At 35.1% G+C, this 144,179-nt stretch overlaps 1 protein-coding gene across 1 annotated transcript; it reads right to left on the reverse strand.

Moving 5' to 3' along the window:
* Positions 1-61,456: 61,456 nt before the first annotated feature.
* Zpld1 (zona pellucida like domain containing 1) lies at positions 61,457-118,370 on the reverse strand. Its single transcript, XM_078044310.1, has 11 exons — positions 118,124-118,370; positions 98,990-99,103; positions 85,481-85,701; positions 82,583-82,764; positions 81,539-81,611; positions 78,354-78,451; positions 76,912-76,992; positions 71,675-71,846; positions 70,482-70,590; positions 64,597-64,626; positions 61,457-64,192 (listed from the first exon to the last, which is right to left on the reverse strand). The coding sequence occupies exons 1-11, from the start codon at positions 118,140-118,142 to the stop codon at positions 64,017-64,019; spliced, it is 1,275 nt and encodes a 424-aa protein (XP_077900436.1). The 5' UTR covers positions 118,143-118,370; the 3' UTR covers positions 61,457-64,016.
* Between the last annotated feature and the right edge of the window lie 25,809 nt (positions 118,371-144,179).

The raw sequence follows: 144,179 nt of genomic DNA on the forward strand, positions 1-144,179 counted from the left end.
AGCTGCAAATCTTCTCTTGAACTAAAACTACAGCATCCAGAAGATAACATTAATGATAAATTACCATAATCTTGTGCCTATAAAATGAATCTTCTGAATTGGATTGAAAACCTTTGTATGATTACCTCTATTAGATACTGGGCATGATAAACATCTTTTAATACATCCTAAAATTTGCTGCAGGCTTGCCAGTGTTTAAAAAAAAATACTGTCAATTGATTGCATGTTGGGAGAACTCTGGATCACACTGCATTCACCAAACATAATTCTATTTTAGAGAATAAATAAAATAGTTCTGACAATATGATTATTGATAATAATTGGAAATAAATTTAAAATCCGAAAAGTAACTTTGCAATCCAGGAACATTGGGTTTGTAAATATTTCCTGACTTGTTTTATATATAAGAAATCAATGTGTATATGAATTTTAAAATTGTGCATATATGTTTATTTAAAATGTGTATCTAAATAATATAAATTGGAAAGTAGGGAACACATTTAAAAGAGAGAAACAGATGACAGTGAGATGATTAGCAAAAATAATTTTTCCTCTAGCACAGAAAATTTTCACAACCAAGACAGTTGATTTACAATGAGGACTTATTTTTCATTTTGTTTTTTTGGTTTTGACTATGGTGGGCAGAAAGAGAGAACGAAGAGAGATATGGAAAGAGAGAGAGGGAGTGAGGGTTTGTGCTCAGGACATGGAGCAGAACAAACCACAGGCCAGCAGCTTAGCTTTCCTCTTGTAGCATCTATTTAGAAGCAGAAAGCAAATCAAAATCATCTTTCAGAAATTATGCAAATTAAAAATTTGGTTTTCCTCTGAAGGAGCTGTAATATCTAGAAAGATTTTTTAACAATTTACTTTTATATATTTACCTTTATTTTATTTATTTTTATGTGGTGCTGAGGATCAAACCCAGGGCCTCACACGCGCTAGGCGAGTGCTGTACCACTGAGCTACAACCCCTGCCCTCTCTAGAAAGATATTTTATTGCAAATGACAAAAAGCAGAAGAAAGAATTAAGTGGACTTTTGCATGGACATAAAATTAAATGGATGAGAAAAAGTAAAATGTGTTTTCATGAGTTAGAATAAAAGCCAATATTTAGCCAAGCCATTTTGGGCAACATTTGTTTCAGTGAATGATTATGCCATCACTATACATAGACACTGTTCTATAAAGTGTACATTACACTGAATCTTTTTGTCCTTTCACCATAAGAGAATATGCAAATTTTCTATTGCTATTTTATTAGTTATGCTTAGTGAATAATATAGTTAAAATGGTTTGTTTCACATTTTTCAGTTATACTAAATAATCTATATGTCTACAGGCAAAGTATCATCCTTTTCCTAAGGTCATTCTCTGGAAAAACAAATAAGATTTCTAAGGGAAAAATAATCAATTTCTACTGAGACATTTTGGATTTCTAAACATGCAAAGTGTATTAGTTAGATTGCAGATCAATCCTAGCTGAAACGAGCTTAAATGAAAAGGAATTTATTGGGTTATATGACTAGGAAGTCCACAAGTGGAATTCATACATGGATAGTTCAAGGTGTTCAACGGTTCTTTTTTCATGTTATGACTCCACTTCTCACTTCTCTTTATATATTGCTTCATTCTCTCTCCAGCAAATTTACATTCTTAAGACATCAAGTTGTACATTGGCTAAACCAAGCCTATATTTTCTGCTTCCAACCTAAAAGGAAGAGTTGTTTCATATGAACATAATAATCATATATTAAAGTATCATGAAAAAAAACCATTTTTATTGACTGGTTGTAGACAGATATACATTTTACTAGGGACTGGAAAAGAACACATTTAGAAAGACTAGGGCATCATCCCTGCTGTCAGGAATTGGTGAGACACTGTTTGATGGGCCTGTTGTACAATATGGTCAAAAACAACAGCAACAAAATTTCCCATGGCGGATGGGGAAGATATCAGGAAGATGAAAACCATTTATTTCCACTGCTTTACATGACTGAGTTTTATAAGAGTCAGTATCCATTGCCGCAAAGTAATGCAGATAGCCACATTTATTCATAGCATCCTATTAATCATTATAAATAGTTACAAGAGAAAAATATTCAGTCTAATGACTAAATAACCTATGAAGCTAAATAACCTATGAAGCTGTTGCTGAGGAAAAAAAAAACATGAAAATGCAGTGGGGACAAAAATTTTAACAAAATTATAATGGAAACTTCTTATCAAATATTTCATATGATATTTATAAAGCAAGTCAAAGATCTCACACAAATACAGAATATTCTCATTTATAACTAAGCATTTACTTATTTTCTTTATTTATAGACTTAATTAGTTCCCTTCCCTGGGGTTCTATTTGGCAAATTAACATACCAGGACACTAAATGGTACTCAGGTGATCTGAAGAAATTTAGATACCTTTCAATTTGCCTGAAACTCAATTTTCCCAAAGGTGACCTAATTAAGTAAGCTTTAAAACACTCCCCAAAGAAAGCTCATGTTGTTGTCACTAAACAGAAAGCTGTAATACAATATTTCTGTTGAACAATCTATTGCCCTGTTGTTCTACATAAATTTTCAAGCAGTGGAATATTCTGTGTAAGAATATATGAGTACAGAGAACATTAGGGTAAGAATTTAAACATCATGCTTAAACATATACTTTTTGTAACATTATTCTTACTTTGCCTTCCTTCTTTCATTAGCCTTTGGACTATAGATTTTTTTTTTTTAAAGTGATTAATGGTCAACCTATCAATAAGTTCCTGGAGTGCATTACATTTATCTGTCACTCTCTATATATATTCTTTGAATTTTTTCTTTCCAGATCTGAAAGAGAAGGTCATACCAGAAATAAAAGTACCATCAGGAGAAAATGTTTGGACTATAAGCTGTTCTGCACCATTGGAGAAAATATTGAAGCAAAGACATTACCTGGGGAGGAGTCCTGCCAGGCCAATCCAGAAAAACTTTTACCAAAATATAATTACAGGGGCCATAAATATATTTGCTTTAATGGCTAGTACTACACCTACAATTACAAGCACTCCATTTTTAAGCACTTTATTTGTGCACCTCTGCACAAATAAAGCCTTAAAGGGCTTTGAAATAGCAGACAGCAGAGGGTGCTTCTCGTTGGTTTTCCATGAGTTAGAGCCACAGTGGCTATCTCAGTGATGGAGAGGCCATTAGCCTCAGGCCAGTCTGTGGCAAGTGCACACCTCAAGTGTCCCGAGTTTTCCAGACATACCCTAACACTCTTGTTCTTTTGCCTTTTCTAACCAGTTGAGTTGTTTTTACTGCTTTTCAAACTTAAAGTGCCAAATTAGGCCAAAAAATAACCCAACTTTTCCTTTCATGCAAAACCTTTCTACTTAAGGGATTTTATGATCAGCAGAGAAATCAGAAAGATAAACAACCTCAATAATCATAAATTGCAGCCTAAGTGGAGAGTTCACATCAGAGATAACATAGTAAGTAGGTCTAAAACTGCAAACCTAAGGCCTAAGGTAAATCAGGTTATTAGAAAAATAGGGAAATTGTATATTGCAAAATATTAGAAGTCTCTGATCCCTTCAATGAAAGTCAAATGTGTTTCAGAATTCAGATTTTCTGGTTTTTAAATAGGTAGCAGCATATTTTCCACCTATTGAATGAAACCCCTAATAGGTTATGGGACTGTTCCTATAATCCACACTCCAACAATCTTGTAAATATTCTAGAGGGTCAAATAAAGACTCTGAGGTAATGTGCTTCCGTTTACTTAAGGTTTTTCCAACAATTGTGTTCACAGAAAAAAACAGGAACCTCTGCTTTTAGAACTTTTTGAGTTTTGGATGCCAAAAAAGGAACTCGTGTTAGCTTGGCAAACTTGGCTTCTTCCTACATATAGACCTCTCTCCTGAGAGCCCTTCTCTCCAACTCTCAAGTAGACGTTGTCCAGACTTACTGCATCAAGCTGTATATACAGCTCAGTGTCAAGCTAGAGTTCTGGTGGACAAATACACAGTTGATGAGAGGAGTCTTCAAAAGCTAAAAGCTATCAGTCCTATCTATTATGGCTTGTATGAATCCTCCCTACCATTCTGGAGCTAATTTCATCCAAAGAACCACCTACAAGGAAAGTAACTATGTCTTGAGATAAAGCTACTGAACATTCAGGATGCCAAAAGCTTTTTAAAAACCAACTGTGATAGTCAGTGAATCCATAGCCAAGTTACCAAATTACTCACTGTTGCCACCAAATATCACACAGAGTCAGTATTCCTATTTATTTTATACGTAGTACTTGTTAACATAAAGGTTGAAGGCCCTAAAAATGGACACATAAGCAAGATTCATGATATTTACTCATTTAACTTGGCTGACTCAGTTCTGTGCACTTTGAAAGAGGAAAGGGAAAAAAAACTTTATTTAGAAAAAGCAGTAAATTCTATCACAATTTCAGTTGGAAAGTAACCCAGTATGATCATGAAATGTGAGGAAGGGCTCACTCTTCCCTTAGTTGGTCTTAGTTCCACATTGTCCATGTCATGCAATTATCCTGCACTTACTCTAATTCCAGTGGTCAAAGTTGCTAGGCTTTGTTTGTTTGTTTGTATCATATGGCCTCTAAAAACAAGCCAGAGGCTTCATCTGGTGCTCTCTCCAAGAAAGCAAAAGTAAAAGAAACTATGTAACAATTATTCAGGTTGCTTTGATGCTCTATGTTACAGGACATTTTGAAACTCTATATAATTTCACCTTGTGCTCTTTTTAAAATATTTATTATTTAGTTGTCATTCGAAACAATACCTTTATTTATTTATTTCTATTTAGTTGTCATTCGAAACAATACCTTTATTTATTTATTTTTATGTGGTACTGAGGATCGAACTCAGGGCTTCGCAGGTGCTAGGCAAGTGCTCTGCTGCTGAGCCACACCACAGCCCACCTTATGCTCTTATTTGCGTATTCTAACTACTGAGGAAGGTAAAATTATACTGCATATGTAAGTCATTTAGTGTGTTAGCAAACATCATATTATTAATGTCATATTATTAACAGAGGATTCATTCTGGAAAGATCAAGTAAGAAACAAATATGCTATAAGCCAAACTCAAAGATAGGAAGGATTCATAGAAAGACAGTAGAAAGCATGACATAAAATGACAAATTCACCGCTCCTCTTTTGCACATCCAAATGATTTATATAGGAAGGAAGATTCATCTCCAAATTACTTTACTCTTTTAGACTACTAAATTTTAAAGAAAATTCTATAAAAATTAAGAAATCTGCTAACTAGACAATTGTGTCATTTTTGTGGATTAAATATTCTCAGACCTCAGATCATTTCCATCTATTACTTCTTAACAGATTGTGTAACATTTCAAGAACATGTCATGGTGATAACTAACATCCCTTTGTAAAAACCTAATGTTAAAGTTGGTATGTGAAGAAACTCCTAATCTTCTTTTCAATTCTTGTTAAAGAACATTGGTGATTCCTTTGGGGGCTTTTAACCATTTTCCCATAGATCTCCCTATGTGTGATGTATATCTTGGCTCAAGGTCTTTATGCTACAGTTTTCTCATAAGCAAATAAAAGCACTGTTTAAAATTATATTTAAAGTACTGTCTGACCACTCTAGTACATGTATCTATAAGCCAATGGATTGAAAGAAAATTTCAGAGTATGTGACCCAATCTATATAAGGTACTCATCAGCATGCTGGGCTTTGTAGATCTCCAAACTAACAACCAAAAGCCCTATTCTACCAAATTTTAGAACACTCCTTGGGAAAGATAACTGTGCTTCCTTTTCTATCTCACTTCTCCAAAAAGTAGGATTTTGAGCCCTTTATATAAATGGTGATCTATGTATGACAAACCCTAACTTCAGAGTTAGAAGATTTATATTTGAGCTCTATCCCTGCTATTTCCCAGCTCTGTGGCCTTGTACAAGTCACTGAATTTGAATCTGTCTCAATTTCTCCAGTTATGAAATGGAAACAATTCATGACTACCCATTCACTGCTCACCGTAGATATAAGAAGATTTGTGAACTCCTAGGTCTTATTCACATGTGAATATTCACCTCTGCCTGCACTGAGGAAGTGATTAGGAACTCTGACCTAAGTGAAAACTCTTGGAATGATGTCCCCCTCTGGGAACTTCTCCCATGTGGCTCATCATCTGCCTATCCTTTTTTTTTTTTAATCTTTTAACAGAAACTATATTAAAATTTGTGTTTATTTTTACTTATTTTATCTGTTGGACAAAATTAATCTCCCTCCTCTCATTTCACTCAAGGTTTTTCACAATTCAACATTTTGTTTGTTTGTTTGTTTTTTATTGGTTGTTCAAACATTACAAAGCTCTTGACATATCATATTTCATACATTAGATTCATCTACCTATTCTTACACAGAGACCATCACCACCTCCTTACAACTATTAGGTTATCTAGACACCACAAGTCAGCTTGGATTCCTTTCTGGCATAGATGCCTTGTGAACTCCATTCTAACAAGGTAGTGACTATTGATGCTGGGGTATCCATTCAATGAACACTTCCTTCAGGTTGCTTGTGACAAATTTATTATATTTTCATTGCTCAGCCGAAAGGTTGAGGCCAGAAGCACAAATGTAGTTCAATCCCTGGCCTTCAGAATGAATGTTTTTTAAATTTAAAAGTCTCTAGAGAAGAATATTCTAACATCTATTTCAGAGCTATTTTCAATGTTTATATTACCAGAAAATTCCCTCATATTATCTATTCTGTCCAAATTTTTTCTTGCTTCATTGTTTCTCACCTGTGCTAGATATTGGGAACTATAAAGAAAGTTTAAAACATGAAATAAAAGCTTCCATAATTATTTAGGTACAACAAAATAAAGATAAGCTAATTTTTTAAATATATTATTATCTTATTTGTATTACTGAAAGGCTAACAATAATTCCAAACTGAACCATGTATAAAAAAAGAAGATGATTTAATTTTCAAGCCTAGAATTTCTCAGCAGATAGGTTTCTAACCAGAAGCCAATTTCTCACAAAGCACTATAATACTAATTTTCACTTATTACAAAACAGCTTTTTTGCCTGTATGACATTGCCTCTTGGACCCCATACATGACTTTAATTAAGATCTAACTTATTCATGACTATAATTCAGATCTAACAACCAGTCTAGTCAAATCAGGGTAATTAGTCCCAGAGGGTATTGTAAGAGAGCTCATTTTTCTTTTCATCTTTATATTTTGGCAAACAAGTTGGGGGTACTTGTTCATTTGGAGAAATCTATAATTCAGAGAACTCAAAAATGTGGGAGTGAATAAGCTAAGTAAATTATTTTAAAGAGATTCTTATAAAAGGGCTCATGTGCTGGTTGATTTGGTTTGTGTGCCTTTATTACAGTCCAGAACAGAAACAGTAAGGATGATTAACCAACATCAAGCTCATAAACTTGTAACAGCCTGTTACCAAGTTTATTAGAAAATTTAAAGGCAAGAAGTTAACCCTTATATAGCCCTTGCCCACTTGCATTCCCTATTTTCATTATTTGTGTTGCTGGGGATTTTATTAAGAGCCTACTATTTTAGTGAATTGGAAAGTTCAAACATATAGATCAGGGTGGGATAAGAAAAGCTGTTTTCCCATGTAGAAGGTTGCTGTTAGAGAATTCCCATTTGTAGTACCATTGCCCAAAGCCAAAGGACATCAAGTTGGTTCTTACCACTCACTGTACTTCCAACCACCTCCAACATTAGAGAAACTTCCTTTTTCTCTTTTTATCAATCTTTACTTTGTAACACATTATCAAAGTAATTCTAAATATTATAACCAAAGAATTCAGAACCTCCAGGGCTCATTAAAAATTCTTAGCCTTACATCTATTTGAGCCCATTCTGTTGTTTAGTTTAATGTAGTCTAAAGAGCAAGGCATTTATAACAAATAGATATTATAATTAGATAAGTAGTAAGCATTTTACAAAGACATTAGAGTGTTACAGTTAAAACAAAATGCTTTAGTTCAAATGACAAACTTTACTAGAAGGATTGACTTTTGCCAAGTAATTTCACCTCTATGCTTCAGCTTATATATTTGGAAAACAGAAATAATAACAGCACCTGCCTCTGAGAGTTTCTGTGAAAATAATTTTAAGGTCCATAATTATCCATGATGTGTAGTCTGTACAAGGTAGTCAAAAATCATGCAAGATTTTCAATTATTTATAAGAAAAGAATATATGAGAAGGGCCAAGTGCCAAATTAATTAAGTATATGGCCTTTCAGGAGATGGCTAATGTTGATGGTCACAACCAAAATGTGTAGGATAGTTCCTGCTCATACAAAATAAAGTAGTTCAAATGCAATAGGACTGGAACACTGGATTGTAAATCAGGAAACTGAAGTTACCATCCCCAAAATATCTTGATCCCAATTTCTTCCTACCTTAGTGGAATATGGCATTAATCAGACCTGTTAGAGATTTTGAGTCTTAAAACTTGGACTGAAATTCTAGCTCTGTTATCTTGGTAGCTCTACAATGTTGGAAACGCTATTTACTTTGTGAGTGTTCTTCTCTTCAGAGTAAAATGGGCATAGTGATTCCAACCTCACAAGATTGTAGCAAGATTAAAGAACTGTTTTCTGACTGGGGAAGCAAAGTAACTTGAATTGTTCCCTTTGTCCTTACTCTCTTCCTTTATCCCTCTCTTATCCCCACCCCACTCCTCTTGCCTTCCAGTGGATACTACACACCCAAAGTGCACAATTAGTAAAAGACAACTCTATTGAGAAATTGAGGTCAAGAGTGACTTAAATTATATCAAAATGTCGTTATAACAGCCAATGGTGAGTCCCTACCTGGAGCAGGTATAGAAAAGAGTATATTCAAAAGGACCTCATCATATATAATAGACATATCTATAAGATAGACTACATCTCGGGGATTTCATTGTGGAAATTATCATATTATAAAAGGAGTGGAAACTCTTTCTATATAAATAAGCATGCATCTGACAATTTGTGATACTTCCAATCATAGCATCATGATGATTGGATTATTAAAATAGAATTATTATTATTCTATTCAGAAGTAAGAAATTAATTGTACCTTAACTTCTATCCTACTCTTTCAAATAAAAAGGAAATAAGACAAGGGATGTATATTCAAATCCTTAAGGGAAAGACTGTCGTAATAGAATTTTTCTGGTACTACTTCTGCCCTTTCCACGTAGATCAAAACTTAATTTCCTGGCCTTCTTTTCCCCCCCTTCATCTCTGCTTTCAAGTTCTCTAAATATAAGGCTGGTTCTTAAGCTCAAACATCATTGGTCATTTCTTCATCAAGTTTAAGGCTAATGTTTTGCTAGATCAAAAATCTAAAACTCAGATATCTGTAGTGACATGCCCAAAGTAACATAAATAAATAAGTGCCAAGAATCAGGCCAATACTGGGAGTCTCCTGACCTCCAGCTCAATATATTTTCCTTCACTAGAATTTTGAAAAATGTGTTTGGTAAAACAGTAGCCTCTCGGGATGCTAACAGACAGAGCCCAATACGTTAGTTCTGTGATCAAGTACACTTGGGAAATTCTGAATTAAAAAGAGTTAAGTACATTTATTTACTGAGAAGACTTCAGCATGGTAATGTGTATTGATTAACTAAATTAACAGTTTGTCCAGTTATGTCCTCTTTCTCAAGCTCCTGTGTCATCAAATCCCACTTGTCCGAACACAATGATCAGCAGTGGAGAATTTAGTAAGCATTTTACAAAGACATTAGAGTGTATCAGTTAAAACAAAATGCTTTAGTTCAAATGACAAACTTCACTAGAAGGTTTGACTTTTGCCAAGTAATTTCACCTCTATGCTTCAGCTTATATATCTGGAAAACAGAAATAATAACAGCACCTGCCTCTGAGAATTTCTGTGAGGATTACCTGTGCTGTAGAGGTAAAGCCCACGGAACACTGTCTGCCACATAGGAAGTATTTAATAGTGGTTAGCTGTTATTAGAGGAGAGAGAAAATAGGATTTACATTGTGATCCAGGTAGTGAATCTCTTAACAAGTTCCCATTATATTTTTATCTTCTCTCTGAATGTGTCCTTTGCTCTGTCCACCAACTCATGGCATTTTCCAGGGTCTCCACCACTCAGGGCTCACAGCCAGCCCCTCCTATTTCCCCCGGCTTTCAATGCAGAAATGTTTCTTTGTTCCACTTGAAATTTGGGTGTCAGCCAAGCCACCGTTCTTCACAGCCTCTTTTTAGTTAGAAAGGATCCTTTTTTTTCCTATCTCCACACAATAGAATTCTCCCATCAGATATTAAAAGGAGAAAAAAAAATAATATACATGAAATTGTCTTTTCTTTCAATATCCTAACAGACTAGTCTTTGGGAAATAGTATCTTTGCATTGTCCTACTTCCATACTTAAAATGTATGATTTTATCATAATTCTAGGGCTTCTTACTCTTTGAGGTCATTAATATTAGATATAATACAGTTTATACAACTGTAATAAAAGAGACTTAAAAGCGAACAAGCTGAAGTAGGACAGGATTCAGGCTCTCCCTTATGTACAGGCAGCATAGATATGTCAGGACTATGAGAAATCAGCTGTGCTGGGAAACTGGGCTCCTTTTATCTTGTTGTTTTGCTCCTCTTTAAAATTAGTTTCTTCTCGTGGTCCACATGGGCTGCTCCAGTCCCACCATTATATTCATACCCTAGTCGGTAGAAAGAGAGTAAAAAAGCAAAGGGAAAAGTTCATGCATTTTCTTCACAAAGGCATGACCCAGAAGTTAAATATGACTTGAGGGGGGAAATAAGATATATTGAGATGTATGACTAGTACCAGGCATGGGGTTCCACTACCTTAATGAAAAAAGAAAAATAGCTGTAGAGGGACAACATATAGGAGATTCTACCACATCTGGATGAAACAAAAATGATGTTTATGATTGACACACCCCATGGAAAAGCTTCCACAACCAAAATCTCCCCTACTTCCCTTCCTACCCTAAATTCTTCAGTTGAAACAGACCTTCAGTAAAATATATTCTAAGAAGTTCTTTAAATAAAATAGAGATAGGAGGATATGTTTCTTAAAAGAAGGAAGTTAGTATAGAAAAAAGAATGTTGGTACATTTTCAAGTTTTTGAGCTCTTGAATTTAATCAATTTTAATGTTATTAAAACTTTTTTTTTTTTACTTTAATAACTTGAATTTAAAAATGGATGTTTTACTGGTCTCGGAATACATGTCTCTTCTCTCTGAATCTGTTTGGTTAAAACATTTTGATCTGTTGTGAATGGCAAGATGAAACCAGTTTCATTTTTTGGTTTTTGTTTTTAGAATTTTTAATCTCTATATATTTGCTATTAAAATTATAGTTAATGCTGACCACTTACTGCCTAATATATTTTTTATAGAAGTCCAGTTAGGTCTAACTACTGCTATTCTCATCTTGTAGATGAAAAAAATTGGGGCTGGCCAGAGGCAGAGCCAGGATGCTGCTCAGGTAATCATCTGTAGATGCCACAGCTTTAAAGCTCTGTGCAATATTTTATCCAGCTAACAAGCTCTTTATAAAAAAACAAAAGCAGGGTGGATGATCAAGCATTCAGTGCAAACAACCACTGCAGAAGAAATGAGGGCTTATTTAAAATAACAGAAAACAAAGGACATGGATTTAAAACCAAAATAGGGTCTTTTGTTTAGTGTGTTGAATTCCATAATTTCAATATTTCACACTGCTTCTTTTACTAGGCACAAATGAAAGTCGAAAATGCAAAATATTGTCACTAACAAATAGGCCAGATAAATTTTTTAGGAGAGGCAAGTGATAATATGCATGGTTTTAACTAATTATCTTCCAAGAATATTTAAAGTGTGTGCTGTTGGGTTCTGCGTTACATAACCTTAGATGAATGGAATGTGAGCTGAGACAGAATATTAAGAACTTAAACAGCTTGTGCAGGTAGCACAGTTGTCCTGTTGTCCCTGCAGATGTTTACAAAGATGCCAGCAGGAATTGCTAAGGGAGGTCTGGAGCTCAACGCCAGGCTGGGGCTGTCATTTCTGTGGATGTATTTCTGGGCTGATTAACTAGGTGGCGATATAATCTTAAAAATAAGAATTCACATTCCTGCAAAAGTTTCAGTTCCATTTTTTTTTTCCGCTAATGCAGTTTTCATTTCCAATTTTTCTTTTCTCCTGTTTTCACTTTTGCTATTTTTCTTTGAAATGTTTTGTCATCTCCTCCATTCTAATCACAGAAAAACTAGTAAACCATACAAGCTGGCTTCTGAGAGAGAAGTTTAAAATTCCTCTGCCGTGTTACTTGAGGTACAAATATAGGATATTTAGTCTTTTTTGCTATAGCCAGATCCTGAGGGCTGACTAATATCCTTGTTTACTCCCCGTATATCTATAATTCTCTTTATTGCTGAAACATTAGAAAAGTAAACCTATTTTTCTAGAAAAAGTAAATCCATTTCTTAATAAATGGTTTTACTAGGTATATATCTCAATACTTCAAGAAATAGGCTTCCTTGGGACCAATACAAAATAATCCACAGTTAAGTATTTTTGTTAATCAAAATCCTCCACTCTACTACACCACTTGACTCATCTTTACACATCACACCCTGAGCAGCAAGAAGAATTGCAGTTCTAGAAAAATCTATACAATTATGAATAAGTAAATATGTCTTCTAAGCAGCTAAATGGCATACAAATTAGCAATACTAACTACTAATTATTAATAGTAATATAAAATTGTTGTACTAATCATGCTAATAATATAAAAATAATCCCAATTCTTTTTTATTTTTTAATATCTAGTTCTGCTATAGGACCAAAATAGGAAATACCTCATCTGGGAATTAGAGACATTGGAAAGACACCCTTGTCCTTGCTTCCTATAGTTATCCTGAGAAAATATCATCCCACTGGTCTGTACATGATAACGTAATATGCTACCACTACAAGTTTATATTATTTACCCACTAACATTACATGTTCAACACTGTACTGGACATTGTGACACTGTGAGAAGTCATAGTTTCTAACCTCAAGAAGTATATATATATATATATATATATATATATATATATATATATATATATATTAAGCACAGATAAACACAGCTTGTAAAAATGATTCTGACATAATATCTCTGTATCAAGGCTCAAAGAATTAAGAGTGGAGAGAACAGGAATAAGGGTTGAGAATGTAGCTCAGTAATAGAGTGCTTGCCTAGCATGAAATTTCAATCCCCAGGACTACCAAACAAACAAACAAACAAAAAGCTTGCCTTTCAACCTTGCTCTTGAGAAATCAGGAATAAGTCAAAATTAAAAATGATAGAGGATTAGACCCTGAACACATCCTGGAGGAATGAGAAGATTACTGACATGGGAGAAGGGGAGGAGTCAAGGTGACACCTCCAGACAAGGGGAGCTTGCAGTTTGGATCTAGTAAGTCTTTATTTGAACCAGAATTGGCAAAGAAAGGAGATAATTCCAGACGTGGGTGGGTGCTACTTATTAACAAGAGGCAGAGGAAGATTGACAGAGTGGACATCAGACCAGGGAAGGCAGTGAGAATCTGGTGGACGAGTAGATTTGATTTTTGATGGTAGCTTTTCTAGAGACACCAGACCAGCACTGTGAAGGAATCATTTTAGGAAGATTCTGTTGACAATGAGAGAGGTTAGGATTAGAGGGAGAAACAGACAAGTGGGGTGATAAGATAGGAGACCAAGTCAATCAAGCACCAGAAGAAGGTCTGGCCCAGGATGGTAGCGGTAAGAATATACCTGCAAAGATAAATATGAGAACAAAAGAAACAAATGACCAGATTCTAAGACTGACAAATATGGATAGACGAAAGGGACAAAGGTGAGTCTTGGTCTGGAATAATGGTAGTTTCACTGAAAGAGATGAGGAAATTTGAGAAGGAAAGAGAATAGGCTATTTTGGAGATGACAGAAGGATAAATTCTGATATGCAATGTGAAATGTGATTCCACAGCTGAAGGATTATATAAAAGTATGTGACAGTCATCTATTTGAGAAAAGAAAATAAGAATGAAATAATTCAGCCAGCCAATTCAGGATAATTCTAAAACCAATGTTTTAAACCCTATGATATGCTATTATGGGAAGTCACAGAGATGAAAAAGATAGACACTCTGAAGGGTTTACAAAACAGTGAAATAAATTCTATCTCAAACATACCAGGGAAGGGTGGAAGAGAGGTGGATTAATAATGCAGAGGGAGCCAAAGCAGACTTCATACTAGGCCAGGAAGAATGTTCTTCTAGCTTGTTCCAGGAGCTGAAGGGAGAATGCTAGGACTTTAGAAACATGTTTCTAACTTTGTCAAAAGGAACATGTGCAACAGAAAAGGATGTGAACATTCTACTCAAGGGAATGTTAGGCTCAAAATACCTAGAGTTTAGGACACAGCAGAGGAGGGAGAGGGACCTGGTAAAGAGGGTCAAGCAGAAATCATGAAAAAAACTGTAAGACGCTTAAGTTCAACTCTGTGAGGGAGAGAATGGGAGGTTAACAAGGAAGTAACAAGGCATGGGGAATGATGAGTCTTACTCCTTATTTGAGAGAGAGAAAAAAAGGGAACAGAACCAATGAAAGTATTAGAGACAAAGTAATAAAGTAGAGTAATGGAGAGAGTGAGGAGTGAAAGTGAGAATTTGGAGAAAGAGCTGAAGGAAGGAGAGTTTTTTAAGAAAGAAGAAACACACCATCTTAGTACTTAAACTGATTTGTTTGTCAAAGTGCAAGTGTCCTGTGGTAACCAGTTACCTAGTCTTAAAAGCTGATTCCAGTATTTATAACTCTATACAGACACCTCTCATATTGACCTAGCCTGCCCTATGATTTCCATTAATAAAAGTGTGCAGCAGGAGGGACATAGTGACCATTCTGTTCCCAGCTTTTGAGAGAACTGGCAACTTCTGCCTCCTGATGCTGGGTTTGGGGACCTCTGAGCTACCATCTAAGAAGTTAGCTCCCGTGGTCCAGATGCCACAAAGAGAAATCATGCATTGGAGGAGAAGCCCTAAAACTACACGGAGAAGCAGGAAGTTCCACTCATCCCAAGATCTGAGAAGTATGCTGGTAATTTCTCTAGCCTGCAGATGAGTAAATAGCCACCATCTCACCACAACCACATGAGAAACCTCAAGCAAGACCTACAGAGTAAAGGCCAGCTGAACACAGTAAACCCATGTCTCAGGGAAACATGAGAGATGATAAATGTTGGCAATATCAGGCCACTAAGTTTTGCAGTGAAACCTGCCCCTGTGAAGCATGGTACATTATGCTTTATCAGCCATGAACACTCAGTGTTTGTAAGGGTAAATGCCCTGTTCAGGTGACCGATACCCAGGAAAAGCCCCCAACCACAGCATGGGTGGGAAGGCAGAAAAGGTTGTAGCAACTTACGGGAATTCTTCAGAACCCAGAGGACAATACAAAGGCAAAGAGAGGAGAATGTGGCTAAAAGAGGAGATGAGAAGTTCTGTACAAAGGGAAAAAAAAAAAAGGAATTTCCCTTACCAAAAGAAACCTCAAACCTCAGGTCTCCAGGGAAAAATATCCAACCCAGCAGTTCTTCCTCTCTCCTTGGAAGTCCTTGCTTTCCTCCTGGGACTCTCTTATTTCAGATCTTGCTATTCCCAGGAGGTATGGTGTGCCCTTTCTTTACTCAATCTAAAAACACAAACAACACTTCTTCTCTGTTCCTCTTACTGCATTTTAGGGAGTCTGAAACTTTAAAAGAGATTGCATTAAACATCCAGCAGCACAAAGCAAATAAAAATGACCTACTATTAAAAGACAGAGGTCTCATCCATTCTGAGTCCAATGGGCTAGCTAACTTTGAAGGCACTTTTCCTAAGGGGTCCCTTACTTCCTGGCCCTACATTTACCCAGTTTATTCATTCAACAAACATTGACTAAGATCTATTGTGTATCAGACACAGACACAGCTAAGCATTATAGATCAATAAGTAAAAGATATAATTCCTGGACACAAGGAGCTTACAATGCAGCAGTTGATGATGATTAAATGAACAAGGGATACACAGGAGGAACAAAAATCTTACATGGGTTTAGCTGTGATGGAAGATTAAGGTAGTTTTCTGAAGGAATTGAATTATAGAAAATGAAAAAAAAATGTACTAAGATAACATGTGAAAAGGCTTTTACAGTGTATAGGAATCCCAAATCCACATACAAAGAGACTCGAGAAATGCAGCATCCAAGGTACAACAGAAAGTTTCACATGAGAAAATAATGAGTGGTGGGTCAGAGAAAGGAGGTAATCTGAGGCCTGAGAAGGAAGGGTTTGAGATACCACAATGAACACCTTAGATTTTATCCATGAGGTTACACTGCAAAAGACATCATAGATAACGATATCAAAAGTTCAATTTAAGGAATACTTTCTAATCGTTGTGATGGTATGATATGGTCAAAATCAAGAAGAACACATTCAAATTCTTTATTCCCTGTAGGATAGACTCTCTGCTTTCATCTGAGTTCAGCAAATATAGATTCTCTAATGGATTCTTAGCCTGAATGATCAAGAGAAAAGCCCTACTCACAGGTGTTGGCAATTGTCTCCCAATCCATTAGTATGCAATTGCACTCCAGAATAATAACTAAAACTCTCTTCCATCCCCTCCCTCCCTTCCCTAGCCCTCTCTCTCAATATTCATATGTATAGCATATATTTTTATTTTTTATTATTTTTTATTTTTTTTCTGTGAGAGTAGCCAAATCTAAGCAATACTATATTTATAGTTGTGTCAAGGGCCACCAAAGAGCATGATTCTACATATTACATGGTTGCATACGAAAAGGAAATTGGGAAAAAACTCATAGCATTAGATGTGCACTGTCACAATGCTTCATCTATCCAAGAATTTGTGCAATAGTTCCTAGGTTATAAAGCATCATCATTATAAATTTCCAACTTTTAGTTGCTTCTTAGCATTATTGATGCAGGACTTAATCATAGGAGAATACACATCACACCAGGCAAAACAACTGGACAAAAAAATTGCTTAGTGTCTTCCTTCTAGTACAAGTTCTGAATCCCACCTAACTTCAGAAATCTTGAACCATCAGTGAATCTTTCTGAGTTGAGCAATATAATGTCACATCCATTGGCACCTTACTATAAATGCAATTCTTTATAGTACTGTTAGTTTACTATTCTAGAAGCAGAAGCAAAAGTGGAAACCAGATCTTTTAATTTCTTTCTCAGGATTATTTCAATGGATGTCTAGTTTCCTGCTTGTGTCAATAACATAAAAAGAGCAAATGAGGATCAACAGACCACACCCGAAAAGGGTTCTGCCCCAATGGCAAATATTTTCAAAGAACTTATGGCACATTAACAAAAATCTATTTCAAAGGATACCATTATTTAACTCATTTACTTGAAATAAGATGCTGGATATAATTTTCGTTGGGAACATCTTTGTCACTTAAGAAAATAGATGCTAAAACAGCCTTGTTTGGGAAATATTTTCTTTCTTAGTGTATCTGTCATCTCATGAAGCATTCATCTTCAGGCTGCCCTTGCTTTAAGTGAGATTAATAGACACTTCTGCAGATCACCTTCATCTTTTTCATATGTGAAGAACAAAATGGGGGTGAGACACATAATGGGAGTTTGGAAAATTTAAACATTTATACCCTGAGGAGAATAAAATCAATTTGACATGGTAATGTTCTAAATGAAATGCTAATAAGCAGATGACTATGTACTCTTACCCTGTCCTAGACAATCCTTTGATGAAAAGCAAAGTCAACTCTGTGGTTTAATATCAAGGAACAAACTTCTAAGGGCAGCTTTCCTTTTGTAGGTGCTTCATTTGGGTCTGCGGAAAAACCACCCCTATGAAAACAGAGACGGTAGTACAGTTGAATTATGGCTGTACTGACCAACTGCAGTTCTGATCCCTAAAAATCTGTGTTGGCAGGACCGAGATGAGGCATTGTTTATAAGAGGAGAGAAGTGCTGTGGGGAATCAGGCTGAAAAGGGCTCATTGACTTCAGTGCCAGCCTCAAGATTTGTGAGGTCAGGAGAAGAGAGTAAAATATGAGGCTCCCTGTCAGCAAGCTGTTTAAAACTGACCTTGCTCGCCTTGGAGGATAACCAAGGAACTCATTGTTCCTCTCTGCACTCTGCAACTGTCAACCACGAGGAGAAACGATGTCACAGTGGCTCCCCCAGTTCCCACCAGGGAGAACTACATTCACAGCCATGCCAGATACCAGAAAATTCTCCCAGTCACAAAATAGTGTTACCCTCGGGGCCTCCTCCACTTAGAGCCAGGGTTATGTGTATGAACTTGCTGTGTGTTCCAATAAACCTTACGTATTTTTCCCATTTTGAGACAAACTACTCCTTGAGGGAACTACCTTTCAAGTGTGGCCATTTGTGATTCCCTAACGAAAATGTTGTTCTCCAGCCACAGTGTGGCCTAGGTTATAACAGGACATACGACAAGAGAGCGAAACAGGATTCTTTTAAGGCCTCTGACAGATGGCAAGATGAAAGATATAAGTGCACCCTGTTTTCTTCCCAAGGATAATGAGACAAAATAACTCTTCTAAAAGAGAAATGTCATCCCAGTTATAAACTTAAGAGTTAGATTGAAATTGGAAGTGTTGAAGGACCTTGAGTTGTCCCATCCCTTTATTATACAAAACGGGAAAGTGGAGTTCAGAAAGCATCATGCCAAGGTCACAAAGCTTACTGGAGAAGCCTCTAACCTTGATTCTCCTGATGTGTAGTCCAGTTGTCTTTGTGCTACATTGCCACAGTGCCAATTCACAATGAAATTATGTGCAAGGCATTTATATAAGCCCGGGTGATTCATTTTAATCAAGTCAAGATCCCTTCAGATGAATTATGTGAGCCATTATTCACTCTACTGATTTTTGGATTAGAAAAATAATAATCATTGAATTGTATTTGAAGCTCTCAGGAACTCAAAACAATGTGCTTGAAAGTGGTATTCCTGCATAATAATTAATGATCTATCAACAGAGTCAGGACTGGGGTAGAGTATTTCCTCTGCCTGAGTTCTCACAGCTTCCTGTAAGGGAGCTCATAAAACTAATACTGATGAAAGCTTCCCCTGACAGACCCTACCTCCTGCCACACAACATACATGAAGGTCTGCAAAATTCCCTCAAACAAAACCACCTCGTGTCCATTTTTCTAAAGATTACATCAGTTGATCTTTATAAAGTAGAATTATTTACCAAATCTTTTCCTGAAAAACCTATTGATAACTTCATGCATGGGTTTCCTCCTTTTGCCATATAACACCAAGAATCTGGGGATGGAACATGAAAGTTCTAAGATATGAACTAAAGCAGGCAAGTACATGTGCATTTCTCCTCACAGAAAAACAGGAGAAAGGCATAATACTGAGGAAGCTTCACATGTCCATGGTTCCAAAAAAAAGAAAGTAGATCCCAATTATTCCCCTAGAAAAATTCTATAATGACATAACAATATTTTTATTTTTCTAAGTAAATGCTATATTCTGCACTGAACAAGGTAGATATATTTTCTGGAATAAGTATGGTTCTATTATTGTTCAGAATTCTATGTTATTTTTGTATCAAATAGGGATTGTCCAATCTCATTTTCTGTGTGCTCTGAGAACTGAACCTTCATGAGTATTTCTCCAAATGAGAAAGCAAAAACAATTATATCATTTCTATTTCATTTCAGCTTACTTAATAAAGGAGAAACAAGAGAATTTAAAATTAATTGCAAGAGCTAAACTAGTGCTGGTGAGTTAATGAGAAGCTTTTATGAGCTCTAATTTTTATTTATTTATTTGTTCAATTAATTATTTATTATATGCATTGGATATGGCCAATGTGCAACAGCCTTCTGGGTACATTTAAAGCTGTAATTACCTAAAAAATGAGCCCTGCCCTTACAACTTATAACCTAATCAGACTCAGGAAAGCAGAACTTTCACATATGGAGTAAATGGAATTTGCTGAGCTCTCTCTTAAAGTGAGAGTTCAAGGCAGTTTTTTTTTTTCCACCCAATAAGAAGCAATAGTGATTTCTATGTAAGTCTTATTACTAAAACAAGTCAATAAATGAATTATTTGTCATCTACTATTTGTAAGGCACTGTGGTAAGAAAGGTGAAAAGAGGAGAAAGCATAAGACATTCTAACATCATTAAGCAAAACTAGCTTGTAAGGTTTGAATGAGTATTTCTCAAATGTCCATATGTAAAACTTGGTCTCAGGGTAGCAGTACTGAGAGATGCTGTGGACTTTTAAGAGTATGTCTAGGAAAAGATCCTTAGGTCATTGGAGATGTCTCCCCCCAAAAGAGATTTTGAGACCCAGGCTTGTCTCTCTCTGCTTCCTAGATTGACATGTGAGCACTCCCTCCAATTTGCATCATGATGTGTCCCCCAGTCTTGGATTTCAACCTCCATACTGAGGGTTAAACAAAACTTTTATCCTTATAAATTAACTTCTTCAGGTATTTCATTGTAGTAACAGAAAGGTGACTAACACAATAGCACTGACCACTTACTTTGTGCAAGGCACATTACATATATCCTCTTCCAAAGCTTCACATTAATCTAGCAAGTCATCACATTTCCATTTCCCCTTTCTGTGGATGAAGAGAGCTGATTTAGTGCTCAAATGATCCCTACCAAGATTTTTTCTATTAGCTATATACTAACGAGAGGTGACATGTGGTTCTTATTTTATGTGATATTTAGAAAAATAATTTGCTTTCATAATGGTAAAAGAAAATATTTTATATTGTTTTTATTATTTTTATTAAGTGATACTCACATAGTATTGATAAATTACTTTAAAGCATTGGTTCATCCCAGAGTCTAATTGAGTATATTTGACATTTATGATTTTTAGCAAGTCAAACAAAAGTATTAATTGGTTTTATAACTTCTAAGGTTCCTTTATAATCTTATATTTTTGTGATTCTGTGAATCACAGTTTAGTAATACAAAGCTGGAGTGGACAAACAGCTTGTTTTTAAAGAAAAAATTGAATTCAGATAGACAAATGTGGAGTTTAACACTTGTGTAAAGCTATATGACATTTTTAATTATTAAGTTATTTGGAAAATTACATATAAAGTACATGTCTTTCAGTGAAGAGTAAAGCAAGTTGTAGAAGCCAATTCAGGCAGCAAATGGTCCAGAAAAAAAGCAAATTCAATTTATGAAAATGAGCACTTTCGATAAATACAAATTGAACGGTTCCTACCATTCATTTTGTAGCCACAGAAGTCATCCACATTTTTTTCTACATCAAGCTACATGCATGTCCTTCATGCAGTTCGTGTGGTGATGTCTGTGATTATATGTTACATAGTTTCCATGAAGAGTCTGATTCACATGCTGGTTTTTTATCAAGAATGTATATTTTTAACACATCTTTCAGGTAATTTTTATTTTCACACAGGGTAGTAAACAATGGTGTAAACAATAGCTCACTTTTGTGATCGAGTCATCCAGAGAACAAAAGGCTCATGCCATCTAGATATCCATATTACTTTCCTTCTTAGCAATTTTTTTCCTTCATCTCGATTTGCTACTTCTTGTAAATTTACTTAGAAGCAGAGAATTTGGATTATTGATTTCCAGCAAACATAGTCATTTAAAGCACAATTAGCAGTTGCTTGTATATACAAAATATTTTTGTTTCAAAGATGTCTAGTGGGGTCAGCACTGCTGGTCTCTATTGAGGACATGCACATTTGTGCAAAATGATTCTGATTTTTTTTTTTTTGATACCGAGGATTGAAATCAGTGGCACTTGACCATTGAGCCACATCTCCAGCCCTGTTTTGTATTTTATTTAGAGACAGGGTCTAACTGAATTGCTTAGTCCCTCTCTTTTGTTGAGGCTGGCTGTGAACTCCTGATCCTCCTGTCTCAGTCTCCAGAGAAGCTGGGATTACAGATGTACACCACAGCACCTGGAGATTCTGATTTTTTTTTTAATGCCAGATACAACAATATGGCTACAATTTATCAGCACATAAGTGTGAAGGTAGATCTGGTGGAGTGTAAGAAAAATAAATTCAGGTAAGATAAGTTTATTTTCCTTGGATACAGTTTAGTTGAACAACACTTTTGTTAATCCATCTTCTATTAAAACTGTGTATGTGAGGGCAATTTTTCTTTGCCTTTTCAGTGTGTCTCTCAATGTATTTTGTAATAGCCATCCCATCATTTGCATTCCCCATAAGTCTACCTTTCCTTTCAAGTATCACCCACTGAAGATATTATTCTTAATCTTTCTCAAACATAGTGCTTTTTTTTTTCAAAATACTGTATAGAGGGCCCAAATATTTCTTCCTCATCTATCAGATAATGACCTTTTCTGATCTTATTAGAAAATGTTATTTCACACTATTTTAATAACAGTTTTCTTATTTGATGACATCTTGCACAAAAATCAAACTCTTCTATCCAGCACACACATTCACTCATAGAGGGCTAAATTCTATAAAGTCTTCTTTTGATGAGTCTATGGTTGCATTCAATATTTTGTTAGAATCAACAAGGACAAGAGGGGTGTTAGTTTGTACATATTCTATCATGCTTTGACTCTGGCTCAGGTTAAGACAACTCCACAAGCCTACCTTACAGGATTTTCTGTCTCTTAAATCACCTAGACACCCACTTGGTTTTACACATTCTACCGAAAAGTCCCAGAGAAAAGTCCTGACAAATCTAAAACTCCCACAGGAGTCAATGGGCTTCAACTTCACTCTGTCCAATCAAATGTGTTCTACTGACAAAAGCAGAACCGAAATAATGGGGTATGGGAGATGGCAGGGTTTTGCTCTCCCAATCTCTGACCCCAAAGATACATTTGCCAATATTTGCCAACATCTTTTTCAATCAAGGGAAGATAAAAAGGACACAATTTGTGAGAAACAGCCACAACAAAAGCAAATCTGCCCACTTAAAAGTTCCCCAGCAATAAAATGATCTCTAAAATTCAGATTATCTAGGGAGAGGTAGACAGGTGGTAATCCTACATTAACTTCTGTTAAAGTAAATGTGATTAATGTACAGCTTATTTGATAACAGTTAACAATGATACAAAATGTGATAATTGTAACCAATGATCAGAAATTCAAAGTCTGTAAGCAGATACAGGCCAGTGCTCCCTTGCAAGGTGAAGAAGGAAATGTTTACACCTGTAAATAAGATAAGTTAAAGACCAACCTTGAAGCCACTAAAGCACATACACTCCCTGGGGGAAAAAAAACTCAACCCTTTCACTTGCTAATGTTTCCAAGGGAAACAGAAGGACTCAATCTAACAAATAAGCATTTAGGAAATGAGATTGCTTACTGAGCCAGGTTGTCAGATAAGAATTTCTTGTACATGATGAACAACAGGACTTGTTTGAAATGTTTCCAATTTGGTAATCAGCTTGATGCATGAACGCCACTTCAAGAGTGCATTCATTCCCCTCAAGGAGGATTGGGGAGCATGTCAGGACAGGGCTTGTGTAAAGTCTCCCATGCTGAAAAACATCTGGTATTTTTAAGAATCCAGAAGTCCAATGTGGTTGGGGTGAAGTGAGTGAATAAGAGTAGCCAGTAATGATTTTGGAAGGTTAGACCAGGTTTACATCTGTGTCTTACCATTCACCATGAAAAGGAATCAAGTGTCTCAGTCTAATGGAAAAGCACTGGCAGTTTAGACTCTGGCTATTACATATTGAACAGACTGGAGGACAGCAAGGCAAGACAGCAGAAGACATGACGCATGCTCTAACTCGCCAGTCATTGGCCAGCACCATTTCCAAATGCCACTAGGTTAACATATCCAGGAACACCCAGCCCTTGTTGCCCAGCTAGTATAAACCACTCTCTTCATTTTGCTCTCCCTGTCTGCTGTTTATGCTTCTTTTGCTTAGTGTAGTATATTTTATATATTTCTGCTACTAAATTAAATGAAATAACTGAAATATCACCATGGTTGACACAAAATGATTACACATATTAGCTCTCTCTTTCTCCTGAGTCACACACAGTCACTCTTCATTTTATCTTCCCTGCAGAGAAGATTCCTGAAGATTACTTTCACTAGAAATTACCAGTAATGCAACTATCAAGGGATAGCAAGGGAACTTTCAAAGCAAGTTTGATAAAGCAAAAGAGGAAGCTGGGGAATGTTGATGAAAAAAATTGAGGTGCCAGCCACAGTTATTGAAAGCCAAATTAAAAAAAAAAATAACAGGGCTTTAACAAGTCAGGGAAATGAGGGCCTGCAGAATTGTGAATATAGAATGAAAAAAAAATGGTCCTTTGTGAATTCCTGGGGCCAGGTGGCTTTACTTGATGGAGAAGCAGACCAACCAGCTATGTTTAAGTATTCAGAAAAGGTGTGACTAAATCCAGTTTTGTCTTTAGTGACATAGTCCCATGTCATAGCTGAGGCCAAGGACATGGATGATTAAAAAATGCTATTGCATGATTATAAATTACATATATTTCTGAGAGAGGCAGGCTGGTCAATTGAGGTACAATTAGTGTTCTCCTGAGGAGAGGACTGCAGTGCTCAGGGAAAAATGACTGTACATGGCCTTGTGTTATATGGAGAAACATAGCATGACCTAATCCTACAGACAACTCTCATATAAACACCATGAACATAATCAGACAGAAGAGGACATGACTGGATTGCTGGAATACAGAGGAAAAGGAAAACACAGGAATAAAAAGATCTGAGCATGTTTTACAAACAAGATTGTCTCACAATAATTTTGTGGTGGAGAAGTGCAAAGATAGCAGAGACCTCTATCCTAATTGCACCAGTAAAATGTTTTGGACCAAATATGGTGTTAACCCTTGGATCATTTTCCTTTATTTTGAGTCCTCTTTTATTCTTGTCACAGCATTGTCCTTTGACACTTCAAATATTGGCCTAGCATCTACCTCCCTTTTTTTCTACAAAAGTCACAGTCTACCCATTTGAGCTCAGGGCATGTAAAGAATAATCCATTCATTTCTTCCAATTTCTGACAGGGAAGAAGTCCATTCTGTGGTCATTTATAGGAACATGACAAAGAACATCCATAAAGATTAGTGATTCACAAGGTACTCATTCAACTCTCTGGTAAATGTCTGAGATTTATCTTTAGGAAGCTGTGAAAGTCAAATTCTAACAACAGAGGTATTCTAGAGATGAAGAACCTGTCTGTATCTGATTCACATGGTGGGATTCCTAGGTTTAAACTGAAGGTCAACCCAAGTTTGGTCCTCAAAGTAGGGCAACTGTAAAATGTAGGGGTGCAGCCTTAGCCCAACACTCAGGTAAGGGGACAGGGCTCAGGAGTCATGGACTGTGGGGAATGCTGAGAGGCTTAGGTTACATGAATATGAGTGTGTTCTCAACAGGAAAATGCTTGGTAAGGTGTCATCTAATGGAGGAAGGTGCAGGTAGTTGTAGAACTATCCCATTGACCTCCTCAGTGAAAACTAGTTCATCCCACAATCACTCTTCTCTTCAACCTGACACTCCCATGCCATCTTTCCTTCCCTTCCTCTCTCTCACCCTTTCTCTATGACACACTCACCCACAAACCCACACCCCCTACACACAGACACACAACCAAGGTTTGCACAAAACCAACAAATATCTAGCACTTAGACCAATGGCAAGCTAAAACAGACAATAAAAACAAAGTGAGGAAAAAGGGAACGTATCATTAGATGTGTTTGGGAAGGAAATTGCATAGTATGCTTGAATGAACTTGCCTTTTATAGATTTTTCCTAAATGTATCTTTTTCAGACAGATGCTTGTATTCTCATTGTTCAGTAACAGGACAAAAAAAATAGAGATAAAAATGGCTTATAGAGGGGGGACATGGTGCTGGGAAGTGTAGGTGGATCAGTCACACAGCTTGCTTAATCCCCAATCTTCAGCAGAGGCCATACTTCTTTCACTCCTGACATAGTCTCCAATTCCCTGCCTACCCACCCAAAAGACACAAATTAGACACCAGAAACACCAGTATATACCAATTTTCTTATTAAATTCATGAGTAATAAATAATTTGAATATACATTTGGAGCTGCTAGTTTTTCACCATGATGGGTGAAATTATTTATTTCCCTTTGGTGAGTTAAAGGCATACAGTTTCTTAACAGCCTTTCCTGAATCCAGTTCCATAAACATTCATTGTAAGTCTTATTTTAAAAGCTCTAGTGTTTTCCTTCCCTAACCAAGCCATAAAATTTGGTTCTGTCTTGTTTAATGCATCTCCTCATCTCATTACCATATCCTGTTCATATAAACAGTATAAATAAAATTGTAAAAGAAGGGAGCATTACATTCATGGCTTTAACTTGTAGAAGTTTTTGTTTAAACATAGCTAATTAATAAGGGTTAAACTTGAATATGCTAGGTCTTTCTTAGTTTAAGAAACATGATTCCTTTTCAAACTCCGTTCAAGTCATTTAAGAGTGTACATGGGCAGTTTCTACCCCAAGTTTTAATTATTTTGTATGGAATAGGTAATGTAATCATTAACCAACTTCAACTCCTATACAGGAAAGAGCAAGCTCTTTATTCCATTAGTAATGATGAATTTGGTAATTATTAGCCACCTTAACTCTTTTGTTCCATTAGTGATAAGATCCATCTCCTTTAGATAGTTGAGATATAAACATTTTTCCAGAGATTATGAATAAAATCATTTTTAGAATAAGCGTGTAGGCTAGGTAAATCATAAAGACTTAATCAAACCAAACCCTAGATCATCGTGTACAGGATGTAAAATATCCAACAAAACCTGAGTAGTGACTAGCACACTTAATGATGCTTTTCATTCCTATAAACATCCCTTCCCTTATCTGTGGTTTCACTATCTGTGGTCTCAGTTACCCAGGCTTGATCAAGGTCCAGAAATATCAAATGGAAAATTCCAAAAATAAGCAGTTCATAAGTTTTAAATTGTGTGCTTTTATTGGTAACATAATACAATCTCACACCATCCTGCTCCACATGCCTGGAATGTGACTCTATCATCCCTTTGTCCAGCATATCCAAGTGTTATATTCTACCCCTCAGTCACTTAGCAGGCATCTGGGTGATCATGTTGACTGCTATCATACTGCTGTAGTACATGTGTTCAAGTAAGCCCTCTTTTACCTAATAAAGTCCCCAAAGCACAGAAGTAGGGATGCAAGTAACTCAGATATGCCAAGAGAAGCGATGTAGTGCATCCTTTAACTTAAAATGTGAAATTTTAATAAGAAAATAAGAAAAACCATGTGCTAAGGTTCACTGGCAAAAACAAATGGGAAAATGTATAGAATATTTAGGATTCAATACTATCCACAGTCTCGGGTACCCACTAGTGGTCTTAGACTGTATCCCTCCACTAGAGTGCATTAATTAAAATCTGAGAAATTTAAAGGAAGTTAGAAAAAAAAAGAGGAGATCCTGTGTCATAAAAATACTCAGATATCATTTCCTTCCTACAAGGTATGGGAAAGAATGAAAATATAAATTAAAAGCCACACTTAATCTTAGTACCATTAAACAAAACAGCAGGTAACAAGAACTAAATCCCTAGGGGTAAAATCAATATAACTAGGAAAATTTAAGTTGCCCTATTCGCACTAAATACATTCTCCTGAATCAGTCTTCATTTACCTCAACCATTTATTGTCAGCAATAGTTAAGACTTTGCTTGTGACAAGTGACAGAATCCAGATTAACTAAAGGGAAAACAAGAGTTTCCCTGAGCTGGTCTGATAGCAGGACCCAGGTTAAACAAACTAGAAGGAAAACAGGTGATGGAACAGAACCAACAAACAAGACATACATGGGTGCTGGTACAATGATTGTTAAACACAGTAATAAGTTTCTCTCTGTTTTTCTGTCTCTCTCTCTCTTCTTTTGATGCAAGATGTCTTCACTACACACGATAGAAAATGTAGGCACAAATGATTTCCATATTAAATATTTTACAAAGAACATTATGGAGACTGATTTATTCTCTTTAAAACTATATCTAAAAATTCTGAAGTTTCCCTACTCCCATAACAGGATTCCAATTGTCACTGATTCATATAAGCTTTCAATTGAGAATCACAAAACACTTGAGAAGTATCCATGCCATGAAAGAGGAAAAACAAATTTATCAAAGAGAATAGCTTATAAGAGAACAAGAAAACAGGACTTTTAAATATATCCTTGAAGACTTCAACAAGAAAACTGCATTCTTTAAAATACTAAGTAGAGTACTTCAGCCTTTGTGTATGATGAAGAAACTAATTCCAGTCCCTGCCTTCTGACATGTACAATTATAAAACTGAGCAAAGTATATTAGATCACCATTCTTAGGCATTGGATAATAGGAAGTATAATACTGCAAACCCTGAAGGAAGTAATACAGCATGGTGGGCTGGAATCCAAAGAAAATATGGAGGTCCTATTGAGCTGAGGAAATAGAAATCAGGATTAGGGCTAGCTGAAGCAGCTGGAATCTGAAAGCCAGATTATCAGACAAGAAGCAGGTGTAAAGGAATGGATAGAAGTCTGTGGGCAGATGCTCTGCTCTGGTACAAAATGAGATTTCATCACATTGACCCTAAAACAGCTACTACAATTTTTAGAGCTCAACATTAGAGGTTGGAGAGTAAAGAAAGATGGATTCTGGCCCAGACAGAGAGTACACACCTCAAAAACGTGTGGAGAACCCTGGGAATCCAGCTGGGCCACAAGAAGGCTTAGCACAGACTATTCCAGACCTACCAAATAAAGCAAAAAAAAAAAAAATCCTGACAAAATTCTTAGAGGATATATAATTTGGAAGAATGTGAGTCCTAGCAAGTTGGAGTGTCTCTTTGAAAAGTTTCATGCTATTGTTAAATATAAGTGAAAACCACGCTTACACAAATTCAAGGTGTTTATGAAAAGTTAAATTTCTTACTAGATAAACATCAAAATAATTGGAGGAAAATATAAAAATCTACATTCTTTACAATTTATTATCCAAAATGTGCAGTATATAATAATAAATTATAAGCTATGCAAAGAAATGCAAAGATATGACAAAATAGGGAACTTTTGAAACCAGCTCTGTGATAGGCTGGATGCCAATTTTAACAAAACTACTAAAGAGTTATTGCTAAAAAATTGAAGAACTCATGGAGAAGATGTTTAAAGAATTAAAAGAGAACATGGCATTAACAACTAAAGTGAAAAGGGTCCTTAGCAGAAAAATGTGAAAAAACAAAAACCAAACCAAAAAAAAAAAAAAAAAAAATTAAAGAAATTCCAGAATTGAAGAAAAGTAAATAAAGTGGAAAAAAGAATCACTGTAAGGGCTTAGTAAATGCAAATGGGAAAATTTGAAGAAAAACTTTGTAAATTTGTTGATAAGACTAAAAAATCCAATCTAAAAACAAAAGAAGAAATAAAGATGGAAGAAAACTGAACACAACTATAGTGATATGCAATGATATAAAATAATCTAACACATATGTAACCTGACTCCCAGAAGTAGAAGAGATTGTGAATGCAGCAAAGAAATATGCAAGGAAGCAATAACCAATAATTTTCCAAATTTTATTATACACAAAAAACTGTGAGCTTGTAGACCCATAAGCTTAGAGAATGCCAAGTAGCATAAATACCAAGAAAATATATAAATATTTCAAAATCAGACTACTATAAAAACAAATATAAACTCTTGAACAGTCAAAAGAGGAGACATATTACATACAAGGAGACCAATGCAGTTTAATAGCTGACGGTAACACAAATTACAGATGATTTCTCCTTAAAAATATGGAAGAGTTTTTTATCTTTACTTTTTTACCTTTTGCTTCAGCTGAAATATTCTTTTTTTCTTTTATTGGTGCACTAGAGTTGTATATCATAGTTGGATTCATTTGACATAAGTACACGTAACAAAATTTAGTTTACTCTATTCAAGTCCCCATTTCCCTCCTTTTCTCTCCCCTATGCCCCTTCCACTACTCTACTGGTCTACTTTCCACTCATTAATTTATTTATTTTAAATTGGTGCTTTATAATGTTCATAAAGGTGGAATTCACTGAGGTTTATTTCTAAATACACATAGCATAATTTTATCAAATTCATTCCACGTTGCCTCTTCTTTCCCATCCCTCTTCTTCTCTCTCAACCTCCTTCTACTCCGCTGAACTTCCCTATATGTCTTTATGATATCTGACCACAATCTCCTCTCTCCCCTTATTTTATTTTAGTTTCCACATATGAGATAAAACATTTGACACTTGACTTTATGAATCTAGCTTATTTCACTTAGCATGATGCTCTCCATTTCCATCCATTTATCAACAAATGCCATAATTTCATTATTTTTTATGGTTGAGTAAAACTCCATTGTGTATATAAAACCAATTTTTCTTGATCCATTCATCTACTGACAGGTTCCATTACTTGGCTACTATGAGTTGCCCTGCTATAAATATTGATGTGGTTGTATCACTACAATATGCTTATTTTACTTCTTTGGGATAAATATCAAAGAGTGGGATAGCTGAGTCATGTGGTGGTTTCTTTCCTAGTGTTTTGAGGAACCTCTCTACTGCTTTCCAGAGTGGCTAAACTACTTTTTAGTCCCACCCAACAACATATGAGCATGTGACTTTTCCATCCCTGACAGCATTTCTTATTATTTGTATTCCTTTTTTATATAATTGTTATTCTGACTGGAGTGAGATAAAAATATCAGTCTAGTTTTGATTTGCTAAACATGTTGAACTTTTTTCTCAAATATTTCTTGGCCATTTCTGTTTAGAAGAACATTTTTGAGACACTGAAGAAAAAAGGAACAAGAAGAAAGAACACTGCCAGCAAAGAATTCTGTATTCATTGAAAGTATCCTTCAAACCAAGAAAGAGAGACATTTTTAGATAAATGTAATCTGAGAGAATTTATCACTTCAATAAATCTAGAAGGATGTTCTTCAGGATGAAGGAAAATAACGCCAGTAAAAACCCAGATCTATAGGAAGGAATAAAGAGCACTTGAAATGATAGATAAAGAGATAAACACAAAATACTACCTTTATTCTTGTCATAAATTCCTTAATAGATAACGGTCTTAGTTTGTTCAGGCTGCTTTAACAGGATACCACAGAGTGGGTGGTTTATGAACAACAGAAATCTATTCCTCACAGATCTGGAGGCTGAGAGGTCCACGATCAAGATGCTCCAAGATTCACTTTGAAAGAACGCCCACTTACTGATTCATAGATGGCCGCCTTCTCACTGTGCCCTTCTAGGGCCCAAGAGGCTCTTTGGGTTACTTTTTTAAAGAAACTGACACCATTCATGAGGACACACTCTCATGGCCTACTCATCTTCCCAAGGTTCCATCTAGTACCCTCACAGGGGATGCTTTTCATCAGATGACTTTGGGTGGATGCAAGCCTTCAATGTATAGCAATAACTGACTCTAAATCCAAAATCACACCATAAGGTAGTCGATAAATTTGTTGCCCAAAACCAATATGAAAATAATAATATACTCTTCTGCTCAGTCTGTAGGAATGCTTACTCAATTTTATGGAATGAAGTACTCCCTGGTAGTATAATTGCAAATGAAGCCAGTTTAGATCTTTAATTAAGTGATTACTATTTTATGTTTTGGCACATTTAGCTTCTTTTTTTCCAATAAAAATGGAGACAAAAGGAAAATAATAGTACAAAAGAAAAAATGGTAGATAAATGAGATTGCATTGTTTGTTACATTTATTAATAGGAAATAAGATTTAGGAACACTCAGGTATAAAGTGAAATGTAGGAAGTGAGAAAGCAAACAATATTAACTTTACATAGATGTTGATGAGTTAAGCTGCATATAGTTTTGTCTATAGCAACAATAAATAATAGCACAAAATTATTTAAAGCTTTAAAAAGAATAGTAATGAAAAGAAAAGAAAATTTAATAATAAAAATATTAAATGAATATCATGGAATGCATGAAATGAATAAAAAGAAATTTAAAAAGCAAAAGGGACAAATGGAAAAGACATAAATGACAGACATAAAATTAATGACATTATATTATTACAGTAAATATAAATTGACTAAATATTCCAATTGAAGACAGAGCTATCAGTCTGTATGTAAAAAGTAAGACTTGGGCTGGAGTTGTGGCTCAGTGGTAGAGTACTTGCCTAGCATGTGTGAGGCACTGAGTTCAATTCATAGCACCACATATAAAAAAATAAATAAAATTCCATCAACAACTAATAAAATATCTTTTTAAAAAATAAGATTAAACTGAATAGTAATTCCAAACAATGAACTTTATATAAAAAGACATGTATTGATAAAAAGTTAAAGAATGAGAGAAAAGCTATGTTATGAAAAAAAAATATTAGGAATGCTAGACTAAATTAATCATAGTCAACTAGTATTATGAGACATAAATAGATTTGATAATGATAAAGGAGACAATTTATTAGAAATACAAAATTCCCAAACAATATAGATTTAGTAAGTGAATTTCAAAATCAGTGAAGTAAAATCAGATAAAACCAAAAGGAGAAATAAACAAATCAATGTACAACAATGATTGACCAAAGCAAAAATTCCCAACTCTTTGTTGAGAATTTTCATACATTCTCTCAGGAATAGATAGGAAAAGTAAAAAAGCAATAACTACAAAGTTAATAGACCACCTGAACAACACTATCCATCAACCTGTCCTAACTGACATCTGCAGAAGACTTCATCCAATGTCTCCAGAATACACAGTGCTCTAGAATCAGCCACCAAGAGGGCTCACATGCTGGGCAGTGAAATTCTCCTCAGCACGTTTCAAAGGACTGAAGCTGCAGAGTGTGTTCTTTGACTATTAAAATTATGCTTAAATTTAAACAATAGGTATATAGAAAGCTACCCCAAATTAGTTGGAATTTATAAAACATACTTCCAGAGGACCCATAAATCAAAGCAAAAATCACAAGGGAAATAAGATAAAAATTCAAATGGAAGGATAATGAATACACAACATATTAGTGAAAGCAACATTTAGAAGAAAATTTATAGTTTCAAATGACTGTTAGATAAGCAAGATTTTAAATTATCTAATATTTCATGTTAAGAAGATAGAAAACATATTAAAATCAAATTAAATGAAAAGAAGGAAAATACAAGAGAACATGAATAACAGGAAATAATTACAATATAGAAATTTTTTAAAGTGAAAAGCTGGTTCCTTGTGAATCTTAATAAAACTGGTAAATTCTTCATAACAATAATCAGGGAAAACCTCACAAATTATCAATTATCAAAAAGAACAGAAATATCTGTTTAGGTCTTATAGGTATTAAATGGATAACTAGAGAATGTTATGAACAACTTTATGAAAATAAGTTATTTTGTTTATAAAAATAGCTTGCTTTTGAGTGAACATATTTATTACAGGAAACAAACACAAGCAATGAATAAAGTCATCTAGTCTTTTGGACGTTTCCTTCCAGATCTTGCATGTACATACATAGCATCCCTTTTGTTGTGTGATTGAGATTATAATATGCATCATGATTTCCCAAATATCATGAATATTCACCAATTTAAAAATCCCACAGATACATGAGTAGTTTTGAGAACCAAGAATGTTCTACACTAACTAAATCTGTTTTAAAAAAAATGTAATCCTGCTTTTCTTGGGGACAGAAATTTCACTGGAGACAGAAATGGCAACAGGCCTCTAGAGAGATATATTGATAGAGTTACAACTAAAATAATGCATTCCCTTAATGCTCAGTTTAAAATGAAACAAAGCAATAGAATACACCAAGCATATTGTTTCTACAAGAGGTCATTATCAGATTTCTACTGCTAAAAGATTAGCAAGAAAGCATGTTCCCAATGAATTAAAGTATCTCTAGAGAATGGCCAGAAGATGCACAAACATCAATGGCTCACATCAAAATGTAAATCCTTGAGCACTTGTTTCCATCTTTCCTTCTGTGTATCTGCTGAAGCCTGGTGAACAAGTTCTGATACACAGGGACCAGAATAAAACAATTCCATGTCCAAGATACATCTTTTCTATTATAATAGAAAGATATTTAAAGTTACCTGATTGACTAGCTCTACTTTTTGTGATACACTGTTAACTCAGGACATCTAGAAAACTTAGATATTTTGTTATGATAATAAATTTGACAACAGATTATTACTTTGATAACAGGAAATTACTTGGAAAAAAATTACCAAAATAGAAATAAAAAGAAATAGTCTGAATAACCCTTTATCTTCTTAGGAAATTGGATTTGTAAGAAAATAAACAGGTGGAGTTGGTTTCACTGGTGAGTTTTATCAAAAATTCAAGAAGGAAATAACATTAATTTTTGTTAAAAAAAAGCAGCTGAGACAATATTCCATGTCATTTTATGAAGTCAGCATAACTTAGATACAAAAGTCTAAAAGATAATGCAAGAAAGGAAAACTGCGATATATTCCATGACATAGATGAAAAAAATTCTCAAAAATGTTTTTAGAGATTTATTCAACCATAATGAAGAATAAAAGTATGTCATTGGCAGAAAAAAAATGGATGGAACTTATGCTAAGTGAGATTAGCCAGATTCACAAAGACAAGGGTCCTGTGTTTTCTCTCACATGTGGAAGCTAGAGAGAAAAAAAGGAAAGAAGCAATTTCATGAAAATAGAAGAGAGACAAGTAGACTAAATCAGGGCTGGGAAGAGGGAAAGGAGAGAGGGTGTTATGGAGAATGAAGGAAACCAAATTGTGCATTGTGTAAGTGTGAACATATCACAATGAATCTCGTTATTATATATAATTATAATGCACCAGTAAAAAATTACCCCCCAAATCAAATTCAGTCCTTTATAATCATGTGCTATATAAGGATGTTTAAGTCAATAACAGATGGCATGTGCAGTAGTGGTTTTATAATGGAGTTGAAGTTTATTTCACTTAGGTTGTTGCCATCATAGCCTCAATAGCAGAATTCATAACTCACCTGTCCTGGTAGTTCTGGGACAACACAAATCCACTATGTTACCAGTCATATAAAAGTACAACATATACAATTATGTGCAGTAACTTATAATAAATGACCATTAATGGTTTATGTATTTATGATCACATACTTTTATAGTTATCTTAGAGTATACTCATACTTTAAAAAAGAAAAACTCTAAGACAGTCTGCTATGTTACACTGGCCACAGCCTTGTGCCTCTTGTGTTTACCATATCTTTCTATGCATTAAAAGGCCACACTGAATGTCCCCTATCATCTTGTTTTCTGCGAGTATGCTCTATGTTCTTACACTGAAATTGCCTGAAGATGTGTTTCTCAAAATGTGACCCCATCATTAACCAACACATTATGGAACATAAAGTGTAATATACTATACAAAAAATGCAAGGTTGGTTTCATGTTTGAAAACGTTAGTCAATATAACTAACCAAGCTTCTGAAATAAAGAACATATATATCATCATTTCAAAAGATATGGAAAAAACATTTGACTAAATTCCAAATCCTGAAAATAACACTGATTTTAAAAAAATCTCAAAAACCCTACCTAGGAACACACTTATCACTTGCTAAAGAACATCTTCAATAAAAAAAAAAAACATTAACATCTTTACTTAATGGTGAAAAGTAAATGTTTTCCCTTAGGAACAAAGACAGGGGTGTTGCTTTTATTTTATTGGAGGCACCCACTTTGTAATAAAGCAAGAGGACAGAAGGCACACATCCTAAAAAAAAAAAAACAAAAAAACAAGAAGTGTTTATAGAAAATATAATTATCTACAGTGAAATCCATTTGAAGATCCTCCCCAATTCAGCTTTAATAAATATATTTAGGTGGCTTATAATGTAAAAAGATCAATTATATCCTAGAGACAAGCAATAAATATCTAGAATTTTATATTTAAAGAGTGAAAATATCCTCAAAAGTACATTATATATAGGGGTCAATTTAATGAAAGATGTTTAAATCTTCTGCAACGAAAACTTCAAAATACTGCTGGGACAAAATAGAGGATCTAAGTGTAATAGAGATCTAACATGCTCATGAATTAGTCCACTTAATACTGTTAGGATGTCCAGTCTGGATAGATTGATCTGCAGGTTCAGCACAATCACAAACATAATCCCAACAGGCTTTTCTGCAGACATTATCAAGTTGATTCTAAAATTCATATAGGAATGGAAAAATCTATAATGGGTAAAACAATTTGGAAAAAGAACAAAGTTCGGTGATTTTTTTTTTAGATTTTAAATCTAGAATGTATGTATGTATATGACTACATGACCAATATGATTCTGCAACATGTACACTCAGAAAAATAAGAAATTATATCCCATCTATGTATGATATATCAAAGAGCTTAAATGCATTCTACTGTCATGTATAGCTAATTAAAACAAATTTAAAAATTAAAAAAAATAGTGGCATTAGCACAAAAGTAGGCATTAGAGATAAATGGAAAAGAATACAGAATACAAAAATAGACTTATTCATATAAGATCAATTTATTTCAACAAAAGTACTAACGTGATTTAATTAAATTAAAATATTCTTCCTAATAAAGGGATATTTATCATTTTCTTAGCAGCAACAGCCAAAGGCAGTAAATGGAGGAAGACTATTAAAAAACCCACAGATTCTACTGTAAGGACCAATGTACCTGCCAGGAGGTCACAAATAATTAGGCAAAGCTAAGATTAGTACTGCAATTATTATGTTTCCTGTCCTTGATTTAACCCAGAGTTACTTTGTTTTTGTATTTGATTTGAAATATCATTAAAATTTCTCTAATTGACTTGTAGATAATTGACAGCCAATTGCAATTATATTGAAAGAAAAATAAACATATATATGATAAGCCTCATAAGAAAGGGAGAGAACCCATTTTTTTTTCATTAATCAAATGAACATGTTTCATTTGTATACTTCCTTGTTTGGTGACAGGAAAAAATAAGTTTTGGTAAATTAAATCCAACCTGTTTCATTTATGTGTGAAGGACCCTTAACAGAAAATTAACTTTTGTTTCATCCAATAAGAAAGTGCAAAGAGAACATATTTTTTTGTCAAATAGATTATCTCTAATCTAAGTTATTTTTAATTGTAGAAGCTCATTTTGGTAGAATCATTTCTTAATGAGATTTAGCTTGATTTGAGTAAGAAAAAAATTACTGAATAAATGCCTCATTTGTTTCTGCTCATTTGAATAACAGCCAAAGTAATATTGTCTCCAAGAGATTTTTTCAATTGTGGATTATGCAGCAATAAGTTATTGATGTTAACATTTTCAGTCATTATTACTACAAAGATAAATCTCTCCCAAATCCATTCATTCCCTCTTAATGCACAGTATGTGGTCAACGTGGGGAAGACCTACATTGAACTTATTACATTTTCGCTTTGTCTCCTCACAAATTCCATACAATTTAATTTTCATTGTATCATTTTTGATGTGTCAATTTTTTAGATGCCCTTCTGCCCAAAGAATTAAAATACAAAACAAGGACAGAGAAGGAAAGTTATGTTGTCACTGAGTGCTTTTGAAACACAAGGGCTGTTCTGAAAAGCTTCATCTCCCTCTTCTGCTTCCTGCCAGAAAAAAAAAAATTAAGTAGAGCTTTGGTAATTAAATATTTCATTGAATTTGGATTATGAAAAAAACAATTTGGACCTTGGATCATTTAACATTTAATGTCTATAAGAGATAAAGGTAGATGCTTTAGTCTGAACTATGTTAACCATCCTACAAAGCCATTTCATGAGACAATTGTAAATCCTCCAGAATAACTCATATCTTCTAGATGGGACAGGAATTCTCTGCTCTACTGACACTGTTTCACCAAACTTGTCAATGAATGCCTTGGATTTTTTCATCTTTATTCTCCACTTTGAGCCATTTAATTTTATAAGGATCACTTTGGATTCAGTATTCACTGTATCCATTATTTTACTCTTTCTGAATAAATGAGTAGCAAATCATGAAGTAGGGGGCAAAGGTGTAATACACAAGGAGTTTTTTGTTTATAAAATCATTTGCACATGGATAAAATCAGTCTCCTCTGCCAATCATGTCATCGCTTAGGGAGGATGAGTCATCATTAATGTGACCATTCAGGACTAAAAGTGGCAATTCCTGAAGTCACTGAAGTTCATATGTCAAATAATGCAAATATGCTCTTGCATATTAATGGGAACATCATACAGTAGTTTTTAATGTCCCCACACCTAGACTACAGTATGCATTACTCTATATGAATTTCCTAACAGGAAGGAGCCTGTTGCAGGAAAATGTCAGTGGAAATCACACATGTATTTCAGAAGAAAATGTTGCCTGAGAATTTGACTTTTAAAATGGTGAACTACCAGAATCTGAAAATCATCCTTTGCCACAACTGTAAAAACTACAACATGAAGACGCTGAAATGTTCTGATGTACTGTTGAGCCCATCCTTTTAGCTGCCAATCTTTGTAAATGTCTTCTCTCCTCCAAATTGCCCCTGAATTATGTCACCTAGTAAAACTAGAATCATGGCAGTTTATGACTGCAGGAGCCTTGCTATATGTATAAGAAGCCCTCCCCATGCTCAACTTTCTTCCCCATTAAAAATTTCCTATTACTAGCCTGAATGTCATTACTTATAGATTGCTTATTATAAAGCATTTTCTTCCTCTTCCAGAATTTAATCACCAAAGTTGCTTAATCAGCAGCCAATATAATATGATGATAGTTTTACCTTTTATAGCACAATCAAGTCCTCTGGGAATTCAGGGAATCCATAAGCTGCAAATGTTTTGGAAATATTATCACCTAGGAATTTACCAAATGTATCATATTATGTCAGGAGATTTCCTTCAGGACTCCTCCTTTTGTGCCAGTATTGGGGCACATTTCTTATCACATCCTATGTTACCCCCTAGAATTTTCATCTTAGGGGCAGAAAAGGTTTCCTTTTTCATTCATTCAGATCAAGAAAGTATCCTTAGTAGAGCTAGAGAACAAAGCTTTGTAGTACCAGGAGTTAGAATCTGGGTGTCTGCTATTTGTGGAAGCTGTCTGAGAAAGTTGGCTGTCCACACCTGGGAGCCTTGTGGCATGTAAGATGATGGCAGAGCAAAGAAGTCACTAGTCCCTTGGAAAGATGATCTTGGATGTAATGCTGCTGCTCCAGCTAAGAAAAGGGCAAGAGGCCCCATGTTATTACTGCATTATTGTCTAGTCAACTCAGAATGCACTCTTGTAACCCTTTCAGATAGTTCTGCTCCCATCACACCACACATTCTGTTCAGAATAACAGAGAAAGCACTGCATCATGAGATTTGGGGAAGTAGGTCAGGAAGACATAGGTTCGCTTCTTTACAGACTTGGTTCCAAAGTTTACTCATTCTTCAACCTTCAATGTTAACAGAAACACTCTGATTATCCCAGAAAAATAGCCAGAAATGTCCTGCTACCAATGATAGTTGCTATCACAGTAATATTGACTTATCTGCTGACAGGAAACAGTAGAAAATCCCTTAAAAGATGACTCTGTTCCCAAAACTACATTCCCTGGGCTCTATCCCATTAGATTCTTCAAGAAATGTCTGCTTTAAAGAAACGTACTCAATTGGTTTTTATTGGATTCCCTTTGCATCCAAGGACCAAAACATTAGTGAATCCTTTCCCAGCATTACAATTGTAACTTATTCATCTTTCGTTTTATTAAAGTTATCTATTTCTATACTAGTACATGTCTGTCTTCTTACCCATCAACAGCTTGAGCAAAGCAAGAAAAAATGAGTTCCTTTAGATTTGCAGGGATGCCAGGTGGGAACGTCGTATGCCATTTATTGATGCAGATTGGTTGGAAGATGGCTGGTATAAATGTTTTTATGTTTCTGAACCCTCATATATAAATCTTATTGTAGATGAGTCCAAAGGAACTTTAAATCCTACCAAATGTCATTCTCCATGAAAATAATATTTGGAAAGAAAATAATTATGATCTAAATTTTTAAAATAAATTTAAATTAGATTGGTACAATTTTTGAAGGAAGGGGTATATATATCTCAAAAATGAAAATAATTCATCTCTTTCAAAACAGACACTTCTAATTTTGAAATAATATCTACAAAATCTTGAGAATAGGTAAGACTGCAAAAGGGAATTATTATATGATAGCCACATTGCATGTATTGTGCTTGAACAGTCCTGTTCCTGAACCAGTGTGATTCTGTGATTGTGTAGCACAAGGCAGTGCTAAATTGCTGCGACTGTATGTTAATGCTCACAGATTTACTGAGGCATCACATTGCTGGAGTGATTAGGCTTGGTATACATAATGCCATGGTGTCAGCAATGTTGATGTTGGCTCAGAGCTGTGCAAATTAGCATTGCTCATGGCATTTTTTATAGAACAAGATGTTGCTCATAATGGCAATATTGAAGAAAATACTTCTTCTGTAGGTGTCACACAACACCCCAAACTGTCAGCAAAACAGATTAAGCAGAATTTAAACTCAGCTTTTGGAAAACAAAGGGATGAAGCATTAGGAATTATGCGATCATTTACAAATGACTGTTCCAAAATTCTTGTGTTTATATCTTTACTGCAATTTTAGGCTGTATTTACATTATGAAGACATAACTCCTGTATATGCAGTTGGGTTTTATAGAAGCTTCTTTCAGACATTTGCATTAGGAATTCAGTTTTGAAATAAAAGTCATTCTCAAATTAGGCTGATGTTGTTTATTAAAATTAAATTCATGCCCAAACCCCAAATGGCTCTGAACGTAATTAACCAGAATCAAGTACTGGGATACTGCAATTTTTAAAAACGAAGCTGACAATTAATTTTTAAAAAGAGACAGTCACCTAATACAGATAAAATTTTAATGCACTTACTCAGCCTGCCACCATTTCAAGAGCTTTGTCAAACATTTCCTATTTTCCCAGTAGAAGTAGAAAAGTAGCACATTTAAAAGAAATCTTTTGGCAATGATATTTCTTTGCTGAAACATGTACTCAGTTGAGCTTATTTACAAGAGCTCTTCACTTCCAAAAGCTCATTGCATTTCATAATATAATCTAATTTTAGTAATCACAGCATCTCTGTAACACTGGTAAGTGGAAAACAGCATTCCCATTTTCCAGCTGAGTAATTGCAAAGAAAAGAAAAGGGGGGGGGAGTCATTTTTCTAAGGTCACTCAATGAGAAAAGGCATAAACGCCTAAACAGAATTCATGGCCCAACACCTGCAATTCCTACAACATATACAATGTCTTTCCTGAGCTTTCCTTTCACTAGCTGTGTGTAAATAAAATCCCACTATTACATAGCATTTAAAGTTTACAGAGAACTTTAACATGTATTATTACACATAATCCTCACAATCCTGTGAAGATGGACATTTTTATCCTACTCAGCTCAAGAGAAAAATGGGAGCTTTAAGGAGATAAACAGACCTTTCCAAAGTCACAGAGATGGTAATTGGCAGAGCTGGGAAATGAGTTTCAGAACAGTATGTTTTCCTCTTCCCCATAACTACAGTTGCCTTTTTCTGAGTCTTTTTTGTCATGGCCTATAAAAAAGCACTTTTTCTCATTCTGTCCCAAATACCACCTGCTCCTTGGAGTCCTGATTGTTCCACTGTTCCCACAAGAAATTTTGTGTGGGTATCTTTTATGCAACTAAAATACGAAGCATCACTCTTTTTCTAAGATAAAGCAGTACAGAAAAAGAAGTGGCAAAACTTGCACATAGATTGAACAAATAGGCAAATTAGTGAATGAAATCATTAACTAGGAGAAGGAATATATAGATATAGATATAGATATTATATATGTATATGTATAAATACATACTTATGTATATATATAATTTTCCCCCATCTAACAACCATCATAAGATAACTGTTGACAGTATGTAGAGAGTATTGTCTGGCTTCCCCATCCCAGGAAATAAGACAATATCTATGAATCTACTCTGGCCTGAGTGTAGGAGAAGTCAGAGTTAATACTCAGACATAAATAGTAAAGGACAATGCCTGAAGGAAGTCCCAGTCCCAGGAGAGGGTTGTCCAGGAAACCTGGCAAATGCTGAAAATTCAGATCTAAGGGAGCAGCTAGAGGTCAGCCCCAAATCTTGTGAAACTGTACACACTCTAGACAAAGCACAAGTTTGTCAGACAAGCTGTTCTATGAACCAAGAGGCATTTCTTTTGTCTTTGCCACTGCTCCATAGTCTTCCAGGCCATCTTCTGCATCTAAATTCCCCTTAATGTTTATACTCTCAGAGAATAGGACAGAAAAGGCACTGCTTGCTTGTGGCCTCAGTAGATTCTAGACTCTTTAAGAGCCAGATATGTATCTCAGTATTCATCATGACCCCAGTACAAAGCAAAACATGAGATACTGGTAGGACACTTGACACTCGATTTTAAAATAAATATTTTAAAACTCAGAGTACTGGAGAGAGGAGGGGCTTCCTGTGAAAGGCCAGTTTGTTCTGCTCCCAAGATGCCTTATAGGATGACATTAATGTACCATATTCATGACACAGCATCTGGCTCTTAACCCTGAAGAATTTGAAGCCTTACATGTCAATACATCCAGTGATCTGTCTTTCAGATACAGACTCACATGAACTAAACTCACAAAACTCGTAAATAAAATCTGAGTTACACCTGATTATTTTAGTGTCAAATTTGTTTGATTCAATTTCCTTAATTCTAGCCAGCTCTCTAATTCCTTTGAGACAAAATATATGAAAAGTCCAATTATAAGCAAAAGGCTGCTGAATGGAAACACAAATGAAAAAAAATGGATATTCAAATGAAGTTACCATCTCCCTATAAGAAGGATCCTGACAAAGTGACAGGAATGGACAATGTCATTGGCTACAGGTCGTCTCTAGCCACCTGACAGCCCTGGTCTAGTCCATTTACTTCTATACCTTCTCTTCCTTGGCTGTGCTCTCTTCTGAAGATTCATTCTCTTTTTGTTTTTAAAAATCTGTGTTAATATATTCCAACAAATTACTATCAAGTGTTGCAGGACTGGGAACTACTCTGCCTCCTTGGCAATTTTGTTCTTATCTCGACTCTATTGACTTTAAATTTTAATTCTCAGAGCAGGGAGAGCAATTAGATTTTCCTCATTTTAATGTCCCTAGGAGAAGTCCCACTGTATCACAATGTCATAACAACAATTAGATAATAAAATAATTCATAAGAGGAAAAAATTGTTTCCCAGAGGAGTCTACTGAGTAGAAAGTCAAACTCACAATGTCAAGAATAATTACTATTGAGTCTTATCTGGGTCCGGGATATTCTCCTGTTCCCACGGATGACTCTAGTTGATTCCACCTGCAGTACAGACCCAGCCCCATTAGATCCATATTCACAGAAAAGGAGATTCAATAAATTCTTGCCCCATATTCTTGGTTTGCAGATCAAGTCTCTTTGTTGTTGAGCTATAGAATTGCTGCAGTAATTAATTGAGATATCTCATGGAAGCGTGTCTAGCAAAGTACATGGCATCTAGTAAGATGTTTAAATATGCCAGCTTTCATTGTTGCTAGTATTAATATTACAACCACTATCCCAATCCACTCTTTAGCACAGATTCACTTTGAGTAATATTAGCAGCTAAGCCCATCTTCCTGAGGCTAGATTCCTGTTCATGAGCCCAGTTTTGGGAGCAATGCCTTCTCAGCTCATAATCATATGTTCAAGGCTGAGTCTTGTCTTTTTGCCTTCCACATTCCTTACAATTCACTGGCTCCACAAACCATTATTACATCTTTGATTTTCCTGATAAGCATTTCTTTACTGACTACCCACTGATGAACAGCGTTATACCTACTGAATATTACAGTCTTCTTGACATAAGGGCAAAATAAACGTGGGGTGGAGATAGGGGTAAACTCTAGATTCTGTACTTTCTAACCCTATGCCTTTGTTCTCCACTGGCTGTGGTTGATATAATCGTATTCCAAGACATGAAAAGGAGGAGAGGTTTTTTTTTTTTTTTAAATGCCTTGGTATTATTCAGAACCATATGATTACTGTAGCATTTAAGAGTGACATTTAGAGAATGAAAGGATGCACTATTAGGAATTATGGGTCTGTATACAAATGAATACAAATGCAAACACAAAATGCCTCGGTCATTCCCTATTTCCTTTTTGAGTCTATGGTTTATGGGTGAAAGCTTCATTGGCCACAGAAACCATTTTGGAAGGATCATTACCAATTGCATAAAAGTTTGACAGTCAAAACATATTAGGTGATTGTTGGCCATAACTTACAGAAAATATGAACATAAGTAGAGCAAAGCAGAGACTGGGGCATCGTTCTGAGACTGTGAATACCAACAGTACATTTGAATCCAGTAATTTACTATTGCCAGCTTAGTATGGTTCTGTGAAGCACTTTAGATTCTATAGCTGGCTGGAGTAGCCATTTGACGGGTGAGAGATTTTTGTTTTACTTCTAACAGGTTTAGCTTTTACTCTCTCTCTCTCTCTCTCTCTCTCTCTCTCTCTCTCTCTCTCTCTGTGTGTGTGTGTGTGAGTGTTTGTGTGTGTGTTTGTGTGTGTGTGTTTGTGTGTGTGTTTGTGTGTGTGTGTATGTGTGTGTGACCCTCTCTCTCTCTCTTCTTGGCTAAAAGATTCCACAATTGCTCCTTTCTATCCCTAAAGACCTACTCTCCTACTCTCCTCTGTTAAGCTTGAGGTAATAAGAAATACTGTAGAAAATGATTTTACCTTTTCTCTGGTATTGTAACTCAAGAGTGAGGTAGAAAGGCTAGTTTTATTTTTTTCAAGGACCAAGAGTCTTACAGAAAGCTGAGCTGTCATACCATGAAAAAGGGGTAAACCTGAGACAGCAAGGCATCTATCACTTAAGTTGGACACCTGTAAAGTACTTAATGGAAATAATTTACACCCCAGGATTTCTCAGCTTGATTTAATTTCTTGGGCTTTAAATAGCTAGCTTCATGTGATATATTGGATATATTCCCTATGGAAGATAAAATTACAGATTGTAATTGAGAGCATATAAATAACAATGTCACTAATAAAGGGTAATCAGAGGATGTGACATCCTTGGCCAATGCTGTGAATTCCTGGCCTCAAACCTGGCATGTGCTTGGGCAAAAACCTCAAAAGTGGCCCTTGAAGTAAGGCAGAAAAAAATGAATAATTATGAATTGAATTACTGCTGTGATTAATGTTCAGATCAAATCCTTTGTAAAATGTAAAATGGTTTTATAAAGCAACTTTAGTATTTTATAAATAGCGTGGAAGAGTGAATGAATTTGAGCATTCCGATTCAGAGGAAAAATAGGTACTGCAGTCATTTCTCAGTATCCTGAGTGAATCCTGTGGCCTTTCCTTGATCTATTGATTGTGGGTTTTAAGTGATGGAGTAATCACTTGAAACTAATAGGATTCCCCTGAACGCACGTACAAGTGGGGCTCATAGTGTCCTCCTCAAAGCATGTAATCTAATGGGGAAAATGTTTTCCTAGACCCTTAAGTTTTTTCCTCACAATGTGGCACAGGAAGGTAAGTAATATTAGGTCTTGGGCCATTCACTTATCTCTATTCTTCAACTCTAAATAAAAGATTTGGGTAAGATGATGTTTCATTGCTATAGAACTACTGAATCATGGGATTCTGTGGTACTTATATCTGATTTCTTCTGGAGTGACAAGAAAGTAAGCTAAAATTTATTTTCAATCTCAGCTAAAAACGCATTTCGAAGTTTAACAATTAGACATAGAGCTTTCTTTCATTGACAATTGTAATTCCTCAGTTTCTTCAGGAGCTTCAGAAGAGTTCTTCCTATAAAGCCATATTATAGTCAGTCAAAACACAAAAAAAGCACCAATATTTCTTTAAAAAAATTTTAAAAGCCACTTGTTTCTGTTTTTCCTCCTCCTTTTTAAAGTTTTTCTTTTTGTTTCAGATCACTCATCAATTTCTTGGAGTTCTCTATTCACAATTCAGTGCTTATAAACAAAATAAGTGGCTTCTATAGAACCAATATACTAAGGCATATGTCATCATGCTTTGGAACATGTCACCCCAAAACTTGTGTTACAGTTGAAGATCTCCTAACCCAAAGGCACTCAACCCTACAATTGCTGAGAGCCAAGGCCAAGTCGGAATGGCCACTGGCATTTTGCCAATAGTATTGGTTGAGAGGTGAGCCATTAAGATGATGCTGGATTGATTTAATTGTATATTAGACCTTTACTGTCCACCTCCGCCTGCTACTTTGGAGTTCTCGGGCAGGGATTCCTGGAGAGTTCGCATTGGTTGGGGAAGTGCAGGAGAAGGGATTTCCGGTTGGTGGTTCCTGGAGGAGCCTCGTGGGTGGTTCGGGAGAGTTCCCAGGAAGCGTGTGTGGAGTGTGCTGGTGGAGTTCAGAAATAAAGTTTGTTCCTGCTTCAGTGGCTCGTGATTTGTGCCCAGCCAGACTATGGCATACAATGGTCTACACAGCTCATGAGGTTTGTCCTAGAGTTAGACATCTATTTATTGTAGGTCCTAGGATTGTACAGATCAGATCTATTCTCTTCAGAAACTTAAGTATAAAGCATAGTACTCATTAGATATAGTAAAAAGAAATAAAAGTGAAGAATTGCCATAGGAACCATGACACATGATTAAACAGAAGCCAGGAGACAGCTCAAGTCACAACCAATAGCAAAAACAGAAAGAGAGAAAGATCTACTTCTGCAAAGAGAGAGTTAAACAGAGGTAAAGGCAAAACACATTGGTAGAATTGTTATTGGACCACTAGATAAACTTGAATTCCTAGTGAGTTTTAATTTCTCCAATGAGGCCTGATTGTGTATCTGTTGGGAATTTTTTAAAATGCTTACCAACTCTGTGTAAATACTAACCAAAACCCCATATTACCTGAAGAAGCCTGTATATATTATTGATCTCTACAATTTAAGAAAACCTAACATAGGTATGCATCAATAAAATCGACCTGTTGGTTTCTGATCCCAAATGGGATGCTTCTTAAGTTTGCAAAAGCCTGGTGTATATCCTAACTGTAGGCATAAGGGAGCAACAGTGAGTCTAGATTATGTTTCACATTTTAGTAAAAGCATGGATAAGTGGTCAAGCAATCTACGACTAAAAGTGTACATGAGATGAGGATCTATTAGTCCTATTTATCCATGCTATCTCTATTCATCATTTGCAAGAAAAATCAAGATCAAGGTAAAATAAGATTAGTTTGTAAATAGAGTTTTGTTAATGTTATTATTGCTTTCATGAATCCCTCGCATCAGCATTATGGTTTATCATTCCCTACCAGAGAATGTCAGAAGAATTTTATAAATTAGACCACAGAATGCTTACTCTGTCTGCTAGTTGTTGAAGTATTTATCAGCGTGCTAATTAGAGCCCATGTTTATGAGGCCGAAAGAGCTCAGGGCCAATTTCTCACATAGCTCCTGTTGGTAGGCATAGTTTCCAGAAAAGCACAGTTACATCTGGTGTGCATGTTGTAGCTCAGCATTGATATTTTATTCATTTTATAGCTGGAAGCAGTTTTTCAGGCTATATCTCTCTGAAACAGTGGATGCTATACAAATAGCAATGTAGCCATGATATGGTTACTCTGTTCTCTCAAGTGGAAAACTTTAAAAGGAAAACCTGTGTGATTTGAATATCCTTATAAACCATGTTTAATGCATCTTTAAATGAAAGTAGAAGAGTTGATCACAGAAACAAAAGCACTCAATACCTCTCTTTACTCTATTTGAAGCAAAGTAGACTTGTATGGTGTCAAGAGAATAAAGCATCATCATAGGGATATTTCAGGAACCAAAGAGACCAGAGCAAAAAATGTGTCAAAATGTTGTTCTGGTCTCTTTGCTTTCTGAAATGGCACCCACTCTGATTTAGTTTGTCAGTCAGGCAATCACCCAAGAACAAACATATTTGTTTTGCCCAGGATAATTGCTAACTTTGGGATGAGCATCCTTTTCTTTTCCGTCAATCTATCTATTTTACAATTAAATCTAGGATCCAAAATGGAAAAGATTAAGACAGTGCATTTCTCACAGTAAAAGATGACTAGTTTTCATTTTGATAGGTGTAGGTGAGATGCTAACCAATTTCATTTACCTATTTAGATAATGACTAAATAAATGACTCTGGCTGGATTTAGATTTTTAAAGGGTCAATGTTATTTATCCAGTTAATTACTCTATCAAAGGTATGGCAAATCTTATAATAGTCTCTGGTCTGAAGCCATCAGCCCTGTGACCCTTCAAACTACATCAGCCACACAGTTCAGAGGAGGGTCCTGTGACTTACATGAAGGATGACAGAATTTTTGAGAAGCCCAAAGCAGACCTCACAATATTGCCTGACTGATAGACACAGTAAGCACTGATAATCCTACACCTTGGTTATGTTGAGGGCCAAGAAAGTCTTTAAGTCTGCTCTCCAATTTTCAACATCTCACTCAGAAAAGCACTGTCAAGCTAAAGAGAACCATTAAAGTTGGAGTAGAATTAGGATGCAAAATATCAAAAGAATGTTCATTGACAAAATGCCACTTAGTTCTGTGGTAAATTTTTCATTTTACTCTCAATATCAAACTGACCAGGTCAAGTTTGTAAGTTAACAGTTTGCTATCAGAGGGAAAATAAATTAAGGAATTACTAATATGCTTTGTTACTCTTTCGGAATGACAGTAGGGATTTGTTTAAGCTTCAGTAAAACACTTCAGAACAAAGATCTGAGTCCACAGTGACACTTTGTTTTTGAGAGAAACTTTGTTTCTCCTTCCATCTTCACCCAAAATTATTATCCTAGTGAATTCTGGTTAAAATAAATATCAAAGAATGTACACCTAAGAAAAATTATTTTAAAGAGAGAGAGAGGAGAGAGAGAGAGAGAGACAGAGAGTGTCAGAGAAGCACCAAAACCAACCTCTTTCCCCTCTAGGTTGGGGATTTTTTTTTTAATTCAGAAACTGTGTTTTTTTTCCTATATTTTATAGTGCAGATCAGCTTTAGCAAATGCATCTACAGAGAAAAAGGCAATATTTTTTCTTCTGAGTTAGCACTTTCCTCATGAAAGGCATTTCAGTTGGCATTGTAGAAGGTTGAGGGGACAGCAATGCAGCCCTGACCCTCCAGAACTCCCAGTTTATCAATCACTTGTAACATGCAATGATTTCTGTAATTCTGGTTAGTGATGGGCATAGACACAATCTTTTTGTGTATATCTTCATGTTTTTATGTGAGATATGCATGTCTTATAAAATACTCAATTTGACTTTTTTAGATTATTCATTATTTGATTCAAGATAGATAGTACTTTAAATTGTGCACCAGGGGCCTGTCAGATTTGATTATAATGGCAACAGATCCCATTTAAAGAAAGTTGGCAATCTCTTGCATGCAAGATTTTAATCATGATGGTGTACAAATAAAGGAAATCTTTTCAGCTAGAGCATCATGATAGAGTCACCTTCACTCTCAGTTACTGCTCCATCAAAAATCTTCAAGTCTTAAGTGACAAAAATCATCTTCCTTTTATCATTCATTTACACATGGCACTATTTGCATTCCCAAATTTGTCATATGCAGTCAAAAAAGTCATTTCCAATATGCCTGAATTTTAGTACTCCTGGATAAACTATCAGAAAATGATTTTGGATGCCAATTTTGGAACCACTGGGACCACTTAGAAGGTCACTGCTTCAGTTCACTAAGTAGGTCTGTGGTGGCATTAAGCAATTAATGCGTTGTCCAGAAATGTCTTAATAATAGCTTAAAATCAAGCATAAGAACAGGGCTCTCAATCGCTATGTCTCATTTAAAGTTTTTTTATGTAAGTGAAAATGTGCACTTTTTGGATGGATTCTGTATAATTTCTACCTATGTTGTGATTGAAATTATAGTACAACTAATAAGAATTTCTTTTTCTCTGTATTTCATTTAATTATACAATCCATATACTGTTGAGACTGGTCATATTTGAAGCAACCAATGGAAAGAAAGGTTTAAAGGTACAGAATGATGCTATTGAGAGAATGCAGGGCAACTAGTTCAAATGATGAAACTGCTTAGTCACAAATATTTTTAAAAAATGATAAACAGCTTTCCCCCAAAAAAGTAACCATTATCATATTTATCATCTTGTCTTTCACTTATACAATATTATTTTATTTTAATCATATTTGTCTAGGAGCAAGAGATGAAATAAACCACCGACTATGTTAAAACTTTCTTTCTAAGGAAACACCAGCCAGGAAAAAGTCTATTTAGAGTATTGTCTCTTTGGTTAAGCAGGAAATGAATTTGCTGCAAAGGATTGTAGAACCCCACTCTAATAGAATTGAAGGTAATTAAAATCTAATGGTACAATCTAACCATTTAAATTACAATTCAAATTGGTCAAATAGGATTGAAACCAGAATATCTGACAATGGGACTATGAGAGATTCGATGTGTGCATGTGAAAATTTCTGCTTACTCTGGATTCAAATTAACATTACATGGATAAAATGAAATAGTTTCTAAGTTTATTTGACATTATTTAGTATAAAAAGATAGTTGTGAGGTATGCATCTTACAATATATAATGACAACTGAAAGAAAATTAAAAGCTTTCAATAACAAAGAAAAGATTATTAGGTGTTTGTTCTTTATTAGAACTTACCATTCTAGCACATACAGCTTTTGATATGAAATCTGAATTTCAGACTTTTAAAATCTCAATTACTTTTATCACTGGTTTAACTTAAGGCCATATGGTTAAGCCTACCAATTATTCTCTCTATAAGTGAAGAAAACTTTAAGCTACAATTCGCATGTTTCTTCCTTCAACTATACTATTTTATTACAATATTAAGACATTAAAGTAATTTGATACATACAGTGGAGAAAATGCTATTTACTTCTTACTAAAATTAATAAAGTACAACAATAAGGACTCTAATGAATGTTTAGAGAGATTAAGATTTACCAAAGTGAATGCAGTTTTTTCAAGTTTTTACTCTTTTCTTTTAAATCTTCTGCTAATTCCTATTATTTTGCACTATTTTTAATACTGACCACCAGGTGTCCAATATTGTTTAGAACATGATCCATCACATCTAGATCTGTCATATTCCATCTAGATCCAGAATAACAGGGAGAGTTTCAGTTAGCTTTATATCAGTGTGACAAAAATACCCAATAAGACCAACTTAGGGGAGGGAAAGTTAATTTTGGCTCATGGTTTCAGAGGTTCAGTCCATGGTTGGCCAGCTCCATCACTTTGGGTCCAAAGTGAGGTGGAGCATCATGGCCAAAATGTGCAGTGGAGGAAAGCTACTAAGCTCATGGCAGCCAGAAGTGGGGACAGGGGTGCTGCAGGGAAGACCAATTCATCTAGACCATGCCGCAGTAACCCACATCTTTTAGCCACACCTCACCTGCCTACAGTTAACAATCTGTTCAAACTAGGATGGACTGATTCAGCTCTCATAATCTAGATCATTCTACCTTGGAATATTCTTACATTAATAAAAGATTTTGGTGGGGATTTAGATCTCAAAACAAGCCTATGAATTAAAATGCATTAATAAAATATTAGTTAATACAGTAACAATAAAAGACAGATGTGAATATAGCTTTTTTAATTTAAATTGTTTTCTAATTAAATGTTTGGGTTTTGTTGTTGTTGTTGTTGTAGTACATGAAGACATGTACCCCACTACTACCACACAGATTTGCCCTTTCTAAGACATAGAGTCTCTTGAGAATTTTGTTTCTTAATGAAACCTATGTTTAACTAATGATAAAAGACTTGTAACATAATTGTAAAAGAAATAATTATCCTAAAAGAGAAACACAAGGAGGAATAAAGTTCCAATAATAAGAAGAAAACCTAGTCTCTGTCCATTAGTTTGTTGAAATTATAGACAAGCAGATGTTTATAAAAGACAATGTATTCATGCATTTTCCCACAGAAACAATGTTAAAATTGAAAGCTCTGGTCTTGACAAGAGTCTTGGCATAAAAGTAAGCCTAGTTTAGGCCAATGATATCATAAAAACAATCATAAAATTCTTCCATATATTTAATAGTAAAATTATGCTCAGAGCCCAATAAAATGAGCATAAATATCTTATACACATTGATTATACAAGAGGGCACTCTATGCTATAAAGTATATATGCTGCACATAAATAAAATTGTACTATCCTATAAATTAAAACTACTTAAAATTAATATGCTAGCTATACTAAAGATTAAACATTTAATTAACAATATTTTTGCTTGCCATCTTAGAAATTTTATGATTTGGATGGATAAGGTCTCTTAAAATGCTGTCTAAAGAAGTTTGAAATGACTTTTTCTTTTCAAAAGATTCCATATCTTAACCACCAAATCCAAGCTGGTAGAGATTCTGAGTCTGCTCAGCAGGCTCTAACATAAGAAAAATAAACTGAGATAAACCAAGGATAAGAACCCATAGGCACTGAAACTTTTGGGGCTGATCAACCATCCAAAATTCAAAATAATACCTCAGAGAGACGCAGACATAACTTAGACTAGTGTAAAATTCCAAAAGCAAAATGATAGAAAACACTCAGAAGAGGAACCTTTCAACATTGGTGACAGCCTTTGTCAAAAAGCATTGTAGATGCTGGTTCTAGTTAATACTGGGCATGGGTAGTGACAGATAGAAATAAAGGCAAAGGGTTATGCAGAAGTTCAGAACAGTAAGTCAGGAATCTGACCTGAAGTCCAGTCATAAAAGATGACAGTAATAAGAAAGGGGGTAGCTCAACAGACACACAAACGTCCAGAGAATTCTCCCTGCTCTGATGGCGATGAGTCTTAGAAACAAGCAAACTTAAGTCCCATCATCACTCCAACAGAGAAAGGTCTTCTACCATGGCCACATTTGTCTTCATTGGCCCAGAAACTGGCGTTGCAGTAACCAGCAGTTAGGCAACCTGGAGCAGAGCTGAACTGGCACTTTCTCTAATTGATGAGGTCCAAATGTCCTATTTGCTCAAAAATTGAGTTGTTGTTTTCAGAATTGCCACAGTCTGGCTGGGCACAAAATCACGAGCCACCACACACCTTGTAGATTCAAACAGCAACTCTTTATTCTCGAACTGTCACCGGCACTTTATACACACGTTCTGGGGAAATTCACATTCTGGGCAAAATTCACGTACTCCACCAGGCTCTGAATCCCAAATACTCTCTGAATCCCAGGATAACTCAACAGGAACTCAAGGAGTGGGCGCACCTGAGACAGCAGGATATGCCCTATTCCCATCAGGGTACACCTTAAACCTGGAACTGCCCTAAACCCAAGGAGCAGGATACTCCCTAAAACCTGATCCACCCTAAACCCGGATCCGCCCTGGTCCTTGAGCAAGGTCACCTTACATGCAATGTCACTGCAAATGACCTGGGTCATGCCATGCGTCATAACTACTTGGCAATGGCTCTCAGCACAGAATGTTATTTCATCTTAGCCTGCTTGGGCTGGTAAACAAAATCACAGTGAACACAGAAATTTATTTCTCAAAGTTCTGGAGCCTGGCAAGTCCAACATCAAGCCATCTGCAGATTCAGTGTCTGATGAGAGCCCATTTGCTCATACATAGTACCTTCTATTCACATCCTCACTTGATGGAAGAGGGAAACAAGCTCCCCAGGGCCTCTTTTATAGGGGCACCATTCAAAGTACTCAAAAGAGGAATCTTCCAACATTCTTTCTAATCGCCTTTTAACAAACTCTAATTATCTAATTATCTCCTCTTTACAAACTCTAACACACCTACTAAAGAAATTATTATCACCATTTTACAGATTAGAAAACTAACTTGGGGGAGTAGCAAGTAATAAATGCAAGTCTGTGCTTCTAAATCAAGAGGCAAAGGCTCTTTCTGTGCTCAAGTCCTCTCACATGGCAGATCCTCTAATGTACTTGCTGAATTAATAAATTAATGCATGATTTTTTTCCACCTAAGTACTGTGTTTTCGGGCACAAACAGGGTAAGGAAGAGACGTGAAATCACAATGGGGCCGAGGAATGACAAGAATAATAAAAGCTGACATTAATTGCATGCTTACTGTATCTCAGCTGTTTTATAAACACCTTGTAATAATTTATTCCTTAGAAGAACTTGTGATGTTAGTAATATTTTTCACACTGTATACATGAGAAAACCACCAGACATGTCTCAGGGCTGGAATTCAAACTATGGCAGGCTGACAGCACAGCTGAAGCTTTCAAACCCCTTCCACTCCACCTAGAAGCAAGTTAACAAGGCAGAAGTCACACTAATGGCAAACATCAGGTACAAGATAAAAGCAAGATAAAAATTAAAAACAATAATGTCCATAATATTGCAATTTATTAATAGATTCTACACAGTTTAGATTTCTTGGGATATCCCTGCATAATCCATATAATCTAGAAAGATTCACTTCATCAATATTGCAGGACTAGTTCATTTTCTTGCCAATAATCAGAGAGAAATAAGGTTTTGCTCATGTTTTGCAAATGATTTTTAAAAAATTATTTTCATAGCTTCACAGTGAGCCTTCGACTTTTATAGTTGTCAAAGCTGAGCGAGGGAAAGCTATGACTGACTATTTCATTCTGACAGTTCCTTTGGAACAATTCTTTAATGTGAGCATTATTTAAATGTGAGAGTGGAATGAATATATCTTGGTATGATTTTTAAAATTTAGTCTCAACATCATATCTTCCATCTACATTTAAAACAGCACATTATTCTTTGCTTTCTTTCTTCCATTTACAGTTAGTACAGTTTAGATACTGGGAGAAGTATTTTGACTAAAGAGCAGAAGATGAATACACTGACATTCTATACTTTACTGTTGTCTTTTTAATTCCAACTGAAGGGGGGACAAATTATGATATTTAACTGAGGTAATATGGGATCCTTTTCGAATTGTATACAGTTGACAGTTTAGAAAACCATAGCCTTGGGAATTGTGTTTCAATCCCCTTGGCTATGTACAAAGTTTCTTTTGCTGGTTTTCATTTTGTGGAAGGGTCCTGATGTGAACAGTTAATGGAGGAAGTGGCCCCAATCTTTTTCTTCGGACTCAGGAATTATGGTTACATTACAATGGAGTTATACTTAAAATCACCCATTCTAAGAGGTACCTAATAGGTAATGGAGGGAATGTAGAGAGTCAGCAAAGCAATTATCATTGATCTGACATGAAGATGAAGTGAGGTGAAAAGGTGTAAGAAATAGTTACTTGTTTACTTCAAAAAAAATGGGTGGTGTTCATCAGAAGGGCATAATCTGAGGGATATCTTTCTCGATGCATTTCACTCAAGAATCAGCAGGCAGTGGTACACTCATTCTGGAAATTGCTTTCATGTACAAATAGCATTCATTACATGCAGCTTTTTTTTCAGCTCCAAAGGACAAGAGGAAAACAGATTATTTGTAAAATAAAATAAAGAAAAAAAAACCTGTCACTGGCATGGATATTTTTTTCTCAGATTGAAAATGCCTGCATGTTGTTTGTGAACATTCCAGCCATCAGCTCCAGAGAGCATGGGCAGAAGTAATTTTCATTGTTGACATAATAAAGATGCCACTTTCCAACCATTTCCCAGAGTATAAACTTCTTTTCTGTGTGAGGCTGGTTTTGTGACCATAAATGAATGCTAGTGATGTGGGAAAAGCAAATGCACAAATGGAAAACAATGAGTCAGCTCTTTCTCTGTTGTCAGTAGGAGTTCTCAAGATGTGCTTAGTATGCTGCCATTGTGCAATCTTAGGTGCATGGAGACATTTGCATATTGAGTAAAATGTTAACATTGTTTAGGAAAAAAAGAAACCCATTTTCACTATCTATCAGAAAAACGTTTGGAAATTTGTTTGCTTATTTGTGTGGGCCTATTTTTTTAGCTACAAAATTTTGTTTGTTTGTTTGTTTCCCAGTAACTGAAACTAAATAAAGAATTAATATAATTCTCTTAATAATATAAACAAAAAACTTTCCTCCTCAATTATCAGACAACTAAAAATGTTTTCTGGTAATATAAGACTACTATCACAACCAATTATTTTTCCATGTTGACCACAGTTACTTCTTTCAATTTCTAATTTTTCAGTGGGAGTATATATGTATTCTGCTTTTTTCTTTCCATATTATATGCTTCATATTTCTTTTCATATTTTCTATTTGGTATGTATTTATTTCACTGATTTTCAGTGTCTGCCCATTTTTATATTACAAAAATATACCATGATATATCTAAGCATTCTGTATTTGAGAGCATTTAAGTGGCATCTCATTCTTCTCCCATAATGATGATGAGGTGATGAGTATCCTTGCTCATAACCCAATGCATCTAACATCTTAAAGCTGTGAGAAAAAGATGACACTATTCAAGAACTGTGAGCATAGGTCAGATCCTCTGATGATAGATGAACACATGGACACCCACCATGGACTCTTCCCAGATGTCCTTGTTGGTACAGTGACTATATGACTAAGTTCCAGCCAGCATTAATGAAAGTATCCTGGGGCAACTTCTAGGAGTATTTTTTAAATCATTGATGGTATATGCTCTGTGCCTCTTTTATTTATTTATTTATTTTTGTAATTTTGTTGTTGTTGTTTTTCTATTTTGGACCAAAATAAAGAGTAAGAACATTGAACTGAAGAAGGAAGCTCAGTCCCTGCGGGCTTCATGGAGCAGGGCTGTCTTACAAGCAGCTTGACAATTACGTGAAACCTCTATTTTATTTAAGCTGCTGCTATCTTGTGTCTCTATTACTTGCAATGGAATGTAATTCTAACTAATACAGTTTTTATTTTCTAATAAATGAAACAAAGTAATCTTACACATGTCAATAATATCTAAAATAATTAAAATTTTATTATGCAATGAAGTCAAGTTTTTGATGGTTTTATCTGCTATCATTGGTATATTATCCATAAAACCATACCAATGCTGAATAAATTAACTGATAATCAAAGTTTAAAATGTTAATCAATGTTAAAAAGAAAAAGATTTCTTCAATCTTCCTCTTTCACAAATACTAATATACACTAATTGAAATGTGAAGAACTTCGATCAACTCTAGCAAATCTGGAGTTCCTCATCCTTTTCATTTCTGTCATGTCTCCTGTGGTGAATGAGAACTTAGTTGAGGGAAATTCTTACGACAGTAAAAGAGTGATGACTCTAAAATGTGAATTAACTAATCAAACTTGGAAGGCAGATTGTGTTTCAGATCTATTAAGTGAAAATGTAAATCAAACTCTTATAGGAAAATTACATTTATTTTTGAGGTCATTATAACATATACTAAATATGAAAGTATCTACAGATAACAAATATTCCTTTCTATTTTTTCTTTATATTACATATAGATTAAAAATATCACAGAAAAAGTTGAGTGATAAGTTGATTCATAATTTTCTTAAAAACCAACTATACAAAAAATTATGAGATCAAACTTGAACTTTATGAAGATAATGCCTTCTGTCATTATTTTATAATAAAAACACATAAACTAAAATTTTATATTTAAGATTAGAATAAAATTTTTTAAAAACTGCTGAAATATATAATCCTCTAGTAGAGAAGTACTTAGATTTCAATTGTACTACAGACTTTATTACTCATAATTTCTAGAAAAAGTGATATTGTTACCATTTTACTATTTTCTAAGATAAAGAGGGATTTAATGTTATTTATTTACAGTTCCTTTATCTCTCAAGGAGGTCAGGAAATCTGGGACTGTAATGTAAGTTCTTTGGCAATCTACAGGAAAAGCAATATAAGTTTTTAACATCTTGTAAAATTTATCTTTCAAACTGAAAAAAGAGATGATCTGTAAATGACTACTTTAGAAATGCATGAAGGTAACCAGCCTGTGTTCCCTAAGCCTATCAACCTGAAGGTGTTAAAACCAGGGAACAAAGAACCATGTCAGTAGGCACAGAAAGGTCACTTAGGGTGCTAAGGTAACAATCTTCACCTTCTACAGTGGAAATTCATCTGTATCCGGATAAAAAGATTTAAGTGGCAAGCTGCTGACTTCAAAATTCCAGGTGCAAAAAAGAAAACATGCTGTATGATAAAGAAATGCACAATATGATAACATAAAGCTCTTTGTTGTTTGGAAGATATCCAAATGTACTAAACACAGAAACATAGATGGGAAGAAAGAATACCAGCTTTATGACAGTGATTTTTTTCTGGGCACACAGATAAAAGGATTAGATTAGAAAGGGGGACAAAATGGACTTCAATTTACATGGAAATTTCTTTCCATATATCTGAAGCAATTAAAACAAAATATGTATACTTGTTAATCCAAGATGGTAGAACGTCTGTGGTTTTTGTGTCACTTCATTTATTTTTCTTATAAGTTTAAAAGTTCCAGAAATTAAAAAGGGAAGATTACAGGTACCTCTAACTTCTCTTACATTTTGCCATCCACTTGGCCTCTTTTCTCAAACCTCACTTCTACCCTTTTCTAACTTAAATTAGATGTACATCAAAACAGAATTCACACAAACTTCCCACCACACCAAAGTTTATTTACAGGAAAGGAAAACAAGGTTGAAGAGAATGCCTGAAATCATCATGGCACAGTGCTACAAGCATTTTGATGACTAATTTATGAAATTAAAGAAATGCTGGGTGGGTATCCACTAACTGAAAAGAAATCATGAAAATTTGATATATCTCTTAATGAGTGAATCACCTTTGCACTGCATTGTATTTAGAGAATAAAGTGGGACCCCAGAAAAGCACCCGTGATTTTTCCCAGATTTTTCTCAGATTCAAGAAGGATTATTGGGTTCAATTCCTTTCACAATAGGCACTCAACATTATTATCTGCCATCTTCTTTGACCTACCACACCAACATGGGAGCAAAACAACAGCCTTTAAATAAGTCTAATTACCAATTAGTAAATATTACTTTTAAATAAGTATAATTGCTCTACAAAAAGCTTTAATTTTAGTCAATTTTTCACTACTATTTAAAAAATAAGTTCCAAAACTACATTCAGGAGCAGAAATAGCTTCGGGACTTGTATACTCTGAGTTAAGAGTTGCATGAAATTGTCTAACTGCAACTCTCCCAGGATTTCCAGTGCGAGTTGATTAGTCAAACCAGCAGGCTTACTCAGTAACAGATTCTGCTTTTGGCGATGCTAGTCTAGCTATGCACCTGATCAAATCTAACCAAGGAATTTGGGCCATGCTGTTTTTGATTGAAGATACATGCCATGATAGCTCTGCTCTTTTCTACATAGGAAATGAAAAGGAGAGTTGACATAATTATGTGCCAATTAAAGTAAAAAAGGAAACATCCAGATACTTAAGGCAAAGGGATTGGAGGTTTGAACTATGCAGATGGCAATCTGAGTTCTCATTTTCATTCTTCCTAGAATAAAAAGCATTTTATAAACAAAGATTACTGAGCAGAGATTTATAAATATTGTGTGTAGTATGATGAGCAGAGACACCCCAAACCTATTCTTTCCTTGCTATTTCAGCAATCATGGTACTAATCAAGGCCATTTTTGTTCTTTTCATGTTTTTCAAATATGCAGAGACTGATGCAGTTTGTCCATGAATTATCAGGCAATATATTCTCACATGTATGAAAATATAAATTTTTTAAATCCAATTTCCACTTACCTTGGACCTCTGAAGGAGACAGGCTAACATCATGTGGAATGTGGGTAACAGCTATCAACAATCTGGTTTGTCCTCCGGCCTACAAGCTAGTTCTAAGAAGTAGGTTCTCCTCCCAATCCCCATCACTTTCCTATTACCTTTGCTTGTTATCTCTGCTACCCTGTTGTATGCTTTGCATTGTTCCAATGTGTCATCACTGGTAATATCATTTCTCTTCTCTTGGGTACAAGCACTTTCCATGCCAACCCTGTAGGATGTGAATCCAATGGGTACTTCAGACCATGCCTACTTGAACCCTGTCTGTCCTGATGTTGTGGAATAATTTGGCATGACTTCAGAACACATCACTGCTCTCCTACTCATAACTCTTGTCTTTTTTTCCCTTGATCCATATTATTATGTTAATGTAAATTAAGACTCTGATCCTGAATCTTCATATCAACGTATTACACTCTTATTACAATATTATAAAACCTATTCAACTGTACTGCAAAATTTGGTAACACTTTTATTTATTCATTCATTATTTGCTTTTTTTTTTAGCAGTGTGATATATACAGTCTATCAAAAGTCTGAATAAAACAAAGAGTCTGATGTTCCTGTAAGAGGGAACCCCTCCTTCCTCACTGAAACATCAGTTCTTCCTGGGTCTCAGGTCTGCCATCTTTCCAGTTTGAACCACAGTATGAGTTCCTCTGGGTCTTTAGCTTGCCAACTGCAGATTTTGGGACTGTTTAGCCTCCATAATTACTTAAGCCTAATATATATATATATATATATATATATATACATATATATATGTATATATATGTATATATATATCCTAATACACGCAGGTATTTGTTTACTACCCATTTTTTTAATTTGTTTTCTGAATTACAAATTTGTATGGTTTTATTTCCCCGACTTGTAAATAATTGAAGAACATCAATCCCAAAAGACCTATGACCACCTTCATCCTTTCTCTCCTGTCAAGTGCTCTGGGAATTCCCCAAAAGATGCCTCATATGTGTTCATGAGCATGTGTCTCCCATCAACTTCCCCTGCTCTGCTCTCACTCCTTGATGTCTGCCACCTGTGAAGCTTCTTAAAGTGACCTCACATGTTCCACCACTGAGAAGCCACCCCACCCCCACCCATGAACCAACAGATCTTGTAATCTTCCCAAAGCCAATTGCTGATATATGAGTGCTCAGAGTAGTTCCCACTTCTGTGCGACTGGGTTATCCCTACACCAGGCAAAGGATTTCTCCTCAACACTGTGTCATTTCTCAGCTCACCCTCATATGATAGCTAGATCCTGCTGGGACTATTATGAGAGCTGTGAAACTCTGGGAAGAAGCTGAGCTATGTTTCTTTCCAGGTTTACTGTATCCACCCAGTGGATAAATTTTAAATTACTGGTTCTATTAGAGTCTGAGCTCTACTCAAAGAGAGGGTAGTTTCTTTCTTTAGACAATGTAAGGCTGTGTAAGCCTTGGCCATGTAGCTCAGTATCAAGAGGACAGACTTTATCTACCTGCAGAGATCAACAACCTTGAAATAGGCAGCTTATTTTATACTAAATCTTCTCAACATTTGTGAAAATAAAATAGGATATTGACAGTAGATATCTTTTAAAAAAACAATATTTTCAAAATATTCATTTGTAATTATTTTATTAAACAATCATCTTTTACATGTCATCAGACCTTACCCCTGAAGTGCAAAAAAAAAAAAAAAAAACAGTTTGAGGTATTAAAACTGAAGGGACATTTGCACATATATTTGTAAGGTTGTCACACTACAATTACCAGAAAATTCACTAAATACTACATATAACTTCAGGTTTATTTAAATCTACATGAAACAAACATGGTTTATCTCATTATATTTCTGATTCTGCCATTTATGATGAAAGGGTAGAAAGAATGAGACTTAAGTTATTTCCAAAATGATATGTGTCCATTATTCAGTTCTATCAAATGGAGTATAGGATTTAAAAGGTCAACAGCTGAAACAGTAGCCATCCCAAAGCATAAAAATCAAACTGACAAACTAGCTTCAATGATATAATATCCTATTGGTAGAACTTCATCTTCAGATCAATGGCAATTCACTTAAGTTATCTGAGATAGATTTACCAGAATATTTCAATATTATCCATGTACATATAAGGTCACATTAGTAACAGAGTCAGTTAATCAAATTAACACAGATAAAAGTTCAGAATAGTCACTTCAAAGATAGTTTGAAGTAACACGGAAGAAGAGATTGGCTTTTTAGGTGAGTTAAACATTTTTAATATTGAAGAAATTATTCAGAGACATTTTAGATCCCATTTATTTTGTGTCTACACCATGAAATAGAAAAGTTAAGGCAATTATATAGTTAATTATCATACTATAAACATTTGCCCTGAAATATTCAGGTAAATTGGATAAAAAGTAGTTTTTGACTTGGTGATTGATTTAATTGTTAACTCAGTGTAGACACTCATGTGAAGGAAATCTAAAATAGTATAATTATTTGCATGTTTCATAGTAAAATAATTCCTGAACAATGGGTCACAAATGTTGAATAAAAATTAATTATTACAGCAATATTTAGTTAACACAGCATTTCTAGTAGCTTCATATGCTAAGTTTGGGTTTTGTCATTGAATTGTTTCATTTGCTCATTGTGTGAATAACTTGAACAAATAGAAGGTTGTTGTTTTTTTTATTAAAGTTAAAATTTGGCATTTTTATTTTTTGCAAAACTGATAAAGGATCAAATGGTCTCATCATGTACTCTTATAGGAAAATACTGTTTATTCCATGGCAATTATGACATCTATATGAAGATACCTTAAAAAGAAGTCCTCTCTAGACTATTTGGTTTGGCTGGCATAAAAAACTGGGGTAGGAAGGGAGTGCTGGGGTTGTAGCTCAGTTGGTAAAGTGTTTGCCTTGCATGTGTGAGGCACTGGGTTTGATTCTCAGCACCACATAAAAACAAATAAATAAAATAAAGGTGTTGTGTCTGTCTACAAATAAAAAAAGAATTTTTAAAAAAGAGTGGATTTAAAAAAAAAAACCTGGAGGAAGGTCACTTTTTTTTCCCACATAGACTGTAATAAATTTTTGTAAAGTACACTTAATGTAAATTTTCTATTTGTTTCTAGGGGCGGGGAAGGAATATGGCTAGTTAGAAACCCTTATAGGAACTCCAAGCATATGTGGTGGTGACAATGTCCTCTTCCCACAAACATGATTTATTTACTTATGTAATGATTTTTAAATTAAGAATAACATTTGCAGGGCTGAGGGTGCAGCTCAGTGGTAGAGCAGTTGCCAAGTATGTGCAAGGCCCTGCACACAGTCCACAGAATTGCAAACAAGAAAACAAAACAAAATGCAAAAAGAATAACCTTTGCAAGGTTGCTGACTGCTCTAAACACAGCTGCAACAGCTGAATTGTTTACCTGTGAAGAGAGTTAACTGGTGCTGATGGTCTCACATGAATCAAGAGAGAAAACTCATTATAGCCTATTCCTTTCCAAGTTAATATGATCACTTAGTATCCTTTGGAAGTTATTTTCATTATTTTCTACACAAATGAATGTCCCAGGTTAAAATACATTTCCCAAGAGTTTGGTTTTTTCATTTGTATTATTTTTTAGTGAACGTTGACGGACATGAAAATCAGCCCCAAACACAGGAGGTCATAAAGTGAATAGTTAAATCTCAGGCATCCAAATTGGACAGTCCAATTAATATATACCCGAAAGCTGGAATTATGTGAAATAAAACAAAAAAACCTGTCATTTTTAGGATCAAATATGCAAATCTAATATCATTGCATTGGGCTTTAATGTGTAGAGGGAAAAATGGAATATATTTTATTTTTTTCTATACCTACCTTTCATTCTTAAAGCAACAACCAAAATAAAATTGAAATGAAATGAAATATGACTGATACTGTGAGATTTAAGTTTTGCATATTTAAAAATTATTGTCATTATGTCCATTGGTGCCATAAAAATAGGGTTGACCATGTTTATAAGTGACAATAGAAATATAATAAAAATTATTTCACTATCATCATGCTGGTAAGCTACACTATGTAATCTATCACATCTACAAATATCAAGTGCTGGGTGTCATTCAACTCAGAAGAACACTGACTGCAGACACACACCATAGTCAGTGAAGCTTTCCCAGAGTTGCACCTGTCATGTTTACTCAAAGACTGGGTTTCTTATGCCATTCAACACCAAACTGGTGGGTCCCTTTCTGTGTAGAAGGGTCAGTGAGCACAGAAGAAGGGAAAAACTCATGACTCCCAGAATGACGATTCCTGATATCAGCGCACTGGTGACGGTGTTCAGCTGGAAGGGAGGCACATCTCGGGAGCCTGCAAGTAACAACAAACAGTTGCAGAGGCCCCATATCATCTATCTCACGTTCCCTCAATCCATACCTGCAAAACATCTGCCACCAACATCTTGTACAATAATAGCAGGACACTAGATTATGCTCTAATCTATTTGGCTATAATTCAACCCAATTCCCAAAGAATTGCATGGGTTAGAGACTGGTATCACAATCAAGAACACCCCCCAAAACTGTAAAATGCTATTAAAATTGACCAGCAGATCACATATGAGTTCAAAACTCCTCAGTCATCTGTCATGTAAAATATAGCAAACCTGTAAAACTAAAGCTCATTACATTTAGTAGCTTACAGTTTTGTAACTTTGCACACAAAAAAAATTAAAACATAGCCCTTTTGTTTATAATACATGTTAATTATCTTACCAAGCTGTGAATTGTTGGTTGGAGTCTCATCTGAGGGGGGGAAAAAGGGAAAGAGAAGTGACAAAATCTCTTTGAATATTTACTTTTGTGAATTCTGACTCCATAAAAACTTTTTACCTACATCTCCCTTGACCTCCACTCACAGGCTGCACCAGAAAGCCCTCCTTAAACCATTCTGCATTTCCATTTTCTGTTCCAAATGTTTTACATTTCATCATCAGTCTATTCCCTGAGCCCATAGCCTGCCATTGCCCTTCGTACACAAATATAATCGCAAAATATATTGTGTTATATTCTTTCCTGCCAACTTTGTTTCATCATTATCTTTCCACTCAGGTTAGTGGGGGCAGTAACTGTTAACAGCTATTACATTTTTTATGGCCCTATAACCTGCCATTTGTTATTCTGTTATAGGGAAATATTCATTATTTAGTGTCACTCTATTTTAAGTATTGCCAATTTGCCCAACATTATCTGCAAAAACATCATTTTAAGTTCCAAGAATATAAATTCACACTTAATAACTAAATGAAAGGAAAACATGACTCCTGAGCTCAAGTTGTAGTTTTATTTGCATCTGCAAAGTACAAGATTGAAGTTGTTGATTTTTCATTTTTTCTTGGCAAACATAATAATAGATGCAATGAACACTTTCATTTGGTTTCTGGATATTTGTAGTCCAATTTGTAATCATTTTGTTATTAACCCTTGAGCTTATATAACCAGTTAATTTCATATTTGTGTTAACATGTGGGTGTATATGCGTCTGTGTGTGTTATTTGAACCACAAAATGTGTGCAGCTGATTGTTTATTTCTGAAGTATAAATATTATCACAATTAATGCATGTGTAATGCCACACATTTTATAAAATGCTACTTCACATGTCATCACAGTTAATCTTCATGATAGCCATAAGGCTTAGATGTTATTGCTACCCCCATTTTACAGATGAAGAGACTTCCATCTGTCACAGTGTCTATGGCAAAGCAAACATATGTTAAGTTAAAGCTTCATTTTAGTCCTTTTTAAAAAATAATGTAAATTGGCCAAGTGTAGAAAATATCTTTGATTATGGAAATCAACACCTCAAGCTATAAACTCCAGGATTAGTATTTGAAGTAATTAATGGGATAACCTGGTGAGATATTTATAAAACTACAATGCAATTTCTTTTCAGATACATGAATCTTGGCAGAAATGATAGTTCTGCTGTTTGATCTTGAAGCACAGTGTACAAAATTAATATGGCACTCATTCATAGGATATTTTAGAATGGTACATTGCTTTGCAATAGGACAAAATAGAAACATAACACATATATTCATTATAGGACACCCTCAGGAAGGTCTTAACCTCCAACCAACACTACTTTATAGAGACCTTTCTTCTCATGGAAATATATGGAATGAATGAACTATGATCAATTCATCCAACAAATTTATATGTTCTTTACACAAGATAAGCTGCTTTACTTGAACAGGAGAGACTATATAATGCCCCAAATTTCTGTTTTAAAAGTTTTCTTCTTTTGTTAAAATAAATCTCACTTAATTATTTTTAAAATGTTGTTATTAAAGAATAGAAAGCACCTCTCTACTAAGAGTCTCAAATAAGAAAAAAGTATTTTGGACAGGATCCCCTAATGTTTTCTACATCCTGAGGTTAATACTAGTCAGACTGTCTCCTCTACTCCACAAATTACTGTCACCATCTATAGGAACAATAGCCTAGATGTCACCCACGAGGACTATGCTTTGGACAAAATCTTCCTGTGTGCTGGGACAGGTCAAATGAGCACACTGGTTTCAGGTTTCACAAGTGAAAAACTAAAAGCATCCAACCACTGGCAGATGGTCAAAATCAAATAATATAGTATCAGAATACAGTTTGAAATTGTATTCAGACATAGGGAATTGTTACATCTGGTTGCTGTTTTAGACATTCTCGAATGTTTTATCATCATAATAAGAGACATGTCCAGCCCAGAAAGGGTAGGTAGACATTGCCTAGGAGCCTCTTGTCACCACACTCTTCAGTTTTCTCTCATACTTACTTGGTCTTGCCAAGTGCATATATGCTAAAAGGAGCACAGGAAGGCTTCTGGAATTAGAACAGATGGGAATACTAAGCTTGATAAGCTCTTCAAAGAATACTATCTGAGGATTCACAGGAGAAAAGTAATCGCAGCAATGCCGTAGTTGTTGGAAAGCCAGATATGGCAAAGTGTCATTCTCTGCTCTCATATAAAAAGTTAAGATAAATGAAAAATACAATAAATATCACTCCCTTCTTATCTCTAGCAAACTATTTGTTTTAAATCTTTTAATGTAGTAAAATGAACCATCTATTTTAAGTAAAAAAATCCCTGAACTTATGCTCATATAAATTTTATTTATTTGTTTATCTATCTATGTATTTATTTATTTATCTATGTGAGTGAGTGTGTGTGTGTGTGTGTGTGTGTGTGTGTGTGTGTGTGTGTGTGTGTATGTTAAGGGGGATGAAACCTGGGGGCACTCTACTACTTAGTTACATTTCCCATACCTTTTAATTTTTTTTTTTTTAAATTTTGACAGTCTTGCTAAATTGCCCAGGCTGGCCTCAAACTTGGATCTTCTTGCATCAACTTTCACATTGCTGGGATTACAGGCATGGGCCACCACACCTGGCTTCATATGAATTATTAATTACCCATAAAACTCAATGATACCAGTTCTACAAGAATTTGGTTTGGACTTCTCCACAGGGATATATGTTGAAAAATAATTAGGTATTATTGTTTCTGAATGTTTATATCAGAATTGTACTCAGTAGGCATTTTTATACTTAATCTGTTTGTTTTAATATTTTGGAATTTAAATAAGAACACTACAGAAATTTTTGCATTTTTAAAAATGTGAATTTTTCTTAATAAACTAAAAAGAGTATTAACACTGTTGGGTAAAAATAACCAAAGTAGATTTTATTGCATTAAAAAAAAAAAAAAACAGAACAGGAGTTCTAAGGCTTAACAACTTAGAAAACTTGACCTCAGTCAGTATCTAGGGGAAAGGCGTGGTTGGATGAGTAAATAGAGCAAAACTTTTAAGTATTAGAGAGATTTGAAGAGAGCAAATCAAGCCTGAAATTGGACTTGTCCATGTGAAATTGGCCATAGGACCTGGAGAGATAAATTCTAGCTGACTTAAGCTAAAAACACAGTGAGAGAAAGCAAAGAGGGTAACCTTGGTCATTAGATGAACATTAAGTTTACACAGGATTTGCCTGTGGATGGACATTCTGAATTCTATGTTCTTATGCAAATTAGAAAAAAAAGAACTGAATGGATATTATACAGTCCATAATTGTATCCAATTATATCCATAGATTTACAAAATAAACACTGTTGTGTATGGATCTCTAAGCAGTGAATCCACAGTGATCATCAAAAGTGAAGAGCATCTGTTTCAGTCAGCTTAGTTGCTGTGACCAAAATAACTAATAAGAACAAGTAAAAGGAGGAAAATTTATTTGAGGCTCATGGTTTCAGAGGTCTCAGGCCATAGATGGCCAACTACACTGCTCTGGGCCCAAGATGAGGTAGCACATCATGATGGACAGGCATGGAGGAAAGGCCCTGGCCTCATTCACAGCAGCCAGGAAAACAGAGAGCAAGAGGGGTAATGGGACCACCTGGACGATGAACCTTTCCAGGGCAAACCTCCAGTGACCCACTCCCTCCAGCCACTCCCCATCTGCCTACAGTTACCACCAAGTCCATTCATTCAGATTATGATGGACTATGATGTGAGGTTACAGCTCTCACAATCCAATAATTTCATTTGCAAATATTCCTGCACTAACACATGAGCTCTTGGGGGACACCTCATTCAAATCATAACACCAATATACTGTTATTTATCAAAATAATAAAAAATAAATCCAAGGAGACTGAAGGAAGACACAAGGGGATCCAGAAGGCTTTAACATGATTCTTTGGGTGCTTTGCCAGTGGAAAAAAATTGAGGGGACTCAGAGGTAACAGTAGTGTATTGGTGAACAGGTGACAACCTTGTGGTGGAGACAGGTGAGAAGCTGGAAGGCAAGAAATCCAAGTAGGATGTTGGAGGAATCTTGCTAGCTCTTTGAGGTTTTAGCATAGCTGTTCTGGTAGGTGGACACAAGACAAGTGAACTCTACAAAACAGGATGGTGGGTTAGCTATGCTGGAATTAAAGATTTCTACTCAATAAACTTTATGGGATTTGGGAGTCTTAGAATTTGGGGGAGCCTTTCTAAGAATTATCTTATACTAACAAATTATTCAAATTTTGTAACACTTAAATTTGTTCCAGATATGAAGCTAGCAAGAGGAAAAGCCATCTATTCAAGCTGGACAGAAAACATGTCGCTTTCAAGGTTCTTTTCTCATTAGAAAATTGACTCTAGTTATGCTCCACATCAATATAAATATTCTTTATTTTGCCTGCCTCCAAGCATTCCTAATTATTGGAAATAAGAACTGAGTTTTCATTCAATGTAGCTTTATGAACAATTTCTTACAGCTAGATAGAGATAAGAATTGGGTCTTTAACAAACCCCAAAACAGTCATTTTCAAGCCATTCAAAGCATACACCAAACCCTCAGAGAGAAGGGACTAAGTTCAAATTTTCAAATTTAATATACTTCTGCATTATTTAAAGGCTTATTAGTTTCTTTTTAAATAAGGTTATGTCTACACAAACACAGTGAAGTGAATAATTAAAGAAACTGCCTGAGCTTTTTTAGGCCAAATCCACTTCTTTCTTAATTATTTGCCGATTGGGGGCAAAATTTCTTTTTACTGTGAGGTGGGCAGCATAAGGGAAAAGGAAAAGAAAATCTCACTGAAACAGCATCAGTCGTACAGCAAATGTAAAATGGAGAACATATTATCAGCATATAATCTGAACCAGAATTAGTCCATTTTTAGACAAATTTGGAACCACTGAAGTAGAATGAATCTTGATGCCTACTTTTTTATTATTTGCCCAGAGAAAGCGGGGTGCGGAGCTAGAACCAGAACCAGTTTTTTCAACTTCAGTGTTGTTTGCATACATCTATTTTATCCAAACTATCTGGCTGTGGCTGGTTTCACACTGACTTAAATCTATATGCCTTTGCTGAAAGTGAAAGGATATGTGTGAGTACACATATGTGCAAATACCTATGCACATGAGGATATATGCTGCATATAAGAGTTGTGCCCTCTCCCTCAGAGAAACTCATGAGAATAAATGAGTGCACTGGGTGAGGTATATCATATATGGGATCCTGCAGGGAAACAGACAGAACTCCAGCTGGGCAATATAAGGAGTGTTTAATAGGACTGTTTACAAAGATACAGAGCAGACACAGAGAAAGTCAAGATCCCTGGAGTGTGAGTCAAGGGAAGGGTTTGCAAAACCCAGAGGGAGCAGTTTTGTAGAAGAAGTGACCTACAGAATCAGTGTGGACTTCACATTTCTAGGCCCACCCACCTGCTGACAGCACTTCTAGAACCCCAACCAGAAATCAGATGGGGCCAGTGGGTGCAGTCCACGTAGGTGAGGTCATGGATCACGCAGGACAGGGTGGGTAGGACAGATTCAGAGGGAGAGGGATGAGAGGGGAGGAAGAGGGAGAGGGAAAGAGAGAGGGAGAGAATGAATATGAAGGGAAAAACTTAGGGAGGACAATATTGTCCTTTGTGTGAAAGCTGAGTAAACAGGAAACTACTGTGAAATTAAAGCTGCTTAGCAGTTTATCTTGTCTCCCAGTTAATTAGTGCTGTTTAAGAACCACTTTGAGTTCTCCTTAGAAGCCAAGTACAGAGCCATTTTAGAAACGGTCTATTACTACATAGGAAAGGACGTGCTCTCCTACCACTCCGGGTAATGATGGGACCAGCGGAGAGGACTGCGTTGCCTGAAGTGCTCTGGGGGCTCCAGGTTGTCTTCCTCTCAGCATCTCTTCTTTCTCTGTGGCCACAAATCTGAGGTGTTAATGAAAACAAATGAAAGGAAGTAAAATGAATTTCCACACTAGCACAAAATTGTTTCTTTATAGCCATTTGGAAAGCAGATTCTTTTGGAAGAGATACCACATGTTTAATTTTATTCATTTCCTTCTGTGCATTTATTTAATTACTTTGTATATGACTGCTACAGTGTTTCTTATCCTGGCTTGGGCCACATTTCTGATTTCCTTCCCCAGCAATTGTACGCTGCCTCATTAATTTACATAGCTCAATGGCTCTCCTGAAAAAAAGAGCTGTGTTTACCAAACTTTTTAACTTTTATCTCTCTCAAGCCTTTAATAAATTCTTCCCTAAAATGTTGGTCAGCACAGACCCAAGGTAATGCAGACTCTCCATTTACCTCCATCCGATACAATTAGGTGAGACCAAAGAGATCAATGTGCATAAAGAAATAGCTTCCTATTCATGCATGAACTGAGCATAAATATAAACATATTAAAGTTACTTTGAATTTTAAAAATTATCTGCATTTTTCTCCCCAATATTGCTTTAACCCTAGGGGGCCTATCAGAAGAGAATTTTAGATTTTTTTTTTTAACTCACTTGCAACTGGAGCTACATTTTAATGGTGGCTTGCCCTGTTTTAGTGTGTGTGTGGCTTTGGTATGGAGCCTCCTTTCCTATGGAGTGTCTCTGACTTTGCCTCTCTGGGGTTCATCCATCTTCAGAGTCATATCTGGGGCTCATCTCCTCCACCAGACCTTCTAATCTTGTCTCTCGGTCTTGTCACAATGGTGAGTACTGCCTCTTACTGAGACCCATATTTGTCTGCTTTCTTGCTTTTTCTATCTCATGGTCCTAAAAGATAAGCTAAGTGAATTAAGATTTCATAAATGCTTTATCCCTGTATCTCCTGTATAATGTTTGGCACAAAGTAGACATTCAATAGATCTTTGCTGGATGGATGTATAAATCCTAATTCAATCCATTAGACCAAATGCATGTCCACTTGCTACACAGAGATTCAATCCTGCCACATGATAACCTTTCAGCCTAGATTAATCCAACAATTCAGAATGAAGTTGCTTTCAAAACCTACTGGCATAAGAAAGGGGCAGTCATCGGCTCTGCAGAGCTTGGTAACGCAGTGCAGGAAGACAGTGGACATTTTCTGATTCTTGTGTTTCACAAATCGGAACACCTCGAAGGAAAACCGGCCACGCTGGCTTCTGCCATTTTCAATGACGGTGGTCTGAGGATCTTTGTCACAGCTATAATACAGGGAGTGTGAAAAGAGGACATCACTGCGACGAGGTACCAATCTACTGAGACTTGTAAATTAGTCTTTGTAGTATGAAAAGTACCCCAAAACATTATGCACTAACAGAACCATGCCATTGTATAGATATTTAATAAAAGCATAAGCTAATTCAATACTTGTGACAAGAGGAACCTGGATCATAAATTTAAAAATGGTATGGCTACCATTTTGGATTTCTATTTGATAGTGAAACAAAACTATCACATATAATTTTGACTTGCATTTTTCTAGATGTGAATGAGTTTTTGTGTCTTTTCATAAATATTAGAGCCATTTTGTCCCTTTACGTGAAAACTGTTTTTATCCTTTGCCCACATTCTGGTGTTGGCCACTGTATTTCTGATTCTTATACATTCTTTATGCAATAGGAAGAGTGACTGCTGACTTGTTAATAAATTGAAAGTTGGTTTACTTTTTTGTTTGGCTTTACTTCAAAGTTTTAGAGGTATTTTGCATGCTTGCTTTATTCTATTATTTTAAAAACTGTATTTTGACATTTGAATTAACAATCTATTTAGAGTTCACCATATTATATTGAGCAAAATATAGATCTGATACTATTGTTTCTCTCATGGTTATCAATTGTCCAAAGCCCTTTCAAAATTCCTTGTCTATCCCACTAATCTGTGGTACCCTCTATCAGAGACTAAATCTGTTTTGAGATCTGTTCTTTCACTGTTTTGTAGTATTTGTCTGCATGTCCATTCTTATCTAATACCACATTCCATTAAAAATTCTAAAGGTGTCTCTAATCAGGACATCTGAAAGGACCACACCCTCCTCATTTTCATGTTGATCCTCCACTGGTATTTTTCTATTATATACCTGCCACTTATTCTTTGGTTCCTTGATCACATTAGCTTAGGATTCTACTTAATTTGCTTTTTCAAAGAATCTACATTTTCTTAATTTATTTCCAATTTTTATTATGTCTTAGTTATGAGTTTCAGACTTCCAAGTGGTAAGAACATCTATTTTCTAGTATTTTTTTTTATTTACTACTTCTCAACATAGAAGTTATTGGTAATGTCATTAAGATCTTCTCTCTCCACACTTAATTTGAGGCCATCATAATAAGTTTCTTGAGAGGTAGATTAAATTTTATTATATTTCTGACTATTCCCCTAGCTTACAATTTCTCAATTTCCCCTAGCTTACACTTTATGAAAGTTTTGATTTCACCCAGAGCATATTTTCGCTATATCAATGTAAGTTTTCTTTAATTTAGGAAACAATTCCTGAATTATAACTAATAATAACTATTCCTGAATTATATATGACAAATTTATTACATATAATTTATTCTATTATTTTGGCTTTTTTAGGGGGAATTCTAATTATGCACACTACACATATATGGAATTTTCTTGACCTACCTATTATTTGTATGTTTTGTAATTTAATTCATTTTATATTATCCTTGATATTTGTTCCCTTTTATTTGTATTTCTTACTTTTACCTTCTGTGCTTTATGCTGTGCATTCTACTTATCTGTGCTCCCTTGAATATTTTCTAATTGTGTCTTCTTTTCTATAATGTACTTATTTTTTCTATTTCCATCTTAGGTTATCCAAATTTCCTTTTTAGATGTTTATGATTTTACTATTTTCTGTCCTTTTACTTACCTGAGTTCTTATAATTCTATCTTAATAAGTATGATTATTTATTTTTTATTTTTATTCTTTTATTTATATATGACAACGGAATGCATTACAATTCATATTACACATATAGAGCACCATTTTTCATATATTTGGTTGTATACAAAGTATATTCACACCAATCCATGTCTTTATACATGCACTTTGGATAATGATGTCCATCACATTCCACCATAATTTCTAACTCCATGCCCATTCCCTTCCCCTACAACCTCTCTGCCCTATATAGAGATTGTCTAAACCTCCCCTGCTCCCTATCCCTATCCCACTATGAATAAGCCTCCTTATATCAAAGAAAACATTTAGCATTTGGGTTTTTGGGATTGGCTAACTTCATTTTGCACTATCTTCTCTAACTCCATCCATTTACCTGCAAATGCCATGATTTTATTCACTTTTATTGCTGAGTAATATTCCATTGTATATATATATGCCACATTTTTTTTTATCCATTCATCTATTGAAGGGCATCTAAGTTGGTTCTACAGTTTAGCTATTGTGAATTGTGCTGCTATAAACATTGATGTGGCTGTGTCCCTGTAGTATGCTGTTTGTAAGTCCTTTGGGTATAGATTGAGGAGAGTGATAATTGGGTCAAATGATGGTTCCATTCCCAATTTTCCAGGAAATCTGTATAATGCTTTTCCTATTGGCTGCACCAATTTGCAGTCCCACCAGCAGTGTATGAGTGTACCTTTTTCCCCACATCCTCATCAACACTTATTATTGTTTGTATTCATAATAGCTGCCATTCTGACTGGAGTGAGATGAAATTTTAGAGTAGTTTTGATTTGCATTTCTCTAATTGCTAGCGATGATGAACATTTTTTCAAACATTTGTTGATTGATTGTATATCATCTTCTGAGATGGCCCATTTATTGATTGGGTTATTTATGGTTTTTGGTGTTTAGCTTTTTGAGTTCTTTATGTACCCTAGATATTAATGCTTTATCTGATGTGTGAGGGGTAAAGATTTGCTCCCAAGATGTAGGCTATTTATCTCACAACTATAAATCCATATGCAACAAAATGAAATTAAATCCCTACCTTTCATCATGCACAAAACTCAAATCAAAAGGGACCAAGGACCTAGGAATAAAACCAGAGACTCTGCATCTAATAGAAAAAAAAAAGTAGCCCCTAATCTCCATCATGTGGGATTAGGCCCCAACTTCCTTTATAAGACTTCTTTGGCTCAAAAATTAAAATCAAGAATCAATAAATGGGATGGATTCAAACTAAAAAGTTTCTTCTCAGCAAAAGAAACAATCTGTGAGATGATTAATTTTTGATTATTTAAAAAAATAATGTAGGAATGTTAAATTCCAAATCTTATGTATTTGCTGACTGTGTTTTAGTTTGTTTCTGGTGAATTTAATTCTTTTCTGCCATTTTCAACATTTTTTTGTATTACATTGAAATACTGTAGGAAATGGCTGTGTTTGTTTAACAGTTGTATTTGAAAGATTTGGATGTCTCTGGACCTGCTATTTTCAAAGGACTCCTAAGAAAACATGGAATGGGAGTGGCCTTCCGCAGGGTTCCCCAAATTAAAGAATTATTTCACTATGACAGATAAACTGTCCACACTGTAGAAACTCCATAGCTGAGTTTTTCACTTCAGAGGCTCTGCCATCAGCCCTGTGTTCCCCAGGTTCAGTAACCATCCTTGCCCCCATAGGTAGGACCCTGACGTCTCAAGTGGTCCCCTTACCTTTACAAGGGCACATTGGCTGCCACTTTGTGAAATCTGCCACTTTATGAATACTGAGGTTCTAGGCACCATTTTCTCCTCATCTTTACTGCTTTTTATCAATATTAATGCAAATTTTGTAGGTTTTTCTTTCTTAGATTCACTAAAAATGACATTTGGGAAGTTTTGTTTGTGTGTTTTTAGAAGATGCAGGGATAAGCTACCACCATATTCATAATATTCATGCTAAATTCATACTTTTCATACCATATTCCAGATTATCAATATTTAATTATTGTAGAAACGTCGGAAACCAAATGATGCATAATTCTACCATTTATAAATAACCACTATGAACTGTTCAGTGTTTTTCCTTACAGTCTTTTCTATCATCTAAATACTATATATGTAATTGCCTACTATATATGTAATTGCATGTGCTGATTCTTCTCCTTCCTATTTTAATACATTTAAATTTTAAGGAATTATATATTACCAAGGATAGAAGTATCAAGAAGATGAAAAGAGAAAGGGTAAATAAAGTAGGACCAACTAACTTTTTCCATTTAATAAATAACTATATGATTGAAGAACCTGTGTGAACTTTCAATTTGCTAGTTCTCCATAATTCTCTTAGCTGTTTTCTTATTGCTGAATATACAGTTCATTCCCATGTTTTATTATCTTAAATAACACTGATAGATGAGAACATCATAAATATTATAAAATATAATTCTCAATTTGTAAAAATAGATCCAAACAATATGAAATCCTTTAATGCTTTTGATGCATACTAACATTTTTTCCCAAAAAATTCTTGCCCAGATCAACTCTTCCAGTAATAGGATATGTAAGAGTGTCAGTTTGACCATACCCTCTGAACATCATCTTAACCTTGATTAGGCAATAAAACATATTCTTTTGGTTTCTCATTATATTACTCCCATCATGTGTCAATAAGCTGCAATGATCTGAGCCAACTGCATTTTATAAGCATGCTTAGAAGTCATTGCTCAACTCTCAAGCCTGTTCTTCTGTCAGATAAAAAATGCTGAAAGGGAACTGGAATGACTGAATGGCTTTATGATCAATGTCCTCTTTCCCCAGATGTAGATTACGTTCACTCTATCACTGTCTGTTGGGAAATGAAGTTATTGGCTCTGATAAAAAAAAAAAGGAGTGGTAGGCTATATTATATACTTTCATATTAAATACTGATAAATGAGATAAAGCATTTGGGGATCTAAATTATCCAGACCACTACTTTAATTTTGCTCTCCTTTTGACATATGATGAGATGGTCTAGCTGCAGATAAATAACACCCTCCCATTGCCTTTCTCTTATTGCAAATAATATCCAACCATGCTTTTCCTAAGATAGTGAAATATTCCCATATCTCCTAAACATGAATAAAACATTTTGGGTGGACCTAACTTAATTAAAATTCTCATCCAACAATAGCTTTATCAGCATTTTGTGTTGAAAACTATTCTCAACTTTCATACTTATAGTTTTAAAGGACTGAAAGTCCAAAATCTAAAACTTTAAATTCAGAAGCTTAAAACAATATCCTGAAATTTGTTTGTCTGACCTAGGTTTTCCATTTCAATCATCTATAACTAGATCTTTGGTATCTATACACAATTTAAGACACCTACCTAAGGAAGAGGTCATACCGAATGTCATCGTTTGGATTCCCTGATGGGGTTGTATAGCAATAATCCATTAAGACATTCCATCTGCAGAGAGAAGCAAACATAATCTAGAGTCAAAATCCTCTTTTGAGTGTTGGATATTAATCTAAGGGAAATAAATATGAACAAATTTCTTATCATAACCATAAAATAATTTTTTATTACTTGTTATTACTTGTTATCTCTTATTGCAGAAGCTTCTTGTTGATTAAAATATTCTTCTAAACTGAGATGTTTAAAAATATGAAACTAAGTGTTATCCCCACATCAAATAGGTTGAGGCTAATGCCACACACACATACACACATACACACACACACAGAGAGAGAGAGAGAGAGAGAGAGAGAGAGAGAGAGAGAGAGAGAGAGAACATGGCAAGTAAAAGGTTAAAGTCTGAAAGAAGGAAACCCCAAAGTGAACTACACAGGTACACAGATGTCATTTTTCACTATGAACAAGGTTACTTTGTTTCCAGAAGTTACTGTCTCTAACATAAGACAGAGAATATTATATCAACAAGTAGAACAAATGAGTTTGTTGCATAAATGATGTGTCAGAATCAGTAGGGTAGAAGTGGGAATTTACCATAGGCACTTGGTACGGGAAAGCCATGAGGCAAATACTCCTGCCCAAGGCCAGAGTGGGACTAAGTTTGTACATTATTCATAACATCTCTGGAATGGGAAGCAAATACCATTAATATGGGGAAAACATCCTGCATGCATCGAGACAATTTTTTAAAAATCACACGTATTCATGATTAAAAACAAAGATAGAAGGTAGAGAAGAACCAAATTTCTAGATTTTACCAATCTCTTCAGAATGTAGTTTAAATAATAGCTCACAAGAAGCCCCAAATAAACCATTTCAGATTATATTTTTATAGGACAAGATTAGAGCTTCAACTTTTGAGTTCCCTTTCAGTTTTGATTACTTTGAATTTTATAAGAATTACAGTAAACCTGACTAATTTCGTTTTTTGACCACATGTTTAATATAATTTCAGCCCAGATCCTTGTGAGGATAGTTCTTTTGTTTGTTGATAAATAGTAAGATATATATGGAAAAGCATACAAATCAAATGTGTTCACAAAATAGTCATAGTTTGTCTGGTTAATCATCTTTCTGATGAAAATATAGAACATTCCGGCATCCCCTAAGATTTCCCCACACCCTCTTCCAGTCATATCCTCCTTTCTTTATGGGAAGCCTTGTTATTTTCTAATTAATGACATAAAATGAGTGTCACCCCTTAGACTTTGTAATTTGCTCTTTCTTTTTATAAGCATGCCTAAATGGTGTGGCAATGACAGTAGTGTTTAAATTGAATTTAAAAATGAATAAGCTAACTTTATGACTCAGGAGACTTACATGTTTTAGCCAACAAAAGACAAGTTTGAAAATACCTTCCATCCAGATTAGTGGCTTGAACAGCTGCAAATACTTTGGTTTTCAAAGGTAATCCTATACTTGGGATAATTAATTGCTGACTGTAGGTTGAATCCTAATAATGAAGTAATAAATAATGTATCATTAGCTTCCCAACAATAGCACATTTACCACTTAAAACAGTGTTACAGAAAAAAAGAACAGGTAAATCAATACAACCACCTCCAAAAAGGATTCATTTAATTCTGATTCTTAGCAGAAGTTCTCTTAAACCATGTTCAGGTAACAAGTTGATTTCCATACATAAATCTTTTTTTTTTTTTTTGGTTTCCATAGTTTAATAGCTAATGTCCATTGTGTTTAAATTACATCCAATTGTCAGTGGCTTAATTCAGTTTGTTTAATATTCAATGGCCAATGTTCAGTTTATCCAAATTAGTGTTCCATTATTTTAGATTATAAAGAGGCTAATGCTTAGTTTATTTAAATTATACCTGCTTTGATTTAAGCCCTTTCTTTTGGGTTGGTAGATCTTAAACCTATGGTAATCTTACATTTTCCTCAACTCACTTACCTGGCAATTTGAAATTTAATTGAAAACCAGAAAACAGACCAACACACTCTCCGAGTTGTTCAAAATACATGCCATAGAGTTTCTGCACCAAAGTTCTTAGTGATTACTTATCAAAAGGCCTATTTTAACTTATTTACCTTTATTTTAGACCAACCCTAGGGAGTTTATTTATATCACTTCCCAATCTTTAATAGATTAAAGCAGTAAATTAGACATTAAGAAGTGGCATCTATAATTTGAAAATCAAAAAACAGAAAATTGTAAAATGCAAAAATGAAAACCTCAAAATTTTAACAGCCAAATCATTCCAGTTACAGAATAATTGTTTTCCCCAAATTTAGTAATTCTAAATTTATTGCTGTTTTGCAGCAAAAGAACTCTTTTAATGTTCACTATAAAATTTCAAAGTTAACAAAGAAAGAAAAATATAAGCTTACTGTCTTTAGAAGGCTGGGATAAAAGCAACATAGTTGAATTTTTTAAATTAAGTTAACAATACTTTGTATGCTTTGCTTTTGAAAAAAAATGTATTCATATAGAACATTTCATTCCCAAATAAATCCAGATAAACGAGGAACTATATATTATACTTATAACTTTTCATCATTCTTGAGGGTAAATAACTAAATGCTATTTTCCAAAGAAATAATAAATATGGTTTGGAATAAATTAGTAAAATTATAATTTTTCTCTATTGTGAATTGCTAATATTTTAATGTCTTCCAACATGGCAAAATACTATTATGGTACTCTGTTAAAAAAAAAAAACTAGTTTGGGGCAGAGGAACTCTTCTGTAGGATAGCAGCAATAATGAACATGTCATTATATGACTGACAAAATCCATATGACATATAACAGGAAGAGTAAATTAAATGTAAACTATGGTTTTAAGTAACAATAATGCATCACCACTGGTTCATTAATTGTAATATATTTCACACTAACACAAGACATAAGCAAAAGAGAAAATTATGTGTAAGGACAAATTTACATAAGACTAAAATTACTTTTTTAAAAATCCATTAATTAAAAAAAATTAAATTAGTTTGTTGGAAATTATTGAATTTTATTCAATACCTAATTAGTAAAAACTTAAAGTTTAAGTTATTTTTTAAATTCAACCATTAATAATAATAATTTATTGCAAACTGATTAAAATGAGAATTTTGGCACCACCTATTTCATTTATAATCTGAAATTTAAAAAAATGGTTTCCTCTTACCGTAAACTTAAAATACGAAGGTTATTATTGAATGATAGCCTTCTAATTAGCATCAAGATTCCACGAACTCTGAATTGATGTCATGTTAGCAATAGGGCTACAATGCCATTTCTAATAAACTTATCCTCGAAGCCACACTCCTACATTTGGATATTCTGCTATTCTAGTAAAAGGATAGTTTAATTTCACAGAATATAAGGATATCATTAAATGCCATGTGGATGTAAGTTCCACTTTTTAAAAGACTGTGAATTCTCATCTTGATCTCAATTATAATGAATAATATTGAATCCAAACCAGTTACCTCAATTCTACCTCAGAGAATACACTTATAAATCAATAGAAATGTTCCAATTTAAGGTTATTTACATAAATATTGCTCACTACAGTAATAAATATCTGGCCATATCAGGATTGAATATGGGCACATGTTTACTGAGTATTATAGAACCAAGTAACTTGGCAGCTTCTCTTTGCAGAGGAAAGTTTAGAAATGACAGAAAGGCAATCTTCATTCCAACACATTTTAATTTGTTGTTTAGAACTCTGTGGTGTCAGAATACAAACTTATAAACACGATTTTTTTAAATGCCTTTGGAAAATGTCCTACTACAATATTTATAGCTCATTATATTCAAAGTATAAAGCACTGACTTTTAAATCAGTTGCATGAATTATAACTCAGTGCCATGATGACATGAATAATAATGCAAAAATCAGATTCATAATTTACAAAAATGTTGGTTGATAGATTGAAAAATTGATATTTAAATCAGGCATTTAAAATGTATGAATAAAAATTTTTAATCAACATGAAAATATCATTTGGGGGATTAATGTTACAGTTATAAATAGAAATCCATGTATTTTTCACATTTTGCTGCCACTATCGATACTTACATGACAAAAGTTTAGACAATGCTGTGTCGTCAATCCAAATTATTTCAAATGTGACAGAACTGTCATCACCAAAACCCATATTGAAAATATTAACACATTCATCACCAAGTATGTCTCCAAGAGAAGTATCATTCAGACTTTCCATACATCTGTATCACAAAAATATTGTTCCCCAAATCTTGACCCTGACCATGGCTATACACACGGGTATACACATAAATAAAAATATACAAAGAAATGTAGAAAGACACTTGGATAAACTATTACAGAATCACATTCATGATATAAAATTTGAATCATTTATCAATGTTTAGAAAATGTAATGGAATTTGTACTGTACCTTTATGACTAAGATATATGAAAATAGAGGTAAAGGTGGGCAAATGTTACCAAAATATAATAGGGTTAATATGACTTTCAGTAGATTTTTATATAAAAGCCATTCACATAAATGGCTCCTCAAAACAATGAAAAGCAAAATAACATCCTTCACCCATCAACTTACGTTATAAAGGAGCAGGTTCAAAGTGCTGACAAATGTTCCATTGTTCTCTCTCACAGAAATAGCAGCTGAGGACCTAAAACAGATTTAGAAGAGGGAAAGCAATGGTAGGATTTTAAATTAGAAGTTTTAGTTATAAACCTGAATGCTAGATTTCAGGCAATGAAACTCTTAGAGTAAGTCTGACATACTTTTAAGTAGGCCTGGAGTAGGTGTACCATTTAAATCATCAAAAGATAATCAAAAAGCAAAGAGGACCAAGTAAAGGAAAGATTGTCCTTTATGATCTTTTCTATTTATAAACTGATCTTTTATATTTTGCATTATGTATATGAGACTTTTTGCAAAAATAAAAAAGAAAAAGAAAAAACAACTATTTCATAGAACTTGAATCTGATACAAATACACTTTTATCAATTTGATTAGAAGTTTCTGAGATCAGGAATTTTGCTTGACCTTGTTCATGGCTAGAACACTGCATCAGCAAATAGCTAGATGTATAATAAATATTGATTGAATAAATGAATGGATTTCTGTGGATAGTAAAGCTGAGGAATGTGTTCTGTGTGAGGGTTGGAGGACTGAGTGTGAGATGCTTCCTTCTACATCAGTAATTTTTTTTTTCTTAATTATTTTTTCTTTGTCTGTAGGTCATGCCACATTCCTGGAAAATTGCAGGTGCCTGTGCACCTCTGTAAAAGTCATGAAGACTCTGTCATCTGGAGCAGCACAACCCAAGAGTGAGAGCGTACAGCAGAAGGACAGGTAGGACCAATAATGTGGTAACCAAATGCCTTACATATTGGAGGCACCACAGAGCCGTCAGAACTATTCAAGTAACCCTGGCTCTTAGGCAACTGGAACAAGGAAAATATAAGACAGGCAGACAGATCAGTGGATGGATATCAGACTTAATATGGCTTTCATTACGTCGTTTGAGTTTGGCTATTCTCAACAAATCCTGCTAACTATAAAAGTCTTTCAAAAATAAGAAATGACCCAAACACAAGGATAATATGAGAAAGCAAGAATAAAACATGAACTCACGAAGCAAGCTGGGTATTATTAACCAGGTATTCCAGTGGATAGCTACAGCTAAATTTGTAAAGAAGTCCAGGTAGGTAGCTGATGATTGTTGGTGGGTCTGGAGTATCAATATATCCTGAAATATTTCCTATTTGTACTGAAGTTGCATTTCCATAAGCACTGACACCAGGAATTGTGGACACCTGTGAGAAAGGAAGACCAAGTTCAGTGATTCAATGGTTATATATAAATGTAGGCACTTGATATGCAGATGAAACATTAGATGAAATCATTTCTAGCTTCTGGTTCAACTGTAACATGCTGTGGTTTTTAAATTATACAACATAATGCTATTTATAAGTGATTAAACATCTTTTAACTAAATGAAACCTTCATATTTGCCAGACACTTTACTCATATTTTATTAATGAGAGAGGAAAAAGATTATATATCCAGAAAGTTAAAATGAGTAAATAAAAGACATTCTGGCATAGTGTGAATGGTCCTCCCTATTAACTGTACCCTGTTTCCACATTAGTATCCTGTCTGCAGGCTCCCACTCTTAGCAATATTTCACCTGTCCCAAGCTCTTGTTGCTCTGGCCTTTGTGGACAGGCCTTGTGCTGCCTCTCCAATCCCCACTTGGCCGTGCTATACCTTACTCCACAGGATCTCATCTTCCCAGGTTAACATCCTCTGCCCCTGACTCCCCCACCTATAGGGTTTATTTCTATCACAGCAGCAGGTACAGCACCTGAGCATCCTGATCACTGGGCAGAACCCTTCCACATCCCCAGAGCTCTCTGTGAGCAGGACTATCTGGGTCCTGTTCACTTTCACATTTTCAAACCAGCACCAGCACTGTGGGCCTCACAAATAATTTCTGAACCCATAATAAAAGTCCCAAATTTTCTGAGGATTACTCTTCCCAGCATTCTTCCTCTGTGGTTCACGGAGATTCTGATTCCCTTCTGGGGAAAGAGTTAATGAACTCCAGTAGTTAGAGGAAGATATTTTCTCTGTGTGTATTTTCTTGGGACTGCTCAACCTTCTTTTGATTATAGAATCCTACTAAAATCAAAGAACCAGCAATTTAGGAATAATCAATATTTCTGATTTTCCTCAGACCAGAGAACTTTAGATATAGTTTCTTTTCCCACCATGACAAATACAATAGGGCACTTAAGAAGTATTTTCACCAGTTCTAACTGATACCTGCAATACTTAATTTCCAGCAATAGGTTAGATAAACTTCACGTGTGAACCTTACAGCACGTGGGAAATCTGAGGCAATCATCTAGCTAATTCATCTATGGGGCAAAAATGCTTGTGAATGAAAAGATTTTTGTTCTAATCCAGTGATTTACTAGTCTACTTAATTTTTCTCATGGAAGAGTGCCTTTGGAACAGACTCCAAAGCCGGTGACATCTAAGATGAAAAATGAAAAATAAGCAAAACTTCCTCTCTTCCCACTGTTAGCCTAGATCACTAAGTATACCTATTCTGTCTGCAAACACATACACACAGAGTAATTTTTATATCAGAATTCTTCAGCTCTTAAAAACAATGTGAAAGCACACCCAGAAAGAAACAGTTTTCCTGGCTTTTCTCCTGGATTATTTTCTAGGCAGCTGGACAAGGTGACTTGAATTCTTAGAAAAGGCTTTGGAGGGTGGTCAGAGGAGGGGAGTGCTGCTGTCTCCACGTCTCCACATGGGCTCCCTCCCTCCACAAGGAGACAAGACATGCAATAATCAACCTGCTTCTCTCTCCCTTAGGCCCACTTCATAACCTCTCTGCACACAACTCAGAGAGATGAATAAACGTTTTTAATAAAAAGAGTCAACAATACCCAACCTGCAGGCTTGGAAGCCGTCCTGGGCACAATATTCTAACTGCCCTTTGGGAAAAGATAAAGAAAGAGATTCAATTAAATTCCCTGTCTTCCAGCTCCCACCAAATCTTAGAAACCATACCCTCAGAATAACCAAGGTTTCCCTTTTAATCCCAAACAATAATTGTGAAGAGTAAAAGCCAAGGCCTCCTTTTTTAGTGGGCAAAGTGGTCATGCACATTACATCCCAGTTTCTGTCTTTGGTAGGATTTACCAATGATCTAAACAAGAAAAGTAAAAAAAAATAGTACAAACCTAATTTCAGTGTGACTAATACCCCCATCACAATACATTCACTTCAACTAATTTTCATTCTCTGGAAAGATAATTCCTTATTCAATTCTATTTTTGGTTCAACAAGTGAATAAATAAATGAATGGTGTAGACTGCTAGTCCTCATTTGGTATGGAAAATCTCAAAGCACTCTTTTGAATTGCAAAATGATTGAGAAGAATGCTAGTAACATTCCATGTAAGAATGCACGGGCCTATGCTAAACATTTTGAAATGCTAAGGATAGTCCCACACAAGAAAGAACTTCACATTAGCAACACTGGCAGCCCTCTTGCATAAAGCACTGGTGAACATGAAAGTGAAGAGTAAAAGAAGAGTTCAAATTCCTCATTTTATCTTTAATCATTCAGAACAAGGTCACTCCAGCAATAGGCCAAGTGGTTCACAGCCAAACTCACTGCAACATTGCATGACCATATACTTCCATGAAGCACAGAGCTAATGAAAAACTTTAGAGAAATGCCCATGGTTGTCATTCACTCCAAAGAATGATGTTCAAAGAGGCACAGCTGACCTCAGACCCTCAATGCCCCATAAACATAACTATAATAAAAGGGAGAATTGTATACTTGGGAATGCAAGCTTCAAAGTTAAAAGAAAATGATGTGTCCAGTTTTATCACAATTTTTTCTTGGAAGATAGACTAGGCTTCTGATTATTTCATGAAATGGTGAGTTTTTTTTTTTAATTTATGACCCTAGACCTAGCACACAGTGTCACACTAATCTTACCACTAAGTTGTTTCCACAGCCCTCCAAGGTGCTGAGATTGATGATGAAAATGACCACTGCTGGAAAGGTGTTGTTGTTGACGAACCCCCGGCAGTGGGAATCCCCATGCCTTCCATTCAGTGCCAGATCCGTTTCAGAATACCCCGAGAAAAGTACTGTGCAAAAATTAATCTTCATCGTGATAGTCTGCACTCCACAGTAGACATTGATGTCTCTTTCAGCTGAAACAAAAACATAAAAAAGCACAGTAGAGTACACGAATAAATTTTACAAACCATGATACATTTATCATCATCTTAGTTTAACTCATTTCTAAACTTGAACATATCATAACCCAGTGTGCAAGTTATTAGAAGAGTGATCAGGAAAAATAGTCTTTGATTTGGCTATTTTAGGAGAGCCCTTCTGACTGTAGGGATTATAGTTCACCTCTGTTTCCTTGTGCTTTCTGTTCAGTGGATGTGCATTAAATGTCTGTCCAGTACTATTGAAAGTATTGAGTGGAAAAAAAAAAAAAAGCAGGTTACTGAGGAAATTCAGAACTAGAGTAACTGAATTATTCAGATCACCTGTCTAAAATAAAATTCAGTACAAATGATGCATTTTCCCAAGTGAAAAAAGAAGCAGTTAAAATCCACCATAAACCAAATTGTTAGGCACTTTGGTATTTGACAACCCATCTTATCCAGAAAGTAAAAACAAAAGCCATCTAGAGGAATTAGAGGAATTCCTTTTTATTTGTCCTGTATTAAATCACATTAGACAAAGGGGATGAGAAATAGGGTGCTGATATTATGAACAGAAATGCATACCATGCTCTAAGAAAATTCTAATGATTTTGCATGCCAAAAAAAAAAAAAAAAGGAATGAAGTAGGCAGGAAATGTAAAGCATAATTTGCATTGTTCTCTGTGACTCCAAGAATAAGAGCTATCCCAGGTCTGTAGAATAGAGCACAAGCGTGAGTGAATGTGCGAGGGCACACACACACACACACCACACACACACACACACCACACACACACACCACACACACACACACACACACACACACAAGATTTCCATAACTTCACTAATTATTTTTCCACATATGATAGAGAGTTTGGGATTCTTCACTGGCAGAAGATTTCACTTTTATCAGTTTGGTGACGTCTACGAATTGAATTGTATCCTCACCCCCAAAACTATAGTGAAATTCTAACCCCTCCTTGTTCGGATTGTTTTTGGAAATGAAGTTGTTGTTTAATTAGTGAAGTGAAGAGAAGGTCATACTGGAATGGAGAGGGCCTCCAACTGAATAACTCTGATGTCATTATAAAAGGAAGTACTATGAGGAGACCAGGCAGAGAGAGAGCACCAGGTAAAGACAGGGTTGGAGCCATACATCCAGAAGCAAGGCACACCCAGGATGGTCCTGGCACACCACCAGAAGCTGAGAAGAGAAGAAAGGATGCTTCCCAGGCTCCCAGAGGGAGCACGGACATTCCTTGATATTGAGCTTCTGGCCTTCAGAACTATGAGACAATAAATTTCCAGTGTTGTAAACCACCCCATGAAACAATAAATTTCTATTGTTTTAAGTCAGCTTTGTTGTATTCTGTTACTGCATGCTAGGAAACCCAGTACAGTAACCTCACCGCCTTCTAATTCTGCTTTTCCCTTTAAATAAAGACACTGACACAAGCTTCAGCTTTTCAAAATGTGAAAACAAAGAAGAACTGACTATTTGGAGAATTTACCTTGGTTGAAATCCAAACAAATAAAACATATTTTGGGCAAATGATAGGAAATTCACTAAGAAATAATTAAATGTCATCAAGATTTTTATCATAGAATTAATTTGCTTAAGTAATTCAGCCCTAATTTAACAGTAGAAGTGTTCAAAATCATATTTCTTTGGAATATTTCTTCTCTATACATTTTTTTTGCCAGCAAAATGAGTCATATTTTGAGGCTGTAAATAAATATGTACATAAAATTCTATGTTTGGTAATAGGTTTAAACTCATTGTAATTATACGTAAGAAAAGGACAGAATTTTTTTTTCCCAAACAAAAGGCAAATACTAGGCTGGGTATTATGTAAAATTTCAAGCAATATTCATTTTATGAGTAAAAAAGTGAGATAAATTAGTTAAGAATACATTTTATCACTATAAAAATAATACATAGCATTTAAATTGAGGGGGGAATATCTCTATACCCTTTAGCAACATTAACTGTTGCAGTGTAACTATGATTTCTAAGTGATATTCTTTCCTAAAATAGTATAGTTCATTTCAAAAAATGCTTTTTGAGTATCTGTAAGCTTTAAACTACATCTTAAACTCATTGATTTTTCTCCATCTACTTGCTATTCCTGGGCCCATTATCGTTATCTTTCCACTGGAACATTGCATTAATTTCCTAACTGGTTCTTTTACCTCCACTTTCAACCATTTTGGTTAGTACAGTTGTTAACACATTAATGCAGTTATGTCCACTTCTCCCTCAGATCTCCAACAGTTACTCTTTTCACTTAGTTCGAAGTCCACATCAAGGCTCTTCATGATCTGCCATCTGCCCAGCACTGCATTCTCACTCCTTCTCCTACCATACTACTCCCTGTATCTGTTACACTGAGTGTCTTTCAGTTGTCTGAAAGCATCCCACAGAGTGATAGAGTGATAGATGTCCAAATAGTGGTTATCCCCTAGGGTGGAATTTTCTCAAGAAAAACTTGAGGGGAGATAAAAATGTTCTCTATCTTCCTCTGGATGGGGTAATATAAATGTATACGAATGTAAAAATTTCAAACTGCATTAAGACGGTATAAACTACTTCAGATTGGTGCATTTTACTAGGTATACATTACTCCTCAGTAAAGTACTGTGAGCATTTAAAAAATCATGACACAGCTTTATTCACAAGATCTTCATACAGTGCTTTCTTCTGCTTGAAACACTCCTCTATCCCCAAGCCTTGATTAAGTAACTTTACTCATCTATTAGGTCTCAGGTTTCATTTCCTTTTCCCAAAGATTCCCCTGATCACAAATCAAAAGTATGCCACTTTATTTTACATTGTCATATTGTTTTTAAAACATTTGTATATTTCTCCAGTAAACTGAAAGTCACAGAAAGAAAAAAAAAAAGCTGTTATATTCACTGATGCACTCCATGAGTAATTACTTAATTACTCAATAATTACTGGACAATAGATTGCACTGAGGGTTTAAAAATTAGTCATCCAGAAATAGGCAAAGTGGTATAGGCTTATAATCCCAGAGACTGGAAGACCATGGCAGGGGGACTACAAATTCAACACCAGCCTCAGCAACTTAGTGAAACCCTGTCTCAAAATAAAAAAAAAATAAAAATAAAAAGGACTAGGGATATAGCTCAGTGGCAGAGCATCCCTGGGTTCAATCCTCAGAATCAGAAAAGAGAGAGAAGTAGTGGTCCTGTGTCTGTTCTGAAGTGTATCTGAGTCAAGGAGGAGACACATTAACGTGGCCCACATTGACAGAAAGATCCATCCAGAGAGCTTTCAGGTGGCAGAGAAAGCCAAGCTCACCTAGTTAGACCAGCTGGTTAGGAATGCCTTCCTGAAGAAGATGGCATTGATTTTAGTTTGAAGTATCAATAGAAGTCAGCTATGTAAGGGGAAGTGTGAATAATGAAATATGCTCAGGCTGATTGGGAGCCAGACAATTTCATTTTCATTAGGCTCTAATATGCAAAGGGAAAAATGACAGGGAAGGAGACCATGTGGCAGGCACAAGAAAGATCAGAGGAAACTTTTACAAAGTGATCTTAAAAAAACAGTTTCATCAGGGTAACAAAATGTTTACCTGAGTGTCCAATCCAATCCCCAGCTATTAGAGAGTTCACTGAGAATTTGCTTTAGGCTCAGTGAACAAGTTTAATTGCACTGCATGATAAAGTAAATATATATCAATAAATATGTCACCAAAAAGAGATACGTCACCGAAAAGAGGTATCTTTATCCTTAATTTAAACCAGCCCCACACTTCAGCTTCCTCACCTCTGTTGGATGGGATTAACTGATGCTGAGAATACCTTAACAAATGGAGATGACTGCAATATCAAATGTAAAGCTCTCTTTTGCTTTCTGCTTTACAACTGAAGACTTGTAACCCCTGTATTGGAACTGAATCTGCTGTAGGCTGATCCCACCTGAAGATATGGTCACGAATTAAAGGCTTTGTGCAGTGTAAGAAAAAAAGATCTGTTCAAATCCAATCTAAACCAGTTTTCTAAAGACTTTTTACTAGCCTTCAGAGAAAAACACATTTTTTTTCTTTTTTTCTCCTGGTTATAGATACTAGAGACATTCATCCAGCTAAACTTTACCATTTAGAAGGCTTTGAGGGGAAAAAAAATGATACTTCATGTTGTCAAAGGACAATTTCTGCCAAAAGAAGAGATTTTATTTTTCAGAGTTACTGAATAACCATTGCTTTCAACAGCTAAATATTTTGAGTTTTTTTACTGTCCATGACTGGCCTGAGTTAAAACATTCCTTAGTTCAATACTTGAGTATTAAACAATGAGTACAAGTTAATGACAAAAATATAAAGAAATACATATTTTTAGAGGATGATTTTTAATATTTTAGGTATAAAGATACCAAATACATTTAAGCTGCAGAACTGCTTACAGAGCTGATGTAGTTATATTGCCAAAATGGCAATATATTGCCCTGAAATTTTCATCCAAGCTATTTTTATAGAAATATTTAGAATACAATATTCAATCAAATTGGTAAAAATAATGTTCTATACTCCACTCATATATCCATCAGGAAGTGGTATAGTCAGTCTGTCTCACATTTTCTAAAATTATGCTAATTCTAAATAAGCTGTCACACTGCCAACCATCTACTTTATCATGTATGAAAATGTGTTCTGCCTTTGAGATTCGTAGAATAAAGTTACCATGTAAATGGGATTCCAAGGAGATGGATCCCATTCCATATATGTAAATCAAGGTACTGCACAACTTCTTTATCCCTGGTTGTCCTATTCCTAGAAACATTATTCCCATCTTCTCCTTGAGACACACTTTCAGACAATATATTTGCAGCATATCATACATCTATCTGATAAGCATAACTAATTTTGTTCTTTCAACAATTTCAAAGTCAACTTGCTTAAATCCAGCAACATCCTAATGAAGCTAGATTCTATTAGATTTTGATTCATGGAAACATTTTCACCTTATCTAATTACTGTTAGTGGGATACCTATACTTCCTTTCACTAGCATTAGATGGTTTAAATTTTTTTATTATGTTATGAAATAATAAGCACACAGATCAATTCAATTAATCATACAATTTTCACAAGTATGTTCTTTAACACAAAGACATCAGTGCCTCAAAATTTGGTTCAAAATGTCCCAAACTACATGCCATTTCATGTCAACAAATTACTCAAAAGAAAAGCACCTGTTGTATACATATTATGTGTAAGTCTCTGTGCCAAATAGAAGATGAAAACATTAACAAGATACTCCAGTATTCAAGGAGCTTTGGTTGAATAGAGGAGGCAGAGGAAAATAGCCAATTGCAACTAAGCCTGATATAGAAATGGTAAAGGCTTGTGAACAGTATCAAATATACTGTACCAAACCTGTCTTAAGTACAGTGTTTGAGAGGTGATTGTTAGGAAGGAATGGAGTAATTCCAACTGGCTAAATTTGATAAGAATTTAATTTAAAAATGAAATGAAGAGAAGGTGTGTCATTTATGGTCGGGTTTCTAACTTTGGCATTTGAGTGAATTATTTCTCAGGACCAAGAAGTCAGGATGAGAAATTTGATGAGCTTAGTTTTTGAGAGGACATTCAAGCATAAATGTAGAGCAAGTAGTTGGAAATATGAGTATAAAATGCCAGGGAAAGAAAATAAAAAACATAAATTTGAGAATTATAAATACTCAGTATTTTCAATAATTAACCATAACAACTTTGAAACTAGCCATGAGAGCACTCAGGTAAAAATAGAAATAAGCTGAGACCAGAAAAATTGTATGAAAGTTGCCTTTCAATGAGACTTCCCCTAGTTATCAGGATAGAGTGCAATCATCCTCTTGTGTCCTGTCCCATGTCACTTCAATTGTGAGTCTACTATATCATTTACATTTTATCTGGGAGTGGATATTTGCTTTCTTGTTAGCTTATGAACTCAGAGAGAACTCTGGGTTTTGGTACGCGGCAGATATTTACTAAAATACTTTTTACTATGATTTTTTCATAAACAGTGTTCATGATGTCTAACTCTTTAATATCAAATTCCAAGATTCACATTGAGAATATACACACAATTGAGGTGGGTTCATTTTGACTGTCCAGAGCTCATATTTCCTTTCTGTCCTTTGCCAAATGCCTGAGATGATTCCTCTGTTTTCAAATTTTGGAATGAACATCAATATTCTTAATCACCAAATTTTCTGTGACTTTAAAAAACTCCATTTATTTGCAGATGTTTGCAATTTGTTTAGGTATTTTAGTCTTTTAACTAAAAAACTAAAGTCTTGGTATTAGTTTTGTTAAGTAGTTATGTTACATCAGTTGTATTGATGACTTTAAACATTTCCCCTTAACAGTGATATATTTTGCTGATTTCTATTACCATTAGCAGGAACAAGTACGTAATTTCCAGGTGGGGATGACCCAAACACTGTGGTTTCATTCATAAAGCAAACAAGACCATTATGAATACCATGCTCTAAATATATTCCTTATACTTAACAGTGCAAGCAAATCACTGGAGAAACTTGTGAAAATGCAGATTCTAATTCAGTAGATATGAAGTGGGGCCCTGAGTTTCTGTTTTGCACAAACTCCCAGGTGACGCTGATGTTACAAGTCTTTCAGTCAATTGATTAAGTCACAACTATGTATTCTGACTGGACAGAAGCTCTTAGGTGGATTCCACTTGGAGAGGTTAAGCACGCCCATCAAATATCTTTGTATGATCACATGCTCACAAGAGGGACAAGTTCAGATATAAAAGGGACAGGATGGAGAGAGACATAAATCATGCATAACTCCCTTCCTTGTCTAAGAACTTAACTGGTTTTAAATCTCAGTGAAAGAGATCGCATAAAAGTCTGTGAAATGGAGCCTAAGACAGTCTACTTCAGTGCTCCCATGGCAACCTGTGCAACAGAACTGGGAAGAGGATCCGTCTTCTCCTGCTTGCATTTCTACCCCATTCCACAATCACAGCACTTTAATAAGTAGGTGAGGCACAATGGCCCACTTCAAAAGCCAGCTATGCCAAGTGGAGGAGTTTCTCACAAGAAACTCCAGTAGCAATAGTAGTGCCTGTGCCTCTGTAGCCAAGGAGTTCCCAGGAAGTGTCTACTTCCTAGACATGTGTGAGATGCTGCCCTGGGGACTCTGAAATAAAGGAGAAGACACAGGGACCCCTGGGGGTGAGGGTCCACAGCGAGCAGGTGGAGACAATATGCTTTTAGATGCAAGGATCATGTAAACAGGATATACTGTATCCACAGGTATTTAAGAGAAATATTAGTTTAAAACTGATAGTATAAACAATAACCTATTCAATATAGTAGGACACTTCTGTATGCTGAAGAGTGACATAGAAAATTTCATATGGCAATAATGTACTTCCTGAGCTCCAATAAACATTCTAATACTAATTTATACCATCTTCGTAGATTCTAAGAGTAATTTATACATATTTTCTGCTTCTATTTCTAAAATGAGCATGGTGATATTTGTACTACAGAAGCTTACAAATTGACTAAGAACAGATGCTATGTGCATTATTCTAGCTCATTTTTAAACTTATCTTTCCTCTCACCAAGTTTTTATACAAGATTGAGATTCTGGTACTAAAACAGCAAGAAGTCCTAAAGGGGTATTGATATTTCATCTACGCAAAATACCAACAGCTGATGAATTTGAAGTGGATTAGGAATTCAAGCTTTCTCTCTACATTGAACAGGTTTCTTGTCACCTTAGTTTTTCATTACAACATCTGTTTCTCGTTAGCAAATACAAGCTGTTGTTTCAGTGCTGTGAGAAATTCATATGCAATCTGAGGCAAACTTTGCATACTTAAAATCATACTAGCTGCTCCACACTTTGGAACCAGAAAAGTTTGGTCAACTTTTTCAGGGACAGGGGAAAAAAATAATGTGTGTGTGTGTGTGTGTGTGTGTGTGTGTGTGTGTGTGTGTGTGTGTGTTTACTTGTACAGAGGAAGTATAAGATTCATGCAATAAACAGTTTCATTAAAATACAGTGGAGTATGGACCCTGAATTATCCAGTCACTGCACTTGCTAAATGCTCTCTTCACTACACTTTATCACTACAGATTATTCAGAATTTGGTGTCATCACCGCTTGAATCAGTTCTTCTGTCTCATCTGGACAGAAATTGTAGTCACAGGTGCAAGACAGAAGGCAGGCATCCTCCTGACAACTTAGAGGCCAAAACAGTGCCACTGAGCACTCAAGTAGGAGAACAGTCCTCTCTTGTCTGCACAGAGGTCCAGGATATATCCCTGAGACAGTTACTTCATTCTCCATGTTTACTTCATCTTTGGGCAGAGAACAATGCAATTGTTAAGCAAAGTCTAACACAAAATTAGTTCATTTTCCTAACCCACCTATGAATTCTATCCATTAAATTAATGATTCTTGATTTTATTTTCCTTGCAATTTCTTTTTAATTTTTTTTCATTGAAATATTAGTAGGTGTTACCATATATTCTCTTAGTCAAACAGGTCTTGAAAAGGAAAACAAATTGCCCTGCTACATGACTTCAGATTCTTAAATATGGAGGTTTCTCCATCCCTACATCATTTTTTAAAAAACTGCCATTCAAAGTTTATTTTTAGGCTTTGGCATTTGTTAGAAAGTGTTTCAGTTTTATAGCTTTGTCAATTACTAGCTTTGCAATATTAGAAGCAATTTTTAATCCTCAATTCCTTACTGTAAAGAGAGGTTTAAAAAACATTGTGTATTTGTTGAGAGGAGTAAAAGAGAATTCTGTGATATTCCTACCATTCAATATATGGAGCATATTGCTTCCTTCCTTATTAGTGTTATTTTAAATAGAAACCAAATTACAAGTTATATAACACAGAGTTAAAATGGGCTTCTTATAACATTTTAGTTCATCATAAGACAGTGTCAGGCAATTAAATCTCTGTCACCAAAAACCCATTTGCCCCTTGGTCATATCTGTATCATTAAATAACTCTATAGAGATCTGCATGTTTAGACTAAGTCTCCTACATCATTGCTGTCCAAAATCAGGTGCTAGTGCCAAAAGACATCCATTAATCACAGTGTCCAAGCGCATTTATCTGTAGGTTTTACCTGGCCAAATAGCTTTTTGGTACTCCAACAGTCAATTGTTTTGAGTTTTATTCAGGGAAGAGCACAACTATAATTTCAGTGAAGAATGAGTCTTTTCTTGGCTATTGGCCTCGGTAGGCAAGAGTTAACTACCTTTAGAGTTAGAGGGTATCTCTTTATATTTAAATGAATTAGAGCATAGGGGTTATCTTGGCCCAAGAATAAATGCCACGGAAATTAAAGAAAATAATTCTAATGCCAAGAAACAGCAAAGGTCAGATAGGGTGAGATGATTACTCTCCTCATTATTAACATTGCTTTGCATTTAGATAGCCCCTTTCCTTTGCCAGTCTCATTCTCATTCTGCCTTATTGCTCAGGGTCTGAGCAGCTTGTGGAGCTCCTAATGACATCACAGATGATCCCGAGTGGAAAAGAAGCCAAAAAGTCAAGAGGGCAATGAGCAATTAACCTTTAGGCTTTATTTGTTCATTTTGTTCTTCCTGAACACAACATGCAAAAAAAATGGGTATTAAATAATACCTATAAAACTTAAATCCTCTTCTGGAAATTCTAATTGTACTTGTTTTTAAGATTTTTGTTTTTTTAAATACAAATCTTTAATTATAACAATGGTGTGAGGGGTATCTTTGTATACATGTTAGGAAAGTTTGGCTATTTGTTGCCAGAGCCAGATAATACTAAATATTAGCCCCAAAAGTGCTAATATTTGTAAAGAAAAATTCAAATTAAAATAAGAGGTTTGACTTTCTCTGTTGAAAGTAAAAAACTCCTCCCCCTGTCTTTTCTTAAAGCATTTACTTTGGAGAACTTAGAATTTGTAAATAATTTCTTCTCTCTTTGAAATATATATAAATCCTTTTTGAAACCAAGATAGGAATTTCATAAACCTTATGACCCAGAATGTCTTTCTCAAGGACCAGGGAACCATCACTTAGAACTGTAAACATTAAGGAAAATAGCACCCATATCTCCCAGTAAGAAGATGGGAGCCAGACTTAGTGTGAGCCTTGCTTCAAAGTGCAAAATTACCTCCTGTCATAAAGACATAAGAAGTTAATTTTTCTACTGGATAAAACCAATAAGCTAAAACAGATGGTCACCCCAATTACCAGGTGGATCTAGGATATGTGACAAATGGTGCTGTCATGTCGTCTTACTTGAAGACCAGTTATTGCTAATCTTGAAAACATATATATATAATGGGCTGCATCTTCTTGGATATATAAAAGGGTGAGATTTCTTTCTGTCTTTGCAATCTTTTCTTTATTGCCTGTGACGTGCATCACATTCTGAGTTTAATGCTTGTTCAATGATAAAAGTATTTCTTTATCTACCACCTTGATAGAGAAGATTTGGGGATTGGGAGAAGATTTTGTTTTCAATGCTATTTCCCCAACATACAATTGTGCTTTACTTGGAAAAATGGATACCAGAAGATAACCGAATACCCTATCATTTGTTCTTAACCATAATATAGACTAGTTCATCTGATCAATACATTCAGAGATTCTGCCAATACGTGTTTGGGGCAAAGTTGTAGAATCCACATATTCTAACTATCCAATGTGATTCTGTTGCAAATTTATAAATGAACACTTTACCATCATTTTTAAAGATTCTCCATATGATAAGCACTTCTACTTGCTATCCTAGGCACTCTTTGGTTGTTCAATATGTTTTATTCACACATCCATGTACATATAACTGGAACATAGCTAAATCCTCTCTGCTGAGCAAACTTTCTACATCTTAGCTTTCTCCCCACACATCACAGGAGCAGGTCTTGATCACCTTTCCTAGTTTCATGGGCCTCTGGCCTGATTCCTCTGAAGGCCACCATCTCCCACTGCATGAGGAGGGGACGATGATTAGCACCTCTCACTCCTTCTGCCTGTTTCTTCATTGTTCCTTCTCTCCTAAATCAAAGAAACAGCTGGAACTTTGCCAAGGTTGACTCCCCTACCTGCATCACTCATCTCTTCTGTATTTTCTTTATTCTTTTCATCAATTATTTCCTTATTAGTATTTCCAATCTCTAAATGCTTTCCCATCACTCAGGAATCTCTAGTCTCAAATACACTTTTCTCATTTCAATTTGTGATTCAGATTGATCGTTGTTTTCCTTTACCATAAAGTTGTCTATATCATCTTTTTGAAGCCCTTTATTTTTCTGTCCTCTATTAATTGCCCACACAGCAACAAGGAATTCTACTCCCACATAGCTATCTTCAGTTGTTCCTTTCTCAGACTTAGGTACATATTTCCTACTATTGGATAGAAGTTGCCACTATACTTTCTTTCTTAAAAAAAACAAAACAAACAAACAAAAAAACCTATAAGCTATGATTTCCAAACCCAAACGTCCTTTCTAAAGCATGCAAGTGTCCTATATTTTTGGTGTCATCTAACAGTATCAACACCCAGTTGTTCAAATTCAATGCATCCTCTGGTCTTCCCCTCCTCTTATCTCTCCCAATCCAATCCCTATCAAGTCCTGCTGAGTCCAGCTTGAGGACCTCATGAACTTGCCTCCTTCTCTTGCTCCTACCACCCCTGCCTTCACAGTCTGTTTGTTCCTAGTCTCTTCTTTGTTTATTCACTTTTCCCAATGTCTGTTTTCTAAAAAAAAAAAAAAAAAAAAAAAAAAAAAAAAAAAAAAAAAAAAAAGTGAGCACATCCAACCTCTTAAAATGTATATTTAAAAAAGACCCAGTGACTCTCCAAGGTCTACAAAATAAAAGCAGAACACTGTCATTACATGGTATGATAGACAAAGCATTCTTGCCAAAACACTTAAACCTGCATTTACCCAAGCCTCTAGCTCTAATTTACAGGCTACACAGAAAAAAAGGAATGTGCTGAATGATACCATGGGTTTGCAATCAGTGAAATCTAGTCTCAGAAATATATTGAACAAGCAACCAAATGAGAGGCAACTTAGCTGAGTATTAGCAAATACCAAGGAATTATTAAAAATATTGGGTGTACACATGAAATAAATTTCTTCTCCATCAGATATATACACTGAAGTATGAATAATAAATTTCCTTTAAAATATTCCATGGATGGAAGTGATGAGGAAAGAGAGAGAAAATAAAATTTATAAATGTTGATCATTGATAAAGGTAGATGATAAGTATGAGGGCTTTAAAAAAATCTCTATTTTTATATGCTTGAATTTTCCATAATAAAACAAGTAAAAAAAGAATTAGTTTATGATATTCAGAACCATTAATGACTCTTAGCACACTTTATAATCTTACCTTTAAGTGCTCCCCACCATGACTTCTATTTACTTCACAGGCCACAAACTTGGACTTGGTCTGGGCTTAGGACATCATTTAGAAACAAGCTAGGATTTATTCTGAGGTAGAAATCTCACTTGTAACTCCCTGCCCTTTGCTCCACACAGGTGTGCTATTGTGCTAGCATGCTCCAAGCACAGGATTTAGGCAGATTTAGAGAAATTACAGTATGGCCAAAGGTATTCAGTTTGCATGACAGACATGGAAAAGTAGTTTCTGATTCCTTAATGTTTATTTTATGAGTGTTGAATCATGGTTCTATAAGTCTAGTTAATATAAAATGACAAATACTTTAATGCAATGTGCAGAACTTTCTCACTGAGTGCAGATTTTAGGAAGCTGGGGAATATGTCCACCAATAGGGTCAGAATCTCATGTCTGTCACAAGTTAATGGGTTTCTGTGAAATTCATTCTGCAGCTGACCTGTGTACTTTGATGATGACCAACATTTCATTGACAGAGTATTTTGAAGGTGTCACATAATATTTCACAGTCATTTTCTTAACCATTATTCTTAAATAAATCTAGTTGCAGATAAAAAAGTCCTCCAGCAAATTTTTGAATGAAATTAGCCTCTCCCAATTTCACTACCTATGAGTCAATATACTTTACATTTGTGAACAGCCATTATAATAATATTAACTTTGATGAACACTTTGTATGTTAATGTGGGTATAAATTACAATTCCAGAAAAATGTCTCTTGTCATTTGCATTTGTTAATATCTGCTTAATATAAAAGGAGAGATCCCCATCTTCCCTATGTATTTAAATGATTTACTGTTTTAACATAATCACTCCTTTCAGAAGCAATTAGTGCATAGATTAGGTTCCAACTTACCAGGAAATCTACTGTGGAGGTTGGCATCACAGTTGTAACCATTGAACTGAGCAGACACCGGAAGCACTCTAATTGTTAGAAGCAGCAGCAACCATATTTGTTCCATTGCAGCACCTAGAAAAAGAGTTATTTATGATGTGGATTTCACCATCCTTCACTCCAAGGTGCTGGAAGGACTGAGGCTGATCTCAATGTACTTTTGGATAAGGGTGTCATGCACAGAAATCAAAAAGAAAATAAAATTATAAAGTTTTACTCAAATAGCCATGTAGTCAAAGCTCACCGAAGGCTTCATGAATTATCAGAAATAATTAACAAAAACAAAAGCACAGATTTTGGTTATGATATTTTAATATTATTTTCATAATTCAGCTTCAGTTTGCTAAGGGTAAGAAAGTCTGACATTTGTACTAGAAAAACTAAGGTATAAATCATAATGTCTGAAACAGAAAAAAGGTATTACAAATAGGAAGAACTCAAACCAAACATCTGGCAGCACAGTGAGGCAGACTCACCAATTTAGAGACAGCTGGTCATTTGTAATATCAACATACTTAAGGTCAGAGGATTCCAACACTCAACCCACAGTTCTAAGAGAATTTTCAATCTTTTCATGACCAAGTAATATAAAAAAAATCTCTTAGCAAAGGAATTCAAGAAGACTCCAGCCTCTCAAAATTCAATGGTTTGGGTATAATTTTCTCAGGAAATACATGGGTGAATCAAAAGGGAGACCAGGAAAAAAGTATGGGTGAAGATGAGAATCTTCTAATAATGGCTCTTGATGAGCAATAAGGTCTGATGTGAATGTGTGAAAACATGGAACTCAGGAAAAAGTGATGGAAATTGGTTTTAAAGATGTTAATGTAGGTTGGACAAATAAATGAAAATTATCTTTAATCCTTAAAATACCAGTCAGTCTCATACTTGATAAGTTTTTCCTAGATGCCCTTTTATTGGCCTGATTAGTTAAAACACTTTCCAGAAGGGCAAAACTTGCTCTCACAGCATAGTTTGTGTGCTGGAAAAAAGTCTTTCAGGTTGGTAGTTTGGTCTATGCATAAAAACAAGAAGAAAATAAAATTGTAAAGGTTTATGCAAACAATTGAGTGCATCTTAAAAGCTTGGGTTTTAGGGTGAAAATGGTATTTTAGCTGTCATTAAAGATCTGCCCTGGATAATTAATCAAGTCTTTAGCAAAAGGAAGGAAATACACCTTGCTTCTGTGTCATCATTTTAGAATAGCAAGTTCATGGTGAACAAAGTCACGTTGGTGAGGATGTGGGAAAGGAAGGCAGGAGTTTACTCTCAAAAATAGACCGAAAAAAAATAATGTCAACAGGAGCTTCCTTCCTTCGGCATTATAACATACTTCTCAATCATAAGCATAATGACTTTGGGAAGAACAGACATAACTCTGGTTAGTTCTGAGCCCCTGGGACAGTCCATAAATAGGAGGCTCACACAAATGGCTGACCCACACCTGCGTTCTGTTGACCACATCTACACCATCATTGTCTAGCTCCTCAAGACACTGAAAATAAAATAAGACAGCCCTGACATTTTGGAGTTTCTGGAAGATTGCTAGGAAGACAGCAACTTGGTTCTAAATACTGCACCCACACATATCTAGCATCTACTCCATACCCTACCATTGCTCCTTATGATGGGTCCCAATTATCCCAGAAGATGCTGGAGTTTCTAGACTCTCATATTCCCTCTCCCTATCCCACTATGAATCAGCCTCCTTATATAGCTGGGTCTTATATTAGACAAAGGTGCCAAAAACATGCATTGGAGAAAAAAATAGCCTCTTCAACAAATGGTGCTGGGAAAACTGGAAATCCATATGCAACAAAATGAAATTAAACCTCTATCTCTCACCACGCACAAAACTCAACTCAAAGTAGATCAAGGACCTAGGAATAAAACCAGAGAATCTGCAACTAATAGGATTAAAAGTAGGCCCTAATCTACATCATGTGGGATTAGGCCCTAACTTCCTTAATAAGACTTCTTTGGCGCAAGAATTAAAATCAAGAATCAATAAATGGGATGGACTCAAACTAAAAAATTTCTTCTCAGCAAAAGAAATAATCTTTGAGGTGAATAGAGAGCCTACATTTTGGGAGCAAATCTTTACCCATCATACATCAGCTAAAGCACTAATCTCTAGGATATATAAAGAATTAAAAAAGCTAAACACTGAAAAAAAAAATCAACAAATGGGCCAAGGACCTGAAGAGACACTTCTCAGAAGATGATGTACAATCAGTCAACAAACATATGAAAAAATGTTCATCATCACTAGCAATTAGAGAAATGCAAGTCAAAACCACTCTAAGATTTTATCTCACTCCAGTCAGAATGGCAGCTATTAAGAACAAAAAGTGTTGGCAAGGATGTGGGGGAAAAGGTACACTCATACATTGCTGGTGGGACTGCAAACTAATGCAGCCAATATGGAAAAAAAGTATGGAGATTTTTTGGAAAATTGGGAATAAATGGAATTTTTAAAAGACATTCCCATCTCTTATTTGGGCAGGATCAATATTTTGATTCTATATAATGTTTGCAGTATTTGTGGCATTTTCAGTTAATACATTTAACTTGTATTCTACCTACAAGTTACAACAAAGTGATAAAAGTAATAAACTATTAACTTGAAAATTTCCCATGCTCAACCTTACATCCATCATTTTTTCGCTATATAGAAAACCCAAGTATGGACAAACAGCAGCAAACTTGGAGACACCACCTTACCAAAGTTACTTTTTTTTTTTCCTGAAATGAAAATAATTACTTAGGACCTTAGGACAATCTTGAGACTCTTTACACTCATCAAAGCATATTGTCCTGGTTACTCCTAGTCTTAGGTGCAGTTATAGACACACCTATTCCAATCTCAACCTGGCCAAAAAGCTTATTGATACATTGATTCCTGTGGTCTACTCTGGGGTGACCTAAGAAACTCATTTCCCCTCCCCCCCAGCACTGTGGCTCCAGCAATTATTAAAGAATCTCAGCTGAAGCATTTCCCATCTACTCCACTGTATCTAAGTGTAGCAACCAATACCCCTACTTGGGTGCAAACAATGGTGTTTACAATACTGCCTAACACAGCCAATATTATACAATATTAATAACATTCTTAGATAATAACCTTGAAGATATGTGTACATAGGGTTTTGTTTTTCTTACTTAGTATCTTCATAAATTTAAATTGATGAATATAGGGCATAAGAAGAGGATGGTATATAAATTGTTGAATTTTTAAAAATTCAGAAGTGTTGACTTAAAGAGACAACCATATCTTTTAAACTGTTACTGATAGGCACTGTGCTTTATATTTAGCAACATGAAGGAAGTCATATGCTAAGTGATTTGCTGTCAAATTTCCTTTTCCAAAGATAACTTCTTCCAAAATATGATTTTTAAATTTATTTATTTAGGATTGAATTTGGAGTCTGAAAAATAAGATTTTACTTCCAACTCTCACTCACTAAATTTTGTACACAGTTCTGTTATAAATACTGTTCTCTGTATTTTATTATAACCTTTTAACCTTCTTTTAATTGAGATTTATTGTATATCAGGCACAGTGCTATGTTTAATATTCAACTACTACACAGATTTTATTTTTGCTCACACTACTAATATGAAAGCTGAAGTTTAAAGGTTTTAATTGAGTTGCCGAGGGTCACAGACCTACTAAATGGCAGAGCAGAATTCAAAACTGAGCTTGACCTTTGGAATTATTACACTACTCTGTTTGACTTCATTGGAGTTTGTTAAATAAATAAAATGAATGCCATGCTAATTTTCAGAAAGTAAATTATATGAAAAGTGTAGGGTTTAAATATGCTTTGAACTAAATGATTCAGATGACTGTGGCAAAATATTTTTAATATCTACATAAGTGTCACGACTCTATCTCATTTAGATGATGAGTGCATAAAGAATATGCTTCTTTTCACAAACTGATTTTATGATAACACCAGTGATGTTTAAGGACTGACCAGAATGTTTTAAGGATTTCATACCTATTTTATAACCGTGAAACAGGTAATTTGTTCTCCTTATTCTGGGAGAAAGAAAACAAAGGTCCTGAAAAGTTAAAGAAATTTTCCAGGTCTAAGCAGCCAAATCATGTGAGAAGCAGGATTTATGGCCAGACAGGGCCAGAAAGCACCCCAACCATATGTGAAACTGCCTTCCAGAAAATGATGCATGCAGCACTGATCAAATGGAAATTTGATATTTACTTGATGAATTGATCAATGTAGATTTATTCTTGCATCCAGTTATTAACTAATTACTGAATGCTAGCTTGTGCCTGGCACTGTCAAAGGGGCAGAAGTGTAGCAATTAGAAAAGTTTTCATATGTGTAGAACTTACATTCCAGTAAAAGAAGTCAGAAAGTAGCAAACTCCATAAGTTAAATATAGAGTGTATTTGTGATAAATGCTATGAACAAAAATAAAACAAGAAAAATAATAGGATGCTCTGGGGTGGAAGGGAAGGAGTATTGAAATTTCACCTGGGATAGTCAGGGATCTATAATCAATTCATATAAATAAATCTTGGGAGAAAAATCTTCAGATATAAGCCACTAAATCTTCTGTCTTCAATTTGTACCTCATCTTTTTTTTTTCCCTCCTATTTAGGCACTTCCCAAATAAAAAGATTTTTTCAGTGCATAAATTGTTCTCTGGGAATAACTTAGACACTTTGGAAAGCTGCATTAACCTTTTTAAATGGATAAAGGTGGCTCTTAGTGCCTGAGAAAAGTAATTTATTAAATAGAACCCCTATGACCTGAAAGAAAAGTGAACATGTTCAAAAGTATCTTTATCTACTCAAGAAATAACTTTTGCTGAGACAAATAGACTCAACAATTTATCAAGGTTTCATGCTCCCTTAATAGTATTGCCTTCGTCTAGGACAATATATAGGATACTGTTACCAGTCCAGAGGAAAAATGCCAAATTCAAACCAAACATCATTCCTTTTCCATTTTTTCCTTTTTGTTAATTCATTGTAATTATACAAAATAGTGGGATTTGTTGTTACATACTCTACATGCACCCAGCAGAACAGTATGATTTGGCAAATTTCATTCCCCAGTCAGTACCTCTCCTTTTCCCTCCCTTCTCCTTTTCCTCCCCAGCCCCCAGTTCCCTTTCCCTACTCTAGTGGTATGTGTTCCTTAGCTTTTCTCTGTGGTGAAAAATACCTAACAAAATCAACTTATAGAGACTAGGTTTCAGCCCATGACCCACGGTCAGCTGGCTCCAAGGCAGAAGCATTAGGGCAGAAGGTTGTGGGAAAGTAAATCTGCTCAGTTCTTGGCAGCCAGGAAGCAAAGAGAGAAAGAAGGGACCAGAGACCAGATAGAGTCCAGCGGGCAGGCTCCCAGTGACCTACTTCCTAAACTAAACTAACGCTGATTTTATAAAAATTAGAAATGGGGGCTGGGGATGTGGCTCAAGCGGTTGTGCGCTCGCCTGGCATGTGAGCGGCCCGGGTTCGATCCTCAGCACCACATACAAAAACAAAAGATGTTGTGTCCGCTGAAAACTGGAAAATAAATATTGAAAATCTCTCTCTCTCTCTCTCTCTCTCTCTCTCTCTCTCTCTCTCTCTCTCTCTCTCTCTCTCTTAAAAAAAAAAATAGAAATGGGTTAACAAAAATACAAAACAGGTTCTTTGGCACTGGTGATGCACCAGTCCTCTCATTCCCTGGCTTCCTCTGCACCTGCACTCAACTACTCTGTATAGTCCTCCCTGCTGAAGGCATAGCCTCCTTTCCAGGGCTTCTGTATCAGCCATCCAAATCTACTCTGCAGGAAAGATCAGAAGCAATCCACTAAGCTTTAAATGACAGGAAGCTGTTTAAAACACTCCCAGGAAAAGGGAGAAGAAGAAATGTGTGCTTTCAATGGAGATCACTTTAAGTTAAAGAAATGAAGGCTTCAGAAGTGACCATCAGGGCCTAGGGAAAAAAGCACTGCCACTTTACAGGTAGGCAACTGTCTTGCTGAGTTAAGCATCATGGGGTTACACAGCCCTCCCTCTGGAGAAAAAAAGGACACATTGGTTCACTCTCCAAAATCTCTAGTTTTAAAGTACTGGAGACCATAACTCTTTAATAAAGAAACATGGTTTCCAATGGGGTGTCTAGACTAAAGCTCTATATTCTTTATTTCTAAGTTGCACTTGGATATTAGAGGCAACATATATATTAAAAGAAAAATGAAAATATAAAATCTTCATCTGAAATATCCATTATCATCTACATAAACATTCTTTAATTTAGAGTGTCCTTGTCTTGCTAAACAAAGAATAAAGCACCAGGTACCTTCAGAATAATGCCTTAAAGAAGGAAATATGTTTAGTCATCAAAAAGACATTCAGAAATTTTATGGCTCTGGAGATGCTGATGTATACCATAAGGAAATATGAATGCTAAAGGCTGCTCCTAAGGGAAGAGCCTACTGCAATTTTCTCTGACACAAAGTGAGTGCTCATTTATTTCCCTTTGCCTGCCTCCCTCATTTGTCTTTCTACAGTGGGTTTCCTCAAGTAATCTGATGATTAAATGATCTACAGTGTTTTGTTTAGAACATTTATTCTAGTACCTTAGTTTTGGGGAAGGAGGGGAACTGACAGATTGAACTAGTCACTTTAAAAGCTTTTTCTTAATAATTCACTAGGTTACATTTTAGGATACTCACACACTTTATTATTCTAAAGCAACTTCGAGGGTGTATTATAGTATATTGAATTCCTCCATTCTTCATGAAGTGTAATTAATAGAAAATTAATAATAAAGTGATAATTTAACTAGTTATCTAAATGTTCATTCCCCTCTAACTAGACAATTGACTATTAGTATGACTATTTGACAATGAAAATATTTCTTTCTTAATAGAGATGATTTACAATATATATCTATATCAGGGCACAGACCAGAAGTCAGTCAATCACAAGGGATAGCATGCTGATATATTATGGCTGGATATAACCCACTTCCCAATAATTAAAGTATATCTGTGGATACCAATAACAAATAATGAAAAAGTAACCCCATACCTTGGTCAACCCTTGCTTAATAGTATATGAGCCCTTTCCTAATAGTATTCCATTATTTGAGATTTCTGCATCAACTCATTCCTTATTCATTTATTCTAAATATTTTTATTGAGCCATTTCTAAGTGACAGACTTAGGATGCTGGAGGCCCAGTGCTGAGGAAAACATCCATGGTTCTTACCATTACAGTGTTTACAGATTAAAGAAGGATACAGTCGTTAAACCAACAATCACACACATAAAAATATATTTACAAATACATTTGGTAATGATATGGAAAAAAAGTAAAGGGGGCTTCAAGAAAGTGTAACAATATAACGTAATTTCTTTTGTTTTTCTTGGCAGTGCTCAGAATTGAAACCAGAGCCTTGCATAAGCTAAAGTAGTTCTCTACCACTGAGCTATATCCTCCCAGTCCTGTCATATAATTTAGATGAGAAGTATCAGAGAGAGATACTCTGAAAAGTTCCATAGTTGATAAGAATTGAAAGATTGGGGTTAGATGAAGACAGGAGAAGATCACTCTAGGTAGAGTTCACTGCATAACTATATAGGCCCCCAAATTTAAGAATGGTCAGTATTTTGTGAAACTTGAAAGAAGGTGCATGGTCCTAAGCAAGGAGGAGAGGGACATAAGATAGGTCTTAAGGTATAGGCAGAGATGCCCTGACACATTATTTTCCTAAATAGAATGAATGAGAAGCCGTTTAACACTTTAGGTTAGGGGCTAGGATTGTAATTCCAAAGGTGGAGTGAAATAAAGAAATTTAAAATATTACTTAGGACAGGAAACGAGAGAATTTTGTGTTGAATTTAAAGTGCCAAGTGAGCAAAAGAAAGGAATCAAGAATGGCTTTCAAGTCAGGTAAACAGAATGTTGATGGAAGTTCTTCCTCAAAGAAATGGGAGGAAGGATGAAGAAGGGACAAATGCATAGAAACCTATTTTTTCTAAACAGAAACAGAGATATCATAAAATATGAAACATATTAAGAGGCAGTACAGCAATCTTGTTTTAAGTTGTGAGCCTATGTTGGTTTTCACTTAGAGTCTTACATAAATAAAATATGTATTGACCAGAGAATGTTACTAATACATTCAGAGGGATAGCATCCTAAAGAGCAATTATGTTCTACAGCCATCCACACTGCCAAAATTATCCCTGAAATTTCTCAAATTGTACACCTTTGTCTAGAATTCATGAGTAATAATATTTTGAATGGGTTTCCTCCTGATCATTTCTGTTGTCCCTTAGCTGTCAACCTTTTGAGGGAAATGAGATCGGAGCCTATCTGAAAAGGAAAACATTATCTAATTCTGACTTGCAAAGAGTCTTATTTTAAACTCAAAGTACAGAAAACAGACATAAAGACCCATGATTTTTTACTGTTAGAGATAAAGGATAGTTTGGCCATGCAATATCTAAGCTTTAACAGCAAGTCTTAGAGGACTGAACACAGAGTATATAATAAAATCCACAGAAAATATGTCATAAATGTAGTGCTCTTTCCCATATGAAGAAGCAGCTTAAAGTAGAAAAGAAAAGCCAGAGTGGTTAGATTCATTCTTTCTGGTCCCCACTTGAGATAAAAAATAACCCAGATAGATAAGAAAAATCAGGAAGCAAAAGGGTCATATGCCTTGATTTTGGTCTGAAATCTGGTAGAAAGCATCTGTCAAAGAACCTGCGCCAACATGGGGGAATCAGAGTTGAGTGGCAATGTAGGACAGATATAGACAGAGAGAAGGCTTGAGAGTGTCCCCTGTTGTCTTCCCACTGACATGGAGACTACCTTCAGAAGCCCCCATAACCCCTCAAGAGAGATAGAGAGATAATAGAATATTGAGATGCTTTGTACCTTGTTGAGAAGCCAAGAGTTGTGGATAGCTGCAAGATGGAGGGTCCAAGGTCGGGGACAGCTGGGAATGTGCTAGAAGATCTAAGGACTGGCAGTACCAAATCACGTGTAATCACCAGTAGAGGTGTACATCCCTAGCAGGGGATGGGATAAATCACTGTACCTTCTCATTATAAGTCACGTCAGCCATAGTGGACATAATAATGGCATTGCGTGATACCCAAAGGCCAAACTGACGGGAAGCCGCCAATGAGGTCAGTTAGGACCACAAGATGGGAAATGAAATAAATACTTTCACCAATGCCAGGATAAGACAAATTAAAAAAAATAATTAGTGTATAAAATGATTGCTGCTACATGCAAGACACTATTCTACACATTTAGCAATATTACATTTTATTTATGTAATTTGAGTTTACTTAAAAAGAAATGATGAAAATTTCATTTAGGTATATACAAGATATAAACTAATTTTCTATACAAAATCTCATACAGAAACACACAGATTCTTATGAGATCTTCACAACTACTTTTTCCTTCCCAGAATGAGACCTCTATCTTTAGAAATGTGTTTTTCATGGTTTGGGTATGAAACACCCCCCAAATCTACTGTGTTAATGTAGGAGGTGAAATTATTAGATTATGGGAGTCAAAACCTACTAAGTAAATTAATCCATTTGATTGGTCAATAATTTGAATGGATTACTGGGTGGTAACTAGGCAGGTGGGGTGTGGCTGGAAGAAGTGGGTCACTAGGGAAATGACTTGGATATTGTATATTTTGTCCACTTCCCTTCCATACCCTTCCATTCCCTTCCCTTTCCTCCTGCCCCCTTTCTCTCTCTCTCCTTCTCAGTTGCTATGATCTGAGAAGCTTCCCTCTGCCATGCCCTTCCACCATGATGTTCTACCTCATCTCAGAATAATGGAGTCAACTAATTATGGGCTGAACCTATGCCACCACAAGCTCAGAATAAACTTTTCCTCCTCTAAGTTGTTCTGGCCAGATAATTTGGTCACAGTGACAGAAAGCTAACCCAGGGACCAACATTGTCTCTGTTTTACTCTCAGAAGCTGGAACCACTAGAGCCAACACAGCCTTGAGATATGAAGATTCCAGGCAAATATTACTTTTCTCATCTTTCTATTTTACTCCATCACTTCATTTTGGTCATGGTGGTGTACAAAGATTGCTACATGCAAGACACTGTTCTACACATTTAGCTTGTTTAATTTATCACGTCTTCGTGTAGTCCACAGAGTTATTCTGTGTGATGGCTGCGAAAAGAAATCTAACCATTCTGCCAGTCAAAACCTTTGACTAATAAAAGTTGCAGAATTCTTAGAAGATAAATACATTTCAGGTAAATTACCCCCAGAAATATGTATGCACAGAAGTATTTAATAAAAAACTAGAGAAACTCTTTGTTGTGCTAAAGAATATATGCAAATTGGTATTTTGGTTAGTTCAAATAAGACCTGTTTAAATAACAATAGTCTTTTTAAAATAAAATCTGACTTAAAATCTGTGACTGAATAAAAATTTTACACTATTTGTATAAAATAGAAATATTATTGAGATTGTATATAGTACTGAGATATTTATAATTGAGCAGATATAATTTTTTAATTTTCAAGCATTACCTAAACACTTGAGATGGTTTGTTATAACAAATAATTAAATGTCTTCAAAAATATTAAACTACCCCCTATAGAACTTAGTATACTGGATTTACTTTTCAGTACCTCAATTAAGTTCTTATGTATTTAAGATTTTAAAAGTTACTTAACAATAACTCTAAAATTCTAAAAAAAACCTCAGAATTTGAACTTTAAATCTAGAGAAGTAATTGGGCTTGGGGATTTATAACTTTAGTTGAATATTAATTCTTAAAAATTTTAGAATATATTTTCCAATAACCCAATGTGGTGCATCATAAATGCCTTACAGTAAACACAGAATAAGTGGCATTTTTTCCATCAGAAGCCATGTTCAATGTAAAATTCATTGATTATATATCAAGGAGTTACATGGGAACTAAAGTCAATGAAAGCAAAGACTATGCATACTTTTAATATTAAATACACTATCCTTCCTTTCCCCCTATGAAAACAGAGTTGAGTTTGTGAACACTAAATGCCAGTCTGATTTGACTTCACTAAATGCACAGAGGATTTGTTTCTGTCCTCAGAAAGATTTTATTCAAAAGGAAACAGCTTTATTAATTGCATTCACAATATTAAAACTTCTAGAAGTGAATATAGGAGATTATCCTTATGAAATAGGAGTACTGAAAGACTTCCTAGAAAAAAACTGCTTTACCATCAGAAACTGTGGCCTGGCCTCCCAACAACTTCCTTTTAGAGGCTAGTGGTTTTGTTTTTGTGTTGTCTATGTGTTTCATGTAATATGACACATGCCACATGCACTCAGTCACCTTTGAGTAGATATGACAATGGATTGTCTTAGCTCTGGTTCTCTTTCTGTCACCAATTGCCTGTGTGCTCTTGGGGAAGTGTTATGATGGGCCTTACCCTGTTACCTCATGTTAAAAATGAAGTTTTAGAGACTACAGGATGTCCAAGATGACGCCAGCTGTAAAGAGCCTGTGACAACTGCAGGAAAAATTAATGATAAATTCTCTAGGGACTTCTTTCAAAAAATCACCTTCTTTATTAGAAGTTAAACTTTTCTGCATCAAGGAAGCCTTTAGAGATGTTCTACTGCCTTCCTGCTCTATCCACAATTTTGCGGTAGCAAATGGTAGATCAGAGCACCCTCATATCCATTTCTCATTGTAAAAAATAAAATAATCAAGAGATCTCACAGTCTAATAATCTCAGTGGCACTAAAGAAAAGCAACATCCCTTCCACTTAGGGACAGTTTGGTCCTTCCTTCCACAGACAAAAATGGTAAAATTATGCAGAAAAAAAAATAAGTTGCTATTGGCGTTACAATTTTATTTATTTATCTGCATGACTACATTTTTGTTTCTAAAAGCCTTTAGGAAGCAATAATCATACAATAAAACAGGGTGCTGATAATTTACAATAATACCTTACTCTCTCTGAAATACATTTTCAACCCTGCTTTCATTAAAGTTCCTGATTTCTTTCAATATTTGTTGAACTGTTTCGGGGGATGTAATATTAACCTTCACGACATCACTCTTAGGAATACAGAGAAGCAAACAGAGCCACCTTTGTTTTTTAGGTGTGGGGATAGATGCCAAGTGGCCAAATGTTTTTCCCAAGTAGTTGCAGGATTGTTATAAATAATATAAAAGGAGATAACAAAAACAGCTCCTGAAATAATAATTTCTAATATTTTGATCCTATCTATGTGCTAACAATTATGACATCTACAGAATATGGTGCTTATGAACACAATGAAATCAGATACAAAAATATTTTAACCAGTTAGATCACAAGTGTTACTTAAGAAGCAATGTTGAAATCAGGAAGAGCTTAGAATTTTAATCCTTGACGTTAAACCCTTCAATTAGGACATTTTGTTACTATTTTTTTGGATTTTTAAAAATCATTCATAGATCACTGAAGATAGCCATTATATCAAATACTTACTTAAAAGTCAGTGATTAAAAGGTAAGAATTGCTCTTGACTTTTGAGTACAGCAGTATTTCTGATTTAAAATAATTCATCAAATTTAAAAAAGTGTACGTGTATAGGAAATAAGGGCAAATATTAAAGACTAGACTATTTCAACTCTTATATATTTGAAATTTATAATAAAAATTTTAAAAAAACAGGTGACCAACAGATAGCGTTTTCTAATTGTGATTTTTTTTAGCTCACTTTACCTTTCTTAAACTCTCTTGTCTATAAAAAAATGGGAACCTACATAATCTAAATAACTACTAAGTTTAACTAGATTACAGAACTTTGCAAAAGGGCATTTCATCTTTTAACTAGGTGGGTTCGGTAAAGATGAAGAAATCAGACTAGCTTAGAGGATCAAAGTCAATGGTGTCAAGGGATTGGAGAAACAGAGATCCAAAACAGAGGAGAGTTATTAGCTCTTAAGAAGGCAGTTTATGAGATTCTGAGTCTAGATGAGATGAACATAATTCTAACAAAATTATAGCCTTGTAATAGCCAGAGTTCAGAATATGAGACATAAGTCTAAAACATAACTTCCAGTCCTGTCTCATCAACCAAAAATACCCTCTGGGATCTGAAGCAGTAGGCAAGCATTGGAAAGGATACAGGCCCTAGTTAGCAAAGTAAGCCATCCAAGCAGTGAATCTCAGTCATAGATAAGATGACCTTGAGGGGAAATAGGAAGGAAGTGCATAGAGGGATATTACTATGGCCAAGACTGCAAGTAATGTTTCATTATAACTAATAAGTGGGGCCTTCTGCAAATTTGAACATAAATCCTTATAGGCATAGAGACCCTACCTGTTTTATCAAGAACAATGTAGAAACCAAGTCTTATCATGACAAAATTGTCTCTACCCCAAGACTTAAACTAAAGATGTTACCCAGCAATAGATAATTAATTTCCAAATGAATTGCAATGAGTGTTTAGTGTTTAGTCCTTTTATTGGACAGCTCCATGAAAAACATAATACATAAGTGGGGCTTAAAGAAAAGTAGGGAGTAGGTCTTTCAAAAACATAAAATGTTATCATTTTCTCCTGTATGTGACATTGGAAAATCAAAATAACTCTCTTCATTATAAACAAACCAAAGCAATAGGAGAAAAAGAACCCCTCTTTTGTTTCTCTTCAAAGTATCTGTACACCCCTGGAGAGAATTATGGATCCCCTTGGAGAATGTTCTACAGAACTGCTGATGAACATGGGTTTAGATCAGAACAATACTTCACAATAAATATTGTGCTAGAATATTCAGTTATCCAGTCAAAACAGCAATTTTAATGAAATAGAGTAGTATGTAATAGAAATAAGTAGAATGGAAAGAAAATATCAGAAATCACTATGGTGTACTATTTTCATGGAATGTGTATATACATGCTGCCCGTGGATATGTATAGATATTAGATCACAATGCCAAATATTTACAGTGAGTCACAGGCAAAAAGTTTGAAATCCACTATTTTAGAGCAAGACAGAATGTCTTGTAAAGATACTCATGGGCTGAACCTCCCCATCCATCAACAAGTTTTGATTGGCCTGAGAGAAAAAGCAGGGAAGAAGAAATTAGCATTCTAATACTGAACTGCCCTTGAGAACAATGTGGAGGGAATGTGCATTTCCCAGAATCTGGGTATGAACTCAAAGTTGGATTATAGATTCTGATTCATTATTTATGAATTGATGTCTTAGAAGGGTATTTGTTATACGTAGTATATAAATAGCAAGGAGGTAGTGGGAATACAGATAGGACACTTGTTTGTGAATTGAAAGAGAAAAAAAAGGAAGGTACTGAGAAGGAAATTTCTTTCTAGAGGAAATTTTTTTCACAAAGGAAAATCTTTGATGGCAGAAAAAAAGATGTAAAGGAAAATAGTCAAGAGACTAAAGAGGACAACTTAAAACAATAACAACAGTATTTTCTCTTTTGCTCACAGATACAATATTACAATTAAACCACTCTAATGTTTTCCATTCTGTTTCCAGACAGATGGGGGAAAAAAGAAAAAGAAAAAGTCTTACACAGAGCAGATAATTAATAACTATTTGTTGAGTCAATAAAGGATTAGGGTTGACATTTTGAGGGTTTTTTGTTTTATTTTGTTTTTTCCTTTTTTTTTCCCAGAGATATAATGGCAACACTACAACCACAGTCCCTCCTGTACCACTTTAACAACCCCCCATTTTGAAGGCAGCTATGTATGTGATCTGTAGCCAAAGAACAGAGGATGGTCTATAGGAAGACAAACTCCCAGCCTTTCTTTCATTATATCATACTGTGTTTCACATTAACCAACCACAGTGCTGGGCAGCACAAAATAAGACCTTTTTTAAAGTATACATGTGTGAACTCAGTATCTCTGTTCAAAAACTCCATTTTTAAATCTCTAGTTATCTCTCTGCTACTTGAGTGGAACTCATCCATCTTGTGATTTTATGTAAGAAATAGTCTAGCTCTCACTTGTTCAGTAACAGTATCAGAAAAAGCTTCCCTTTGAAAATTGTGTATGGTCAGAAAATACAAATTCATTTTAACTTTAAATGGAGATGAATTCTTTCTGTCTCTGTCTCTCTCTCTTTTCTGTGGTGCTAGAGACTGAACCCAGGGCCTCACACATGGTATGCTAGGTGAGAACTCAACCATTGAGTTAAATTCCCAGCCTCAAAATGTAACTTTTAACTGGAGAAAAATCTTCTTCAAAAATCATCAGGAAGCCAAATAAAAATAGTAGATTAATCTTCTATATCCATAGGACGGTACCTTGAGCTAAAATAACACAGTGGTCTCCACCCTGACTGCTCATTCTAATTACCTGAGGAGTTTTAAGAAACACAGATGCCCAAATCTCTTCCATAGTAGTTCTAATAAACTTGCAGAATTAAGAACTACTGAGTCAGAGGAACAAGATTTTGCTAGCTGAGATTTTATTACTAGTTGTCTGTTTTAAATTGGTAAGCACATTTCATGTTTTCCTACCATGACATCACAGAAGGAATTGAAAAACAAAACTCCAAAGGAATGACAGTGCTCCCTGATGCTAACTAACAAGGCAGCTTAGCCTCAGAAGGGGTTAGCCAGTCAGGCACATACAGCATGTATGAACTGCTGGAAATGAATTAAGTTTTATTTCTTGAATAGAGTTCTGATATAGAAAGTGAAAGCTATTGAATTAAAATTAGAGCATTCATAGAGGAAGAAGTAGGGAATCCTTCTTTCCTACTAGTGGACTTTATCCCCTGTGGCTTTTCACTGATCTAATGATAAGGATTTTGTGTTTCCTTGTACTTGTGACATATCACACCAAGGATGATGAACCCTGTATACAGACTATCTGATCATGCCATACCCCTGTTTGAAACCACCATCATTTCCAACACCTTTCAGGAGAAAGCCCCAACTGTATGACATGGCAGAAAAAAGAAAAATTCTTATTCATCCGCCAAATCTCAGGTTTCTATTCCCTTATACCCTCCTATCCACTAGAGACTTTGCATAGTTCCCCAAAGCAGGTTATTTTTCATAGCCAAGTCTTTGCTCACTTTGCTACCACAGCCTGGAAAGCAGCTCTTCCCAGCTCCCCTTCCCCATAGGACTGTCTCTCCATGCAGCCTCTCAAGAGTCTGCTCACACATTGCTCTTCTTTCAAGACATTTCTCCATCAAAACAACCCTTCTTGCTTGTAAAATTACAGCATTTCTAAAATTGTGCTCTGCTTAAGACAGAGTTTCTCACAGGTGGCATTATTGATATTTTGGACCAAATAATTCTTTGTTGTCGAATATTTAACAAAATCCTTGGCTTCTACCCACTACATGCCAGAAACATTCTCCCCTCCCCAAGTCATGACACTCTACGATATCTCCAGACGTTGCTGGTTGTCTGAGGGGAAGCTACACCTACACTTTGTTCTCCCCTAATAAATCTGTAGGATTCTTGAGAATAAAAGTATGTATTAATCTTTATAGTTAGGACCTAGCAAAATAGGAGATCCACTGTAGATCCTCAAGAAATATTTCTTAACACATGATTATCACATTACAAAAGGGATAGTGCCATACCATCAAAAGGTGGATGATTAAATGGATAGACAATTAGTTTGGAGTAAGAAAATCCTTTACTGTTGAGATATTCCATCACTAATAAAATTAAAATTTCCAAATCTATCTTAATACCAATAAATTTTAAATCATTTTAGATCACCCATTACTATAAATAATTTATATTGATTTTATGTGTTTCAATATGAAAGGAAATGAAGGCCGAGAGTAGTGGTGCATGCCTGTAATCCCAGCAGCTTGGTAGGCTGAGGTGGGAGGATCAGAAGTTCAAAGCCAGCCTCAGCAAAATTGAGGTGCTAAGCGACTCAGTGAGACCATATCTCTAAGTAAAATACAAAAATAGGGTTGGGGATGTGGCTCAGTGGTTGAGTGCCTCTGCATTCAATCCCCGGTAACAAAAAGTAATTTTTTAAAAAGAGAGGAAATGACATTTAGAGTCTGGATATTTATTTGAAATTTTATCTCTGTATGTAAAACTCATGAATTAAAAATTGCTTAAACTTAAGTGGCTATTTGGTTGAGATTTTTTTGATGTTCCACTAGTATTTTTATGCTTTATAAATGGTTTTGATCACTTTGTTCGCTTTTATAAAAATTGTTCAGCTCGTACTTTTTATACCCTGTAAATAATCTCAGTTTTTATAAGCTAAAAATATCAAATTTAAAGCCAGACACGGTGGCACATATATGTAATCCCAGCAGCTCAGGAGGCTGATGTAGGAGGACGCCAAGTTCAGTCAGCCTCAGCAACAGTGAGGTGCTAAGCAACTCAGTGAGATCCTGTCTCTAAATAAAATACAAAAATAGTGCTGAGGATGTGTCTCAGTGGTTGAGTACCCCTGAGTTTAATCCTGGGTACCAAAAAAAAGATCAGACTTAAATTGTATAATTTCTTGTCACCATTCACTCCATGAATATGATGGCACACATTTAGATTGAATTGATAAAGAAAGGAATTTTAGAAACCAGAAATATATTACCATACCTTAATTCTTATTCAAAATGAGTTTCTAGAGTTTCTGTGTCAGAATTCAAACCCACAAGCTCGAATACACATAATACACAAATACATATGAGGGGTGGAGAGGGTGCATGGGGGCACGAAAGATGATGGAATGAGATAGACATTATTACCATAGGTACATGTATGACTGCACATATGGTGTGATGCTACATCGTATACAACCAGAGAAATGAAAAGTTGTGCTGCAATTGTGTACAATGAATCATAATGCATTCTGCTGTCATAGATACCTAATTAAAATAAATAAATTTACTGAAAAACCAAATATGCATGATTTTTCTAATGTGTATATTCTATCAATGATTTAAAAATCTGTAAAAGATTAGTAATTTTTTAAACTTATGCAATTATTGTAACTAATTATACCCAAATCATGATAAATTGCATTTGAAATAAAATGTTAGTCATGAATTATTTCCAATTCCATAATATTTCTTATCTAAGAAAAAACAGTCTAATTAGAAAGTATAATTCATGTAATGTAAAGAAGATTTATACTCGGCAGTGTAATGAAGGTATGTTCAACCAAGAGATAGTGTAGCTCTATGAACTCTGGCTATTTCTCAGTTAATCACATTTGAGCAATTATCATACTTTAAATTCTAATATATGACAATAAGTGGTACTTATTCTGCCTTACTCTTTTGAACGATGTCATTTTTAGTTTAATGACTACAATGTTAGAGAAAGTTTCATGTTAGCTTCATTTTATAGAGAATCTTCATTTTACAAACAAAGCCATTGACATTTGCATTTGGCCCCAAGGGTCTTAACCAAATTAAAAATATTTGGTTTTGTATTTAACATCTGGATTTTTCACATATATAGCAAAATAAACTTTTTAAAATTGTCCTATTAATCTAATTTTAACTTTGCTGTTCTTGTGACTAAGCAGCTTTTTTTTCAAAGACATTTTGTTAACTTTTCAAGAAAAAAATTTCCATGAAGATCCATGTATATTTGTATATTTTGACATACTATTATATCATATATTCAGTTGTAGAAAATAAATAATTTAAACAAAGGAATAGTTAAGTGTGGTCTAGACGCTGAATTCTGCCCACTATCTATTTTTGTATGGCTCAGAAGCTAAAAATAGTTTCACCTTTTAAAAAATGTTTGAAAAAAAATAGCATTTCATTTAAAAAGTAAAAATTATATGAAATTCAAATTTCAGTGTCTATACACATATAGAATATATGGAATACAGCTCATTTGGGTATTTTTGAGCTACAGCGGCAGATTTGAGTAGTCATAACAGTTCCACAAAGAAATATTTACTATCTGGCCCTTTATGGAAAAGTTTGATGAACCTTGCTATAAATAATTAGTATATGACTATAAACACATGCAACATCTCTGGGGTATAAGGCATTTAATATATTTCTGAGTGGACTTCTTTCATCAAATACCATCTTTTTATTATTTTATTGTGCCTTGGTAAAGGTCACTGGTTATTAACAACAAAATACTTACCATGATGTTCACTCAGCATTTGGAAAGGTGTCCTTGAACTGGCAGAATTGAAGGGCTGCTTTTGTAAGGTGTTACTTTCTTACCGGATCATTGAAGTCTTGAGAATTTAGAAAATCTGTAACTTCTCACTTGAAATCAACTTAGACATCTAATAATAATCAACAATAACTCTGAATCTATAAAATTCAGCCTAATACTTCACCTTGTCATGTCTGGGAAAAGCCATTGTGTTTGTCTTCCAGCTATACTGCTTTGCAATGAAGACAAAGCAGAGCAAAACAGATTAAGTCTAATCTGTAATCTTGACCTACTTTACACTCTAATTTAAAGATAGAGGGGGGAAAGCACAGATTGGGTAAATTAACAAGAACAACAACAAAAAAATGAACGCCTTGCAAGCAAACATTACAAATGTGCTTATATGATACAAAGGGTTATCATTCTCTGCTAATGAACTTAATGCTACTCAAGCTACTGAAAAGATTGTAAAAGCATAAATCTTGTAATTTACTCTTTGTCTAGATGAATTATTTGGACTCATGGCTCAGCGGGTTAAAATTTACCATTAAAATATAATTCTCTAACAGAAAAATTCAGTTGTTTAATAGCTTTGAATCACTGTACGTCTTCTTAAAGAGTGGGTGAAAGCCTTAACTATCTTGGAAGAAATGCAAAATTTGTTGCAATGTCCACCCTGAACTTGTTCCCACATTATGTGGCTGTTAAGAATAATGATGTCTATATCTTATTTCAAGGACATTTCTGAAAATATCTTAAATGAAACTACATACAGCATATTTCTAGATTTTTCTATTTATGTAATTATTATAATAATAATAAAATCATTTTAGGACATTAAAAAATTTTAATTAGGAGCAATAGTTCAAATAAAGGTTCTGAAATGTGTCACAATGAGGTAAAGTTAGTGACTAAAAAAATAAAATAATAAAGAGATTTTCAATTATGTATTAAATATACTAGGTGTTCAAATTACATTCCACTTCTTTGTGGATTCTACTGTTTATTTAAACCAACAGTTTAGAACTGGCTTTTTTTTTTTTTTGACCCTTGAAATTGATCATAAGAAGCCAGTTTAAAGAAGCAAAACAAATAATGTCATAATCATGAGAACCAAAAAGATTATTATCTTGAATATAGGATCCTGAGAAGTAAGGTCTCCTCTTGAACACCAAAAAGCAACTAGTTTCACCAAAGGCAAAATAGAAGGAGGAATGGAAGGAGCCCTAGAGATCACATAAGAATTGGAAATCCTTAATTGGAAATCAGCACTTCCTCTGAGTCATGGTGACTTCTCCCAAATTATACTCCCAAATGATATTCTGTGTCAATTCTAACAATACAAGGTGAATCGTTAAAGTGATTTTCTTTTAATAGAAAACCAGGCCACAATTATTTTCAATTATCATATCATCTTTGTAATTAGAGATGATGCCACCCATATTCAGCCAGATTTTCTGGTGCAATGGAACCCTAATAAGAAATCTCCAATATAAATTGTCTGTTTGCTCCATTAATGGAACATCTCTGGGCTGTAGTTGACTGGCAGTGGAGAGTAAGTAGGATTTATTTTGGAAATACAACAGTATGGCAAATGCTGTATAATTTTCAACTAACCTCAAAATTAAAGCAGCTGCAGAATCAACTTCTCTGAATCTCATTAAGATATTCAGGATGAATTGCAGTTCACAAAGTAAAATTCGGTTTCTACCTTTCTGATCCAAAATTCAGGGAGATATTTTCATTTCCTTTTGCTATTTTTAGGAGGCTTCCCATCCCAAATCTTCACCTATTACTGGAACCACAACCACTTATAAGAGTTTTACTAAAGGTTGCCTTGTGTGATTTAAGAAAATATTATTAATTTAAAATGAGTGTTCCATGCTTACTAAAAAAGCAGCATTTTCAGTCACTTTAGGTGGCTTCAGAGCTGGGCACTTACCCAAGACCCTGGTTCTGTGGAGTCAGCTGTCCTCCATGTGCCTGGTTCACCGCAGTTGACCGTGTTCAAATGCCTGGCCTTACCAAACTTTTTCAGAAAAGATTCCAACCTTCAAATGAGAGAAGAGTTGCTTATTATGAAAAGTCTCTTTTTAAAAAGAAAGAAAGAAAAGAAAGAAAAAGCTGAATTTTAGACAAGCAAATGTTTCCACAGGTCTCAGAAGGTTTTGCAAGACTAATCATCACCAACATGAAACCTGAGCTCCTCTTTTACAGACCTTTGATTCCTTCCAACTATGTCTCTTCTATTTTCATTTCACTTTCATACTCCTTTTTTTCCCACCTCCTTTTGATCTTCTATTTTATACTGTACAGAAGTCTTGAGTGGTATGCGTGAAGTGAGCCACCGTCAGCCGTTGAGGGATAGCCTGCAGTTCTAGAAAAAAATCATAAAGCAAGAAATAAGGCCCCAGATTGGGCTGAGAGCAAATCTACATCGCTCTCAATGTCCTGTTGTGTTTTGTGAAAGACACCTGGCCCTTTCAATAGCACATTTCATGGAGTGATGAAAATGGGATATGGAATGTCATTGTGAAAACTGGTTTTATTGGGATAATGATGATTAAGAGGGCATCAATGCAAAAAAAATTAAAATTAAAAAAAAATTCAACAGGACCCAATTGTGAAGAGTAAGCTAGACACACTGACCCTGACCCTGCTGCATAATATCTGCTTTAATCTCTGCTTTTGTTTAGGGGTTTCTAAACAACTCCCACTCCTACCAGCCTTTGGAGCCTTGAACCCAGTTTAGAAGTCACCTAAGCATTCCTCTTGAATAGCTGATATGATTTCTCACTGGAAAAATAAAGAGGGAAGCTAGGATTCAGGTACCTTGGGAAACACTTTTCAAGATGTTTCAGCCTCAGCCAAGCTTTGTGCACTCTCATATTTAGGGATAACTGTACAGATTGAAGTTCATGGTGTTGGTTTATATTACTTCATCTGCTGTTCAGTAATAATGGCTACCCTGAAAAGGCACAGTGCTCCATCAGTAATACTACTGGCCTATATCTTTATAACACTTCATTTCATTCAATTGGCTCAGAGAACTTTAACAACATTTAAGTCTTCAGTTACCTCTGTGATAGAAGCAAGTTGCCCATAGCTATTGTGAACAAAGATTAAAACCCAAGTTCAGCCTCTTAAGATTTCTAGTCAATCCCCTGAACCAAACTCCCTAAATAGTAAGTGATTTTAAAGCTAATGTAACTACTAAAAAAATAATAGCCACAGGCTATCCACATTGCCTTCCATCTCTGCTTAGTGTTCTGAGAGAGTTTGGCACTTTATACACCAAACAAATCCAGGCTTCTGTTTTTCAGGCAAGTGTCAACTCCACAAACAAACAACACTTGTTCTATCCATTAGTAAATATAGGGCACAGGAATATATTGATTTTTCAAATACCAGTAATATAAACTTTTTTATATTTTTTAAGCTAATAACTCTGACTGAAAACATAGAAACAATCTAAGAAACCTCTTTCAAGTCTGCCTAATTATGTTGACAGGAACCTCAGCTCTTTCTGGTTCTCCAAAGACATGTGCCTGTTGTACTCTATAATGAAGCCTTCAAACTACATGTTTTCAACTGATGTTTTAGGTTCTACTTCGAATGCTTATCTTCCATGTCCTCTGCCATTTTAAAGCTTAAAACAAAAATGCAACAGGTTAAAGTAGCAATTAATAGAAAAAAAAATTTATAGAAAAAAATCAGTAGCTTCAGTCCTATGAGAAAACAAGCATTTCATAAATATTGAATACCACCACTACCCACATACTCTACAAGTTGGTTAGCAAAAAAAGACAGTAATTCCATTAGAGGCTTTCAGCAAGGAAAAGATAAAATAGTTTAGATAAAGTAGCTGACATTATTTATTGCTTTTTTCCTTTTAAAATGTGGCCAGCAACAATATCATACATTCCACAAAAATTTCAAGAGAAACTTTTACCAGTTATCTGTTAATTTTGAGCCCTCTATTAATGGGATTTCTTGTGGTTCAAGCTGTGTTTACTTGGCCAAGGGTTCGATTAGTTGCTCCTGCAGCATATGCTTATGTGAGCGAATAATTTTAGTCATATAAAATATTCATCAGTAGCTGATAGCCCCAGAAGTGAAAAGTTGAGCAGTTATCCTGTCCAGGAAAGGGCTTAATCATTCAATCAGAGGAAAGGTAGCCAATGCCCTTTAGTTCTTAAAGAAGGTTGAATTTAGACTAAGGAGGCACCCTGACTAGCAACTGTTTCCTCAAATTAGGTGGCTTATTCCTAACATCTTTCAGAAGTCATCTAACTAAACCCTCATGTGAATTACTCTAGCTAGAAAATGAAAGTTAAAAGCTCTTCTTTCACATGATACTATAATTAAGCATAGCTAATACATTAAAGCATTAAGATCTTGCTTATAGGAGATTTATATCCTTTATATCATTCAAAATAAGCATGTTTTCAACATTAGAAAAGCAGGTTAGATTTTGTCTTTAAAGCAGAGTTCACACACTAAACCATGTAATATTAAAAAAATAAAATTCTAAGGGCTGAGGTTGTGGCCCAGTGGTAGAGTTCTCACCTAGCATGCATGGGGCACTGGGTTTGATCCTCAACACCACATAAATAAAGATATGTGTCCACCTAAAACTAAAAAATAAATTAAAAAAAAATTCTATCTCTAAATCGCAAAGCTTGATGAAATTTTTAACATCTATCCAAATGTTTAGCTTTACTTTCAGAGTTCTTTTTTTGCTTTAAAATGGGTCCAAACTCAGATATAAAGAAAAAAAATATATGTACACATATATACATATATATACAGATATAGATATATAGATAAATATAGATAGATAGATATAGATATATAAGATATATACACACAGAGACTATAATATATTTAACATATATATACAAATTTGGATTGAAATAATAAGTTCATCCAGCAGCCAGAAAGTAATTTTGATCAAAATAGATCCAACCCTTACCACCTGCACAGACCAACTTACTACTTTTCATTTTCAGTTAGTATGTACCTATCTTATAGACATAGCCTAAGGACTTTCCTACATAGAGCTCAATTATAGGAGAGAGAGAGAGGTTTTTTCAGGTACTTAAAAAAATAAGTTGTAGCCCATGTACTCTCATTACACATAGATAAATTGGCTCTAGGTCTGAAGGGGATTTCAGGCCATGCAGAATTGTAGACAAATTATAAAAACAGACAGTCAAACTTGAAAGAAGGTCTAAACAAGCATCACACATAAGTGCAACGATTTCCCAGATCAACAATCCAACCAAATATTTCTAATCTCAGGAGTCTGAAAGCTGAATAAATTAGTCTTACCTTTTGATCAATATAAGTTGTTAGCTGATAAGTTAGCCAGTAGATATAAAGCTAAAGTTTTATTGTATTGTAGGTATTATCATACCACAAAAGGAGAAAATTTTATGAAAGGAATGTTGACTTTATTACCTTAAAATCATCAGGGGAAATATTGATACATTATTCCTCTTTCATGACATGATACTTAAACCATTGTTTGCTTTTCCAGATATTTTTAGATATTTCCCTTATGTACAAGATTTACTGATGTATTCTAGATACTTTCAGCAAAGAATTCATAGTGATTACAGTATTTGTAGCACTATAATTTCTTGGCAGTTATTTATTTACAAATGATCAATTCCAGGAACTAGCTTTACTAGGTAACTGATATTGAATAAATAAATTTAAGAGAGCTTTTAAATTATTCCTAGATTTGTAAGGCATTTCCTTGTTTCTTGGATTACTTAAGTACACTTATTTCTGGAAACACCTAATCAAAAGCATTAAATTTAAGATAATTGTAAATTGGAGTGCTGATGGCTGTTAAACTGCAATTACTGTATCAGCTCACCAGTATTGCCCTATTTGCCAATAAAAGCACTGAAACTGTGGTTTGTATTTCCAGCAAATCTTTGTTGAAAGCCACAAACTGGATAATGATAGGAAACATTCTACTAATCATATCTCTATTGTCATAATAAGACAACTTGATTCCTCCTAAAACTAAGGATTCTAAGCAGCTTCTATGCTAGAGAAAAGACTCCTGTAATATTTTCAGTAGACATTCTTGAATGTGTGCTGAAGAGTGGGAGTTTGTCCTGAACCCTGTAATCAAATTCAGTATCACTTCTTCTCTGGAACAGGAAACAAACATCAATGACTACAAAGGCTGGAAGGTAAGGTAAATAGGTCATGAGAGCCACCTGGTGGACCAGTGGGAAGGAAGAACCGAACCGAGACCAACCTGAGAGCATAAAACTTGCCAAAGGCAGCAACAGCTACACCCTTGAAGGAGACTTGTTATGCAGAAATACTTGACTTACATTTCTAGAAATTCCAATTCTTCAAGAAAAAAATAGCTGGAGGTTTTTATTTAAAATTTCCCTGATTTGATATACTGCTTCATGTTGCATGTTTTTGGACTGGATTAAACTTTGAACTTCTAGTTTGCCACCTTTTTCTAGAACTCTAACAGATAATGGAATTTTCTCACTAGGGAAAAAAAAATGGGACCATTTCCTGCTAAAATCTTGTTCTTTTTGAACAGTGCTACCCAATTAGCAAGATGTGGCATTCTCTTGAGTTGTAGAGAGGGTCTCCTAGGCCCATTTGTACATTCATTATTCTGAATGTCATGGGCCCAACTTTAGAATTTCATGTACATATTTTAACTATATAAAAAAGTAGCGCATCTTGAAGGAAAAGAAACTCCAAATAGGTAGTTTTGGTGTCAGTTTTCAAATAGACTGAACCTAATAATATAGCTACTTTTTGACACATTCAGAAAAATATTAAGGAGAAAGAACAGAGAATAAAATATGAAGAATAAAAGAGGCAGGTTAGAATTCCTAGTTTTTCAAACACATGACTTCACCTAGAGAAGTTTACAGGTTATGGATAAGAAGGCCATGTATAAAGAAAAGGATCTACTTACTGAACCTTTCCTCATGAAAAGAACAGTGCTCATCATTGGGTTTTTTCCATCATCATATAAAAAATTGTTTTTTCCTTTATCCTCTCTCCTGATAGCCCACTTGAAATATAGCATTGAGAGTAATATATATATATATATATTATGAAACATATATATATATGAAAAATCTTTATGAAATATATAGATATATAATTTATGAAAAATGGCACATAATTTTTGTTTTAGGGCAATCATTTGTTTAACAATTTTTGTAGAAACCATTATCCATAAAGGATTTTTCTAAAAAAAATTATTTTTATAAGAAAAAAAGAACCATTTATTAATGCAAAATAAGCTACTAAACTATCAATAAATAGCAAAGAGGAAATTAAGCAAATAAAAGTAAGCTCCAAGCAACAATTGGTTTACCAGTAGTGAGAGTCCCAAATTGCTTTACCAGTATGTATGTAAGAGAGAAAGAGAATGAGGCTGTGCACATAGATGTGATCAAGCAGAAGCTGCATATCTTGCTAGCTACATAAAACTTATTTATAGGCTTCAAATTCTTCAAATGTCAAGTAAAATTCATAATTATTTGAAAAATTATCTGAATTGCAGAGGAGCCATCTAGGTAATCCAATCCCCATGTGATGCTGGATTCTTCCCTTATCATCCATCCATGTGCACAGCCTCGTTCTCTTTCTCTCTCTCTCTCTCTCTCTCACACACACACACACACACACACACACACACACACATACATATATAGATGTACATATGTTTTTACATTTGTATATGTATTTATATACATATGTATGTGGATACGCATGTATAGGTGTATGTGTTTACTTGAAAATCTCCTACGGTGGAGAGCTGGTCAGTTTGTGATGGAGTAATCTGTTTTATCTTTGGGGCAGCTATAACCATTAGAAAATCCACTTTCGTATTGAAATGAACTCTACAATTCTTTTATAAACACTTGTTCTTTGTCCTTGAAATAATGGAAATTTTGTATAATGGTACTAAATATTTCCATACAGCAAATTGAATACAGCTATTGTGTCATCTTCAACTGTTTGATTTTTCAAACAAAAGAACCTTAGTTCCCTCAACTACTACTACTACTACTACTATTATTATTATTATTATTATTATTATTATTATTATCCCTTCTCTTCTCCTCCCTCCCTCTTTCTTTTTCTTTTTTTATTGGTACCAGGGATTGAACCCAGGGGTGCTTAGCTCTTGGGCCACATCCCAGCCCTTTTTTATTTTGATACAGGGTCTCACTAAGTTGTTTAAGGCTTCACTAAATTGCTGAGGCTGGCTTTGAACTTGTTACCCTCCTGCCTCAGCTTCCTGAGTTGCTGGAATTAACAGGCATGCACCACTGTACCTGGCTCAACCATTCTTCTTATAATAGGTTTAAATCCTCCTCAATATCTTGCTTCCTTCTAAGTATTCTATACCTAGTAAAGCAACTTCTTCTACTCCATGTCTGTTTCTAAAACCTGTAGGTAGGGTCTAATGAGCATACAATATAGAGTTGAAAGTTGCCATTACTTTCTTGTTCCAAATTCAAAGCCTCTCAGGCTTTTGTTAAACAAGTGTGTTGATTATTTTAAGTGTCAACTTGGCTAGGCCTCAGTGTCCAGTCATTTGGTCAAACATTAGCCTAGATGTTGCTGTGAACATGGTTTTTAGACATTTTTAACAGTAACAATCAATATACTCTGAGTGAAGCTTCTTTGTCTTCGTCATGGGAATGTGCTTCATCCTTTGTGAAGGCCTTAAGAGCAAAGACAGACATTACCTGAAGAAGCAATTCTACAACATGGAAACCCTTGCTGAGATTCCCACCTATAGGTCTGTCCTGTGGATTTCAAAGGCAAGATTGCCATATCAACCCCCACCTGGATTTCTAGCCTTCTGGTCTGCTCTACATGTTTTGTATATCTTACCCTATCATGAGTAAAAGAGTGAATTTCTTTTTAAAACTTCATTTTGATAAGATGATAGATGAGAGAGAGAGAGAGAGAGAGAGAGAGAGAGAGAGAGAGAGAGAGAGAGAGAGAGTTAGATATATATCCTATTGTTCCTGTTTCTCTGGAGAATCCTAATAGAGCAAGCTAGTTTTACACATATGGCTTCTAAGCTCCATCTCTCCTCTCCTATCATTTTAAACATTTTTTTTTCATTTTAGTTTTTGGTTTTTTGCACCCAAATGAAGGAACTTATATTTAGTCACAATACATGCCATCTGATTTGAATTGATTCATTATCCTTAGCTGAATGATTCATTAGATGCCTGATTCTTGTCTTCTATGTACTTACTGTGGGCTCAGTTTTATCTCAAATACAGAGGATAGAATCCTACTTTTTTCCCCAAGCCCAGTTTCTGAAGTTAAATCCATGTAGGAGAACTCTGTTAGGAAATGCATCTATACCTGCAATGGTCAATGTGAGCATTGTTACTGTTTTTCCCAACTAACTAATGAACTAACTAAATAACTCTTTTTGGAATCATACTAGGCAAATTATAGTTTTTTCTTATCCATTGTAGTAAATCCTCAGAAGAAACCAACCCCCTTGAATAAATAATTCCACATCAATATTTAGTTGAGTTCATATACTCCAAAGGGATTTAGACTATCTGCTAATACTGCTAGGCAAAGCCATTTTTTTTTACATATTCTCAGCTTTGGAGAAGTTGAATCTACTTTGCATACAGCTCCCATCTTTTCAACCCAGGGTTAAATATTTTGTCTATGTCAAACATATTTCTACAATCATTTTGTGTTATTTGAAATTCAAAGTATCTTTTTTTCATACTGATCACAGATGAACATTTTAAGGATACCCAAAAAAATATTTTGCAAGCAGTCACAATTCTTAGGGACATGGACCTTTAAAATATATTTCCTAAAAAAATGATTTTAACTTTTGTGTTAATGATTATTGGGTCAAATAATTCTTTTCACATTGTCTACTACATGGATTTTAGAAGATGAACATTATTTCATTCTGCTATGTAACAGAAACCTATTGGTATTCTTATCTGAACATGATTCCCATCCCCCTCCCTCTTTCTGAACACAGATGTGTAGCAAGCCTTTCATGAACAAGGAATCCATTCAGTTCTTAGATACCTAGGTCAGTTCCCAGCCAACAGGTTTCCTATGCACTTGTAGGTGCCAAACAGCAACTCTTATGTTTCTCTAAAAGAATTCTTAATAGAGAGGGGATTAAACTTTAAGTGGCTTCCTGATTTCACCATTTCTGAATCTCAGTGTTAGGTTGCTGAAAGATTACTTCATTTGTGCCATCAGGAGCCTAACAAGCTTTAGAAACTGAGTGAGTGATGTAATGACTTTTGTGTGTGTGTGTGGATGAAATATTAGAGTAGCTAGCAAGCTGTTGCATTAAAGGCACATACAAATTTTGAGACTGTCTTCATTTTCTGAAAACAGATCTACTGTAGAATGATGAACTTCTGAATTAGTTCAGGCTTTAATAAGAAATGTGAGATGAAAATTACAATGATATTAATAATGCTTTATAGTTAAAAACCAAAGCAAAGAAATGCATGCATTTGCCCAGCACTGATTCTCAACTCCACTCAAATCAAATATTTACTCATCATCTGAATATAAAAAGTAAAATGTCCTCAGGATGGGAGTACATCTACAAACGCCCAGTATATAAATGCCAAAAGCCAGATTGCAGCAAAAGCTCCACATACTCACATTCAATCAGATCGATATATAATCAAGATGAGAAAGGAAACATAATTCACACTGAATGGGAGACTCTCCAACTTATCAAACATGAAATTAAAACAGGAGAGAAAACACTAAAACTATTGTTTTATGAATGTAATCAGCAATCTGGAAAATGAGTTTTATTGCAGATATAATGATCTCCCCAAAATAATTTGTGCAATGCCTAATCAATGATGTTAGGCTTGTGTAAACTGTGCCTCATACCTTCTTGGGAGCTTTCTTGTCCTAAACATTGTCCAGTATACCCTATGCTCTGAGCCTAATTAACATGTGCATTTAAACAAGTGATCATGAAAGCTTATCTGTGAAGATTCATTGGATGTGGGTCCACAGCTGAGATTGTACCTAAAAATCAGGATGGGATATTGTTGGAACTTTGTAAAAGTCAACTTTTAATCATTACCTTAGCAAGAAATGGAATTTCCATCAAGGGTTATTTATTGGTATTCATCCTAAGGAATTTCCCTTTTATTCAGAGGAGGTATATCTTCCTCCTACTTTAAAATTTCAAGAAAAAAAAAACAGATTTAGGAGGATCAGATAACAAATACTCCATATAAGGCTGAAATTAAGGGTAAAGTGAATATGTTTAATGATTTAACATGTTTTAACACAATTTTGTTTGGTAAAATCAAAATTATGAGGGAAATATTCTGACCAGTGGTATATATGTTTTTGTCAATATATAATTGACATATATAATTCTGTTTACTGAGTACCCCAAGGTTCACTGTTTACTGAGTACCCCAAGGTTCACTGTACAAGATATTTGGTTAAGATGACTCTTTTAAGAATCATATATATTTTTCCTTAAGCTCACCGTATTATTACTTTTTTGTTTTGTTTTGGTCACGGATTATTGTTTTCCACCTCCTTCCAAATTGATTTAAGGGATATTATAAGTAAGAAGAATAGATACATAAAGGTTTTATGAAGAATTTAAAGGACAAGAGTCAAACAGTGAAAAAGGAATTTAGTGTCAGGGTCTATAAAGGATCATTGACTAAAAAATGAATGGTATTTACATGAGCAACTTATGTAAAATAAAGAACACAGACATTCTTCCTTCGACTGTTATTATTGCTCACTAGAATGAAAAAGGAATTGAGAAAAAAGGGTTAAGTGACAAGGAATGTTTCTTTCCTGTAAGTCTCTCAATGGTCTTCTGGGAATTTTTTTTTTTTTCTTTCAAGTCTTGGCTCTCAGTTTCTACAGAAATCATCCCTGCACCAAACATGTGTTTAATTGCCCTCCAAGTGTCTATTCACTGCACTGTCCTTCTAATAAAACACAAATTAACTAGCTGGCTAATGTTTCTGTTTGTGATTATTAGCTTTCCATATCCCCATGAATCTGAAGAGGGTCCCTGACCCAGTTCTGGGCAGAGGTGTACAGGGCAGTTACATGGATTGGGCTTTTCAGTTTGTCTTCCTGAAGAATGGGGCAAACTTATTCAAGGAATCTTTCATTCTTTACTGTTTCCTGTTCTTTCATCCTAGAATTGAAACAAGACATCTAGAAGGCAAGAGCTGCTTTTTTTGGGGGGAGGGCGGGGGTTGATAAGGAGAACGGCAGTACATTAAGGATGGCAAAGCTGAAAGCTAGAGGGAATGTAGGACCTCAACACAAGACCTTACCACACAACTCTAGACTGTCTTTCCTCAGGCTCTGTTACCCAAGATAAATAAATAAAATACAATAATTTTTGTTTTTTAAAAGCAGTTGATTTGAGTGTCTATGACATATAGTCAAGCACATACAATTTCACCTCTTAGATTTCCTTTATGTGCCCCAGCCCCTCAGGCTTCCATGCTTCTTGTTACCATAACATGTCATACAGACCCAAAACATGAGCAACAATAGTGCAGTCTCATTGCAAGTTGCATGTTGGAGCCTGTGGAAACCAGCTCATTATTATAAACAAATAATAAGTTTTCTGTGCTCCAGAAATACTGTGTTGGTGTTAAGAATAATAATACAGGATTACAAAGTTAACACCTTTATTTTTCATAGTTCTTATCATCATCTGATGACACTGGGTATGGTCGTCCATGAGCGCAGTGTCATTTATGATTAGTGCCTGAAAGACTTCATAGTGCATAATCGATCAACAAACACAAGTTGAATGAATAAATGAATCAACCACTGAAATAATTTTTTGGAGAACTGGATTTTATGCTTTCTACTGATTTAGGTTAAAGCAGAAAAGAGATGATAAATTTTAGAAATAATAATTGTTCCTCTCAAATGGACTCCTAAGGGATGGTATATTTGAAAAACAAGGCTTTTTATAAATGCCTGAAATGAAGACTTTCTTTAATGAACTGATTTTCTTGTGATTTAGCTACTAGCTACAGAGTTGACAATGCTTTAGATTTATTTTTATACAAATATTGAATCGTTTATGTGCATTCCTATACAGTTGAAAAAGAACTGACCAAAACTTTTTTTCAAAAAGCAGATGTAGTCCTTCCCAGAGTTCTGTACAAAAACACACAATTAAGTCCTCAAAGTTCTGCCTCATGCAATAACTGGAAAACTTCAGGAGTACACTTTAGTATTCTCAATCTCTATTATATATAGAGTACTGGGAACAATTTAAATTTAGAAGGACTGCAACTTAATGGCATTTTAAGATGAATTACTCCCAAAATGTACTCCACAGAACTTGTGGAGTGGACCTGTTAAGCATCATCCACTTAGAGATTGAATAATATCTTCAAAAGTGTCCTTCCTCATTTTGGTGACATTAATATTGAGCTCTCACATCTGATAGTATTTGCACAATTTGTTCAAGCTGATCATCTCATTATAGAAATAAAAGAAACATGTTGACATCATAAATATTTCGTAGATGCAATTCATAAAGATTCCACTCAAAGGGAAAGATGGGCTCTGAATTCTGGTGGTGAATTAGAGATTGGCTAGAATTAATTCGCCATCATTTTTTTAACTTTAAACATTTTAAACTATGTTTACGGTAAAAGTAATGTATTTTTAAGAACTGCTGAATGTAGCAGATATATTTTAAACTTCTATCAAGAAACAGCCAAAAGTACCTAGAATTTTAGGAGAGAGTAAGCAAATATAAACTTCTAAAAGGGAAGTTACCCATAACCAATGTATTTAATTAACCATTTAGAGAAGTATTCTTCCTAAAAGATTGTCAACAAAGATGTTGTTATTGAAGATAAGGGTGTAGAGACAAAAACCCTATATTGAAGGGAGCCAACTAAATATATCTGATTGAAGAAAAACTGTCTACTGTAGATTGCAACACTCAGAGTCTTCAGAAGAATGAAATCTGGTAAACCAGACTTGAGAATTACATGTCATCAGTACACACTGAGATGAGCATGACATTGTGCATCCTGTCTCTAGCATACTCCACAGGGCAGGTTGCCCTGTTTGACAGGTAAAAAGCCTCTAGCCTTCCATCTGATTTTTCAAATAGACATTTTTTTGTGATTAAAATGTGCTAATCTCCAAATTTACCAGTCTTTCTAACAACTTATCCATTCAAAGGAAATTAATTCATGATGCTCTTATAGTTTGGTAGACAAAAGTCAAAAGGTAGAAATTTAGTTCTGTAAAGTCCCTTCCGGTTCCAAAAGTGCACGAACATTGTAAGAGAATATAGGACAGAACACACGTAACCAGAAATTTCCTTTTCAAATAAACCTAAAAATATATCTTTCACTACATCCTAGTTTCTACTTCTAACTTGGCATGGGTTAAATGATTGGTCAGTTCTGTTACTCAGGATAGTGGATGCCAAGATGGAGCTCAGAGTACAAGAGTGTTAGGGATGGGAATAGGTGGTGGACAGCGCCTGTGAAAGACAAGGTGGAGGAGCAGAGGTGGGCATGAAAAGCTTTCAGACACAGCACAGATTTAACAGCCATGGAAAGAAAGGAGGGAGAACACAGAAATGGAAACTGAAAAATCTCAAGTGCTGCAGACTGGAAAATGTTTCAGCTAACGCTAGAGGGAGCTCCAGAGCAAAGATTTTTTTCAATTGGACAGGTCTCACCTTGGGCAGAAGTGGTCCAGCATACAGGTAGGAGGAAGAAATGTGGGAAAAGCATTTCCTTTTCAAACCACACTGCCTGATGCTCCCAGTCACCAGTGTGCCCAGTAACTGCTATGCCCATGTCCAATCAACCACCCCAAATGTAACTCCAACCACACCACTAAGACACACAAGAACAAACTGAGACCTGAGGGCCTGCAGCTGGAGATGGTCATCTAACTTGATTCTTTGCAGTTAAACAAGTTCTTTCTTGAAGGAAGATTCTCAGCATACAACTCCATAACCACCACACCTGATTGTGGTAATTATAAAAGCAATATGTGGGTGTCAGGGAACCAGATGCTTTTTTCATCTCCCATCTCTGATTTAAATTTCTAGGATTCAGTTCTAGTATTCCAAATTCAGAGGACCATTTGTTATCATAATGAGGATTATGTAATCAAATGAAGAGTAGAATAAATTTTTAAAAGGCATGGAATAGAGACTTTTTGAGCTGAAAGGAATCTTACCAATTATATAGCCTGACTCTTTCATTTGACAAAAAGAAAACTGAAAATGCAAGTGGGGAGGTGTCCAAGACCACCACTGGTTGGTTAGTGCAAGAGCAAAGAGAGGAGAGAGCACCACCTCACCCTTAATCCAGGCATTGTTTAAAGGACTAGAATGGGACAAACAAAGAGAAAAATTTATCTCACCAACAGTTCAGAAAATATATATATATATATGTTTAGAATTAGAATGACTGGTCAGTCTGGCCAAAGCTTTCACAGAAATATCAAGCTAGTAAGAGTTTAGAAGGGAATTCAGTACCGCCAAGGCCTTTGGGTTGGGGCATTCTACTTGGAGTTTAAAATGAGTAAGGAGTTAACACATTAATAAACCGTTTTAGATTTGATTTAGCGAAATTAATCTTTACCCATTTGAATTACAATCCCCTGGCAGATGTGTACACAATCATCCAGAATTTTAGGTTTCTGATCCTTCCACCAATGACTCAAAGTTTTCCAAGTCTTCTATTAGTGGCTTTTTTTTTTTTGCTTTGTGCTACTGAGAGTCAACATTGCTATCTGATTTAACTCAAATATTCTGCTTCCACAAGACAGAGATTTAGAAGAATGCAAATTGAGAAATTGCCATTCTTATCAGATACAAATAAATCAAATAAGGCAAACCAAAAAGGAACCTTAGGGAGGCAAACACAGGAAAGGAAGATGCTCCACCCTTTCACTACAACCCAGAAAAATGAATTTATTGAGTATCCCGGGTAAGCTATTTATTTTGAAAAATGTACAGACTTTAAGATGCACTCAATATGACTCTTACTTTGGTATCATCATAAAACCAAATTATTTTCTTACAAGTTCACTTAGTTTACAATATTTATAATACAGAAATAGCCATCTGTAATCATGATTTTTAGGTAAAGAAATATCACAGCAGCTGTTACTACTTTGAAAGGTAGAGATTCTTTCCTAAAAATATCTAACCATATTTTGTTGTTTCAAGCACTAGGAAATGCATATAGTGCTAGGCTAAGTGGCCCTTAGGGGAACAGTCCTGAGGATATTATAGCTTTATATGGATTTTCCTATTATATAAAATGGATCTTCTATCTCAGAAAACCACTTGGCTGAAGGAGTTCTTTCCATTTCACACTGTGATCCCAGGTGCCATCTTTAGACAGCAAAGAAGTAGAGAACTTTCTTCTATCAAGCACTTAGAGTGGAACTGGAAATACAGACCATATCTAGAAGACAGCTGAAGAGTGAGGATATCCTGCTTTGTCCTGGCTCTGGCCTCTACTTAGAGCTGTCACTGCTTAGGTGTAGATCAATTGAGTTTTGTTTATACTGGCAAAGAGAAATTCTTCATCATATGCTCTATCAAATCCTAACAGAAAATCCTGGAGTGTAAAAGCAAAAGCAGATTTACTATCGGCTCACCTTTACCTGAAACATTCATCTCAATTGAAACTCAGGTTAACACATAGTCATTGGCATTATCCTCCAGGATGGTCCCCAAACCCTGTAGAATTTAGAATTTCTAAGTGAATGTGTAGGTGAGGGTAGAGTACTCAGGCAGCCTACACTTTAAAAGGTTCAAAATGAGAAAGACCCGGTAAAATAAATCAGTTGGACTACTTAGTGGTAAATACCTCATTTTCTTGTTGTGTTTACCCTTCTGACCCAATAGAACAGTAATGCATATCCTCTCACTGCATTCTTAATAAGGTTATTTACACTGCATATCCAATGAGTTTGTGCCCTGTGCAATAAATTCTCAGCTCTGAAAAGTTGTGGGAGTGTAGACATTGTTATTGGACGAACTAACCTTGTAAATGAGGAGCACCCTTATTGAAGCTCTGGATTTTGAATATTTCAAGAGTGACACAGGAATACAGGCAGTTTTCTGCAGAACTATAATGATCAGCCTCACAAATTACCGCTGACTATGAATAAGTAATAATATCCTGGCAACGAGTGAAAAATTCTGACTTCATTTTTAAAATGTCTTTGTACTGGTTTGCAATTTCCCATGCTATCAGTGGAAAGAAATACTGAGAAGACCTTATACATAGAATTAAGGTCTTGTTCATTAGCAGTGATCTGTATTATGAACTGGTGAGGCTGAGCAAAGTCAGGAGAAGGAAATGTAGGAAGAGCATTTCCTTTTTCAACCACACAGCCTGCTTCTCACGGCTACCAATACACCCTAGAGGTACTGCCCTGCCCCACACTCCACTCAACCACACCAGCATAATGCCTGCTAAGACACACTGGCATAAACTACAATTTTATCCACTTCCTGATTTATTAAGAAGTTACAGGGATCTAGTGGTATTATTAAGTTTCTAAATTAAAGTTCAAGAATGAGTTACGAGGGATCAAAGGAAAAACAAATATTTCCTCACTTAGATAAAAGTCTGATACGAATGATTTCACTTTAATTTCAACCAATTTTCTAACAAAGGAAAGCCCCTGATGATTTTCATGGGAATTGGAGATTCTTCCTCTGCTCCTGTCTCCTCCAATCCTTGCTATCTAGCTCCTCTTAAACCCTACAAGGGACAAAGAGGGCATTTCAGAGTCTATAATTGAGCTGAATATTAAATATTTCACTATTATTTTGGAAGCAAACACTCAATCAGCCTTCAAGTCCACATATAAGATCCAGCTATCAAAGGATCAGGAAGTAGATGGACTTCTCCCACATAAAAAGCTACAGAATGTATAGTATCCACAACCATAATATTGCACATCATGGGACAGGTGAGCTTGCAAAGGCACACTTGGCTGTGAAAATGTTATAAGCCAAGATTTGTGCTTTTCTATAACTGCCATCCCCAAATGGAGTGTAAATATTAATGATAATAAGGTAAGTGTAGAAGCAAAGATAAAACAAAATGGCTGAATATTGATCATTTTTTTAAGCTGGAGATGGACATAGAGAGGCTTATTATACTATACTATTTACTTACATATGTTTAAAATTGCCCATAATAAGAGACTTTCTAAAAAGCTAATTGTTTTGGTTTTATCATTATCCCACAACCACAACCTCTTTTGTCAATGTGAAGACTATGATTAAAACCCACTCACATCTGTGACATTTAACAATGCAGACTGAAGATATTACCCTCACACAGCCTACCTGAAGGAAATGGCTTGATATTTTTTAACCTCTGGGTCTTTCCTTGAATAGAGGGCACTAAAGAAAATTGCTCACAGTCATCAAATATTATTCAATTGCCTCTGAAAATCAGAGAGACCAAATGAACAACTCAGTATAGTTAGGGTTTCTTTAGACTGCAGTTTTATATCTACTTTTTTCACACTGCATTAAATAAACCAAGCCTGCATGGATTTATCCATGTCCCCTTACTAATGACTTAGCCTTAATATAGTCCAGTATTTCCAAGATTCACAGATTAAAAACAATCAGTTTAAATATCATCACACAGCACCCCATTTCAAGCCCTGATATATCAATATGGATATCTAACATGTTTACATAGTGTTCAAGCTTTGGTACTAACCCAAGTGACAGTGAACTGCTTTATAAGCAGAGGTGTTTGCTATCACATAGAAAAGGGTTAGTGCTCAATAAATGCTCAGTGAATCAGAGAATGGTAAAAGGGAGTTAGTTACATGAATAAAGGAATCTTTTAATAGAATTCAAAGACAGAAGCAAAAAGAGAAATAAAATGCTTACACAAAGAATAGAGTCTGTATAATTTTTATAATTATGGTCACAAGAAAGCATTTATAGACCTATTGTGGGCCAAGAAATGCCATAATATACTGAGGCTTTAAAAATTAGATATAATATTTTTATGTCTACAAAGGCCTATTGGTTTAAGAGCTGTTAAGAGAAGCAATCAAACATCTAGAGGAAAAATTGTCTTTGCTTACAACACATTTATTTTGGAATGACCTTAGTTTGTTAAGTTTAACTTTAGTAAAAACTTATTTCAAAAGATCCAAACTTCCAAACCTAAAATGAGACCAAAAAAAAAGAAAAAGTTCATGGAGCTTAAATTAGCCAAACAGTTATTTTTTTATTTCCCCTTCAGTTTTTATCTTCCCTATTCTATATAACTCAGGTGCCAAATATTTAGTAACAGCTTTAGAATTCAAATAATCCTACCTACTCATAAATGAGGAAGCTATGCCAAATCTGTACGAAGCAGTTTAGAGTCTCCACAATGGTTTCTTTCGATAACAAAGAATAGCCAGTCAATGACTATGAACATCAAAGGCCAAACTTAAGTTAAAATTTAGACAAAAAATCATCTGATTTGGTTCCTATCATAACTCATGACACCTAAGTTTCCAATCCCTCATTTCAAAGAGCATTAGGCACTTGCAACACTTTCTTTCTAGAAATAGGAGAATAGAAATCCATGCAGCCTTCCAATGTAACTTTTGAAGACAAATTGTCCAGTCAAATGGTCTGAATGTCTATAATATATAAAATATTTAGAATATATCAAAATAAAAGCTTCTTCACATTGTAGATATTTTATACAAATTGTGTAGGCCTGTCAAATGTCATTATGCTGGGACTTGAAAAAATCAACAATGACTGCATCTAGAAATTTGATTTCAGTAGTATTCTGAGATATATATATGTACACATCATCAGATAGCTCATTACAGAGTAAGCATGCCATAAATCAGATGGCATACAGGCTGACCAAATATCTCCAATTTTCTCTCACTGGCAACTTTTTGATGCTTCTTTCCTCCAGGGCTCTAGCTTGTTTTCATCTTAGAGTCCCCTTAACAATAAACTGTCATGGAAATTTTGCCCTAAATATGTTTAGTCATGGGTTCAGTTAGTTAGAAAACATCTAATGAAGCTGAGGTAACAAGTGCATACATGTATGAAATTTATATGGAATTAAAATATCCCACACCTGAGATCAACTCCTGGTCTGGATTACTAGCCTCATGCTGGAATGTCATAGACAAAAGGCTGATAAGTTGGAACAGCGAGGAGAGGTCCACATCCAATCAGCAGTAATGATGCTTATACTAATATGCATGAGTTGTTCTATTAGATTTGGAAGTAAGAAGGATGGGCAGGCATCTTTACTTTTGATCACCATACAATCTAAGTGAGTGAAACAAGACATATAGAAGAGTTTGTAAATAATAAGTAATAATGTATAGCATATTTTAAGGACCCAGTAAATAGTGTGGCCAATAAATATGGAAAGACTAAAGTTGGAGGGAGGTAGGGGAATCTTCTGGAAGAGGAGACCTTGGTGCTAGTCTTTATGGAGAGGGAGAAGGCAGAAGGTGGGTTTTCTGTATATGATGCCCTGGCTGGCCCCCACAGAAGGATTTAGGACTCTCCATCCACGTAAAATTAGAGCTCAGGCTTTCCAGAGCACATAGAAGGAGTCAATCCTGTTTTTATTCCAATTCCATTAAGCTTGTGATTCATCTTTTAGTTAGCAACAGAAAATGTGAGAGGATATGTTTAAAATAATTTTCCTATCTAAAGTCCCACGGAGAAAAGCACATATCAAGAAAAGTCACTGACGATATCTATTCCTTAAGGATTTCTAAGCTATATCCTTCAATCAAGTTGGAGCATTATAAAGCTGTATATCATGACTACCTCAGTTAGAGTCTAAAAATTACCTTCACAGAGTTTTTTTTTTAAATTAATCTTTCTGGCTTGGCAAGACCTATCAAAAACAACAATCCTACACCCTGATCCAGTAATTTCAACTCAAGAAATTATTTCTATAAATAATCTCCCTAGGATTTATTAATATGTATATGTGATAATTTGTTGCAATTTTTGATAATTGCAAAAGAATGGGCAGAATCTAAATGCCTATCAGTACATGTTAGCTGAATTCATGGACATCTATGTGATAAATATGCATACATGAAAAAAAGAATGGTACAGGTCTACATATACTGATATGGAACTAGCAAATTAGGAGCCAGTACCTAAATGATGAGAAAGGGCCATCACATAAAGATCTAGGTCAGAGGTACTAGGCTTGGGTAACAACAAATCCAAAACACTCCAAGTCGTATGTATGGAAGGAACTATAGGAAGGTCACTGAAGTGATGTGAATGAGCAGTGGGAGGAGACAAGAATTAGAAACAGGGCATTGACCTGTTTGTCATGGTAGAGAGCATCATTGTATCCTAAATATAATGGGAGCCAGCAGAGTACGTTAAGCAGATGTCATGGTTTATTTTTAAAATAGTCATTCCACCCTCTGTATGGAATATGCACTGTGTAGGGGTAGGAGTAGAGTGGGAATTCAAAATAGACAGCCATTGCAGTAGACCATGCAAATATGGTGAAGCAATGGTTTAGGGAAACATTCTGGAGATAAAATGCTGGCTTTCTCTTCCTTTTTCATAGTTCTTGGCTTTCTTAATTTCTAATGTAATAATGTTGTATACACTTAAGATTTTATTGTCCCATGGTGTATCTTTAAAACTTTAAAACAGTTGGGCACAAATTAAAGTAAATAAAAATGTGTGTGTGTGTGTGTGTGTGTGTGTGTGTGTGTGTGTGTGTGTAGCCACAAGCTAGGAAGCAATGGTATGAATACGCATGAAGGACCACGAGACAAGAATCCAAGAGACTTCAAACTTATGTTTTTAAAGATTTCATTTTCTTTATATTTAAAAGAATATGCTTGCTGATAACTATGCTCATGGTGGTCTGCATATGAAAAGTTCATATTAAAAATGCACAGTATATTGTCCAGCACATTGAATATGGTCAGCAATTCAGGACTGAAATGGGGAAGACCATGGATAGTATACCAGGAAAAATATCTAATTAAGAATTTTTGCACTGGGAGATAAAGCGCAAAGCAATGTTTTGGAAAGATGTATCTTGGGCTAGGGTAGATCATGTGCCCACTATGAGTGGGGTCTTATGTTTGATCCCTGGCACTGAAAAAAGAAAAGATAAAGGAAGAGGAAAAAGAAGTAGAATTTGGAGGCTGCCTATAAAGGGGAAAGGTCAGCTAGGAGATTATTGCATTCTTCACAACATCTATATTAGAAAGGGAAAGAAGAGATCTCATTATCACCATTGACAGACAAAGAAGAGAATGACTCACCTCAGGTCAGACAACAAGTCAGGGGTAGAAATGAGACAGGGTTGGAAATCACACTTCCTAGTCTAAGTATGCTAATTCTCTAGACCTCTGCTGCCTACATTATTCAAATATAGTACATGAATCTGGCTATTCCTATGACCTTTCTCAAATATTAAAGCTCACTGCAACCCACTAGATAAATAATACACTAAAGGTCAGAAAAAAGAGAAAACAGTGGTTCTCCCAAGTTCAAAATGTTTTTCCTTTCTGTACAATTTGTCTCTACTAATTTCTAACATTTTCCTAAAATGAGAGCTGCTATTTAAATGGCATCATATCTCCTCTTTGCTCCTGCTGAATCTGTACGGATGTTATCAAGTATGTGTGGATGCACTCACACACACAAATTCATCTGAATGTGATCTCTCTCCATTAACTCAACAGTGTAGAAAAAGCTTCTAAGCAGAAATCGTCACATAGTTTTCCACATCTTTAGAACAAGCAAAGAGTTTTACACATACCTGGAGGAAGTATACTCAATAAATGTGAGAATTTGAAAGCCCTGCCAGTTACTGAAGGGAGCAGCCTATCCTATGAAAACAAAACACAAAGTCATTTGAGATCCTTCAGTAATTAACTGTTGTATTTTCCTTGAGGTCCAGTGTGTATTTGGATCAGGGGATTGTGGCTAAGGTGTTATCTGGAACCAGTACTTGATGATGTCATCTTCTCACCCAGGAGTGGCAACACTTATTACTGCCTGATCTAGAGATGTGTCTTTGGGAATAGAATAGAAGGAATCTACATAACAAAGACCAAATACTCCTGGTTTAAAAATTATGAGACTTTAAAACCTTAAAAAAAATCTCATCAGAGTTCTCTTACTTACTTCTGATGTGTAACTTAGTTAAACATCTAAAATATTTTTGAGCAATAGGGCAAAATTGATTGACACATTGATTAGAGAGTTTCCCATCAGCCTCTTTCTCCAAGAAAGATTCAGTGACACAGAAGGGACCTTTCATAAGTCTACCCCATGAAGATATTCCCCAAATATTACATTAATCAAAGTAGTACGATGAAAGAGAAAACAAAATCAGGAAAGAGAATCTTCACTAGTCATCTGCCACTGATTCCCATATGGAAGTCTCCCATTCTGCTCCATCCTTGCATACTTGTACACTATTAATCCCTCTGATGATAGTGAGGCTAGTACTAAACATGGGCTGAGTAGATGGTGAAGAATTATTTTTTCTGACTACAATCAAATTGAAAGATATGAAAAATGTGCTCTGAGGAGTGGTAAAATTTTAAAGAAAGTAACACATGAATCAGTTTATTTTCTTCCCCCTTTCCTTCTTATTAAGCATAATAGATTTATATTGCATGCTTGTAATTATTGATATAAAACTTTTTGTATATTATCTTATATAATCCTCACTGTAAAACTATGAGATATAAACTAAATAATCTACATTTTAGAAATGGGGACACTGACTTGTAGTTAGTAAGTATGGGGCCAGGACTACAACCACTTAACTCCAGAGGAGTCTCTCAGCCACTCTGTTAGAGAAGTTGCCAGGTACATAAGCAGAGACTGGGAGGAGAATGGTATTTTCATAGACCACCAAGAAGTTCATTATCAGTCAGAAACAGGAAAGGAGATGGGCAGGATGTGGGGGTGCAGTGGTCAGAAGTCCAGGCTTTAACCAGCACCACTGCATCTGAATGCTGCCTCTGCCACCAGCTAACCCTTTAATATTGGGAAAGTTACTTATATTCTCCCACTTGAACTGTGATATATTAGCTATTATTCATATGCTTACCATATTTCCATGATGCCAATGGGCATACTTTTTCCCAGTTTGATGTCTCTAAACATCTATGCCATATCATCCAAATCAAATAATCCTTTTCATCTGAATGGTAGAAGAGTAAGATGCAAGCCAGTTGTTTTTGTCCTCATATAGAAAACTGGTCTACACAAAAGTTGTGTTCACTAACTCATTTGAGTTCTTTGTATCAGTAGCATCACATGCATTTTCATTTTCACTGAAATATGGACCTTTAATTGTCACTTAAATGTCTTCAGATAACACTATGAGGCCTACGAGGCAGATTGCATATGCAGAAGACTGCCACAGCCAGGTAATGCAATTAGAGCCAAAAGACATTGCCAATGTTTCAGAATAAATCACAAGACTTTTAAAGGTAGTGAAGCATAGCATGGCTGATTCATGCATCATGAAGGACTCAGAGGGGTACCAACAGCTGCCTGACAAATGCTTCTTCCAGGTTTTCAATAGAAGCTATTAAACTCCCAGCAACATGTAATTCAATTTAAGAAAGAATAGAATTATGCATTAACAAGTAGGAAACACACACACACATACACACACACACACACACACACACACACACACACACACACCATCTAGCAATATCTATCACTAAAGAAGTCATAAGCATGTGTTATAAAAAACAGCATGTCAAGATCAAGATTCAATACCTTATAGAAAATCAAAAGATTAGATCCTGACTGTAAAGGACACTTGGGCTGCAAATTTGATTTTGATATTGAAAAAGATAGGAATGTATAATTGCATTGATTAACATAAGCTGTTGCTAGTTCATAAAAAAATTGTGTTTTGTACCCATTCCAAAAGTCTCTTATAAAATTAGTTTTGTGTCTTACAATAGGTGGCATATTTGAAACAAGGTGAAATTATTGCAAATGTACAGAGGTATTTTAGCTTCCTATTGCTATTTTAGCAAACTCCCCAGTATAGTGGCCTAGAACAACACAAGTTTACCAAAAGTTTATCCTTACAGGTCTGGAGATCTAAACTTCAACTGATGAATGGAATAAGAAAATGTGGTACAGTCTGTGGATGTTGTTCAGTGGTTGAAGGCATGCTTAGTAAGCATACAGCCCTGGGTTCAAGACAAGAAAGAAAGATAGATGTATCCGATGTGGGCATAGCACTACCCCATGTCCCCCTTCAAATTTTATTTTGTAAAACTTAGAAATCTACAAATGTGTCCAGAGCTGACTTAAGGAAGGCGGCACCTTGCTTAAATGACAATGCCGAACTAGATGTGGATAACCTCATCCTGAGGACAGTGGGCCATAATTCTGGTTAAATTCATAAGTCCAACTTTAGAATAATGTCTCACTAAAGCTATATGGAGACTAGGGGCAGCCCTCAACACCATTAACAACATCAGTGATCAATGGACATTTTTTCCCTTTTCTTCAAAAATAAGCAAGGAAATGAAAAATTAGAATCTATGTCAATGAAACTGTGTCAGTTACCAATTTAAACATAAAAGCCAGGAAATGCACATATCTCAAGGGAACATTAGCTTGTTCATATTTCATGTGTTTCATTTTAAGGTATAACACTTAACAGTATAATTAGCAATCAAAAATATTTTATCTGTATACTGTGGGTGTTTGATGTCATTATGAGATCCTTGATTTTTGCATTTCCTGTCTTCTGTGTTTAAATGTATAACCTTAATGTTGCATTATTGTCATGTCTTACATTAGTTATTGATGGCTTGTAAATGAAATAGATGCCCTAGCAGGTCTTTTCTACCTCTAACTTCCGTAGATAATTTCTGCAGACACACATTTTATGAACCAATATTACAGAAGCTCTATAAAAACCATAATGGAAAA

The sequence above is a fragment of the Ictidomys tridecemlineatus genome, chromosome 3 (genome assembly GCF_052094955.1).
Source record: "Ictidomys tridecemlineatus isolate mIctTri1 chromosome 3, mIctTri1.hap1, whole genome shotgun sequence".
In the NCBI taxonomy this organism is placed as follows: domain Eukaryota; kingdom Metazoa; phylum Chordata; class Mammalia; order Rodentia; family Sciuridae; genus Ictidomys; species Ictidomys tridecemlineatus.

What these genes read in the sequence shown, in the direction of transcription:
- Zpld1 (XM_078044310.1), bottom strand. An exon ending in ACTGCCCCTTTCTTATGCCA is followed by an intron (nt 70,591 to 71,674) that starts GTAGGTTTTGAA and finishes TTAACACCTCAG; the next exon opens with ATTTGTGGCCACAGAGAAAG. An exon ending in AACCAACAATTCACAGCTTG is followed by an intron (nt 64,193 to 64,596) that starts GTAAGATAATTA and finishes TGTTACTTGCAG; the next exon opens with GCTCCCGAGATGTGCCTCCC.